At 38.3% G+C, this 144179-nt stretch overlaps 8 protein-coding genes across 12 annotated transcripts in view; 4 read left to right on the forward strand and 4 right to left on the reverse strand.

The window, feature by feature from the left end:
• Nucleotides 1-7180, reverse strand: part of unm_sa1261 (un-named sa1261) — a 21930-nt gene extending 14750 nt beyond the window's left edge. Inside the window, exon 1 of the mRNA XM_055183986.2 lies at nucleotides 6995-7180. The gene's annotated coding sequence lies outside the window, so the exon portion shown is untranslated. The remainder of the gene's footprint in view (nucleotides 1-6994) is intronic.
• Nucleotides 7181-27079: 19899 nt separating this feature from the next.
• dhrs7ca (dehydrogenase/reductase (SDR family) member 7Ca) lies at nucleotides 27080-34644 on the forward strand. Its single transcript, XM_073856827.1, has 8 exons — nucleotides 27080-27236; nucleotides 27750-27834; nucleotides 27933-28093; nucleotides 28349-28462; nucleotides 30101-30311; nucleotides 30403-30495; nucleotides 31794-31931; nucleotides 33092-34644. The coding sequence occupies exons 2-8, from the start codon at nucleotides 27819-27821 to the stop codon at nucleotides 33301-33303; spliced, it is 945 nt and encodes a 314-aa protein (XP_073712928.1). The 5' UTR covers nucleotides 27080-27236; nucleotides 27750-27818; the 3' UTR covers nucleotides 33304-34644.
• A 1591-nt stretch (nucleotides 34645-36235) lies between these two features.
• On the forward strand, nucleotides 36236-41255 carry LOC129427459 (protein NATD1). 2 transcript variants are annotated; one of them, XM_073856829.1, is made up of 5 exons: nucleotides 36236-37684; nucleotides 38110-38252; nucleotides 38475-38593; nucleotides 38671-38723; nucleotides 41167-41255. In XM_073856829.1, the coding sequence occupies exons 1-5, from the start codon at nucleotides 37656-37658 to the stop codon at nucleotides 41168-41170; spliced, it is 348 nt and encodes a 115-aa protein (XP_073712930.1). In that variant the 5' UTR covers nucleotides 36236-37655; the 3' UTR covers nucleotides 41171-41255. The 2 variants fall into 2 exon arrangements, with proteins under 2 accessions (XP_073712930.1, XP_055039946.2); XM_055183971.2 differs by lacking the exon at nucleotides 41167-41255 and having other exon boundaries at nucleotides 38671-39427.
• Nucleotides 41193-44814, forward strand: LOC141350965 (C-type isolectin Sp-CL4-like). Its single transcript, XM_073856828.1, has 6 exons — nucleotides 41193-41263; nucleotides 41418-41486; nucleotides 41984-42123; nucleotides 42238-42363; nucleotides 44167-44272; nucleotides 44631-44814. The coding sequence occupies exons 2-6, from the start codon at nucleotides 41429-41431 to the stop codon at nucleotides 44696-44698; spliced, it is 498 nt and encodes a 165-aa protein (XP_073712929.1). The 5' UTR covers nucleotides 41193-41263; nucleotides 41418-41428; the 3' UTR covers nucleotides 44699-44814.
• Nucleotides 44815-49619: 4805 nt separating this feature from the next.
• On the reverse strand, nucleotides 49620-91556 carry radil2a (Ras association and DIL domains 2a). 3 transcript variants are annotated; one of them, XM_055183899.2, is made up of 16 exons: nucleotides 88689-91550; nucleotides 87497-87826; nucleotides 87133-87368; nucleotides 86067-86395; nucleotides 80239-80898; nucleotides 79410-79447; nucleotides 78046-78212; nucleotides 75855-75967; nucleotides 69754-69973; nucleotides 69492-69664; nucleotides 64286-64430; nucleotides 64012-64190; nucleotides 62117-62504; nucleotides 53226-53338; nucleotides 50819-50961; nucleotides 49620-50541 (listed from the first exon to the last, which is right to left on the reverse strand). In XM_055183899.2, the coding sequence occupies exons 1-16, from the start codon at nucleotides 88814-88816 to the stop codon at nucleotides 50442-50444; spliced, it is 3462 nt and encodes a 1153-aa protein (XP_055039874.2). In that variant the 5' UTR covers nucleotides 88817-91550; the 3' UTR covers nucleotides 49620-50441. The 3 variants fall into 3 exon arrangements, 2 of the variants coding, with proteins under 2 accessions (XP_055039874.2, XP_055039882.2); XM_055183907.2 differs by having other exon boundaries at nucleotides 50819-50958; nucleotides 88689-91546; XR_008638619.2 differs by lacking the exon at nucleotides 53226-53338 and having other exon boundaries at nucleotides 50819-50958; nucleotides 88689-91556.
• A 553-nt stretch (nucleotides 91557-92109) lies between these two features.
• On the reverse strand, nucleotides 92110-105892 carry luc7l3 (LUC7-like 3 pre-mRNA splicing factor). Its single transcript, XM_055183922.2, has 11 exons — nucleotides 105671-105892; nucleotides 103881-103947; nucleotides 103761-103800; nucleotides 102932-103076; nucleotides 102785-102859; nucleotides 102592-102696; nucleotides 101878-102039; nucleotides 99338-99672; nucleotides 98586-98914; nucleotides 95780-95976; nucleotides 92110-92625 (listed from the first exon to the last, which is right to left on the reverse strand). The coding sequence occupies exons 1-10, from the start codon at nucleotides 105767-105769 to the stop codon at nucleotides 95813-95815; spliced, it is 1521 nt and encodes a 506-aa protein (XP_055039897.2). The 5' UTR covers nucleotides 105770-105892; the 3' UTR covers nucleotides 92110-92625; nucleotides 95780-95812.
• Nucleotides 105893-109267: 3375 nt separating this feature from the next.
• LOC129427442 (phosphoribosyl pyrophosphate synthase-associated protein 1) lies at nucleotides 109268-132217 on the forward strand. 2 transcript variants are annotated; one of them, XM_055183929.2, is made up of 11 exons: nucleotides 109268-109566; nucleotides 110095-110147; nucleotides 111152-111218; nucleotides 111970-112142; nucleotides 119032-119147; nucleotides 119244-119299; nucleotides 119560-119705; nucleotides 124308-124346; nucleotides 126558-126628; nucleotides 126858-127004; nucleotides 131088-132217. In XM_055183929.2, the coding sequence occupies exons 1-11, from the start codon at nucleotides 109484-109486 to the stop codon at nucleotides 131244-131246; spliced, it is 1110 nt and encodes a 369-aa protein (XP_055039904.1). In that variant the 5' UTR covers nucleotides 109268-109483; the 3' UTR covers nucleotides 131247-132217. The 2 variants fall into 2 exon arrangements, with proteins under 2 accessions (XP_055039904.1, XP_055039912.1); XM_055183937.2 differs by lacking the exon at nucleotides 124308-124346 and having other exon boundaries at nucleotides 109272-109566.
• A 6775-nt stretch (nucleotides 132218-138992) lies between these two features.
• On the reverse strand, nucleotides 138993-140709 carry rasd4 (rasd family member 4). Its single transcript, XM_055179733.2, has one exon. The coding sequence runs from the start codon at nucleotides 140222-140224 to the stop codon at nucleotides 139598-139600; it is 627 nt and encodes a 208-aa protein (XP_055035708.2). The 5' UTR covers nucleotides 140225-140709; the 3' UTR covers nucleotides 138993-139597.
• Nucleotides 140710-144179: the final 3470 nt, after the last annotated feature.

A 144179-nucleotide genomic window follows, 5' to 3' on the forward strand; every position in this document is an offset into this window, starting at 1 on the left:
AGCGACAATGGTAAGAAATTAGGACAAAAAAGTTGAGTAACCAACACCTGACAGTAGCCCCTTTCACACATACAGTCTTTACTGGTAATTTACTGGTAAATTGCAGTTAACAGATCATGTGTGAACAGAACCTTTCCGGTAAATCAGTGCTCCCAATTTACCAGTAAGACAGGTTGTAAGATTACCAGTAATTTACCGGTAAGCGCTATGTGTGAACGAAAATTATAGGATTACCGGCATTTAAAACGGACAACGTCAGATCGTGCTGACAGCTTCGGGCCAATCATAGCGTTTTAATACAGATGACGCGTTTACCCCCGCACTGTTTACGGACGTTTCCACACACATGCTGCTTGAAAGTTGAGCACACCTGAAGTTTACGTCCACATTTCTTCACCAAAGTTGTTTAAAACAGCTTACCGCCGAATTGCTGACGTCCTTAGCACGCCCTCTGTGAAGCCTAACGTGCAAACAGTAGTGTTGTTAAAAACGCATTTTCGGTTTGACGTCGTCTCATTCAATGTTGTTTGGTCATGAGCAACTTCACGACTGTTTACCACAGACGTGAAAACAGCAAAATACGGACCGTGGATATGAACGACGTGGATTGTTTACAAATACAACACTGAGCTCGCCGCGTGCTACAGGTACTTCCGCTTTCTCAACGAATTTACCGGTATTTTGATACTGATGTGTGAATGATGTCTTACTGGTAAAATAACGGAACGCCACTGCGTGTGTGAACAGCACATTTTTGTATTTACTGGTTAATTCATTCTGGTAAATTCATGGTAATTTACCAGAATTACTGTGTGAAAGAGGCTAGTGACACAAACAGAAAAGCGTGACATGCTCACGATCAAGTGCGGCAAAGCGTGACATTTTCATGCTGGTCCATGCGTGAAATAGTCACGCAATTTCGTGATACTGTATTTTTCACATCACCGTCTTATTCATCTAATGTTTAATGGCAGGTTGCGAAACAACTTCATAGGTGCATACCGCCACCTACTGTATCGGGAACCCCGTATAGTTTATAAGCACACTCATGCCGTGCACTCAATACAGTAGGGGGCGGTATGCACCTATGAAGTTGTTTCGCAACCCGCCATAAAACATTAGATGAATAAGACGGTTAAGTGAATGCACGTGTTGCTCTGGATAGTGTAAAAAATGGATAGATGTAAAAAAAATTAAATACTGTTTGGTTCGTTTAGTGTCTTAGGACATTGATGTGTCGTCACGAGCCGCAGGGTTTCATTTGGATTTGTCTATGCATGTTTTTTTGTCTATTAGAGTTTGTTACCATCCACTTGTACCACTGACAGACTGAAACAGTTGGACTTAAAAATGTACATTTGTGTTATGTATTAGCACGGGTGCCAGATTAATACGGATAACTGTGTTCTTTTTATATTATTTTATTGTATATTATTATTTTTTAAATTTTTTAATATTGTGTTTAAATGTAGTGTTTTTGGAAACCAGTGTTTAATAAATAGCTTTTATAAACTCTAGTGATGGTCTTTAATTATTAATTAATCATTAGCTAATGGTTTGCAAATATATCATTATGTTGTGACTACTTGTTTAGGCACATCATTAACTCATTATTTAGTAATAGTATTAATTACCACACTACTAATGCTGTAATTAATAATGTATTAATGCATATTAGTTTACCTGTATTATCTGGAAGTCGAAATATAAGGCTTTGGATCATTATGGTAATTAACAAATTAATTAACACTATTAGTTCATAAAATAAGTGATGATGGAATTAATTCACAATTACATATTTAATTAATAATAATTCATATATGAACTAATATATTAATCAGACAGACTCTTCATTAGTTGCTAATGAGGCAATCATTAATGAATAGCTTAGATAATCATTAGTAATACATTAATTCAGTATTATCTGTGCATTAGTTAAGCATGAATTCATGATTATTAGGGCACCCTTATTGTAAAGTGTTACCACATTTTGTATATAAAATTACATATATTATTGTTTATAGGGGTGGTTTCTCTGACAGAGATTAGCTTAAGCCAGGACTAGACCTTAGTTAAATTAGGAAATATAACTAGTTTTAACAAACATGCCTTACTAAAAACATTACTTGTGTGCATTTTAAGGCCAAACAAAGGGCACTGATGTATTTTAAGATATGTCAGTGCAAGTTGTTTTCAGTTTGTACAGCTCTTACTTTTATTTTAGTCTAGGACTAGTCTAATCCCTGTCCGGGAAACCGCCCCATAGTGTTATAGCAGAATAAAAAGCTTGTTAATACGTTCTCATTATGAATTTAGCATGTATCAATATAATTTCAATGCAATGTAAACTTTATATTAAGCACAACAAGAGCATTCGTCTTGTAAACAGATTTTAAATGGTCATGTGCTGAGTCGCGTCACAGACAAAAGAGTCAAGTAATATCTTCTTAACTTTGCGGTAAGTTTTATTTCATCTCAAATATCAATGCAATGAAATCATTCACTACACTAAAGATCAGATATAAACAAATATTATATTGTATAAAATACAATACAATACAATACAATTTTATTTGTATAGCACGTTTTACAAACAACTTACGTTGACCAAAGTGCTTAACAAAGCAAGGAATAATAATACAACACAGGGGAAACACAGGACATCAGAGGAACATCAAGGAATATTAAAAGCTTTTTAAAATCAACTAAAACTAGCCCTACATCTTTATAGCGTCCCTAAGTCTTCACTTTTTTCTTTTGCACTGTGATGTATGAAGATATTGAATAAGCCTCAGTCGATCGTAATGAAAATGCAAACATTGTGTAATGTAAATCCTCTAATGTTTAGGCCAATAAACAGCAGAACATAAAAACTTGTTAAAGTGGTTTATACCAACAAAGGCTCATGGCAATTCGTACGCATTTTACAAGACAGCTAATTTGTATGAATTCATATGACAACGATTTGCTTTTGCCCCTGTGATGCTGAGTTTAGGGTTGGGGTATCATTTATGCTTTCTTTTAATAATTATACTCTTTTGTACGAATCACATTGTACAAATTCATATGAATTAGTCAACTGGTAAAATACAAACAAATTCCCCTGAGATCAGATGGTTTCATACCTCAACACCCATAATGCATGCATTTTAGTGACTCTCTCTTTATGGTTATCAAATAGTGTACATATAACTAAAAAATTAAAATGGTCTCATTACCTTTTTGTACTTTCAGAAAACATCAGTCTGTCACGCCACAGAAGGGAACAGGCAAGGGTAAGCAAAACTGAGTGAAGTTTATTGAAGCAGGGCCGCTACAAAGCAGCAAACATCAAGCAGGTAATTAACTTTGCAAGTACTGTAAATGTAAAGTCTAGTCTTTGCGTATGCAGGTAATGATATCTCGACCAAGGAGGGCGAAGAGGATCCTGAGCTGAGGAAGAGCACAGGTGAACAATCTGCAGAAATCTGACATGCAGGTAAGACCAAAGAGACCAGACACCATGTGAGATGTGAAGGCTGCTTATACGGTGATGAGGGCGTGCAGATTATGGTGAGTAGGAACTCAGGCGAGGAATCCTGACCATCCTGAAAAAGGCAGGACAGGAATCATCCAGGAGTCACGGAGTTGCAGTAAACACCGGGAACCAGGGAGGTGCAGTGCGCACCGGGAACCATGGAGGTGCAGTCCACACTAAGAGCAAGGGAGGTGCAGTCAGCACTGAGAACCTAGGAGGTGCAGTCTGCACCGGGAACCAGGGAGGTGCAGTCCACACCAAGAGCCAGGAAGGTGCAGTCAGCACTGGGAACCTAGGAGGTGCAGTCCGCACCGGGAACCATGGAGGTGCAGTCCACACCAAGAGCAAGGGAGGTACAGTCAGCACTGGGAACCTAGGAGGTGCAGTCCGCACCGGGAACCAGGGAGGTGCAGTTCGCACTGGGAACCTAGGAGGTGCAGTCCGCACCGGGAACCAGGGAGGTGCAGTTCGCACCGGGAACCATGGAGGTGCAGTCCACACCAAGAGCAAGGGAGGTGCAGTCAGCACTGGGAACCTAGGAGGTGCAGTCCGCACCGGGAACCAGGGAGGTGCAGTTTGCACTGGGAACCTAGGAGGTGCAGTCCGCACCGGGAACCAGGGAGGTGCAGTCCACACAGAGAGCAAGGGAGGTGCAGTCAGCACTGGGAACCTAGGAGGTGCAGTCCACAACGCCATGGATTAATGGCGAATAGCCCTCCCCCTCCAAAACTTTCATGGAAAAGATTTCGGTGGTGCATACTGTCCAAACACCTCCTAATGCCAGTGCCATCAAGGCAGAAACAGTCAATGTAATGAAGAAAATTTGTCTTGCCTCAAAAACAGACTAAAGCAGGACGTGACGATTGAAATGGCCGTTAGTAATAAATGTATGAGGGTGAGATATATTAGCTTGTCAACTGAATATGCAGTACAAATCTCTTTATTTAATTCCATTCAATTAACATTTATTTGCGTTGATTTTATAGCACTGTTGCAAAGGACACAATGTAAAATACACATAAAACACAACAATTCAGAAAAACAAGTATGATTAATCAAAGCACCAAGCATGTGTAGCATACATGAAACAACACTGTGTATCAAGCACATGCAAACATGTACCCTTTTCCAAAGCTTTTAATCAAAGTACCTAAATACAATGTTAATGTACAGTATGTTATTGTATGTAAACCCCAATACAGTAATTTAATGCCAGTCACATTTACATTTATTTACATTTTTTGGCTTCCAGTGCAAGGTAAACAAAATCACTATGGTTTTAATTATTCTGTTTAACTATGAAATACATTACATCATGCTGGTAAACTAACCTCCAAATGGTGTTTCATGTTGAATCTTTATTGCCAATCCCATCTAATTCTTACAAACTAGTAACATAAAATGTTGTTCCACCTCTTTGGGTCTCTGTCTAAAACCACTGTACTTTACAACCGGATGCTTTACTGTGACTGCAGTGAGCTTTCTGAGTCTGTACAGAAGTCCCATAAGCCCCGTTAGTCCCGGTCTATTCACCAGATCTGTTCCTCACAACACTCACAGTGCTATGAAGCACATCAAAGCTGCCGCGTTTGGCTTTGTATTTTGTGTGCAGAGACAGATCGGCAGAGACACACACAGCTCGAGAATCTAAACATGTCTGCTGTTTTCACAGCACAACTCAAACTTCTGGTAAAACTACACTGGTTAGTCACAGGCTATTGGTGAAGTTAATAGTATTTTAATGGTTGTTCCTGGTTCCAGTATGTGTTACAACTGTGTAACTTCAAATACAATGTTTTTTAACTAATATTTTATCAAGCAAAATTGTTAAATTAATAATTAATAATAAAGGCTATGCAAGACTTCCACAAAATTCAAACCCACCTCAATGAGCACAAAGTAGCAATATAGTTACAGTAGCTTGCATGTTAAGGTAAACTTCCAGTACTGAATTTACAGTTCTACAGACCTTCAGTGTACTTATTTCAATAGTAATAGGAACAGCAGTGTGTACTGCACATAAATTACTTGTACGTACATTGCAAACCTGTGGCAACTCTGGACCCCCCGGGCCCATCCTTTAAAATCTATTTTCATCATTCGCTGATTTAATAAAGGGATTGTGACATCTCACATGAGTATTTGACTAACCTGTAAACAGTTATGTCAAAGATTATGGGGGCTCCCTTAGCTAAGCACCTCCCCCCCCCCATTTGTTGGTCCTGGACCAACGTTTTAATCAAAGAAACTACAAATTACCATTAACTCAAACCCTACCCATTTCCTTCCATCAAATTAAGTGTTAAATAATAGTTTGAGAAGAATTTTTTAAAGCCCCTAAACCATTCCTAAATCTAACAATCTGTCAATTCCTTCAGAAAACAGTGTGAGGCGCACTTGAAAGTTTATTTCAGACAGAAATCTTTCGGAAAAGGTTAATACCGACATTGGGACAAATAATGGACACTATTGCTTTGTGGCAGCTCAGCACAAGAATTTATATGCATGTAGTATTTTAATTTAAATAAACAGGGGACCCCCTAATTTATATTTTTGTGCTTTAGAGGGGGTCCCTCGATGCTTATAGAAGGTCTGGGACCACCCTAGCCCCCCCTCAATTCAAACACTGCTTGTAAACATTTATTCCCCTTTGTGGGAAATCGCTGGATATTTATTATATATCGCCATTCAGTCCAAAATAAATTTTGAATATGAATTTCAGTCCAAAATAAATTTTGAATATGAATATGAATTTTGGTCAATGTTGCCCAGCCCTAAAAGAAGATCATAAGTAAAGACAGGAATGATTTCTGTGTGTGTGAAATTATCCTGCATATTCCACCTTTAATTTAACACTGTGTGCAGTCTGCCAAACTTGTTTCATTTAAATCTAACATAATGTTTGCCTTATTTACCCTGAATTGTCCAACATCACATAGGTGGTATTTTATCTGCTCTCTAACAACTACTCACCTCATAGTCAATGCTTTCACTCTGTCAAGCAACACCCCATCACGTACACAACAGTAATAATCTGTACTGATGCATTTAATATAACGGATACATAGTAAACCTCTGTGGGTATGTTTAAGTGTGCACGTGCGTTTTAACCACATATGAAGGTCATCTGTAAATGAAAAGCATAAGGTTTCATTTCATTTTGGCTCACACCTGCCTGGCGCTCAATCTGTTTTGGCTGGCTATTGTTCTTCCTATGCAGATTACACAGTGATGGGCTCAGCTGCAATCAGACCTTTGTCAATAACGCGTTGCATGTTTGCATGCGCTAAAGCAATGAAGCAATGCACATCAAAATATTTACATTTAAAGTCTGTATTATGTAAACTGCATCTATGTTTTTAAGTCTCAGTTGCTTTAATGCAAAATGAATGACTGTAATGACAAATGAAAAACTGCTTAAAGTATCGATATGCAATTATGTTTCTCACTCTCAAAATCAAATAAAATGTTTCCTACCTTCCTAAGACACAAAGGATGCGCAGACCCCCGCTGTCATTCCGGCAAGTGCTCATATAGTTAGTTACCTGTACATTAAATTTGGATTTTTTTATTTCACTAAAGCCTTGTGTAAAATTATTGAATGTGGTTCGTTTGCAAACCATCAGCTTGAGCATCCGACTCAACTGAGGGACGATTGTGTCTTTGTAAGTACTGTCAGCGCTGGACCAACCCACTAAGCTGATCAACTAATCAGAGTACAGACTGAGACAGCACTCGAGACGAATCAACCAATCACATACGAATCAAGGTCAGACAGACGGCATCAACCACCAATCAGAGAGCAGTGCGCTGAAGCGCTTATGTCAGTACATTTTGTCTCTGTACAGATTTCTCACAGCATTCGAGTTCACGCAGTTGCAGAGCACCAGGCAAGAGAAAAGCAGGACGATAAGATTTTGTATTACTCTGACCAGTTTTAAAACATTCATAGTTCACATGGTAGTGGAATTGATGAAATTGTTATTTGTGTGCATAATAGTTATGGTTTTTTAAATCTTTTTTCATTCTTATACAGACAGCACTTCTAAATGATAATGACAATGCGCATCTCTGCAGTTTACAACATTCATTTAATTGATAATTTCTCACATTTTCTTTTGAAAATAAATTATCCTGTTACAGTTAACTATTTTTTAACAGTTGATGTTACAGTCAGTTTGGCTAAGGTGCTGCTATCCAACTATAGGGCTGAACCTTTTGATTATTATCATGCCCATTCAAACCAAGATTTGCTCTGTCAAATTTTTGGACAAAAAATGTAATATTTAATAGAAAAAAAGACAAGCACATTTTTGACATGTAACTTAAGTCGTTTTACCATGAATGCTAAACACCACATATACTTATTTAGGAAAAGGCAAGCCATCACATTTCATTGTTTTACTGTATGTGCCATTTAGGGGTGGCTTTGTCTGAAACAGTTGGTACCACAAGAATACACCAGCATGGAAAGCTATAGTGGCAACTGGTGAAAATGTGTTCAACATAACATTTTAAAATAGACTTGTGTTCCTAGATATTGCAAAGTGCAAACCAATCAAACTGGTGATTTCAGTGTTTTTTTTTTCTGATGTGCAGTATACACCAGAAGATAGAGATCGAGAACAGGGAGCAGACTGTGGGCGATCTGTGGGTGTGCTCGCTAAAGCATCAAAAAATGAATCCTGCTTCTCTGTGCACATTAAATCAATACACACATGTAGCTCATAATAGACTGTATCATAGCATGCACACCTGCTACATTATACAGTATTCACAATAAGTCTTTAATATAAAGCAGAAATCTTAAAATGACAGAGATATTGCTCATTTATGTTGTTTCATTTTATTCAGAACATAAGAGGATCAGGATACTTGTGCAAACAAAACATATGGTTATACTTGTTAGGTTTAATAATACTTTAAAGGACAGAGTAGGGGAGAGCGAGGTAAGTTGTCGGGCTGTCACACTTTTCATAACTCCAACACTATCTCAAAAATCAAATTTGTGCCACTTTGCGTTACAACTTCAACTTCGTGTTAACATGCGGTCAAGATCGCTCTAATCTGACGTTGGCACGATGTTCTTATTTTTTTGGCTTATGCAATACAACTTTGTTAGGAATGAATGTTAAAAACTATTATTTTGCACAAAGATGAGACAATAATGTGTCTTTTGATACTTACGTTGAGCTAAACCTGAGATTTAGCCAAAATTAGCACACATGTCATTTTGGGGCAAGTTGTCTTAAAGGGGCCATGGAATGAAAATCTGACTTTTTCCTTGTTTAAGTGCAATGATTGGGTCCCCAGTGATTCTATCAACCTAGAAAATGTGATAAAGTTTAACCCAGTAACTTAGTTTTGGTAAACCATTCTCTACAAGCACATGAAAAAATAGGCGTTGAAATGTGGCTCTCCTAATAAAGTCATAAGGAGCTCTTATTATAATAATACCGCCCCTTAATCTGCACTATCCAACCACAGCACTGCCATTTAGTGCAGAGAAAAGCACAATTGAGTTTGAATTGCAACAAACCACCAACATTGCGATCGCGATCAGTGTTTGAATTTCATCCGCTCATTTGCATTTTAAAGGATACAAAACAGCACATTTTTGCACACACCTACAAAGTGGCAATTTTAACATGCTATAATAAATTATTTATATGGTATTTCAAGCTAAAACTTCACATATGTGCTCTACCACTAGGGGCTGGCTATGTTTGACTAAGCCACGCCCCTTTTTAGCTCCCACCTCGAGGAGGTCCCCAAAGCCGACCCAATGACCAGACAAACACGGAAACAGGTAAGTAAAATTTAAAACAAGCTTTATTGAATTTAAATACTTAAAAGGACTGGGAAAATTTGGGGAAGGGAAATTTAAAACTAATGGCTTCTCCTCCCTCCAGGGAGACTACAGCCACGGGTAAACGGGGACAGAACAACAGGGGTGCCAACCACCGTCAACGGGGAAGAGGGAAACGTCAGGCTCCTGCCTGGACCCTGCTAGCCGTGGCGCCCTCCTTCTTCTCTCCTGGAGGCAGACAATTTTTGGTGTGACTGGTAGAGGTCTTTCCCACTGTCCGTGCCCAATGGTTTACTCTCGCCTTCTTCTCTCTCCACAGGCGGCCACTCGGACAACAAGGACACTGTTACTGGACTTTGAATGTTTCTCACCGGCTCCCTGCTTACAGCTTTCTGGGTAAGTATCACGTTCACCGTCGGTTCCTCAATGATTCACTCTCGTTTTCCTCTCTCTCTCTCCACAGGTGATCGCTAGGACACAGAAACACTGTTACTGAACTTTGTATGTTTCTCACCGGCTCCGCTGCTTACAGCGTTCTGGGTATGTATCACGTCCACAGTCGACTCTTCAATGATTCACTCTCGTTTTCCTCTTTCTCTCCACAGGTGATCGCTAGGCACAGAAACACTGTTACTGAATTTTGAATGTTTCTCACCGGCTCCGCTGCTTACAGCTTTCTGGGTAAGTATCACGTTCACAGTCGGTTCTTCAATGATTCACTCTCGTTTTCCTCTTTCTCTCCACAGGTGATCGCTAGGGCACAGAAACACTGTTACTGAATTTTGAATGTTTCTCACCGGCTCCGCTGCTTACAGCTTTCTGGGTAAGTATCACGTTCACAGTTGGCTCTTTACTGATTCACTCTCGTTTTCCTCTCTCTCTCCACAGGTGATCGCTAGGACACAGAAACACTGTTACTGGACTTTGAATGTTTCTCACCGGCTCCGCTGCTTACAGCTTTCTGGGTAAGTATCACGTTCACAGTCGGTTCTTCAATGATTCACTCTCGTTTTCCTCTTTCTCTCCACAGGTGATCGCTAGGGCACAGAAACACTGTTACTGAACTTTGAATGTTTCTCACCGGCTCCGCCGCTTACAGCTTTCTGGGTAAGTATCACGTTCACAGTTGGCTCTTTACTGATTCACTCTCGTTTTCCTCTCTCTCTCCACAGATGATCGCTAGGACACAGAAACACTGTTACTGGACTTTGAATGTTTCTCACCGGCTCCGCTACTTACAGCTTTCTGGGTAAGTATCGCGTTCACGGTCGGTTCGTCTGTAGGTCAGCAGGGGGGCGGAGGTCACACACCACCTCGCCGGGTCGAGCGCTGCCCTATCCCCACTGTCCGTAGGCCGATCGAATCCCGGATAGGGGCGCCCTTTCGTAGAGACCACGGGGGCGGCGGACCCTTTCGCCTCCGACTCTGCGACAATACAAACACAGGTAAGCTTACACCACAAATGCTTCTAGTATTTTACTCACAGCCCTTAACAGCTCTTGGTCTGCGTCTCTTCGTACTCTTAAAACAGCACACAGCGTATGATGGCAATGAGGTCTGAGGTCGTTGGCCCCTTCGTCCTCCGCCCAGGGAAGAGCATAGATGGTGCGGGGCTTCTCTGACAAGACACACAGCAACCCACAGCAAATACACAGCACCACTCTAACGTGAAAAAGCTTATGATTTGTAAAGTCTCACTCACCACACTGTAAGTGCAACACCACAAGGGAAACGCCCGATATCCTCCACTGTGCTTGGGGCTAACGTAGAGGCGATGGCAAACCGACCAGACCAAAGTCGCGTTGCTGTGGCTGTATGGACGTATGCTTCTAGCGGCTCGTCCACCACGCTAATTATAGGGGTAGGGCCGCCTTCCTAATCCTGGAGGACTCCAACGATCACACAATGTAAGTTTCTGCCAGTTATGCTACACCAACGGACATACTCACAGCAGATAGCCTTTGTTTACGTTGTGCAACGAGGTCAAATCCCTTCTCGTTTTACTCCTTCCAAAATACTAGTTGGACCAGAGTTCCTTTTCTACCCGAAGGGTTATTCAGTAATTTCAGCCGGTCCACCGTAACTGCAACGAGAGAGGGGGGGACGAGAGAGAAATATAGCCAGTCACCACGTCTAACAATGAGCACAGCTCCGTTCCTCAGCACACACTCGACTCCAACTGTCATTTAACTGTGCTTTTTATACTTCTCTTTACACTCCAGGTATCCAATTACCCAGCGATCTCTTTAACTAGGCACAGCTGTGCCCAATCGGCTGATTACAACCTTCGCGGAGCCGCCGGATGTCCGGTGTTTCTATTTTTCCGGTCGGGGCGGAAACATCCGGGCGGAACCAAACTTCCCCAACTTTTGGTTCCGCCCTGAAAAGTCGTCACCCCGTGACATCCTCCCCCGCCAATACATTCCAGTCCCTGGAATGCCTTTGAGTAGTCCACTCACCATAGCGGGAAGGGGGCCGGCCGCGGTTCTCCCGTTGGGAGCGCCTTACAGGGGAGTCAAGTTCGGCGGGCTCGGCGGGCTCGGGCACAACCTCAGGTTGTCTTTGGGCGGCCAGAGGTTCGGCTGGCTCTGATGCTGATTCTGGCTGCCTCTGGGCGGCCGGGGGTTCAACTGGCTCAGGCGCTAGTTCTGGCTCTCCTGGGGCGGCCGGGGGTGGTGCCACCACAGGTAAGCCTGGTACCACAGCCCATCCTTCCATCCAGGGGGCCGTCGGTGCCGGCTCCGCAACTACCTCCTCCGTGACCTCGGGATAATTTGGACAAGGGCGAATCATGTTTCGGTGTACCACCCGTTCCGGGCCGGCCTTTCCTTCCGGCCGGATGGTATACACCGGCTGGCCCGGTCTCTGCTGCCTGCAGACTACGTACGGGGTGGCCTCCCAACGGTCGCTCAACTTTCCTTTGCCTTGCCGCCGGTTGTCTCGTACCAGGACTCTCTCTCCTGGTAACAAGGGGGCTTCCCGGGCCGTCCGGTCGTACAACCGCTTGTTCTTTTCTCCTGTGGCCCGTATTTTCTGGGATACCTGCTCGTAGGCGAAGTGCAGCCGTTGGTGGTGGCGCCCCACCCATTCCGTCACGCTTCCTTCCTCCTGGCCCGCGGCCGCTCCCAGGACCAGGTCCGTCGGCATCCGCACATGCCTACCGAACATCAGATAAGTGGGGGCATACCCCGTCGTACTATGAATGCTGTTATTATAAGCTTGTAAGAGGTTCGGTAGAGCACTCACCCAATCACTCTGCTTCCGTTGATCCAAGGTCCCTAAGAGCCCCAACAGGGTTTGGTTAAACCTCTCGCAGCAGCCGTTTCCTTGAGGGTGATATGACGTCGTATGGGTCTTTGTGCACCCATACAGCTGGCATAATTCCCGGATCACCTTTGATTCGAAATTGGCCCCTTGGTCTGAGTGTAAGAACTCTGGACATCCGAACGTTTGGAAGACGTGCCGCCATAAAGCCGTTGCGGTGGTACTTGCCGTCTGATCAAGGGTGGGGACTGCCCATGCGTACTTCGTAAACAGGTCGGTGATTACTAAGATGTTCGGATAGCGGTCCTGTGGCCGGCCCAGTGTCAGGAAGTCCATCGCCATGATGTGAAGGGGGGCTTTGGCACATATGGGTATCATCGGCGCTCGGGCCTCTCGTCGAGATTTGAATAACATACACCTGGGGCAAGCTTGGACCAAGCTATGTACTGATGCTTCCAGCCCCGGCCAGTAGAAGAACCTGCGCAGCAGCGATGCGGTCCGTTCTTGTCCCTGGTGCCCCAGCTGGTCATGGTAGGCAGACACCAGGGCTGCTGTTTGGTCGGCGGGCACCACGATCTGGCGCACCTCCTCGCCCAGCTTCGGATCACTAACTTTTCGGCAAAGTACCCCTTCCTGTATCTCCAGCTTGTCCCACTGTCCCAGCAGTCTTTTCCCCATCTCTGTCTGGGTCAGCCTCTCGGACGACGTTGGCCGCCGGCCTTGCTCCACCCACATCTTCACCTGCCGTTAATCCTGATCCTGGGCCTGTCTTTCCTTCCACCGGCAGGGGTCCCAACCCCAGCTCCCGGGTACCGCCTCCTGCTGGCCTCCTGGTGCTTCCACGACCCCTATCAGATAGCCTTCCCCCTGGCTTTCCTCTTCTTGGCCATCACAGCCACCGGGGCCGTCCACCTCTGGCAATCGGGACAAGACATCCGCGTTCGTGTGTTCCCGGCCGGGCCGATACTGCAGTTGGTAATCGAAATTGGCAAGTTGTGCCACCCAGCGCTGCTCCACAGCCCCCAACTTCGCTGTCTGTAAATGTACCAGAGGATTATTGTCTGTAATCACCGTTACCTTAGCACCCCAGAGGTAGTCCTTGAACTTCTCGCTCAGGGCCCACTTCAGGGCCAGCAGTTCCAGTTTGAATGAGCTGTAGTTCGCATCGTTCCTCTCCGCTGGGTGGAGGCTTCGGCTTGCGTAGGCGATCACCCGTTCCGTACCCGCTTGTCGTTGGGCCAAGACTGCTCCCAGCCCCAGGTTGCTAGCGTCTGTATACAAGAGAAATGGTTGGGTAAAGTCTGCATAGGCCAAGATAGGAGCCTGTAACAATTCCTGTTTCAATCTCTGAAATGCCCCCTCACAGAACTCATCCCAATCAATAGGGGGTGACCCCCGTCCCCGATTTCGCCCTGTGCCGACCAGTAGCTGGTTAAGTGGCTTGGCAATCTTTGAAAAATCTTTTATGAACCGTCTGTAGTACCCCACAAACCCTAGAAATGACCGCACTTGCCTCACAGTCTTGGGTGCACTCCAATCTCTTACCGCGGAGACCTTCCCAGGGTCTACGGCCACCCCAGCAGCGCTGACCACGTGGCCCAGGAACTGGACTTCCCGCCTCAACAGATGGCATTTGTCGGGTTGCAACTTCAGCCCATATTTCTCCATCGCCTGGAAAACCTCTTCGAGGTGTCGGAGGTGGGAATCGAAATCTGGGGAATACACAATTACATCATCCAAATATACCAAGACTGACTCCATTAACTGACCTCCAAGACAGCGCTGCATGAGGCGTTGGAACGTGGCCGGAGCGTTACAGAGCCCGAAAGGCATCCGTTCCCACTCGAATAGTCCGAACGGGGTCGTAAAGGCGGTCTTCTCTCTATCGGCCTCGGCCACTGGCACCTGCCAATATCCACTGGCCAGATCCAAAGTGGAGTACCAAGCAGACCGTGTGAGACCGGCAAGGGAGTCTTCAATCCGGGGTAAGGGAAAAGCGTCTTTCTTGGTCACCAGGTTAAGCTTCCGATAGTCCACACAAAACCTCCAAGCTCCTGACTTTTTCTGCACAAGTACGATGGGGGCCGCCCATGGGCTACTGCTTTCCCGGACGACGCCTCGCTCCAGCATACCCTGCAGTAGTGAGCGTACCTCTGTATACAAGGTGGGTGGGATCGGCCGGTACCTCTCTCTACTGGGTCCTGCATCTCCAGTCGGTATATGATGTTCCACCACCTTAGTGCACCCATAATCCTCCTCGTGTCTTGCAAACACATGTTGCCATTTCTGAAGGAGGGCTTGGAGTCTTTGTGTCTGCGCCTGTTCCAACTCTTCCCCTTGCAGGGACTCACCTGCCAAGTGCCTCGGCACGTCCCTCCCCCCGTTGTTCGAAGGGGCTTCCATCTGGGTCAGGGCCACCTCGATGACAGTGGGGCACACCTGACGGAAACTAACATCTCTCTCCTCCCTCACCTGATGGGGCGCAACCCCCGTTAATCGGGCCAGCCGCTGGTGTCGGTGTAAGTATACTGGGTAGGGGTGGTCATTTCGGACCTTCACAGGGACCCTCCCCCGGCGGACCGCCGCTAGGCCTCGTGCTACTTCCACTTGGGGGCAATCGGCGTGAGGTTCAACCAATACCCATTCTTCGGGGCCAACTCTTCGGGGGGCTACTCTCACCCACACCATGGCCTCACTCCTAGGGGGAATAGACAGAGCAAAGCGACACATCACTCTTCCTACCTCTTCCCGGCCTCTGCGGACCTGGGTCATCTGGACCCGACGACAGTCGGCTACTACTTGCTCCCATAGGGGCCTCTCGACAGGGGAGATCCTAGGGCCGGGCTTAGCCCGAAATAACTCCTCCCAACATTCGGAGAGGACGTTCATACCTAATAGGGCTCGATGGACACCCAAACATCTGTCCTCCACGATAATCACTCCTTTTTGGGGAACCAACACCCCATGAACTTCTAAGTCCGTCAGCCGGTAGCCAATATAAGGGATCTCTAGGCCGTTGGCGCCCCGCAACGTCAGCCAGGGGGCCTCCCCTCCTTGGGTACTCCGCTTCCCAAATACTTCCTGCGAGAGACTTTCCGCAAACAATGTCACTTGAGAGCCCGTATCTACTAGGCACTGTATTGTCTTGCCACATACCTTCACCTCCGCCATTGGGCTGTGCCCAACCATCTGGTCTCTAGAATTATCACGTCTTCCAGGGTCTTCTCTAGGGGTCCCGGCCACACGACCCACTGTGGCCGGTCGTCTTAAAAACCCCCCTCCGATGCCCTGCGGGGCCCACACTGGCGACTGTAATGCCCTGGTTCTCCACACCGATTGCAGATTGGCCGCCCTTGGTCATCCCACTCGAAGCGGGGCCGGTTCAAACGATTCGGGCGTCCCGGTGGCTCTCGGCCCCTCTCAGAGTAAACTCGCTCTCGGGGTGCCGGCCTCGGTTCCTCTCGCGCCCTACTTTGGCGAAGTTCTCCCAAGAGGGTCTTAGATAGTTCCGACATCTGCTCTCGGACATCTTTCAACAACTCTACCCTCAGGGCTTGCTTCCAGTCTGCGTGTTCAGGTGGCGCTGCTGTGTTTCCACTTACAGCTGCACATACAGGGGTTTCGGTTACTTCGACCTCATCACCCTCCAGAGCCAGCGCCTCCTTCTTTAGATCTTCGAAGGTAAGCCCGGGGTCCCTCCGAAACTGGACCCTCAGACTTTGTCTCACGGGGCCTTCTTTCATCCCCAGGAGGAACTGGTCGCGTAACAAAGCCTCTCCATCTCCTAGCCCATGGTCTCGTCGGGCTTGCAGGCGAGTGAACTGCTCCCGCAGCCTGAGGGCAAAAGCTCGGATAGGTTGTCGGGGGCCTTGCTTACAATTAAAAAATTGTGAACGGAGGACAGCTACGGGGGTATGGTCACCATATTGTTCAGCAAGGAACTGGAACACAGTCTGGGCGGTGGCTCTAATTGCTTCGGGGGCGGCTTGTACCTCTCGCCGTGCTTCTCCTTCTAGGGAGTTCAACACAAATTGGAGCCGCTGGGCGGCGCTAAGGCCCTGCAAGTCGGCCAAGTACTCCAGTTGGGCCTTCCATTCGGTCAGGCGTACCTCCGACTCTGCTCCTCCATATCTCTGGACCCATGGGCTGCCCATGATAACGGGTGTGGCGCGGGGTGGGGCTGCTGGCCCCGCGTTGTCAGTCATTGGGTGACCTTGGTTACTCAACTCGAGGTGGGACCCTGCCGACTACGCCAAAATCTGTCACCACTAGGGGCTGGCTATGTTTGACTAAGCCACGCCCCTTTTTAGCTCCCACCTCGAGGAGGTCCCCAAAGCCGACCCAATGACCAGACAAACACGGAAACAGGTAAGTAAAATTTAAAACAAGCTTTATTGAATTTAAATACTTAAAAGGACGGGGAAAATTTGGGGAAGGGAAATTTAAAACTAATGGGCTTCTTCTCCTCCCTCCAGGGAGACTACAGCCACGGGTAAACAGGGACAGAACAACAGGGGTGCCAACCACCGTCAACGGGGAAAGAGGGAAACGTCAGGCTCCCGCCTGGACCCTGCTAGCCGTGGCGCCCTCCTTCTTCTCTCCTGGAGGCAGACAATTTTTGGTGTGACTGGTAGAGGTCTTTCCCACTGTCCGTGCCCAATGGTTTACTCTCGCCTTCTTCTCTCTCCACAGGCGGCCACTAGGACAACAAGGACACTGTTACTGGACTTTGAATGTTTCTCACCGGCTCCCTGCTTACAGCTTTCTGGGTAAGTATCACGTTCACCGTCGGTTCCTCAATGATTCACTCTCGTTTTCCTCTCTCTCTCCACAGGTGATCGCTAGGACACAGAAACACTGTTACTGAACTTTGTATGTTTCTCACCGGCTCCGCTGCTTACAGCGTTCTGGGTACGTATCACGTCCACAGTCGACTCTTCAATGATTCACTCTCGTTTTCCTCTTTCTCTCCACAGGTGATCGCTAGGCACAGAAACACTGTTACTGAATTTTGAATGTTTCTCACCGGCTCCGCTGCTTACAGCTTCCTGGGTAAGTATCACGTTCACAGTTGGCTCTTCAATGATTCACTCTCGTTTTCCTCTTTCTCTCCACAGGTGATCGCTAGGGCACAGAAACACTGTTACTGAATTTTGAATGTTTCTCACCGGCTCCGCTGCTTACAGCTTTCTGGGTAAGTATCACGTTCACAGTTGGCTCTGTACTGATTCACTCTCGTTTTTCCTCTCTCTCTCCACAGGTGATCGCTAGGACACAGAAACACTGTTACTGGACTTTGAATGTTTCTCACCGGCTCCGCTGCTTACAGCTTTCTGGGTAAGTATCACGTTCACAGTCGGTTCTTCAATGATTCACTCTCGTTTTCCTCTTTCTCTCCACAGGTGATCGCTAGGGCACAGAAACACTGTTACTGAATTTTGAATGTTTCTCACCGGCTCCGCTACTTACAGCTTTCTGGGTAAGTATCGCGTTCACAGTTGGCTCTTTACTGATTCACTCTCGTTTTCCTCTCTCTCTCCACAGATGATCGCTAGGACACAGAAACACTGTTACTGGACTCTGAATGTTTCTCACCGGCTCCGCTACTTACAGCTTTCTGGGTAAGTATCGCGTTCACAGTCGGTTCTTCTGTAGGTCAGCAGGGGGGCGAAGGTCACACACCACCTCGCCGGGTCGAGCGCTGCCCTATCCCCACTGTCCGTAGGCCGATCGAATCCCGGATAGGGGCGCCCTTTCGTAGAGACCACGGGGGCGGCGGACCCTTTCGCCTCCGACTCTGCGACAAATACAAACACAGGTAAGCTTACACCACAAATGCTTCTAATATTTTACTCACAGTCCTTCACAGCTCTTGGTCTGCGTCTCTTCGTACTCTTAAAACAGCACACAGCGTATGATGGCAATGAGGTCTGAGGTCGTTGGCCCCTCCGTCCTCCGCCCAGGGAAGAGAATAGATGGTGGGGACACCAAAGATTTATTTGACATCTTAAAAAAGTCTTGTGCCATGGCCTCTTTAATGACTTTGGGGCAAGTCTTCACATGCTTTTTACACTGGAAATAGTTAACTCCGGGTTATTCTAAACCCTGGGTTAATGGAATCCTAGGTTATCTGTTTCACATTTCACACTTTTCGTACTTAGCCAGGGGTTAAGAAATAACCCTGGGTATTTATAATCTGACGTTTCACACTGTGCATTCCTAAACCCTAGGTCAGGTGTCTGAAACCCTGCTTCTACACCTGTCTGTGATTATCAACCAACCCTGAACATCTTGATTAGCTGCTTCAGCTGTGTTTAATTTGGGGTCATAACATTATAACCCTGCTTCGTTTCACACTGCATGCGTTTGGCACCGCAATGCGGGGTTAACCCCACAAAAACATGGCTAGCAGGGTTATAATTTTAGGTATAACCCTGCTTTTACATTACAAGTGTGAAACGGTCCTTGACCTAGGGGTAAAATCAGAGTTTAGAACAAAGATAACCCATGGTAAAGCGCAGTGTGAAAAGCCCTAGAGTTAATATTTCCAGTTCTGGTTTAAATTTAAAAACTAAATTCATGTGACAACTTACCCCGCTCTCCCCTACTTATAATTGACAACATGTACTTACTGTAGGTTTGGGGTAGGCTTTGGATTAGGGCAGGGGTCCTTGAGGGCTGGTGTCTTGCAGAGTTTAGTTCAAAGTTGCCTCAGCAATCCTGCCTGAAGTTTTTAGTATGCTCAGTAAGAGCTAAATAGCGCTTCATGTGTGTTTGATTTGGATTTAACTCTGCTGGACACCGGCCTGTAAGGACCGAGTTGCATGTAATTCTGCATAAATTATTCTTGTGTAATTTACTCTTTACTCTAAATTACTTAAATAATTACATATAACATCTGTAACAAAGGCACTGTAAAATAATGTATTACCAAACATTGGGAGCGCAGTCAACAATAGTTGATAATCTCCATTTGGAGATGATGCAGCTTTTACAAAATCACCTGTAAAACATGTGAACGTGACATGAAAATGTCCATGTGCTTTTTCGATTTCTGTATTGCCCCTAAATCTAAAAAAGTCATCTTTATATTGTGCACTGTCACATGGAGTGCAAGGTGAGTGCACTGTGACAAGATGGCATTGTTGAAAATCCGTGTGTGTATTTCAGTGAAAGCTCAGGCTGTTCTTTCTTCCCATTTCACATTATCTTTCTCTCACATTATTTCAAAATGGGCCAGTATTGTCACTTAAGGTCTGCTACTTGACTTCTCTGTTTAAGGATCATTATGAAATTAATATTATTAATTAATATTTAGAAGTGGGTATACCCCATGCCATCTAATAAAGAAGTGGGTACTTCATATACCCTACACTACACCTACACTCTGAGCTAGCTTACAGCTTATACATTTGCCATTTTGCTTTTAATTTGGACAAAAACACATTTCATTTTTGTGTAGGACCTGTTTTTGACCCTGTGCAGTCAATGTAGTGCAGCCATTTTAGAAGTTGCTCCAAGACTTTACTATTGACCATAAATAAGTGCAAAAGATACTTTTCTAGAGTCTGGTGTACTAACTAGGCCGTGAGCGTAATTTAATATAATTTATTGTAATTGTAATTTAGGGGAATTCGTTTTTCATTCTTGAATGAATAGGATATTTGGCCTCAGGCACAACCATTTCTGTTCATCTTTCGTTTAAACCCATTTTAACAATTTTACATTGACCCAAACAATATCAACAGACCAGAATATTATAGACGTGAGCAAGTCAGTAACCACTCAGAATATAACCATACTGAACATCACAGCAACCTACAAAACACCATAACAACATACTAACAATCACCTCAATCAGTTTTGCATGGGAAAACACTTTGCATTTTTAATTTGAAATGTAGTTACTGCAGTTTAATGGTAAGTAATTGCAGTGGTATTAGGTGCAAAAATTGAAATTGAAATGGATTTGTTGCTTTAACAGTCAGTTTGATTGATGTATACAGTGCATGCTATATTCACATTGCGAGAGTCATTGTCTTTGACAGCACATCCCAAAGTGTCACAAGTCACACAATTCATTCCCTTAAGATGGACCGAACCCTCGATATCCTCATTAGCTTCGACTGCATTTCTGATCTGTGAAACTGTCCATTATATCATGCTCTAGTTTCACCGTTCATCATCGCCTCCTCTCAATGTCGCTCCCTTGTGTTCTGCTGGTGCATAGATGTTGAGTGAGGAAGTTGCACCTTAGGTTTCTCCGACTGCCAGTAATGGACCTGATGAAGATAAATGATGTTACATCATTGTGCTTGGCAATGACTGTGTGCATTATGGAGAGGGGATCAGAAGCCCAGCATCTCTGCTGTTATTTTGGGAGGTGCAGGCAGACAAACTGTGGTGCTGGCAGTCTGTTGTTTATGTGATGCCCAGCAACAATGGAATCCAAGACAGTAAGACGCTGCTGTCACCTCTTAGACCCACGAGATGAGGAACAGTCGTCCCCTGATAACTGAAATCTGTTCCCTCCTGGTCAACCATCACAGTTTAGTCGCTGTAAAATAGTGACTTTCACTGAAAACAAAACACTGAAAATTGTAAATAAACAACTGTGACACTCCATCGATTCAGAGAAAAGTAGGCTAGCCATGGGCAGTAAACTGAACCATTTATTTATAAAAATATAGTATATAGAAATTTTTAAGAAATCATATTTTCCCCACTTTCTCTTTTCCAAAAACGTATCAGGAGGACTGTAATCGCTTCAGATATTGTAAAACCATCCCAGCAATATTTCTCCAACCTAATGATCAATTAATATGGGTGATCAAAAAATTTATATAAAATGATATAATTAACCAATGACATTTGTGTCTCAAACGTTTTATGCAAACTTGATTTCATCCAAATTGTTTTATAGGTTATGCATAATATTAAGTAAATAGTGGCCTGATAGCATTGCACTGCATCACATTCTTCACAGTCAATATTGTTGTACTTTATCATTGTGATGTTTTTCTATAATAAAGTTAAGGAGCATTGATCTTGATGAAGACATTGGAAGGTAAACATAATGAAATATTAATGCAAGATGTAAGCGAAATGTACTGAACCATGTGATCAAATAGAGCAGCACTTTTTCGGCGTGTGGGTCCCCTTGGGTAGGGTCAGGGTACATCCCTTCATAAACAAAACATTAAATGATTCAATGTAGTGCTGTTGGTTAGTAGTGTTATTTTCTTGAGGTTTGATTTTTGAGAACAAAAAAACAGGGACACACAATTTTCTTGGCGGAAACCAAACATGATGGCAGAATTCTGTCTTTTCCGGCGCTTACCAATGACGTTTTAACGTTACACAACGTAGGTAGTTTTATCTGACTCCAAATCATGTTGGCCAGAATGATAAATCGAATTGATGTAATTGTAGAATTTGGATGAACGTTTGATCGTTCTATTTACTCATGTTTACATTGAACTCGTTCATTTGATCATGTGCGAATTCTAAAACATAAACTCAACCACACCAGAGGTCTGGCAACATCGGCCACTGTAATCATCTATATACAACTTGATACAAACCGATCAGAGGTCCAAACTAGCGCCTTCCAATTTGGTATAGCGAATCATATACTATACAACAACTTAATCAAAGTAGGGGCAATAACCAGAGGTCCAGGCGTATCTCCTTATAGCCTGCCTATAGTAATCACGATTACATACACTGTAAAAAAATTCCGTAGAAATTTCAATGTTATTGCAGCTGGGTTGCCGGTAATTTACCGTAGATTTACATTTATGTTATTTACTGGCAAGAGTTTGTTCAAAGTTAAATAAATTTTAAATATTAACAAGTCTTTATCTTTACAGAATAAAACTATACAATAACAGCCTCATGCAAAGCATTCTGGGAACCAGAAATCATCATCAACCTTTTTCTGTTTTTGTTTCAGATTTTGTTTCCCAGAATGTTTTGTTTGATGCTGTTTTTTTTTTACTCGGTAAAGACAAAGACTTGTAAATGTTTACTGTTCATTTAACTTTGAACAAACTCTTGCCAGTAAATAACACAAATGTAAATCTACGGTAAATTACCGGCAACCCAGCTGCAATTTCTACGGAATTGTGTACGACTTAGTTAGGGTTAAATAATTAGTCTATCCGTGTAACCAGAGAATATTAAAAAATACTTATGCAACTTCAGCCAACTACTTATACAACTTGATAAAAAACTCAAACTATGACCAGAAGTCCAAGTTAGCACCGTCTAACCTGGTATAGCGATTAGCGAATCATATGCCATACATCAACTTAATCAAAGTAAGGGCTATGATCAGAGGTCCAGGATTATCTCCTTATAGCCTGCCTATAGTAATGTAATTGCTGAACATCTTAGTTAGTGGTATAGACAATTAGCATGAATTTATACCCCAGTCGTAGATTTATGGTTACAAAGGACATATTGTAATACTTTATACAGTAACTCAGAAGAGTCAATAATACAGAACAAATTAGAATGAGTATAAACGTAACTATAAACATAATTCAGAAGCCAATTTACATTGCAATTCAAATACGAAACAATCAAACGAAAGACCATTGCATACCTGGTAAGGATGAAGATCTGGCTACAGATTCCTCAAAATCTTACAAACTTTTCCTTAAATATCCAGAGAGAACAAAGCATAAAAGGATTTGGTACTGATTGGTTGCTGTGAACACAGAGCTGTCCTTAATTTGCATACAGTGGGTGATTGGTTTATGCCTAAGAGTGGAGGTGTCTATCCACACTGAGTGAAGTTTGCTTAAAGGGGTCATATTATGAGATTTTCTTAAGATGTAAAATAAATATTTGGGGTCCCCAGAGTGCGTATGTGAAGTTTTAGCTCAAACTACTCCACAGATAATTTATTATAGCATGTTAAAATTGCCACTTTGTAGGCCTGATCAAAAGTGTGCCGTTTTTGGCTGTGTCCTTTAAAATGCAAATGAGCAGATGAAATGCAAACACTGATCACAATGATGGTGGTTTGTTGCCATTAAAACTCAATTGTGCTGTCAATTATTTTCTCTCTCTCTCTTTCTCTCTGAACTAAATGGAAGTGCCGTGGTTGGTTAGTGTAGATTAAGAGGCGGTATTATTGTAATTCGCCTTGCTACCTACCTCACAACACAGGCGGAATCTGAACGACCTAATTTTTCACATGCTTGCACGGGTGTAGATGTGAATTCTTTGAGAGGGGTTTCAGATGTTAATTCAACAGGAATCTCAATGGATTCAACCATTTGGTGCTGGTCTTACACATATCTTTTGTCAGGGTTTGGCACCACCTTACATAGTTTACATGACCAGACAGCACAGTTGACAGACAGCTTTTATTAGTGCTGTCAAATGTAAGCTGCGGAGGTTAACACACAAATGAATCTTGGCAGCAGATCAGCCTGCAGCTTCCACGTGCCCAATCTATTGACAAAAGAGGAGGGATGTGTTATGGAACAAGCAAGCCGTCCTACAAACTTCTTCAGTCAGCGTGTGAAATTTGGCATCACGTGCTAAACCCACCACACTTTTATGCACGTGCAAGGAAGGTTGCTAAATTCAATATCTTAATGACGAGGCCACTTCACTGGGACTCTTTCCTATTCTTTTGCGTTTCAGAGCAGTTCCCTTATGGCAAAAAATATACAAAAATAACCCAAAAATATATTTGCTGAAATATATTTTAAAATATGTTTACAAAAGTATTTTTACCAATATGTTTTTTGGATATATATATATATATATATATATATATATATATATATATATATATATATATATATATATAACATATATTTTAAGGGCTATTAACGAAATGCCAAACAATTAATATCAGACGTCTGGTCTGAACTTTACTTCCGGTTTCTGTTTGTTTAATGGTCTGACTAGTTGCTGAAACTGAGCTCTTAAACAAATACCTCGTCAAAAATAACAAATGTTTTGGGTTTCTATGTAATCTACGTGTTGTTTATTTTGCTTGTTATATAAATAAACTACTTAAAGAGTAACTAAACCCTTAACCAACTTTTTTTAGTTAATGATCTGTAAGAATGATGCTTTATTAGTGCTGTTAATGGATTTTAGTAAGTTTTTTGACATTTGGATATAAAGTGTTTCAATACTATAATATATGGTGTAAAAACGTCTGAGTGCTGCCCTCTTCAGGTTGAACGGTGGCTACTGCAGTTGAATTTTCCTATTGGATGTTGGGTCCAAAAAGTAACTTGTGACGTAAGCAGGTTCAAGCTCACCACGCCCTTGTTACGATCTCACCACATGCTTGGTACAAGCTTAGTTCGTCCCCCATATCTCCGTTGGGATCTGCCCACTTTTCTTGCATTTTTCAAATATTGCCAGTGGGTGGAGTCAGGCTCTGACCAGGGGTTTAGTTACACTTTAAAAAAGGACTTTGTTGTTATTTGTTCTTCGCAGAGTTTACCGGAAGTTACGTGATGACCACGAAAGCCGCGTGTTTATGTTGTTACTTCTGAAACCGTCTATAGATGGTTTCAGTAGAACATCATTTACAAACGGCTTTTGTGGACCAAACTTAACATTGCTGTGACCTCTGCAAAAAATCGATAACAACAGTGTCATGATCCTGTCTTCAGGTCACAGTTTTCTAGTCATAGTGACAGGATCATGGCAGCCCAATGTTTTGTGTGAGAGCACTGGCTTTGTTTTTTCCTAGCCATGTGCTTTCTGTCTCGTCTCCTGACCCAGCCCCCTTGTTTCCTCATTAATTATCCCATTATTGTTTGAATCATGTCACCTGTTCCCCTCTTGATTTGTTCCCCTATTTATTGCCCTTGTGTTTGCTGTCCTGTGCTCGTTCGTTTTGTACCAGTCCTGTTTAAAGCATATGCCATTTCAAAGTCTTAGTCAAGTGTATATTTGTCAAGGTTATTTGTCCAGTTCATTGTTAAGTCTAGTTTGTTTAGTGTTTTGTTTACCTAGTAGTGATGGGCAGTCCGGCTCTTTCCATAGATTCGGCTCTTTCGGCTCAAACTCCGGCTCTACATTTTAGTGATGGCATTCCGGCTCTTTCCATAGATTCGGCTCTTTCGGCTCGGCTCCCTTAGAAGAGCCGGCTCGTACGGTCCCACCCCTGCCTGCGTCTGAAGATTCGGCTCTGCTCGTTCGTTACAAAGAATCAGCTCTTAGAACGTCTTGTTCGCGAACGACCCATCACTATTACCTAGTGTCTTTGCCCCCTCGTGGGTTTTGTTTTCTTGTTTCTTTATAAAATAAAAGGTTTTGTTAACTGTCTACACCTGGGTTCGTGTCCTGTTCCTGACAAACAGAGTCCTTCTAGAGTGATTACTTTAAATAACAAGTAAAATAAATAACCAGTAAATGAACTATTCAAAATCAAAGCAAAAGCGTATTAACCATTACACTGAGCTAAAGTTATGATGTTAATGCACGGTCTCCCCTCCTTTTTTGGAAACCAACAAACACAACTTCAGGCCAGGCACGTGCGTCCAATGAAACCATTATTAAGTTTGGTCCACAAAAGCCGTTTGTTTATGTTGTTGCCACTACAACCGTCTATATTGTCATATATTACCAAAGTTCCTTCAGGGAAGTTGCCCTACTAGGTGGCCATCTTTGCAATGCCTCCGGGCAGTTTTTTCAGCTTGTAAGACTAACTCCTAGCTACATAAATGAGAAAAAGATATAAAACATTTACGACCAACAATTAGGTCTATGTGACATAAACTGTACCATAACTTTTGTTTCTTAAGCTCAAATTTAGCGGGGTGCTAAAACATCTTTATTCAAAGCTGTTTTAGCTACTGGCCATGTGCACAGGTTGACACCGGCTCACGTGCGTGACTTTCAGAATCTCAGTCTGTCTGCCTGCTTGGTTTTCCCTCTGTTTTCCCCATCATCTCCCCATAGTCTCCAGTTCCCAGAATCCCATACTTTCCCGCACCTTCTCCTTGTGTATCATCGTCACTGGTCTGCCAAATGTTCTTTTCGAATGGTTCCCTCGTCTCCTTCCAGCAGGCAGCATGACAGTGACTCTGTATACAGCTCCTCCCCCAGAGTAACGTCAGCCTTTGTCGGCTGATAATTTTAACTAGAAGGCAGGACTTTCATTGGCAGAGCATTGCAATTCACCTCATTGATAGTAATATCATATATCTGTTATATCTTATCTTGTTATATAAAAAATAAGAAAATGTTACACAACAACTGAATTTAGAAAGATTTATTTACAAGAATCCAGATAATTAATTACCCAGTAAAGAATTATCATAAGCAGATCATTTTTCATGATAAATTGCCAAACCTCTCATCTGTTTCTAAAAGATCCCTTAAACCTAATTAGGAAATTGTGCCTTATTCAATGTCTCTGTTCAAAAACGTTCTCATTTGCCGCTCATTTATCTACTTTCTCAGGCTGCTAAAGCATATGACAAACAACCACTTCAGCTGTGAGCTATTAAAAGCACTCACAAAACAAACTTCGCTTCAGTGACTGCTGTTTAGTGCTGTGCTGTGCTCAGAGACACTAGTGGAGAAGATTACAACCACTGATGGGTAATCCTTAAAAAACAGACCAGCAGAAGTCCAAACATTATGCTTCTGTATGTGGTAAGTCAAAAAGAAGACTCCATGTATCCATGCTTGTGATTGAGAACTATCTTGTTGAGTGGACTGCTTGGGCTATTTGTTTGATCTTTTGTGTTCAAGACTTACAGTCATAACCTTATTGTTGTTCAAAATAACTAATAAAGACCGGTAATGATGTTAGTAAGCTGTATCTTTTCTTTTGTGTTGTTGTTTTTTTTTTTGGTCAGCCCTGTAGTCTAAAGTTAGGCTGGGAATTTTCATTCTAGACTAGAATATATTTAGAGCGTTTCTCAACACTGAGTAAATGGGGGAGTAAAAACAGCTTACAGTACATGCAAACCATCCTGATAGACTTTGGCTATCTTACATTGTAAATGTATATTTGCGGCATTGTGCACAATGGTTTTAAAAAGAGACCAATATTAAAAACTGCACTCATTTTAAGAAGAGTGTCAGTATGCAGTTTTATACATAGATTTTCAAACATGTTCTGTGATGATAAATGACATGCCATTTTGTTTTTACATTTTTTAGAATTAATGTGATGGCCAGCCTTGTGGATTTAAGGATTAGTTAAGCACAGGCCTCTAAATCTCTGTAACCATGGGTTTAAGTGACATTATGGTGAGATTTTATGTATTATACTAAAATGTTTACTGTAAAACAAATATATAGACAGTATATTTTGAAGGATTTACATTGTTTTCTGGTTTTTCTTTATGGGACTGAATGTGACCCCAGTTTGGCTCGTGACCACAGTGGTGTTGATCACAGCTGCTGTATTTTATCTCTACAGTCTGATGCTTCGGCATTTAGCCAAGACAACTGTGAAGAACAAAGTGGTGCTGATTACTGACTCACTGTCAGCGCTTGGAAAGGAATGCTCATTTCTGAGCAACAGTGTTGTTCCTCCAGTATCTTCTGAACGCTTAAACACTTTTCTAACTACAACACTAAATTTTTTTATAAATCGGTTCTGTCATTTAGACACTATTGTAAGGGGGATCCACTCTAGTGGATTAGGAATGCCAAAATGACTAAAGTAACATTAAGATGGTGTTAAACTGTGTATTTGACACACCAAAATCCTATGTATACTAATAAAGCCAATAAGCTCTGTTGTGATCATTTCAGAATGTGCGAAACTCTTTCACACCAGTGGAGCCAGACTGATCCTCTGTGGAAATAACTGGGAGAAGTTAGAGGATTTAGCTGAGCAGCTGACAGATGAATCAGATCCAACAATTGTAAGTTCAAAATTACCAATAGCAATATTAACAAACAGTGTCCCCATATATGAAAAACACAAAGTTTTTGTTCAACTGGATAGTTACTTCAAAGTGAAAATTCATTGTGACTCATTTTCATTCATTCAGTCATCATTTACTTATGTCAGTCTTTTTAATGTTTTTTTTTTTTAATAGAAAACAAGGTTATTATCTTTAAATTAACTAAAATTTAAACAAGAAACACTAAAAACATGTTTGCTACACTGTAAAAAATTCTGTACAAGTTACAGTATTACTTGGTATTACTGGCAACTAGCCAGTAACTTACTGTAGATTTTACATTTATGTTATTTACTGGCCACAGTCTTTATCTTCTACAGTAAGTTACTGGCAACCAGCTGCATAATTACATCAAATTTTTACAGTGCACTGTGACAAAGGATGTGTACATTTTTACACATTGTTTTGTGTTATTCTATTTAACCCATTATGTGTCATTTTTGTGTAATGTAATGGTAAATGGTAAATGGACTGCATTTATATAGCGCTTTTAACAGACTTATGGCCATCCAAAGCACTTTACAATTTGCCTCACATTCACCCATTCACTCACACATTCATATACCGATGGCGGTGTCAGCCAGGCAAAGTGCCATCCAGCTCGTCGCAGCTGGGTTAGGTGTCTTGCTCAAGGACACTTCGACACTTGGTCAGGTGGAGCTGGATATTGAACCACCAACCTTCCGGTTTGTAGACAACCTACACGAACCAATGAGCCCAGCCGTCCCTGTTTACTTTTATTGTACATTCTGATCATCATATTTTCCCCCACCAGAGTTATTTTGGATTGTATTTTAGTTTATTGTAGCTTTATTAATATTTTGACTTAGCATTAATTTTTATATTTTAATTTTAATTCTTAATATCTTTTCCATAAGCTTTCATCATTTTATTTGTTTTTTTCCATACTAATATTTCTATTTAAGTTAAAATTATTATTATTTTATTTTTCAGTTTTTGTTTATAGTTTGTTTCAGTTAAAAATTGTAGTTGCCTCAGCCTAAACACTTTTGCTAAGGCAACATTTCTAATTATTGTTTACTTCAAGTTTTAATTCTTATATTTAGGACTATATTTTATTTGATTTCAACTGTGAAAATTACACTAAATTGCTGGTGCATTGTCTGATTAATATCATTAATCATTAAACATCATAAAAACTTCTGGATTTAAAAGCAATCATTGACTTGTTTCTTATTTGATTTATTTTGTTTTTCTGCCGGTAAGAGATGCATGGGGGATAGTCCAAAAAGAAATCTGACAACAAAATTAATACAAAGGCCCACAATATCTAAGATGTAATTCCATCTATTTTTTGATGGTCTTGGTCTTGTCTCGGTCTCCACTGTCTTTGGTCTGGGTCTTGTGTTGGTCTCAGCCCATCAAATCTTGGTCTCAACACCTTCTGGTCTTGGAATCGGTTATTGTATAAAAGTCACTTTAGACACAAGTGAGTCAGGCAGTTTGTAAGGACACAGGTTGAATAAATAAATGCACAATAATTTTTTTTGGGGGGGTGTGAACTTGGGTAAACTCAGTCACCATGTACTGTGTTTAATTAGATGATCACTCAATTATTTCATCTTTACTGCTTAGACGTTTTCGCCCAAACTCGTGGAGCTGGACTTCATTGATATGGAAAGTGTTCCAGATGTGATTTCTGAAATCCTGGAGTGTTATGGATGTCTGGATATTCTGATCTTCAACAGCAGCCTGAAGGTTAAGGCTCCTGTACAGAATCTGTCTCTAGAGATGGACAGAACTGTCATGGATGTGAACTACTTTGGGCCCATGACGTTGGCTAAGGGTAAAATGCAAGCTCCATTAATGAATGTTGTAACAGCTGTCAAAAATACGTCTCACTTAAAGCATTTTTATTTTATTTTACACGGTCACAGGTGTACTTCCATCCCTGATCTCCAGGAGGACGGGTCACATTCTTCTAGTCAACAGCATTCAGGGGAGGCTGACCGTGCCGTTCCGTGCCACCTGTAAGTTTAAAAGAAAGAGTTCACACAAAATTTAAATGGTTTTATTATTTATTCATGTCATTCTGAACTTGTTTATGTTTACTTTCATGTGGCACACAGAAAGAGAAACATTTGACAAAACTGATGAATACTTGCATGTATAATAACTAAGACACTTAGTCAGTTCAAAGTGAGAATTTTGAAGGGAAGATTTTCAGTGAATATTAAAACACGAATGAATGAATAACAATTTTTCGAGAAATCCCTTCTTCTGAAGGAGGGTCGTAATACTTTTGTTCATAGGGTATCAGCAGTGCAATAACATGATGATAGGTACAAATTAAACTTTGATTTATTATACACTAGATTTTCCTAATTCATGTACAATTCATGTACAAAATGAATTATGTGAGAATAGTATTCTTATTACAGGGCTCAACATAAAGGACTGCTTCACCCTCAGTCACTAAAATATATTTTCATCAATGTATATTATTTAACATCTTGGAAGCAGACATTTACTTGGGTAAAACAAGACGAAAGAAACGGTGCAATATTTTGCAGAATTTGCTGTCAGTTTACAAGTAAAGCAGAAAAGTTGGGAGCTTTTTGTTAGAACATGTCTGTTGTATATGTATACAATTATATTTGACTTTTGAATTATTATTTTTAAATATGTGACACTGACATTTTTTTATTGACGCCAGTGAAATATTTGGCAGGGCAAGTGAAAACCTGAACCACTGGGCCGGTATAAAATTTTTTTGCGTTGAGCCCTGTTATTACATATTTTTTTGTATTATGTAACCGTTTTATAGTCACTGCATGTAGTCCTAAAAAAAACTAAGTACATTTTAATCAAAAACTTTAGCACATTCAAGTCTGCTTGATGTTGTAAGAAATATCCATGATCCCTTGTGCCTGAATATTGTGATTATTTAAGCTTTTTCACAGAATAACATCTGATCAGAACTTTTATATTATATTAGCTCTTATAATAATGATAATTTTGTAAAGAAAATAACAAACAAAGCAAATACAATCTACCCTACAACAGTTTTAAAAATGTTTATTTTAAGGACAGCAATGCTTCAGTGTTTAAAAAAGTAATAGACTTTACCTAAACGATTAAAATAAAACTAACTTCTAAAATAAAATATTTACTTAATTGTTTAACAATTGTTTCATGTATTATTGAGTAGGTAAGTTGTCCTTTACTTAAAAAGCTTGTGCAAATTGTTACGATTTTATTAATGAATTATGTCAAGTTTTTTTCACTGTACTAGCAATGATAATATAGTTTGTTCTGCTTTGTTCAGATGCCGCCTCTAAGCACGCGGTTCAGGCTTTCTTTGACTGTTTGCGGGCTGAAGTTCAGCAGTATGGTATCACAGTGAGCACCGTCAATCACACATTTATAAAATCTCCCAGCACAGAGGACGAGGCAATGCGCACAAGTGAGTAAACTATGCAGTTAGTTTATATTGCTCAGCACTGAGGCTTAAGACATGAAACACTAAGGGGTGGTTTCCCGAACAGGGATTAGCTTAAGTCAGGACTAGGCCTTAGTTTAATTATGAAATATAATAATATATAATAACTAGTTTTAACAAACATGTCTTACTAAAAACATTCCTTGTGTGCATTTTGAGGCAAAACAAATTGCATTGATGTATTTTAAGATATGTCAGTGCAAGTTGTTTTCTATTTGGACAGCTCTTACATTTATTTTAGTCTAGGACTAGTCTAATCACTGTCTGGGAAACCACCCCTAAATGTATACACATTTCTAAATTGTTTGTTAACCCAAAATGTGAGGAAATCCAACATTTTGTGAAAAAAACTGAAAAATCAGGAAGTAGCACATAAGAGAGAAAACCCTCTTAATATAAACGTTGTATATTTTTTTGTTACACAGTAAACTTTTATGTGTGCAGTTATGTTTCCTGAAGCTTTTTTCTGAGTACTTAAAGGGATAGTTTACATAAAAATGACAATTATTCAATTCAATTTTATTTGTATAGGGCTTTTCACAATTGGTATTTGTTTCAAAGCAGCTTTACATTAATAGAAGCAGGGGAAAACACAGAAAATATCGATAGACAACATAAATAGCAAAATACAGCGGCTATGAATAAACTTTTTACAAGTGAGCGTATTAAAAATGTAACGTATAGAAGAGGGTGCTAAGTTAAAAAAACCTAGTTGAAAAAACCTCTAGGAGAAAAACCTCCCGACTTTTTTAGCCAGAAGGGAAAAAGTCCTAGGAGGAAAAAAACCCGTGGGAGATATATATATATATATATATATATTAATTATGTTATCACCAAACAGATCTGGGGCACCATTCTTTTCCATAGTATTAATTTTTCCTACTATGGAAGTTACTGGTGCCCCTGATCTGTTTGGCTACAAACATTCTTCAAAATATTTTTCTTTGAGTTCAGCAGAACAAAATAATTTATGTAGGTTTGTAAATGGTGAAGTGAGTAAATGGTGATCCATGTTTTCAGTAAACTATCCCTTTAAGAATCAATGATAAAAGGTACATAATAACGTCTTTCTTGTTTGTTTCTGTTTTCCACTATAATCCCTGAACTCCGGTTGGAAAATTCAGCCTTCACTAAACAGAAGTCCTTTGGTGTGAACCCTAAACAGATTGCAAGTGAAATTCTGAAGACTTTGAGTAGCAAGAAAAAGGAGATTTTAATGGCTCGCTCCTTTTCCAAAGCAGCAATCTACACGAGATCTCTCTTTCCCAACCTCTTCTTTGCCATCATGGCAGCAGGAGTCAAGGACACCACGGCTGTGGAGTGGCCTGATGAATGAGATCAACAAAAGGAAACATTTTTCAGTTGGGCTTAATGTACCAATTAAATGTTTCATTGTGGCGCAGTTCTTAAATTATAAGATCTTGCTAAGTGCCAATATTATGCTCATTTAATGGCCAATATTATAGTATCTTTAGCCACATTATTGATACAACGTGCTAACAAACACATTTAAAAAAGCTTTGGGGTAAAGTTAACCAGTCAGTCAGTGGCAGTGGATGGGGCTTTGTTAGTGTGACGTCACATTAACAAAAATCAAAACGACATGTCTAATAAACCCAGCCAACACACCCATGTGGGGCCCAAAATGGGTTGCACCTGGCTGACCCAGCTAATTTTGTCCTCAGTTTCCATGGTTGCCCCACATGTGTTAGCCTAGATGACTGATGGGTGATGAATAATCCACAGTATCAAAACAAACACAAGAAAGCACAAGCACCACATCCAACAACGTCTGACAAAAGACACCTGAAACACTAGGGCAATACACAAAATAATAAGACACACCTGATGAGATAATCAACTGGGAAGCAATGAACAAAAGAACTACAAAATGACTACAACCCTGCTGAAAAAACAGCATCAAACCAGCATGGAAATTATGCTGGTCTATGCTGGTTTAGCTGGTGGTCACCAGCATACCAGCACGAAAACACAACATATGCTGGTATGACCAGCATGGGATGCTGGTGCTAATGCTGGTTTGGTGCTGGTTTAGCTGGTGCTAATGCTGGTGCTAATGCTGGTTTGGTGCTGGTTTAGCTGGTGTTCACTAGCAAACCAGCACCAAAACACAACATATGCTGGTCTTGCTGGTATGCTGGTTTTTTCAGCAGGGAAGCATGAGGCAGAAACAAAAACTCAAAATCCAGACATAAAAGTAAAAAACACAGAACAGGACCGTGACACTTGTATTCTTCATGGTTTACTTTATTAAGCAAGGATTTTTATTACATAAGACCTAGCTAGCTGGGTCCCATCACTAATGTAGGCACCAAGTGGGAGCAACCTGGTTAACCCATATGGGCGCTATACAGAACCCATCAAGGACCCATCATCAGCCCATCTGGGACAAAATTAGCTGGGTCCCATTTGGGGAGCCTATGTGGGCCCCACATTAATATCAGCCCAGGTGCAACCCCTTTTGGCACCAGCCCGCAGACAGTCAAAGACAGCCTGAACTGCACGCTTAGAGGTGGCATCTGAACAAAGCATAGCAAACTATATTAATCTCCTAAGACCCGAGCTTTGGTTTGTCTTTTTTTCAGATTTCTCTCCAATTTCGGGGTTAGAAGAACCAATAAATATAATAACCAATTTTTTTCTTAGAACATGAAGCAGTGTTCCCTGCAAGTAAGCCTACAATGGCCCTTTATGGGCCCACTTAGGGCTAGTCTAAGGGCCCCGCGCAGGTTTGCTCATTGGCAAAACGTTGGCCCTTTAGCGCTGGCCCTGCGCAGGCAGCCCTCACTTAGCCCCCAGGAAGCCCTCATACAGAAAAATCCCCAGAGTTAAATAAACACTGCTGGATGTATATACTGTCCCATCTTACAGAGTGTTAAAAAGTAACAATGAAGCAGAATTAAAAGCTCTGTTGTCCTCTTTCTCAACATCTCTGTCTGAAATATAAAATTGCATTTTACATCTTACTTGTAGAGTCATTTTCTTAACTTATGTTAAGATGTTGGCTGTTTCATTTAAAGTCACCATAATTGTGATCAGTGGTTGTTTTAATTGGACTTTGACTCTTGACCGTTGGCTTGTTAGTGTTTTCTAACTGCTATATCTAAGTGTGTTTAAAACACATGTTATAGCAAAGAAAAGGCAGTAGTAGTTGAATATTGCTGGTTGATACATAAACATTGTCAAACATAATAATTTAATGAACAGATTTATTAATATAGTTTTCCCCACTCATCAGAAGCATAATTTTCTGTTAACAATGAAATACAACAGTGTAAGGTCCAGAACTCTCGTAGCAGTTTGTCATTCGGAAGGATTTTGATAGTTTGCACCTGAACATTGGCCGCTGAACAGTGTGGATGCACGGACGTCGGGAGTCGGAGTGTGAATCTCAACGATGGTGACAAAGAAAATGGTAAAAAAATGTCATTATGTATTCATGCCGCAGTGCATTCTGGGAGTTCTGGATGAGATTTGTAATTTGTTGATACCCAGCATGCATTGCAGCATGAAGCTTTTTGTTTTATTGTCACCATCATTGTGATTCATACTCTGATTCTTGATATTTGTGTGTCTACATTGTAGAGCAGTTAATTTTAAGTGTCAGTGTTTCAAAATTCTTCAGAAAGACAAACTGCTAAGAGAGAGCTCGATCTCATACTATAGTATCACATTGTCAGAGAAACATCCTTCTGTTAAGCGTGCAAACAATAAATTAATACATAAGTTTTTATATGATGATGTTCAGACTTTATTTACTGAACTGACCACCACCAAAGGATCGCATGCTGCCATAACAAACATGTTTTAAACACACAAAGTTATAGCAATCAAAAGACTGAACAAGGCAAGAGTCAAGAGTCAAGTTTAACTAAATCAAACACTGATCACAATAGTGGTGACTTTAAATGAAACAAAATCTCAACCTAAAGTAAGAAAATGACTCTACAAGTAAGATGTAAAATGCAATTTTAGATTTCAGACAGAGATGTTGAGAGAGAGGATAACAGCGGTTTTAATTCTGCTTCATTGTTACTTTTTAACACTCTGTAAGATTGGGACAATATATACATCCAGCAGTGTTCATTTAACTTTGGGGATTTCTCTATGTGAGGGCTTCCTGGGGGCTAAGTGAGGGCTGCCCATGCGGGGCCAGCGCTAAGGGGCCAACGTTTCGCCAGTGAGCAAACCTGTGCGGGGCCCTTAGGCTATGCCCATACAGGCCCATCGTAAGCTTACTTGCAGTGTTATTGTCCACATTTGTGTGCAACAGGTCCAGTTACACAGAATTAAGAATTATGGTGCAAAAATGTCCACGATGACCTCAGTCTTAGGAGGTTAACATTGCTATTACATTGAAAAAAAATAACTTAAAAATAAGTTAAATTTACTTAATAAAATCCTCGTAACAATTAAAGAGACAATAAGTAGGATTTTAGTGGTGAAATTGTATTTTCCATTCAAACGAATAGTGCTCTCTAGCGCCTCACTTTTCCAAATGCGTGTTGCAACTACGGTAGATGTTATGTATTCACTGATCTCTTTGTCCGTTTCAGCTGGTTCACGTGTTCTGAATAAAAACGCGTTGTGGAAACGCGTTGGTAGGCCAGTGCTTTTTGTCCCTCTCTGCTATTATAGTTTAGCAATACGGCGGAACGATATGGAAGCCTCTGTGGACTTACCCGTTCAATGTAAATAAAGAGAAGAAATTCTAAGCTTACAAAGAAAAGTCAGATCATTGGCAGAGGTCATTTGACACCAACGAGGACATATTTATGAATAAAGACATTGATTTTGATTAATAAAACACTTAAAACCTTACTTACTGTCCCTTTAAGTAAAATGTACTGTTTTAATTTCAAGTACAACGTACCTACCAAAATCAAATAAAATGTCTGGGTTGTATGGTGAGTTCAACACAAAAAAACAATCAATGGTGTTTAAGTTCAAATGTCAAAACAGCAACAATTTTAGTGAAATACAGTATGTGCACTATATACCCATGTAATCAATGGAATTAATTATGTTTGCACTTGTTATATTAAATATAACAGTTATATTAAATATAACTCATTTTGTTTTAGCAAATATAATATATTTGCTAAAACAAAATGAGTCCTTTGTGTAGCCCATGCACACATTTCCCATTAATGACCCAACTAGGAACCACATGGGGAACCCACCTTGCTGGTCCTAACTGGGTAACCCAAATGGGCCCTGGAAAAGATGCCAATTTTGAGCCCACTTTGTACCCATGTGTAAACAACGTGGGCCTCACATTCGTGTTTGCTGGGAAGTCTGCTGTGGTTTAATTGTGGTTTAAAAGAAGGAGTGCATGGATTTTTTTCATTGTAGGGTGGTTGTGTTCACACATTGCCAACACACATTTATGTCCAAACACTTTGTAGAATTGAATTTTGCATATATGGGCCCTTTACTACATTTGAATGCAGGGATTGTGACTGTTTAATAAATTGCTGTGATTGATCTTGCTTGTGGAACTTGATTTGTTTTAAAGCAGCTAGAAATGCAGCACATATATTAAAGCTTTAAAGAAGTGTTGTAAATTAAGTAGATAAAATAGATTTGAGAAACACAACAGGGAGAAAACAGCGTTACACCGCCATCTGCTGTTCATGTTAGGCCGCTATGTGACGTCACGTCATCATGGCGCGACACAGGCTGTCTTTAAACAGTATGGCTGCGTCCGAAACCGCATACTGTATAGTAGGTACTGAATTAGATGAAGTACCTACTTACTTGGCGTTAAAACAGTAGGTACTGTATAGTATGAATCCTGGTAGTATGAATGAGATTCGGACGTACTACATCCACCATGTTGTTACATAACGTGACATACGTCGTCATCACGTCGTGTCATTTTAGCGTGAAAACAGCCGCGTGCCTCTTCTTCTTCGTTGGATAACTCCTCGTCCGGGGCATCATGGGATAGTGAAGCGTCCATCGTATGCACACTGCAAAATCTAACCGGAAGTAGTAGGTCATCCGGGTACTTTTCGCATACTGTTTTTCGAATACTATGTATTCGGACATACTACTCGCCTCGCCTACTGCTTTTCGCGTACTATATAGTATGTAGTAGGCGGTTTCGGACGCAGCATATGTTTAAGATTATTCAGGGCTTAAAAAGAAGTCAGCGATTCACTATAAACAGTTTTTGCGATTATACTAACGACTCCCATTCACATGTGATACACGACAGACAAAATCAGCGTTTTACGATCAACATTAATGACAGCGATGGTAAGAAATGAAAACATTCTTGATGCATTCTTGATATCTGTCTAGTGAACCACCTTGCACCTAGACTGCAAGGCTACGTCTGCTGCCTACTTCTTTATGATGATACAGATTGTTGTCTATTTAGGCATCTCACGTTGTTTCGAGTGACAGCTATGTGCTGTATATGCTTTGTATTATAAATGATAGACAAATAAAACGCTGTTTAATGTATAATTAAAAAAGGAGGAGTGAGCAGTGCTGTACTGAAATACACATTCAGAGATGACAAACACGTGGAGCTGACATCTACAGAGGTTCCTGAATCACACAGGGGTAAAGGTGTCGCAGCTCACCTGGCCAAGGTAAACAAATCTCTTGTTCATTTAAACACTGTCATATAACTTAATGGCTATAATAACGAACTGCTTTTTTCCTTTAGGCTGCTCTGGACTTTGTTGTTGAAGAACATTTGAAAGCAAGGATATCCTGCTGGTACATCCGGAAATATGTAGATGAAAATCCTCATCTTGAATACCAAGCTTACATTGAAAATTAATTCAACCCAGAACGCCTCAACTTGATCCTAAATCGATTATATATAAATATACTAAATTATTAAGTTTGAAAGAGTTTGCTTTCTATTAAGTTAATTTTAGTAAAGATTTTATTTGATGGTAACTTCCGGACCCTCATCGCCCAACAACAACTTCCTGACATTACTCTTGTGCATTACTCACAGCAGAAAACACAGATGTCTATTAGTGAGCAATACAAAAAATGCAATGTAGAAGTTAATTCCTCTTAAACTGAGCTTTTATAAGTCATCTAGTGAAGACATTCAGTATGTCTCATATCGCAATATACATCACAGGAAAACATAACGTTCCAATGTAAGTTTTCCCCCACTACCGTGCAGGCCTACTCTGTGCCAGCTCTCCTATATTTGCAGGTGACTAAGTGAATAAATGCAAGTATGAAGAAACTGTATATAATAACCTTGTACTTTGTATTTTTGATAATATTTCCTCTTGAATAATTACACTTACTGGAATTCCACCCTTTGGAAAAAACGAATGCATTATGTAAGACACAAAGAGAATGACAAATCATTTGGATGTTTCAGTTAGTTTAGACTGTTAGGCACATAATTACATTAATCACTCGCACACCCAAACGTTAACAAAACGAGAGTCATTCTCAGAGGAGATTAATATGTAGTCATTGAAACGGGTATTTGAATAATTAGGACAACTTTTAACTGTTGTACAGAATTACACAGGGAAATACAGTGTTCATTTAAAAATGCTTATGCTTTCTTAATCATTACAATGAATGTATTTTATTTATAATGCAATGCATGCTGGGAACTCAAGTAATAACATGGGTTCAGCAAAAGCGGAGCATAATAGTCACGGTGGTTTATAACAACACATTCTGGGGTAGTTTCCCAGACAAGGGTTAGCTTAAGCCAGGACCTAGTTTAATTGGGACATAATTACTTATGTGCATTTCAAGGCAAAACAAAGGGTACTGATGTATTTTAAGATATGTCAGTGCAAGTTGTTTAAAGTTTGGACAGCTCTTACATTTATTTTAGTCTAGATCTAATCCTTGTCCTGGGAAACCACCCTAAGTGTCTAGACACATTTCTGTGTTATTATTAGAACAACACACTTTGCTTTTAATTTATTTGAGCACAAAATGAAAATAGGATACACAACACGTGTAAAAAGCAGGGCTGCAAAAAACGATTTTTCGATTAATCGTGTCTTTTTAACGTGGTCGATTAAAAATCGATTCTCAAAGGCCACAAATTTTTTATGAAAAAACCTGATCCTGTTTGATCAAGGAAAGCGACTGTTTTGACTTTTTTGAGCATACATTTTTTATCTTGCATCAAAATTGTATTGTAGGCTATTTAACAAAATTGTATGCATTTGAAAATTGGAGATGGGTTCTCTTTTAATGTACCCAAGTGTACCTAAAATTAAAAAAGTGTAATATACAGGTTGGTGGCTCTTAATTTCTTTTTATTAATTACACAACTTACCAACTTATTTTTCACAGTTTTCTTTAAATAAATAAAGTGTTTGTATTAAATCTATATTCATTGAGTTGAATCAAGAATCGAGTATAAAAATCGGTCCGAGAATCAGAATCGAACCGATACGATAGCTTATGAATCGAAATCGGATCGATCCGGAACATCTGAATCGATACCCAGCCCTAGTAAAAAGGTAACACATCCTTTCATGATCGATTGGCCTTTAAATAACAGGAGACAACTAATAAATTGTTATTATAACAATTTTAAAATTATATCTAATTTATATGATAGTTATAGGGTTATTTGAAAAATAAATATGTGGTGTTGCACATTAGGAAATAACCCAACATGTTCAAAAAACCTTAAGCTTATATGGTGTTATTCCAGAAAGGACATACTGTTGATCTAAAAACACAAAACTGTAACTTAATTTATCAAATAAGAAACACAATATAAGAAAAAAATTACAAAAGCTTTAAATTATAAATCTGCTCATAATTCACCTCTATCAGAAATAAAGGCTTTTCAGCTGAGCACTGATACAGATTATCTCTTTAATTTTTGGTCCAGAGGACGCAGCATCCATGCTTTCCAAAAACAATTGTCAAATTTTCATTCGTCTGACCACAAAAGAGTTTTTCACTTCGGCACTGCTCACACCTGCCTGTAATTTACAGGTAATCTCTGTAAAGCTGGTTTAGGTGTGCGGTGGCGTTACCAAATCTGAGGATTAATATAAAACATTTAATTAATGAGAACAACATGTATGTTGTTGATTTGTTTTTTCATCATTTCATGAAATGTACAATGATATTGTGTAATATTTGGGAACAGTTTGAGACATGTTAAACCTGATTTGGACAGCTCAAACCGTCTATTGTTTTCCAGGTGATTTAAGCAGTATAAAAGACCAGCCGTTAGTTAATATTGAACTGAAGTACAGTGTCTGACTTCATTCAGGCCGTCTTGTGTTTCCTCTGGCTCTGTAAGTAACTGCGTTTTTGTGGTGCAGTCTGTTTTGGGTTTAATTGTAAATGATGGTTCTGTGTTGTTACCAATAAAAAACTTTTGGTAACAAAATGACAAAAAATAACAAATTGCTAATAACGAAACAAATGACATTTATTTGTATTGTTTAGTGGGTGTTAAGATGGCAGTTTTCACCTTTCTCATGCTCCTGTGTCTTTCCCTGAGCAGTCTCATAGCAGGTAACACTCATTTTTTCATAATCTCTCATAAAGTCTAACAAAGGAGATTTAGGAACATTGAGGGATGTTATGGTACCTTACAATTCAGTATTTATTTAAACCTCTGCTAAAGAAATATGTTAAATTAATTTTAGGTCTGATTTGATGTCTTTACAAGCTCTTCAGGTTAGCCGATCAGGTTGAGAGATCAACTTAACTAAGAACAATTTTAAGATGATCTTCAGAATAACTTGCTCGATACTACATAATAGAGAAATACTTTGAAAATTAGTAACACATTTAATTAGCAGTAACCAAACATGTGCGTATATGTATAACATTATACATACATGAGATGAAGAGCATCAAAATTTGATTTCACTTACATTTTAATCTTTGACATGACCTTACTTTGTCAGTAGTAAAGTAGTAAAATCTCTGTACCACAGGGTCTACAGATATAAATGACAAAGTATTGAATAAATAGTTTAATTGACATTCTTAAAATCTATTTTCAGGTCGTCTCCCTAGCCCTTATGATCACGTTGGTCCACTTGAACTCTATGAGGAGAATCCACCCTGCTGGCCTACATGGGTAGATACTGAAGATCGTTGCTACAAGCTTTTTAAAACCCCCAAAACATGGCACGAGGCTCTGGTACAGATTACATACACTACATACTGAATGATCCATGTAAGATATTGACCAAAACTTAGCACTGATTCTCTCTTTCTTTCTATCTTTCTTTCTCTCTCTCTATCTCTCCTGCAGGCTTATTGTAAGATGGCAAATAGCAATCTAACCTCTGTCCGCAACAATGATGATCTCATTGTCGTAAAGTCTTTGATGAGGGTGCCGAGATCAGCCGTTTGGATAGGAGGCACTGATGCTGTTACTGTAAGTCAGAAACATTGTAAAGACACAATGTCGCATCTAACGTTGTTTAAAACCTGATAACCTGCGCGAGGGCGTGGATGTACTGAAGAGCTATTTATTTACATAATGTAAATTACTGTTAGTTTAAATGTACTTACATTAAACAACTATACATCATTAAAAAGTGTTTTGATTTAAGATTTAGTTTTTGACCTTTATTTTAATCTGAGAATCCTAGTAACAGTAATTTCTTCATTTTTGTCAGGAGTTATGAAAATGAAAAACGGTACATACCTTTAATTTGAAATATAACCCTCAGCTGCACTCATTGATAAAAATACTCCTCCGTGGTCGTCATGAAAGCACTCGATAAAACAACATCTATCGGGGCTTTTAATTCAAAGTATGCATATTTGGAGAAATATTACTTCAATTTTATATGTTTACTTCAAATTTCTGCAGTGGGGGTAATATTTCAACCATTTTTATTGCAAACATGGCGATATGAGGAAGTTTGAGTCTGCAGTCATTGACACTCAGTTTGTTTCATTCATACGTGAAGCCGGAGGGCGCTAAAGTCTGAAACTCTTTCATAAACTTTCATAGAAAGAATAAGACGTCAGTCAGCTCAGCAGCAGCAGCTGTCAGTCAGACGTGAACTTGAGCAGTGACCTGCAACGAGCGATCGCTGTTTTTATAATAACATGTAAATAAAGATGTTTTGATGTTTTAAAACCATAGAGACAATAAACACGATTAAGATTATTTATGGTTTGTCTGTATTTTTAACGCTATGTCTATTATTTTTATAACAGTACTGTATATTATAATGCTATGCTAAGCTAACAGCATAAATAACATAAAATTGTTTATTTTCGGTCTTATTTTATGATCCAAAGCCACATCAGATCACGCATGATTGTTTAAGCACTCGACTTTTGATGTTATAATGTGAGTTTTATTATAAATGCTTTTATTTGTAGTGTTTTGATGGTATGCTAAGCTAACGTACTAGCTGTTCTGTAAACATCTGCTGTCTGGAGATATGAGATATGTGTTTCTAGGAATAATTTTGACTGGTAAAGCTTCTTTAAGGTAAGTTTCTTTTTGTAAGAAAGGACTTTAATAAAAAGAAAGTGAATTGAGACAAAAGGAGGAAATAAAACACTAAATAGAAATTATGAGCAATTATTATATTGTTTATAATAATAAAATAAACATTTAGACAGCCATATCCCGGATTAAAAGTTGTTAATGACTCATCCGGATGCTTATTTAATGAGTCTGTTTAAAACACGGAGCAATAGGACAATAAACTGAAAGGATGTTGTGAGATATAAATAAACAAACATTAGCTTAGCATTTTTGCTGTTTTCTCTAAATAAATTTACATGACATGGGTCTAAAAAACATTTCATAAAATACAGAGTTTTAGAGGTATCATCTTCAGATTTAAAACAGAACATGGTCAGACCTGTGGCTTTAACTGCAGAGCATTTCTAGATTGCTCCAAGGCCAATTTCATTTAGATTTTCATAACAATATTTCATACATGTTTGGTGGAGTTTATAAAAAAGTATAATTTAAGCTCTCTATAACAACTTTTTTCATTATGACAGTAACTAATGTTCACCTCTTAATAAACTTCCAAGTGTCTGCTTTCAAATGAGACCAAACTTATGCTTTTAGTGCAAAGACTTCATAAACTGTATCTATTTTAGTTTGGCTATGACAGTTTTTGTGGGGGGGTTCAGAAAATGGAATGAGGGCTAACAGGTTAAGTCGGTGTTAATTTATTGTACTGTATGTGTTTACTGTGTATAGGAGGGAACGTGGCAGTGGAGTGATGGTACACCATTTGACTGGACATTCTGGTCACCAGGGCAGCCTGATAACCGTGGAGAAGAGGACTGCATGAGTGTTGACAAAGGTATACATTTTCTGTTCATTTGTTCATTCAACTTTTATTCATTAAAGATGGAGTCTTCATTTGTACAGTGGTAATGATCATTGAAAATGTTTTTGCTTTTGCGTGATGCTGCAAGGTATTAATACAGTACCTCTATACAGTACCTCTGATAGTTGAACAAATGTGTCCACTTTTTTTATTAGTAGTTATATTATACTGTAACTCCAATCTAATTTCAAACTATTGTCCTGTCACTGAGGGCTCTGTCATATTGTGATTTGTGCCACACTGGTAGAAAGTCTTTGAGAGGATCATCAATTGTAGACATTTAATATAACTGTCCTCTCCTCTGTCTTTCTCTTCCCATCTCTTCATTTAGGACTCGCATATGATGAGAACTGTAGTAAGAGGCTGCCCTTTGTTTGTGCTACAAAATTAGGCATGTAAATGCATGCAGACTTAAACCACTGGCTTCTTTCAATAATTTGACTGATATTACACAGAGAAGACTTGCATTATTACTCATTTGTTTTGAATAAAGTTCATTTTGGCTGTGTGCAGTATTTATGCGTAAGCACTACTTGTTCGAAATACCAAACCTTATGGCAGTATGCAGTATTTGTGAATATCCTGTAAGCATTTAATACTTAATGCTACTTTATATGGCATTTGACCTTTCCAACTGTAGTTGCAACTGTGATTTCAATTGTTATTGTTGTTATTATTATTAATAATAATTATAATAATAATATTACTGAAACGCCTAAATTAAGCATTTTATATAGTACATTGGATTATACAATATCTGCTAATATATTAATATTTGATTTAAAAAATGTAATATCAGAGCCATGGCCTGGCTCTGCTGATTAGAAAGCTGATGTTATGCTTGGCCTTGAAGGGGTCATAGTGTGAAAATCAGACTTTTCTCATGTTTAAAGTCAAGTGCTGTATTGGTTCCCCGGTGCTTCTATCAACCCCAAAAAACAACAACCGTGAAACGTTTTGTGACATAGTTTGCAAGTCTTATTATAATAATACCCAGGGATGTGATTTTTCCGTATAAATAAGGATTTCCGTATTTTCTGTCCTTGGTGGGATGACCCGTCTGAATCGCGTAAATCCGATGAGTTTTTTTTTTAGATGATGGGGGGTAATCACGCGCGTGTTGTATGCCCGTGTTGTTGCAAGTGCTTTCTCAGTATGCCAGGCCAATGCCTGCGTTGTCTGTATGCGCGCGCTGTCTTTGTGCGCGAGCTTCGCCGTCATCCAACATGGATCCCTGACGTTTTCTGTGTTCTACGTCATACACATCAGGCATGAAAATCCCTCACCTTTCGGCGAAATTCGCCGTTTTGAAGCCAAAAAAGGTGACCCACGTGAATCGTGTAGATTCGATGAGAAAACATTTTCGGGGGGAGGGTGGTATGCGCGCGTTGTTTGTAGACGCGCCCTTCCCTGTCATCCAACATGTTAACCAGACATTAGATTTATTTGAGTTCATGCTGCCTGCAAAAACCGACAGGCAGCCGCAGGTGACATCAAAGTATCACGAGAGCGAATCGAGATGTCATGAGGAAGTCTGCTTTCGAACGGCTCTCGCGCTACTTTGATGTCATCCGCATTTCTGTGTTCTTCGTCATAAAAGCTTGTTGAAGATGCGTTGAGCGACTGCCTTCGGGATGTAAAGTCAACACAAAGCGCTGTAAAACTTTCATTGTTGAATACTAAGGCATCAATCAATTAAAACAACATATATACACAGACTGACATTGCAAAGTGACCTAAAAGATTTTTTGTTGGAATGGATTTGAACGGATTATGGACATACTCCTCGCTTGTAAGTCACATTGGTCTACTAGTCTACGGCTGTAAGTACTTAAATGTAAATATGGTGAAACTGCAAAATATTGCATGAAATGCTGTAATAAGAACATACTGACATACTGTTACTAATACTGTTAATAAGAAAGTTTACAGTAACATTTAAGCGATTTTAGACTATTTGAGCAACAAAGATGCTAAAGTGAACTGTTTTCAGTGCGCATACGCGCATAAACTCCAAAGCCCACGCGCGTTTCAAAAATCACGCAAACACATAATTTCTTTGGGCTTGACAGGAGATATGCGCAAAAACTATATTGTAATATCACAGTCTCTGCAAGTATTCTCACGGTGTTAAAGGGACAGTTATCTTATAAGAAATGCTTATGTTTGAGTCATTATGTTAATCAAACTACAAAACAAAAGGAAAATCACTTTTATAGCTTTAAAAAGATCAATTATATTTAATTTATAGAATGAAAACAGTGTTATATATAAATTTAATACCGTTTCTCTACCTAATCAATACTGTTAGATCATCTTACTTTATTTGTAACTTTGTTCTTTTCTATTTTATATGCTTGTAATTTCTTGATTTGTTCTTATTTTATTTCCCACATCACTTTTTTGCTTATCTGAAAATTATTCAACCCATGATTTAAAAACCATAATGTAATTCTTTTAACCAGTACTATATTGTAAAATTAATTCATTTCAAATTAGATGTAGGCCTTCAGGTCCACCTTATTCCAAGGCCAACTTCAAATTGTATAACCTTGCGAGTGATAGTCAGATTATGGCAAAATAAAATTATTACAGATGTAAAATAGTAAGGGAATGCCACTTGTTACAGCTTTGGACATTTATCAACAAATTTAATTAAACATGGTTTCTGTTAGTCAAATGTTTACATTTTAAATTTTAAATCTAAATTTTCCGTCAGAATTAAATAATTGAAATAATGGTCATAATGTATTTTCTGCGTATGTTATGGTGTTCATTTTGTTTCTGCCCACGTGAAGGGATGTTAAGTTCCTTCCTTCTTTTTTGTCCTTGGCCAATCACATGCCTGAATACCACCCCTTAATCTGCATTATCCCACCACGGCACGGCCATTTAGTGCAAGAGACAAAAATTATTAACAGCACAATTAAGTTTTAACTCCAACAAACCACCATTATGACTGTCAGTTTTTCTATTTCATCAGCTCATTAGCATTTTAAAGGATAAACCCAAAAACGGCACATCTCACACCAAAGTGGCAATTTTAATATGGTATATTAATTATCTATTGGGTATTTTGAGCTAAAACGTCACATACGTACTCTGGAAACACCAAAGATTTATTTTACAACTTAAAATAATCTCATAATATGACCCCTTTAATATTCCTACCTACCTCACTCTTAATAATGTTAATCCTTTAATCCTGTGTTTTTGCTCTTTCCAGTTTCACCTCACATTATATAATAAGCTATATAAATGCATGCAGCATTTTTCCATTTTGACTCTTGGCTGTGTGGGCATGAGAAAGATAATTTATTAAGTTGCTTTATTATAATTTTGAATCTTGCCCAACAGAGGGAGACAAACTCTTTTACAGTTTTTCTGAATTGCTAAAACAAATTTTTTGAAACCATCACTCATTTTCTCAAAACCTTAAACACAAATCCAAATTGTCAAACTAAATTCACAGAACCCCTGACTCTTCTAGCAAAATCAAACAATCCCTTCAAACCCATTTCACCAGAGCATCCATTAGACACCCCTTAAAAAATGGAAAACACAACATCCAGGACATCTGCTTGGAGAAAAATACATGGTTATTTTATATAACAACACACTTTACAAATACAGTTAACAATCTACTGTAATCACAAGTTTAGTTCAGTGAATATAGTTAATACTTTACTGCAAGTACTGCAAGTAATAGTAAGTTTTCAATATTACTGTAAGCAGCACACATCGTCTCTTGTGTCTGTTCTTTATCATACTCTTCATCTGCCTCTCACACTGTTTCCAATCCACACAATTGGTAAAAAATACCATTAGAGAAAAGTGTGTAGTTAAATTTTGAGTTGTTGTTGATGATAACTGTGTTGTAGTTGTGTTCAACTTTTGCCTGCCTGTGTTTAGCATTTATGAAACAAGTGCATTGCTGTGTAAAATGTGTGTTTTAGTGAGAAGTTTGTGTTTAGAGAGTGCATGATTTGACAAATGGGTTTAGGCCACTATGAATTTGGTTCAGATATTGGGGTTTAGTGTTTTAGCAATTCAGAAAAACTGTAATACATCATCATCTATGATTATGAGCCAAGAACCACTTTTAGTGCTATTTAGCACCGTTTGTTTTTAGAGTATACTGCCGAAACAATACATCACTGGGGGTGGGGTGAATAAATTCCTCTTGTTCATCCTCTCTTATTCAGTCTCCAGACTGGATTTCCTGTGTCTGAAGAAAAGTTCCCTTATCACCTATGCTTATCATTTAACTGAGATACTTTACTGTTTTACTGTATCTATTTACTTATATATGGGGCTAAAATGATAACTTTACCCTGAATAGAACCAATACTGCAAAAAAAAAAAATCAAAAATATATATGTACTAAATTATATTTTGAAATATTTGGCTGTGCAATGCAGCCAAAATCAAAATAACAACAAGAGAAAAAACCCCACCTTGGTATACTCAAAGTAAACATAATGATTTATTTATTAAAGTATCGCAGTATCCAACACAAGTATTGCAAATAAGGTGATGCAGACACTTTCACTAACCACTTGTAAGCAAATCTTTTAAATGTTTGTGTAAAGAAAGCCGTATATGTAAAAAGCATGTTCAAATCTCATGTATACAGCGGGTGTGTCTAACTTCTACAGTGAAAACCTCACTCAATAAATGCTCTATAAATGGCAAGCCTTGTGGTGAGTCTCTGAAACACACCCTTGGACTCCCTCCATGCTATTTTATAGCCCCTTACTACAGCTGAAAGCAGCTGGACTCCTCATGTACCAAACAGTGTGCCACAGCTTTATTTAGATTTCATTTGTAAAACCTTTGCAAACCAATGGACCCAGAAGACCACGCAGGGTGGCGGCCGGCAACCATAGATACAGGGCCCATTAAATCCAAACTGGGTTTAAGTCCATGTTTGTTAGCTTTGAGGTGAATTTCTAAATGTTTACCAGACATTGTCATGTTTACGGTTTGTAGCACAAGGAGAACACAGATGACCCATTTTGCACTCATTGGCATATATACATTTTGTCCATTGAAGCGCTCTCTTGAATGTCCCAATACCACTTATAGCGCCTCTGACAAGCAACAGCAAGTAGAAAAAAAGATTCATGTCTGAGATGAAACTAAAGGCTATTGGCTATTTTAAAACATTGCAAGACCTTATTTTTTTGCTCTTCCTGTCTGAACAAGAAATACAAATGAAAACTGAAAGAAAATTTCATAGTTTTATATTGTAATTGATTGTCTTCAGGAGGATTGCGTGACTGCTGGTTCCCTAAATAAACCAAAATGATTATGTCTGTGAATTTAGGAATAAGATTTATTCTTTATGAAACAAGGTCAACAAAATAGAAACAGTTAATATCTTTAAAAAGACACAAACAAAATATTACACGTATACACTTATACATATAAATAAAACACTTTGTTTAATGCCATCAGTAACATTAATGACACAAAATAACACTGTTACTTGACACGAATGGACAGATGCATAATTTACTGAAGCAATATGAAATGTCAATGAAAATTAACATGGGGAATAAGTGGGGAAAATGTCATACTTTAAGTGACACTTGAAAGGGGACACCTGGGTAAAATACAAAAACATATGATCATGCTTTAAAATGACTAATGCACTGATATTTACAGTAGTGTTTGAATATAATGATATAAAAACAGGCATATGAAGTTATAAAATGTCAGCGTAATTCTCTCAGTATGAGCTGTAGGGATGCTGAAATAACTCAGTCTGGACCACAACTATTTCCCAATAAACCAGAACCACAAAACACAGAAATAACAGATACTAAGCAAATATAAAACACTGGTAAACAATGCTTTCAAATGTCTGGTAAGCTTTTATATACTTCTTTAAAAAAATGCTGATGTTGTGTTTAAGCTGGTAACGACACAAACAGTATAACACATGAATCCATTCTGGATCACCTTTTCTTTGGTTTCAGCAACAAACATTTAAGTTAACATTTATGCATTGTATACATTAAATCGGTTCATGCATTCCCTGGGAATCAAACCCATGACCTTGGAGTTGCTAGCGCTAGCAATGCTACAGCCCTGAGCTAAAAATGTGTGCAATGAACTTCCAGACGTGTGTTGTCGCTTAGCATCTGGTGATGCAGGTCCTGGCACTGCTCCTGGATTCGGTTTTTGCCGCCAGTAATCGGAGCAGATCGCCCGATGTCCGGATGAGTTCTCTTCCGCTGAAAGGAAAAGACAAACCACAGCGGGGTTATTTAGAAACAAGTCTTAGCAACAAGAAGGTCCATCACATCTCATCTATAAACCTCAGGCGTCTGATGTGAAATCATGTGATTTTCCTTTTGAGGAGACCTCCTAGACTTTAAAGTGTTTATGTTCAAGTGTGCATTGTTTAGTTTAGTTTCTCAAAGGTTTCAACAACAAAAACATGAAACAGTAAATATATAAAATTCAAATTTGGACATCATGGCACCTGTATCAACAACAACTATGCAGTACCTGTGGTAGTCCATGCCCACCAGGCTGATGCCATTCACAGCGAGGATGCGGTCACCGACTCTCAGTCTTTGGTTGAGAGCTGCCGGAGAATCTGGTACTATTGACTTAACAAAGATCCCACTCATTCTCAATGGAGTTTTCTGCTTAAGACAAAGCAAAGAAACAATGAGATTGGAGTGACTGGTCAATGATGCACACGTTTAGGAAATGAAACCATTTGGACCATTTGTTTGACAGCTATCTGAGTCACTGTGGGTGAGCAGATGGTATATTGTCTACGAATGCTCGACCACGCGGTCACCAGGGTTCTTATTATATTTTAACTCCACCTATCAGCAGTTCTGGGAAACACAGGGGGTCACATTATTTTCGGGCAAGCTACGGACTCTTTGGTTTTATAAGACGATCAGTGTGGCCAACGCAAACTCATTTATCTCCTACGGTGCAGTTTCTCGTAAAACATTACCCCCCAACATGTGTATCTTACAGCTAGCAGTTAAGTCAGCAATTTTAAGTCATTTACAGGGCCGAAGAACAAAACCAAGCTGAGATCATAGACTTGTGCCTCTGTGACAAAAAACATAGGGAGCCGCCCACTTATGTAGCATTGAAAAGCATCATATGCATGATCAGGACACGACAACATTACGGAGCATTGTGTTGTGGTCACAGCGATACGAAACACACATACTGATATAATATATATAGCTTGTAATGCAATGCAAGTCACTTTGGATAAAAGCATCTGCCAAATGCATACATGTAAATGAATACGTTCATTCAGCCAAAATCGAAACCATTGCATGTGCTGTTTTTAATCACACAGACGGTAAACGTATAATGCACTGTGACAAACTTTGTGAAAAACTTCATCCAAGATGGCTTAAAAAAGCAGGAGATATTGATTGTATACATGATGATTAAATACTGAAAAGTATCAATAAGTGTTTAGTTTATGCTAATGATTAAATTTAAACTATAAGCAGGTCTGTAGCTTTACGTAAAGTTGCTGTCTATTCCAAATCAGCCCCTTATCAGGTTTGATCTCACAGGTTGTTGGTAGGTAGAAGATAGTAAGGCAGCCCACTTGGTTTCGTACAGAGTAGTTAGGGTCCCTAATTATTTTTAGTCATAAAAGCTGTTGACTGGCTTAGTTTTCGAGTCACTGAAATAATAGTTGCATAGCGAGCTCAATTTTGGTACACTGCACATTCACTTCAGTACAATCAAACAAAAGTATGGTTGTCTCAAATCTTTGTAAAATTGAAATATTACAATTATAAAGCATCAATTATATCTGTGCATTTGGCAGATAATAAAAAATATTTAATTTTGCTGTGACTTAAGTCAAAATAAGGTATCTCACAAGCCAGCATATTGTATGGAAAAGCCTTCAAGTCAGAAGTATGGCAGTGATGTCAGAGCCATAAACCTAAAATGACATTCCATTAGACAAAGAAAAAAGAAATGTGTTTGCAACTTTATGTACAGTATACACAGGGGTCGAGATTAACTTTTTTCACTGGTTGCACTAGTGCGCTTAACTTTTTTTCTTAGGTGCACCAGAACCAAAGTTAGGTGCACCCAGATTTTTGACCGCATCGCATTTAATGCCACAGTTTTACAAGCACCCAACCCTGTTAACCCTCACGAGGACACTGGCATCCTAAAGAGTTCTTTATTTACATGAATTCAAACTATACGGCATTAAAAAGCTTTGAGACTTTATTTTATTCAGAAAATCCTATAGTGACAGTAGTGTCTTCATTTTTGTCAGGAGTTATGAATTTGTATTTAATTTTTAAGTATGAGCCTCAGTCGTTGTCATTGAGAAAAATCCTCCTGCATGGTTGTCATGAAAGCACTCAACAACTAAACAAATGTTCATCTGGGGCTTGTTTATTCAAAGTGTGCATATTTGGAGAAATATTTTAAATATTTACTTCAAATTTCTGTAGGGATGGGTAATGTTTAATCCATATTTATTTTATAAACGGCAATGGCTACAGCCATTCACACCATTCTGTTTGTCTGTTTTATTCATACGTGAAGCTAGAGGGCGCTCATGACAGACAGTGTCATTATGACAACTTAATGAAGAAGACGTAGTGTCATGCGGAGATGGCCGTTTTATTCAATAACTGGCAAATGAAGATGTTATGATGTTTTAAAGCATGGAGACAATAAACACGATTGAGATGATATATGGTTTATCTGTGTTCTTCAAACTATGTCGGGTATTTTATTACAATACTGTATATTTATAATCCAATGCTAATCGAGCATAAAATAGTTCTGTAAAATAGTTTTCTATCTCATTTTGTGGTCAGAAGACACACCAGGTCACGGACGTTGTTTAAGAATATAAATATGAAAAGATAAAGAAAACCAAAAAAACTATTCTTACCATTCCATCCACCAATGCCAACCCAAAGCCATGAGGTCCTTTTATTAGCTCTATTGTGAACACTTCATCTCTCTCATCATCATCTTCCTCTGTACTTTGGTCTGTGCTCCCCACTGAGAACACAGAATTACACACATCACATTATCAGTGCAGGCTCCTATTATACTTTTTTAACTTTAGTCAGAATGTAATTGCTGTTTAAACATTAGTTTTTTTTTATGTTTTTCGCAGCAGGCTCACTTTATTCAAGTTTATAAGCCTTGCAGTTCTGGCCATAAAGATTCTGTAATGAAAGTTTTTTTGTGTAATACACAGATTTGATGTATTTTTGAATGTTTTATAACATTGCATTTCAAATGCTTTTGATGATTACAAAATAAAAACACCCCTCCTTAAAACGCCCTGTTCAAGTCATACTTGTGTAACCGTCCCAAAGCCGCTCTGAGTGAGACTCGAATTGACGACTAGTCAGGCCAACATGATCTCATGACCATTTCATAACTATTTTATGAGGTATTACATTAATTAATTTGTATATTTTAGTACGCCAGTGACATTTGGAGTGGTTGTAGGTTGTGGGTCTTTATTATTGCACTTTTCCTAATTATACATTTTGTACGATTCACATCATATAAATACATGTTGATTAGCTACCGCATAAAATAGTTATAAACTCCCCGCTAAAGCTTGTGTTTATGGTAAGGTGCGGGAAATTTCCAAAACATGCCCTTAAGCATGTGACCAATCACAACAGACTGGGCCAGCTTTACCAATCAGAGCATTTCAGTAAGAGGGGCTTCAAAGAGTCCGGAAGACAGGAAAGAAATGTACAGAAAATATTGTAAAAAAAAGTTTGTGGACGTGTGAAAACCTTTTTTGGTACACCCCAAAAACAAAATGAAGATTTAGTAAATTCGCTGCATAACAGCCCTTTTATATTACTACACTTTCATAACAATAATAATAATTTACTCACCCTAATGTCATCCAAGATGTTTATGTCTTTCTTTGTTTAATCTAAAATAAATTTTTTGTGAGGAAAACATTCCAGAATTTTTCTTCATTTAGTGGACTGTAGTGGATCTCACCAGTTTACAGTTTCAATGCAGTTTAAAATTGCAGTATAAATTCAGCCTCAAAGGGCTCCAAACGATCCCAACCGAGGCACTTAAGGGTCTTATCTAGTAAAACGATCATCATTTTCAAATAAAATTTTTTAATTTTAAACCACAACTTCTCATCCTGCACTAGCAGTGTGATGTGCCAGCCGGACCTGACGTATTACGTGATCACGTCGAAAAGTCACGCGTTACATATGTGAAACTGACACAAAGACATTAATTACTATCATTCCACAAACAACAACATCAAAACAATCCTCTTTCTCCACACTTATAAACACTGGAGCGGTAGTTTTGCATCATGTGTGACCTTTCGACGTGATTCACAAAACTAGTGCACTGCAAAACGAGAAGTTGTGGTAAAAAAGTACTTATTTTTTTGGCAAAAATTACGATCGTTTCCCTACATAAGACCATATGCCTTGGTTGGAGTCACTTAAAGCCCTTTGAAGCTGCACTGAAACATCAACTCTAAACGGCACCGAAACTGCAAACCGTTGAGGTTCACCAAAGTCCACAACATGGAGAAAAATCCTGGAAAATGTTCTCCTCGACTGAACAAATAATGAAAAAAACATCCTGGATGACATGGGGGTTAAATTATCAGAATTTTATGAAAGTAGAACAATCCTGTAAAAAAAACACCATAACAAACCTCTTTACCATTAAACAGTCCACATTTTAATGAACTGGCAAATTTCATCATATATTCCCAAATTCCACTTGTTTTACTGTATATAAATCCAACATGTTTTAAATGTCAATTATATTACAATATCCCATGGATATCTTCTACTCCAGACCTCAATGATTCTGTCCATCACAACAAAAGCAGCAGCTATCATTTTCCTCAACCAAACTCCCACTGTCATACAGCAGTGTCCTGAACAATGACTGCAATGATTAAGATTCCAGCCAGCAAGCCAACTGTAAATTCCCATGATGCTTCATCCACGGCTCTTTCTTTTCCTGGCATCACCAGCACCCTCTAATTCTTCAACCAGATTAAAGGATTTGTGTCACTACCAAATAAGCTTGATGCTTTAGCAATACTGGTGTGGTCCAAGCACGGTCCTTTTGATAGAGGAAAACTATATATAAACTTTACGAGAAACCAGTGGGAATATGATCCTTATTCAAGATCAATATTCCTTTTCTAAATAGTATTTGTACATTTATGTACATTTAAAAAGTCTGTGTGCATAAGCTCACAAGACATAAATAATTCCAGTTTCTTGTGTCTTTTTTTGGAAACACCCATTAAACATTCAAAGTGCTGGAGGAAAATGTAAGTGAGCCCATGGACTAATTACTTTATTGAAAGCTTGCAGAAGCTGGCAAACTGGATTCCAATTAATAAAATGTGTGGTTTAGTGCAACTTTGATTGATATTAAGACACTCACACATTTTAAGATTGCTGTCCTTAAGAAGCATCAGCTCTTCTGAACCATGCTCTTATAAAGATATCTGATCAAGAGATGTTGCACTCCATAAGGCTGAAAAGGGATACAAAACAATCTCAAAATGTTTAGACCTCCATCAGTCTACGCACAGTCAAGATGACTCCTAAGACACCATGCAGAATACTCAATGAAGTAAAGAAGAACCCACGAGTAACAGCTAAAGGCTTGAAGACATCATTGGAACGGGCACACAGCTCTGTTCCTTAGTCTACCATACGCAAGTCTTTGGACAGGCACGGTGTCTATGACAGTACACCACGGAGGAAGCCGCTGCTCTCCCGAAAAAAATTGCTGTGAGCCAGAAGTTTGCAAAAGAGCACCTTGGCAAACCCCAGTGCTACTGGGAAAAAATTTTATGGATTGATGAAACAAAAGTTGCATTTTTTGGGAAAAATTTTATGGTGCAAAATGGGCACAGCTTACCAACATCAAAACATCATCCCAACAGTGAAGTATGGTGGAGGGAACATCATGATTTGGGCTTGCTTTGCTGCCTCATGGCCTGGACCACTTGCCATCATCGAGGGTAAAATGAATTATTAAGTTAAAAAAAATCCTACAGGATAATGTCAGGGTGGCTGTCCACCAGTTGAAACAGCTGAAACAAAGTTTGAATTATAATTTCTGTAATACTTTGTGTATGTTCAATACACAGTTCTGTCTGATTCTGCAGAAGAACGCAATTTAAATTGATGCATCTGGCAGACAGACCAATAAATCGAACCCAAGACCATTGTGCTGATAATGCAAAGCTGACAAAACTTTAAACGGAACCAAATAAATCAAAATCATGTTTTTAAATATGTTAAATGAAAACAGTTATAACACTGCTTTCAGATTTCAAATCCTGATTGTGAAGGGTTTATTATACCCCATTTACACACCACTTTAGAAAGGCTTCTGTATGAACACAAACACATCCCGTAAATGTTCTGGAATCGCTCCCGTAAAGAGGACCTAGTAACATTGCCGTAACATTCACAGAACACATCCGGTGTGAAGAAGAGGCAGAAAAAATGCTGTAAGGGCCTTGCCTTAGTGCACAACAAGGTAGCAACAAAAAGTTATGTCTCAGCTCTTTCAACATTCACAATGAGAAATGTCAACAAACTGGACTGAAGCAGAGATCAGGGAGCTCGTCACTATCCACGCTAACACTGAGATCATTCACCACCATTACAGAACAGTGCAACATCCTTGTGTTGTGCTTGTTTTTTTTTCTCGAAAGAAATCACAGATAATTAGCAAACTTCAGACACTGTGGAAAGTGCAGGACTTAAAATACATCACGTGTCTTTACGGGATCTGTACGGTATGTGTGTGAATCCACCCACAGATTCTGGAAAATCATTGGCAGTGTGAATGAACTGAAAATCAAACGATCCCAAACGCATTTACCGTAATCTCTGTGTGAAAAAGGGTTTACCGAACACAAACACACTTCATCAGTGACCTCACCTACCCATCACTGTATTGTTACTGAATGTGAGGAGGTCTGGTCATCTTTTGATGTAATCTCCTAGCACCAACAGCTTCTTCAGTCATCAGAGCCAGAACACACAAACCCAACTCTCACATCTCCACCTCCACATGCCTCCAAAAACAATACACCCTACCTTTGAAGTCAAGAAACACCCCACAGGGTGAACGCGAATCAGACATCTCACAGCACAGGTCAGAAACACATAAAAAAAGATCTTACAGTACATGACATGAAACAAAACACAACATTCAAAAATAACTTATTAACTTTCTGCTATCCTAATGTGTAGACTATTGCTAGTTATCATGTATCGTCTCGCACTTAGGGAAACGCACCCTGAAGAGACAAGAAAGCGCTATCTGGCGTTGACCGCAGGTTAAGAAGTAAGTAATTTCTTTAGTTTAGCCTAAATACTGAATAGTGATGAGGAGACAAACCTGGGCTAACCCAGAAAAGAGGAATTTGTGAATTTTGTGACATAAACGTATGTGCTTTGTCAGCCATCGAAATACACTTGTATTTACAGTGACCACTTCATCTAAGGTAACCTCACGTCAAGGTTATTTTCGTAAACGAAAACTGAAACTAAGACTAAAACTATCAGCTAAAAAACATTTTCGTTAACTGAAATAAAATAAAAAATTCATAATAAATGAAAAACTAAAACTAAACGAAAAATAAGTATTCGTTTTCGTAATTAATAAGCTCTCATCCCGTGGCGGAAAATCTGAACAGGCTTTATAATAGACCCCTTAATCGCCTACGCCACTGTGGCGTCACCGCTCTAGCTGGAGGCAAAACATGAAGAACTCATAGCAGGCGCGCTAAAAGTTTGAGGTTTTGACTTTAAAATGACGTCTTCTTGTGTTTTTGGCTTCCAAAATAGAAGTAACAGCACTTTTCGTTCAAAACTAACGTTTTACCGGATCCCGGCAGACATTCCTTCACAGAAATAAAGAAGACCATTGTAGTTGAATCGACGGAGACGATCGCAAATAATGCTCGTGTTTGCAGTGCACACTTCATATCAGGTAAAATAATCTATGCATCTGTGTTGGTGTGTTGGTCTTATCTAGTACAAATCAGAAAGTTTCTGTTTTATAGGTGATGATAAGTCAACCGTCAGTGCACTAGTTAACTTAAATGTTAAACAAAGATACAGCGATAGATGTGTGTGCAATCCTTTGAATGATCTCTTAAAAATAATCCCCATTGCTAATCATAGTTAGCCCAGTGATAGGTTACATTAGACAATAAGCCTTGACAAATTCCCCAAACCAGCCGAAAATACTTCATATGTAGGAAATATCCAAAACCTGGTTAAAATGTTTCCAATGAGAACAAGATACAAGAACTAACTGTTACAGCGTTAATTTACAAAAATAGCTCACGCAGAGTCAGTAACTTTACATATTCTGACAATTCCGAACCTTCTTCTGCATCTATGTTTAATAAATCCCTCCTAAAACGTCCTAGCTTACGCTTGTCAGCATTGCGTCCGCGCCTCTTTTAGCCTGCAACTAATCCCCGCCCACCCGGAGATGTTGCAATGTTTACAAACTTTTAAGGAGTCTTTACTTGTAGATGGTTCTTTATGCATGTGAGGTTAGCTGAGGCTGACAGCAACCTCAGTTAACTGATAAATATGTCAGACAGTCTAGCTGCTGTTAGCTTCTAAACTATAATTACTAAAACTATAACTGAAACAAAATAAAATAAAAAATAAATAGAAATGTGTTTGCAAAATAAAAACTAAACTAAAACTAACAAAACCATTCATGAAACTAACTAAAACTAAACTTAAATTTAAAGCAAAATTGAAAACGATACTAAAATAAAAACTAATTTAAAAAAGCACAACTATAATAACCTTGCCTCACGTAAACACTGTATATAGTAATCACTGTATTTTTAGTCATATCTTTGCATTATTTTCTTACCTGGATTGTTGTCGTGTACTGAGGCAACCAACTACAGCGTTTAGTTAGACTAAATTATTAATTGAACTAAAAAAAATGTCATGTGGAAATGCAAAATTGTTGTAAAAAACGAGTGAAAATGCGATGTTTTCACATTCTTTTCGCACTTTTAGTTGATAATTTTTACTTTAAAATTACAGACATGGACGATTCGCACAGGATTAAAATCACAGACAAACTCCACAATTATTACAAATGACTAGAGGTCACCAGGAAATACTAATCCTGTGCGAATAGGGCTTTAGTAATATAGAGTAGTATTTTTTTAACTCTTTCCCCGCCATTGACAAGATATCTCGTCAATCAAAAGAAAACGCTTCCCCGCCAATGACGAGTATTTCCGTCTTTCCGCAATACCGCTTTTATCCACTAGGTGGATAAACTTTTAAAACCGGAAGTATTGACCTATGGCAAGCTGCTGCATGTCCGTGTCTGTTTTAATGATCGCTCTGAATGGGATCTCTATGAAAAGTCCGTCACAAAAATGGAATTATATCTGCTTTTTGCTCAAAATGTGGTGTTTTTGCAGAAACCTACCCATATTCAAAAGCTGATTACAAAAGAACTGCTGAAGGTAGGATGAATTTTTTTTGTTTGTTTGTTTAAAAGCAGAGGGTCTGTTCTTTCATTTGGTATATTGTATGTTTATATATTAGGGCTGTCAATAGATTAAAATATTTAATCGCAGTTAATCGCATGATATCATGAGTTAACTCGCGATTAATCGCAAATTAATCGCACATTTTTATCTGTTCTAAATTTACCTAAATGTAACACTTTTTAAGTTTTTAATGCTCTAATCAGCATGAATTTGGATAATATATATGCTATATGCAAATGTATGTCTACAACAGCCTGTTTACATTTTCAACAGAACCATCAGCCATAGTTTTATAAATGTTTTTGCCTTTAGAAGACCTTGTTCTTTCTCCATTTCTGTTTGCTGCTGCATCATTTGTGACCTGTGCTGGCAAATTGAGTTGGGATAAGCAAATTTTCAAAAATGTGTCACTTATATTTTAACATTCTCTATTAAAAAACTTCAAAACAATTGGACCAATTGTTGGAATCTGACAAAGCATGAGAGAACTATACCTGTTAATGCAGAGCAAAAACAATATCAATATACATATATGTTTTTTTTATTGTTTAATTTTGACATTGAGACAGACCACTTTAAGACTGTAGGATAATGCAAGGGTTTAATATAAATGACACAACAGATACTTTTCCTTAACAGTTAACCAAACATTCACTTCAGATATAACAGATTATAGGTCATACCTGCGTGAATTCTTGTCAAAACAGATATTTTTAAACCTGTAATTTTGTTTTAGATGTCTATATATATCGAGCCCAGTCTCCTGAAGATGCGTATAAATAGCACGAAGTGTCACGCACTCGCGCGTTTGTGTGCACGCGCTTCAGACGTCTGCGTCAGACATCGCTTTTGAGCCTTGTCACTCCTAATAACATCAATCAGATCCCGAACTTTATCCCTCTTAATAATTATTTTAACATCAAGAAAGTCCTGCGGTCTATTTTTTATAATTTCTGAATGCTTTTTAAAACGAAACTAAAAAGTGAAAGAAGACGCATCTTTGCTTTATGGATTTGGGACGGTACACCTCACAGAAAACGTGCAGATAAAGAAAACTGCACGTGCAGAAAACGTGCATTTTAGATGTTTAATTACCATTTAGAGCATTGGATTCGCTAGACGAGAGCTTAATGTTCTTATTTTTATGAAAAGCTCCGACTCATCTAGACAGCGCCAGTCACTTGCTGCGTCTCAATTCATCCAGCTGTGGGTCAAACAGAAATTGCGTGTTGCCTTAATCGCGCGTTAATAAAATTAGTGCCGTTAAAATGAATTTGCGTTAACGCGTTATTAACGCGTTTATTTTGACAGCCCTATTATATATTTGAAGAAGAACATTTTCTGGAAGGCATTAAACTTTTGTGAAAATCATGAAAAACTGGAGCTGGCTGGCAACTTTTTTTAAAAACGCTGGCGGCAAAAGAGTTAAGATTGTAATTTTTTTACCAACCATTCATTATAAGAAACCTCAGTTGAATGTGTAGCTTTACATAAAAGTTGTTATATGAACAACCAGACAATTATGTTGGTTTTAGTCACATACAATATAATATAATAGAAAGTAAACACTGAAAACTGATTTATTAAAGCTCATAACAGACCTTCAGATTGTAATTCTGACACCACCGGGTGCACTGTATTACATTTAACTAGCAAGAAAACATCAATAAAACATTATTTTTAGTATTTCTTTTAAATTCGTTGTTTAGTGCCACACTGTATTATACGGAGCCCCTAAGGGGACATGGAGCAAAAATTAAATAAAGTTTAGTTTTGCGTGCGCACGCAATACTAAACTTTTTTTTTTATTCTGCACATGCAGGTTTCGCGTGAGCACTTGAAAGTTTCACGTGAGCATGCGAAAGTTTTACGTGAGCACATGAAACTAAACTTTTGATTTTCTTTACTCCAGTGTCGCCTTAGGGGCTCGGCAGTATTATAACAGTTTTCAGAACTGTTAAAAAAGTAAAGGGTCAATAAGGGCTGAAGACTGTAGACATTCAAGTACTAATAATGGAACCAAGCCTTTGAAAATTATTTGGGATTAAAGACTAAACTAAACGTTTGTTTACCATCCTTCATCAATATATCGTCTTTGGGTTCAACAGAAAAAAGAAACTCATATAGGTTTTAAACAACATGAGGGTAAGTACAATATACAATGCTTTCATTATTGGGTGAACTATTTCTTCAATCTGTTCCCAACTTTAGTCTGTATAGGTTGGCTAGGACAGATTTTTTACCTTTTCTGTGCTGTCGTGCTGTCTGCTGGGCTGCCCCCTCTACTAAACTGGCTTCAAGTTCAGATTGGTCGAGACTCTGAGGGGTGTTGGGGGGTGTAAGTAGGCAGGACGGGTCAAGGGCCAGGCTCTTATGATAGCCCAGGTCTGTGTTTCCAGGCAGTCTGTTCTGAAGCTGCAGACATTTGAGTTTCTGTGTCAGGACGGCCTCACATGAACTCAGGTTAGTGTGAAAGCCTCGGTGCTGCGGAGGTGTCACGCACACAAAGTTACGATTCTTTAGCCCAGAATCCTGGCTGCTGATTGGTTCAGGCTCTGGGTGCGGTCTGTAACAGTTGGGTCCTGAGTATGTTAAAGACTGCATTTCTTCAGTCAGGTCATTGCTGGAGTCCTAAATGACATCAACATGAATGCAATAACTTTTTCACCTCTGAAATAATATTATGCTTCTAACACAATAAATATTTTATGACTGAAACAGACTGAAAAGCCTTTATGTAAACACCTTAATGGATCCGATTGAGGTTGAGCCAAGAAATTCGAAAATTGTTTCTATTGCACAACTTTCTCCAACCCAACTTTGAATTTATGCATTCATCCATAGATAGAGCGCAAACTTGACTGCAGAAGCTGTGCACAGTTATTGGTAATGGGATCAGAATGGAAATTGTGATGCTTTTGGAAAAGTTTAAATGGCTATTGGGCTGGATTTGTTAATTAAATCTGGCATCCCTGGTTGTGTGCTTGCACATGCGTTTTGTTCGAATTATATACAATAAAATGTACATATAAACTATAGCTTTGTAATCGCAATTGGATTAAATATAGTCGGATTGACAAAAATTGTTGCATGTAAACATAGCCAGAGATTATTTTGTTTCATACATGTCAAGATTATGTGAAGTAATGAAGAAGGAATGCTCAATATACCTTTTGGGTATTATGCTGCGTTTACACCAGCCACGGTACAGACGTGAAGCGCGAGTGATTTCAATGTTAAGTCAATGTGAAGACGCGTTGACGCGCATCCGTAGGTCTCGCGGCGCAGATGAGGCGTTTTGCGCAGAAGACGCGATTCCACCTTATTCGCGCGTCTAGTTCGAATGGTGCTTTTTGTGCATTTTGCTTTGACACGAATTTGCGGCTGACAACTGAGTTGAAAATTTGAACTTTGGCGGAATTTTGCGCCGCGTTAACCAATCAGGAGCCTGCTTGCTGCTGTGGCGGCAGCCCCGCCCAGAGTCACTCATTCAACCTGAAGGAACACTTGATATTGTCCGTAAGCAGTCACCCGGAGCTATATGACACAAGCTCTTATTTTTATAGAGACAGGAATAAAAAGGATATCGCTTGGAAGAGTGTCAGTGAGGACATCGAGCAACCTGGTAAGTTGTAAATACACATTTCACTTTTGAGTCACGTGACATTTATCGACCCGCACTGTTTATTTTCCCCCTATAGTAAGGTTACCAAATACAAACCGGTAACTCTCTCGATAAATGCACAATCAACATCAGTCATCTTGCAAACAGACAACCGCATAGCACATGCCCGAATGCATTCAAACTGTTCAAGTAGCAAACTAGGCGCGGTAGACGCGATTTTGACGCCTGAAATGAGGTTGGTGTAAACGCAGCATTAGGCAATAAAGTTTGTGCAATCATTTGTAGAAGAGCATTTTTTCCAAAAACACTTATGTTGAAACATTTACCACATTTACCATGTTTAAATCTATTCAAGACAATTCTACAAAAAAAAAAATCACAGCAAATACAAAATAATTCCCAGATTTATCATTGAGCAAAACAAAAAATTATAACAAGTTGATTAAAAGAAAAATTATCCAACATAATTTGAAGCTTATTTTTAATAAAGCACTATATATGATGGAGGTTTACCTGTGAAGGTTGAGGGTCAGACGGTGTCTGGCTGTCTCTGAGAGACTGAATGAACTTCTGCAGGTTCTGGAGAGGGGTGAACAGTCCTGGATCTGTAATGGGACTCCCCAGCTCCAGATGAAAACTGCTGCTGGGAAGCATTAATGGAGGATGATTGTCGAAACTCTCCAGGATCTTAGCTATGCCAGGAAACATTTGTGCGGTCAGTCAGAGGAATAATGTTTGAAATGGTAAGCTATCAGCTAGTTAATAAAGGTTGTGTGTTTAAGCTCACAGGTGTTTTGAGCAATTGCTGTGTCCTCTGCAGAAGGGCTCCAGCAGGAAGGACACGCACGACCTGCATTGTATTCTCTCAGCATATGATGCAGCTGAGCCGGATTCAGATGAAAAAACTCAGCTCTCAGAGACGACCATGATGTCTAGAAACACATGTGCAAAGAAGAGCAATTCTGTAAGGAACAGGTTTAACAACAAACACGTCCATGTATGTTGGTGTACACAGTCACATATCCTTGAACACATACACATGTCTGTCTGTACACATACACAGCTCACATTTCAAATGAGAGGAAACTGTGCATTATGAAAGCTATTGACATGTACTTCCTAAAATCACCAACCCTGTCTTCAGGAGAGACACCTTATGCCATCCATCAAAAACTAATCCATATGGTTATTAAACGTCTTCTGGGTAAAGTGATGAGTTTTTGTAATGTTAGGTCATAGGTCGGCCTTCCACCTGAACGCAATTATCATGTGAACACGCATACAGCTGTAGTTTAAAAGTTATATAAATGTTTCTTTAAAAAAAAAAAAACATCGCTTCACCTCAAAAGACATTTAATAATGAAGTCGTTTTTAATTAATTGATTCGCTTTGTGGAGCTTCAAATATGGGGCACTGAGCAATAAAGCCGAAAAGAGTCAGGATATAATTTAATATAAGTATGACTGTTTGACTAAAAGATTGAAGTTATATACACCTAGGGTGGATTGTGGGTAAGTAAAACTTGGGTTTTTTTTGGGGGGGGGGACTATTTCTTTAAGAATAAGATAAGATTGCTATAAGTACTAAATTTGAATACCTTCATGTACTCCATCCTGGACTATGTTCATAATAGTTTGGAATGGAGTACTACCTTTTAATAAATAACTCCATCATAAACTCTTTTTAAAAACTGCCATGCTTTGGTTGTTCTTTGCTTTTCTGTGTTTTCTTTGTTTTCATTTCTTTTAAAGCTGCTTTGGAACAATGGACGATTGTGAAAACTGCTAAATAAATAAAATTGAATAATAAAATTACAGCCAGGCACATACAGTAAACAAATCTTTTGGTCAACGCAGTGTTTTGACAGAAGCCTTGCATGTGATTGGCTGTGCTACATGACTCTGGGTGTGGTCCATCACTTCCTTTTGGCTAAGTCGAAGGAAGATTTTTGGAATTCAAAACAGTCTCTCATGTGTATGTTCATAAAATGTATCCATTGGAACGTGCCAAAGGTTTTATTTACCCATGAGTCCTGAGGTATGGCTGGACTGAGACTGAAGCTGGTTTCTTCCAGGATTTGAGTATCAAACATGCTTATAAGCACTCATGGTGCACAATACTCTCTTGTGAATTGCGTGAGTCCAAGATATCGTAGTTACCGGTTTATAAAGTTTGAAATATTAATATTTTTGTTGCAAAATTGCATCAATTTCCTGCAAAAGCAACCTGGTCTCACGAATTTCTGTGGTATAGTCACAGAATATTTTGCTTATTTTTCCGTGGCCGTACCTCAGACTTTCTTTTCCGTGTCATTGTCACGGATTGGTTACTCAACTGTTTTCCCTATCATCTTACCATTGTCGCTTCGGTTTAGGGTTAGATTTACATAAAATGACATCCTTACCCTAACCCCATTCCTAACCCTGACACCAAGCGACAATGGTTTAAAATGTAGAAAATATAAAAAAGTATAAACCAATACTTGAAAATAGGAAAAAGCAGTTGAGTAAACAATCCGTGACAATGACACGGAAAATAAATTATGTGGTACTGCCACGGAAAAATTCGGAGATCCGTGACAATGACACGGAAAATTGTGAGATCATGTTGTGCAAAAGACATTTATTAACCCCTTGAAGCCGTGTGGATTGTTTCTGTAAAGGATGAATGCACTTTTTGGGGTTTTCAGGCAGAAATTGTTCCCTGATCCCTGTTTTCTCCCATTATAAGCTTGGAAAAGCAAAGGACATTTACTAAAATAACTCCAAATGTGTTAATCTGAAAAATGATGGACATGTGTATCTTGTAAATTTATTAGTAAATTATGGGGAAATTTGGTATTTGGCTGGAGTATTCCTTTAAATTCTGAAATGATTTGACTTTTAAGCTGATGTCAAAAATCCCTCTTATAAAATCAATTTGTGTTTTGCATTTTTTCTCGATAGGCATTTTTGTTCACTGAAAAGTACATCAGATGTTGGTTGCTCCATCGATTGGGGTCAGAAACAGACAAAATTGACCAAAAAACACTTTTTGTTCCGGTTTTAACGAATGAATTTTGATATTTGGGTGGAATATCGCTTTATGCTATCAACTTGTTATTAGAAAAACACTCTAAAACAATCGCGGGCACAGAGATCCGTTTACATCCCATATAAATATATATATGTGTGAAGAGTTTGGTTCCAAAACGCAATAAATCCATTTTGACAAATTTCGGTAAAACTTTCACAAAGCATCTTTAGGTTATAAAAACATAAAAATTCAAATCCATAACTTGATTTTCAAAAAATTTATTATAAAAACGAGTTCTTTTTTCCACAAAATGCAATAAATCCATGACAGTTTTTTATTTCAAAATGCTATAAATCTATTAAATCAATGTATAAATGTGCATTCATCTTTACCATTTTATATTTATTTAGTTGACTAGTGGTATACGATGATTAAAAAATAAACATTAATGGCATTAACCAAAACACTTACTTTGTTATATTAAGAACACTGTCATTACTGCGGTTATACTTGACACCGTTTCTTTACATTTTTCACAGCGATAAGTTGTAAAATGTTTTGGTCCTGCTCGATTTTCATTGACTTAAAATAATGTAAAGTTTTCATAATATCCTCTGGGGTCAATGTTTTAGCATGAGAAGCTTAATGCTGTCGGGAGAACAAGCACCCGAGTGCCTCTCGCGTAAATTAGATGTTGATGGCTTACATTTCTTTCCCGTCACAGAAAACCATCACAGGTTTAGCAATGCAATTAAAGTATAATTTTGTTTTGTTTGTTGATCGTGAAGTACAAAGTAGATGAGGAAAACTAGGACTCTGTGTATTCAGTGCGCCGCCATTGCTTGTTTACAACATTGCGTGACTGGTGAGCTGTAATTTCAGGAATGGATTTATAACGTTCTGTAAAAAAGGAGGAGTGGCGTTTATCGCATTTTGGGAAAAAAGGGAGAAAAGATGACAGAATAACACGGCGGATATTGGATTTTGCGTAAAATTAATAATTTAATTTTAACTACTGACCTGATATAATACTGATTTTGGCAGTAACTCATTTTTTTGGTGTTTATTGCGTTTTGGAAACAAACTCTTCATATATATATACACAGTCGATATATATATATCTCCCAAGGTTTTTTCCTCCTAGGACTTTTTTGTTCCTCCCAGGCTAAAAAAGTCGGGAGTTTTTTTCTCCTAGGGGTTTTTTCAACCCCCAGGAGTCAGCCGACATTGGCTTAACTTAGCACCTTCCTGTATACGATACATTATTAACACGCTCGCTTGTAAAGTTTATTCATAGCCGCTGTATTTTGCTACTTATATTGTCTGTTGATTTTTCTGTGTTTTCCCCTGCTTCTATTCATGTAAAGCTGCTTTGAAACAATTACAAATTGTGAAAAGCACTATATAAATAAAATTGCTTTGAAGATCTCTTTTGAATATTTTGTCAGGGGAAAATCTAAACAGCAGTAGAAAAAGTTTCATTGTTGTTTTGAAGAATCCTTTCTGATGTTTTGTTATTAAACATAACAGTTCTTTAAAGGTTCTTCACAGCGATGCCACAGAAGAACCATTTCTGGTTCCTCAGAGAACCACATAGTCAAAGAATCTTACAAGAAGCTTTCTTTCATAACTTTTTACCTTTTTTTACTACAAAAAACCTTTTTAGATGTTAAAGGTTCTTCATGCAACCATACAACCAAAAATGGTTCTTCTATATGGCATCATGCAGTACCTTAATTTTTAAGAGTGTATGGCTGAATGCAAAAGCCAGCAGACCGGGCTAAAGAGTCACAACTGCTATCTTTAAAAAGACACAAGACGTACAAAAGTTCAACATCTGTAACTTTGTACATTGTTAGTTTTACTAAACCACACACTCCAACTTCATGCCACGAGTGAAACCTTAACAACCAGGAACGCTCTCCTAGCAACCGTGACATGTAACTATTATTTGAAAGGACAGAGGAAGGTGACATTTGCTCTAATTAAAAACAAGATGATGTTAAAAAAATACACGCTGCATCAAGACGTGTTACTGTGTGTGATGATATCATTAAAAGTGTTTTATACAGATACTGCTGGTGCCTCCACACCTACTAACAGAGCCACAGTGTTCAATGTGCTATTTATGGTCAACTGTGGAATGCAGGACAAATAAACAGAGCGCTCATGTGAGACAGACTTGCATATGTTTCCTTGGAGTTTGTTAAAGGTAAACTTGGCTGACGTCTTAAGACGGTGAGATCATATCAGTCCCTCCCACCCAGTGATGTCATCCTAACAGGTTATTTGTTTATTTACTGTGGGACCAAGGGCCATGACTACCAGCCAACCTGAAGGACCTTTGTAAATCCTCCACGGCACAGGAAGTGTTTGGGTGGTGTGCTGTAAACTTTGTATTGTGCTCAATTATTGTGTCCTTGCTTTATGGTCCTGATAAGTCAAGTGTTTACTGTTGTACATAAGGAAACGCTTTCAGGGTATTCCTAACAACTTTCAAAGGAAGTTAACAGGTTAAAGACGGTATCTGTTCTTTTTGTTCGCTTCACTGAGCTATACAGTGCTCCTTGCGTTAGATTATACCATCATGCTGTCATATTATATTAATCTTAAACCTCAAACAAGGCTGCTTTCAAAAGTGAGTTTCTATTTATATTTATATTTCTATTATGACACTTGTATGGATTAGTCTACAACACACCTTCCAGTCAAATATAAGTTAATTATTCTTTGTTTAATTGAACAATGGACACTTTTTTGCTACTAGCTGACACCCAGGGTGCCCACGTGTTTTAAACAATGAACTTTCATGACTAGCAAGAGTTTGGGATTATTCTAGATTTCTGACGTCATTCTGATTCGGATAGAAGTGTCATCTATAGAAATTTGTGCTATGATTCATTTGTATTTAATTACAGTTAATAAATGAACGTCTATTTCATGCGCCAAGTAAAAATGTAATTTCAACAGTTGCTCACCTGTAGTAGAGTCTCTTTGGGAGTAGCCAGCAAGTTGACAGCTGAGGAGAGCTTCTGGAAGAAGTCTGTAGCCAGATCTCCAAGTCCAACGCTTTGAATCCAGTCCATCAGCAAATCCAGGTTGGCCCGAATCTGCACCCCTCTAGACCACTGATAGAAGTTCCCCCCAGATCCTTAAAACAGATCCGCACAGCATTTATTAACAAGTCCCAATTGTTGGAACACAAATATTGTTTTGTGGGAATGTGCAGGAGAGCCTTACCTCTCTCCATGAGGGCATTGAAGAGCGAGGCATTGGTGAAGAAGAACAGGTACGCCATCAGCTGAGATGTGATCTCACCGTGCACCTGGAAAGCATTGAGCAGACGCAGAGCTTCCTTCAGTACGTCCAGGACATGGCTGAGCCCTGCAGGCATACGCAGCTGGCCACTTTCAGAGAAAGGGTTACTGTCCAACAGCTCAGGCAACACAGCATACATACTCTAACAGAGAGAAGAAAAAGATTTCTAGATCAGATTACAGAGTACAGTGTCAATAAACAGCAGTTAGCATCTAACTAGAACTGAAAATAACAAAATATATACAGTACATATATACAGTGCTTAAAGGGGACATTTCACAATACTTTTTTTAGATGTAAAATAAATCTTTGGTGTACCCAGAGTACATATGTGAAGTTTTAGCTCAAAATACCCCATAGATAATTTATTATAAAATGTTAAAATTGCCACATAGGTGTGAGCAAAAATGTGCCATTTTGGGTGTGTCCTTTTAGAAGCAAATGAGTTGATAAAGCAAACACTGATCACCATAATGGTAGTTTGTTGTAATTGAAACTCAATTGTGCTGCTCTCTGTCTCTTTCTCTCTGCACTAAATGGCAGTGCCTTGGTTGGATTAAAGGGCAATATGTTTATAATAAGATCCACCTTTTGACATCACAAAGGGAGCCAAATTTGAATGACCTTTTTTTCACATGCTTGCAGAGAATGGTTTACAAAGTTACTGGGTTGTTCTTTTTCACTTTTTTAGGTTCATAGAAGCACCGGGGACCCAATTATAAAACTTAAACATGGAAAAAGTCAGATTTTCATGATATGCCCCCTTTAATGTTCAAGCACTTCATGATGCTGGATGGTCATTGAGACAAATCCACAGGTGTTCTAATAAATGTATTAAGTACTGTATATGTAACGTTCAAAGAGTTAATATAAATGCCGTGCCAATGTAAAACATCAAAAGTATCAAATGCAGAACAATAAAAAAATAACAAAAAGTTTTGATAAGTTAGTCAGGAGTGTGTGCAGCTCTTGAGTGTCACACGTGAGCCGACAGGAAGTTGGGCAAAGGCCAACTTCCCCTCAGCGGGGTGATATAATGTGACTGGGCTATGGAGAATGTCTCCTCCCTGATTACCCATTGTTACAACATCAGTGAGAGTCTTGGGAATCATTCAGATAAGACTAAACCAGCAGTTTCTTCTCATAACCAAACTCACTTTTCCCATTGACTTCAGCTGTGCTCCCCCTCAGCACCAGATAAAGGGATTTTATCAACAAATAAAGACCACGCAGATAATCGTGCCAGACGGAAAGTCAGGCAAGACAGAGAGCCCTGGGGGAGCAGGTTTTATCAGAGAGATGACAAAAACAGCATACGCAACCAAAACCCAGACTAAAGTAGGCATGGACTAGGTATGAGATTTTGACGGTAATGATAACCTTAAGCAAAAATATCACGGTTTTACAGTATTGCGGTTTTGCCATTGCAACACAAAAATGTGTTATTTTCAGACGTATACAAACAACAACTTTTGGATACAATACATTTTATTTTTAAGAAACATACACCATGCTGGGTGAAAATAAAACCTTTAAATTATAATGTTCTTTCAAAAAAATATTTTTGTAATGTATATTAACTTAATAGACTTAATAGACTAGAAAACTATGTTGGGATCAGTGGTCAGGCATTAGCCTGGTTTAGATCGTATCTAACCAATCGATATCACTTTGTTTATGTAAATGATGAAGAATCGTATCGCTTCCCGGTTAAATACGGCGTACCACAGGGATCAGTTTTAGGCCCTATCCTATTCTCGTTATATATGTTACCTCTAGGAGACATTATCAGGAAACATAACATAAGTTTTCACTGCTATGCGGAGGATACCCAGCTTTACATCTCATCACATCCTAGCGAAACCCACCAGTTTTCTAAGCTAACAGTTTCTAAAAACCACTGTTCCACTGTTAAGAACTTAGGCGTGATGTTCGACAGCAATCTATCTTTCGATAGCCATATCTCCAATGTCTGCCGCACAGCATTCTTCCATCTTAGAAATATCTCAAAAATACTCCATATGCTGTCTGCATCAGATGCAGAAAAGCTTATCCACAGTTTTATGACGTCTAGAATAGACTATTGTAATTCGTTACTCGGGGGGTGTCACGCAAATCAGGTAAACAAGTTACAGCTGGTTCAAAACGCCGCCGCAAGAGTGCTTACTTGATCTAAAAAGTATGACCACATTAGTCCAATTCTGGCATCTTTACACTGGCTACCAGTTAAATATCGCATACAATTTAAAATAGTACTAATCACCTACAAAGCCTTAAATGGCCTAGAACCCTTGTATATTAAAGAATTACTGTCAGAATATACAATCCATCACTTACACTGCGATCACAAAATTCTGGCCACTTAATTATCCCTAGAATATAAGTGTCTAAAGGTGGTAGATCCTTCTCCTACTTAGCCCCTAAGCTCTGGAATGATTTACCAAATAATGTTCGAGTATCAGATACAGTCGATCAATTTAAAGCTAAACTTAAGACATTCTTCTTTAACAAAGCATTCACATAAAATGTCCAGTAAATGTACTTATCCCGCAATAGTTAGATTGACTAGAACAAAGCACTCACATACCTCATACTGGGTAATATACTTATGCCGCAATAGGTAGCCTGTCTGGAACCGAGCTGACTTAAACCACTATACTGTATGACACTTGCATTACATGTGAACAGCCCCTACGCAAATAGGATTCTGTTTCTCTCTCCCTGGCTGCGTCCGAAACCGCATACTGTATAGTAGGTACTGAATTAGATGAAGTACCTACTTACTTGGCGTTAAAACAGTAGGTACTGTATAGTATGAACCCTGGTAGTATGAATGAGATTCGGACGTACTACATCCGCCATGTTGTTACATCACGTGACATACGTCGTCATCACGCCGTGTCATTTCAGCGCGAAAACAGCCGCGTTCCTCTTCTTCTTCGTTGGATAACTCCTCGTCCGGGGCATCATGGGATAGTGAAGTGTCCATCGTATGCACACTGCAAAATCTATCCGGAAGTAGTAGGTCATCCGGGTACTTTTCGCATACTGTTTTTCGAATACTATGTATTCGGACATACTACTCGCCTCGCCTACTGCTTTTCGCGTACTATATAGTATGTAGTAGGCGGTTTCGGACGCAGCACCTGTCTCGTCTTCGACCCTGAGGACAATGAGACATACAGACCCAGTTCCTGCAACCGTAAAGGTCCTTCTACGAGATGCCAAGCCGTTGCCTGACCAGCGACCACCGGCGGAACCAGTTTAATTCGCTTAGCCGTTCACATACCCCGATAGTATTTATAGGGTTTTTTCCCTCCTAGGAGTTTTCCCCCTGGACAAGCCAGGAGGGTTTTTCTCCTAGGGGTTTTTTCATCCCCTGGAGAGTCCGCCACCTTTGGCTTAACTTACTACTTTACTGTATATATTACATTATCAAAAAATCTTCAAACCTGACGTTGACTAAATACCGTATACAACACAGTAAGCGCACATCAGAATCTAAATTGCAGCTGATAAGTCCTTATCACTAACTTTGTATATTTCTAATGTGCTTGAGATGTTGCTCTTATGAACGCATAAAGTTACATACCACAGTTGTGGTATATTATAAAAAAGCTTTATTTGACGAGTGTTTCAAACGCAACTTGCCTAAATTATCATATACAAAACAGTAAGCGGGCATCAGTATCTAAATCACAGCTGGTTAGTCCTTGGGCCCTACTTTAATGATCTAAAGCGCCTCGTCTAAAGCACATAGCACACACTCCCGGACAGTCTAAGTGGGCATGTCCGAATCCACTTTTGCTAATTTATCAACAGAAAAAATGGTTTGTGCGCCAAGCACATATCCTAAAGGGTTGTTCCTATTCTTGTAATGAGTAATGGGTGTGTTTTGGCCGTAACTTGCAATAAACCAATAAGAGTTTTAGCTCGCATCCTGTCTCATCCTCGATCCCAAGGACAATGAGACTAACAGACACATTTCCGGCTGCCATGTGAAGGTCATCACACCACTGATGTACTTTATATATATATTATCTTACCTATTATTTAATATATCCTCTATGTACTCAGTTACGTCTGGCTCTTTTTCAAGTTTTTTTTTTTCCCTATTAGGACTTTTCCCCCCTGACTAAAAAAGCCAAGAGGTTTCTTCTCCTAGGGTTTTTTTTTCAGCTAACATTGGCTTAACTTAGCACCCTCTTCTATATGTTACATTATTACTACGCTCGCTAGTACGGTTTAATATTATCCGCTGTATTCTGCTGCTTAAGTTTAAGCAGGTGAAGCAGCTTTTTACCTCTTCTAACGCCTCATAATCGGTCCTCATTTATGTCCAAGAGACTCAATAATAATCTGCGAAATTGGGCGCAAATGCATTTGCTATTTAAACGTGGCGCTAGACATGAAAATGATAATTGTGCCGGGTTGAGCAAAAGACACTTGCGTTGCGCATTGCGCCGGGTGTATGATACGGCCCCTTATCACTAACTTTGTATATTTCTAACGTTACATTACAGATATATTATGTTGAGTGTTGGAACCTATGAAAACAAGCAGGGTTTTAGCATTTTATATACATTTTGTTTTATTATAAAAATACATTAAAATAAAAATAGCCAGGGCTGCACTAGGTTAGACTGAATGATGACCTCAAGTACTCTGCTGTTCCATTTGCAATATAACCGGCCTGAAATGGGCAGTGTGATTCATATGTGGAGGTCAACAGCTGTACTACCCCTCAGTTAATGAGCAGACAGTGGATGTGTAACTATGCACTTCCTGTTAAATCCACTTTAAGCCCTCTGAACTCCTAATCATTCAGCTGTTTATTGGCAAAGGGCTGAAGCGTGAAGGACGTGACACCTCTCTATTCCTCTGCAAAGTTAATCTGCAACTTATCCATCACTTGTCATCAACAAGCTCACATTTAAAGCGACTGCATCACCTGAATTTTCTACACCACTGAATTGACGTAACCCCATATTGTTATGGAGAACAGGATTGGTCTCAAAGAGGCACATTAAAATTTAAAGGTATAGTTCACACCAAAAAAGTATTCACGGTTCCCTTATTTTGTTTAAAACCCTTATTTTTTTCTGTAAAACAGAAAATGATAGTTGGTAATATGGAAATGGGATAGAGTTGACAGACCTGGAACTACCACATAGGTGTGCATTTACTGTAAAATAAGAGAACGATTGTCAACCAATCAGAATAAAGCAAAAGGCCCATGGTATAAATCACTGATAATCTTTCCCTTTGCTATATCTCTGAAATCCAAATTTCAAAGGTTTGGTGTCACAGACCGACTATCGGGTTCTCAATAGAGCTTTACAGATGTTGTCGAAAAACCATAAACACTGTGACTGGGCATAATAAATATTTTTCAAATATTCTGCTTTTTGTTCCAAGAAAACAAATTTGAGTAAATAACGCCAGTTCTTTCATTTCTGGGCGAGGTGTTCCTTTCATCAAGTTCAAGTACGAACAAATTAAGTTTACAAAATAAATGTTGTCATTGACTCAGAGTTCCACAGATTGGCTGCTGCTTCAAGCATTGGGAAAATACACAATTAATGTTTTTGTTTTGTTTCTTCAGAAGAAGACAAGTTATCTTTGCCCCCCAATAGCAATTGGCAATCTCTAAGTCCCTCAGCTTTGTTTTGACTGTACTCTGACGCAAAATGGTGTTTATACAGTTATGTCCTGTTTCACATATTTTACATCCTACAGTTTAAGGATATAAGGAAACCGCTGGGAAAAACTCTATAAAAAAATAAAAAATGAATCAAGCTTTTTCTAATATTGTACAAAAGAGCAATAATTTCAGCCACTATAACTTATTAGATTTGCAATGTTTAAATGTAAATAGTAAAATACAGAAAAATTATAGATCTAAATACGAAAACTTCTACTGGTCTACTGGTTTTTAGAAAACCTTCAATATACAGAGTAATCCTGATATACTGACTAATATACTGACTAATAAATGACAATATTATGTAATTAACACTTACTTTGGTGAGATAGTAGACGCACTGCTGAAAGGTAAACATAATGACTTCCTCTAAAACAGTCATGGCCTCCTCACTTGCTGTACGTGTGGACTGAATCTGAGAATCCAACCATTCTGAACAGATGAAAACAAAGACATTTATGCTTGATTGAGACATCAATCCATTGACCGATTTATCTACCGGCTGTCTTAATCTCTGAAAACAAAATAAAGTAACCAAGTAATTATCAGAAAATGAAAATGATCCTATCCTTCACTTACCCTCATGCCATCCCAGGTGTATATGACTTTCTTTCTTTAGTTGAATACAATTCAACTAGTTATATTAAATAATATTAAAATTCTTAGAAATAATAATACAATTCTTAGCTTTGTAATGTCATTAAAATGGTGGTCAACGTTTCAAAGCTCAAAAAAGCTTAAACTGCCATCATTAAAGCATTGAAAGATTTGGAATTAGAAGTGGCTTATATGAAAGGCAAAGGCCTCTAGATCAGTGTTTCCCAGTCCTGGTCCTCGAGGCCCCCCTCCCAGAAAGTTTTAGATGTCTCCCTATTTAACACACCTGATTTAACTCATCAGCTTGTTAGGGACACATGTTTACCATTTTGGAAGGAGGCTGTTAAGTTAAATCAGGTGTTTTAAATAAGGAGACATCTAAAACTTTCTGGGAGGGGGGCTTCAAGGACCAGGATTGGGAAGCACTGCTCTAGATTATGCTTATTTTACCTAAATAAAATCTTATCATGCCTTTATTTTTAATTATTTAATTAGGACAGACTTTGCTTAGACAAAAGTCTTGGTACATCTTTAAAGAGTTCAACCAATCACAGATTAGGGCGTAACCTGTGACGAATGCTGTAATTAACACATTCCCAGGTGTGTAGAAGAAGAACCACACCCAACCTTCATTTGAAATGCATCCTGACCTCTGACAGCATGCCAAAGATTCAACCACAGACCAAAGTGCTGATCATCAAGAGCCAGAAGACCAATGCTGCGTCCGAAACCGCCTACTTCCATACTATATAGTATTCTCTTTCAAATGTATCATTTCACTTCAGAAGTCATTTACTAACTCATTGGAGTAATTTAGATTATTTTAATAATTGATGTATATGCTTTCGGAGGCTTTAAAACACTGAACACCAATGGCATTACAAAGCTAGGAAGAGACAAAATATTTAATATACTATAACTGATTGTGTTCAGCTGACAATAAAAAAAGACTTATACAATTCGGATGGCATTAGGCTGAGTAAATTCTGAGATTTTTTTCATTTTCCTGTAAATTATTCCTTTAACAACCCGTAACACCAATATAAGACATCAACGTTCTAATTTTTTTATATTAGAAATAATTATTCACCAAAATTATATATGTAATGTAAAACATAAAGCTTGCGCTCCGGCTTTGCGCAGTAAATGAGCGGTCAGGTTCAATGCTGCTGGATGCACTGTAATGAGTAAGAGCAGGACCACGGTGAAGCCAGTGGATTTAATAATTTTCCTCAACAAAAACATGTAGCCTAATCTTGGTGAGTAAAGGTTTTTCAATGTATAACTAAATATTAATTAAGTCTTAAATACATAATTTAGACAGAGGATATAGACTAATGTTGGCATTATGGAGAGAAGTGCCGAAGCAAATCCCGCGGAGCCTTTATCTTACTTTCATTATTGTCAAATACCCATCTTAATTCAGAATGTATTATCTTTATGTAATTCGTTAAGAAATAATTATTTTATTGGCATGTTGGCCTATTTATAGTGTATTGCATAGGCCTATTTAGAGTGAGATGTTACAATGTTACAGATTACTTATTTTATTTCTTTGTTTCAACTTCCAAGTGGTGTGTAGCCTAGTTAGTCATAAATAAATAAACTATGTTAAAAACTGTGTAAATTACTCATTCTTGACAAAAGCTGTGTACGTGCGCACATTTAAATAATGTCGGGCTGTAAACGGGTTCGAGCTTTTAAAAAGCTGTCAATCAAAATGTACTTTCGGGTTCGGGACGAATTCTGTCGGGCTTCGGTCATTTCGGGCCTAACTTTTAAGGTCCGATTACAGCTCTACTGTATATGTTTGTATATTCTTTAGGTCAGCAAAACCTCATGACCACAGAAGTTGCAAAAAAGCATGAAAAAAATATTATTTAGAAAAAAAGTCAGAAGGAATTGTTGTGTACCTTTGTCCTGACCAGTTCTGTCCTGCTGTCTCCATGTTAAGAGCAGAGGAACCTCATGCTGGATAAAACGTAAGAGCTCAATTGAATTGGACATCCACAGCACCAGCGGCTCCAGACCTGAGATCAGATCCTTCATGTTCAACTCTGCTGATGCATCGCCGGTGTCTCTAAAACATAAAGACCACACATATCACCAAAACATACTGCACTGTGCAAAAGTCTCAGAAATGCTTTACCAAACATCTGTCGCTCTAGAGTCTTGGTCAGTATGAAACCAAGTAAGCAAACATCTATCCAACACACCAACCAACTCAGTGCAGTGCCGTCAACGGCTCCACAATCCAACAGAATAAAAAGCAGCAACTCCAAATCAAAGTTTATTTACTTTCTAATAGCGCTTTGTTTTAAACTCTAATCCAACAGTATAGGGGAATGATTTTAAAATCAGGATGCGTCCTGGACAGACTCTTAAACACAACATTCAAACACACGACACATAGTCTTGTTTAGTTTAACATTGCTGAGATCTGCAGATAGATACATTACAACTTCAGCGTTATTAAAGAGGATCAGTATAGTGACTAAACAACACAATGAAGACAAAGGTAATTGATAGCACCATGGATGATAAAGAGCCTTCTAGCTGCATTTCCATTACAGATTTGTGCCAAACTTTAGCGTTATTTTCTACATGTCGACAAACGACTATTGCAAAATGACAATGTTTCCGTTAACCAATGATATGCAACTGAAACATAGTTTTTCTTCTCGCGACAAGTCATTCCACACATCACACCGACTGATGTTGGTAGGTTTACTAATATCACATCCACCGCACTAGGCAATATTTTTACCGAAGGGGATGTAAGAGTATTAACATTAATGCCAAGGAAATCCCCTTATACTTAGGAGCGGCACTGTATACGTGTTTCTTGGAGGTAATAGTACATTATTTAAATCAGGTAGGAGTGTTATCCAAACATTATTGACAAGAAAAACCTCTTATACTTGGGAGCAAACACATACTGAGGTGTTCCTGGGAGGTTAAGCACATAACGCTCAATCTTTAAATAATAATTAAGTGACTTACTTAAATCAGGTGACCTGGAAAATGCGCATAAAACCATTTTCATTCCTATTTCCATTTCCAATGCAAATACACCTTTTCCGAACTGCCTTAAAAACCACCTCATTCTGCGCTATATGGGAGTTTTTGAGAAATTGATTTCCATTGGCTCTATTTTTAATTCGCAATGTCAATTTGTGCAATTTAAAAGGCAATGGAAACGCAGCTAGTATCTCTGTTCTTATTTCCTGCCTGTGTATGGCATGAATGTGTGCCGGAGGAAATGAAACTCTCTCACATGTCTGGGTGCAGAGCTGCGAGTTCTTTTGTTCTTTCCTGTGGAGATAGAAAAAGAAAATCCATTACAGAAAACTGTGCCATAACCTTTAATCTGTGATGACAATGATCTGAACAGATTTGTTCTTTAAATCGCTGGTCTATGTTCACATCTGTGTCTGTATTGTCAGTTTTTAGGATGGAACATTTGTATTAAACATCAGTGACAAGTTCTGAGACACAGCAGCACTGGGTTAAATGTTATAAAACAACAGATGAGAGCAAGTTACGCATTTTTTATGCATTATTATGTTTTTTTTTTGCCCAATTCAGTTTTTAAAGCAGACGTGTCGTGTGTGAATGACCCGTTATAGTGGGAAAAATGTTTTATCTGCTGAAACCAATTGTAGGCTTACACTCACCTAAAGGATTATTAGGAACACTATACTAATACTGTGTTTGACCCCCTTTCGCCTTCAGAACTGCCTTAATTCTATGTGGCATTGATTCAACAAGGTGCTGATAGCATTCTTTAGAAATGTTGGCCCATATTGATAGGATAGCATTTTGCAGTTGATGGAGATTTGTGGGATCCACATCCAGGGCCTGAAGCTCCCGTTCTACCACATCCCAAAGATGCTCTATTAGGTTGAGATCTGGTGACTGTGGGGGCCATTTTCATTTTTACTGGAGTATCGCTTTAAATCTATATGTTTATTACACTACAAGTTGCTTTGGATAAAATGGTCTGCCAGATAAATACATTTAAATGTCAATGCATAATTGTGCCTACATATTTCAATTGTACATGATTAGAAACAATGTAACAACGTCTATGGACTTCTACTCACCCACATGGTAAGCTGGATCTGACCAGCAATTTGAAGCAGTAATTTCCGGAGATGAACCAACTCAAAGTTAGTGGCGGAGTGCTGAATGCAAAGGCACAGCAGAAATGCTGAAGTGAGTCTAGGTTCTTCTCCTCCAGGGTCCACCATGCTGAGAATCTTCTCTAGGACCTGATCTTCCTCCTGCAGCTGGTAAGACAGTAACACCACCTTACCATCCAGGTCCCTCCAGCGAGCCGCTGCTTTCCGAGGCCTCGTCCTCCTCACGGACGTTCCGCAGAGTTTACAGGGAGACACCGTGGCAGGGGGACAAAGCGTTGCCATCCAGGATGGGGTCTGGAAGGCCCCTGAAGCCGTAGGGTCCTTGAACATGAAGAGATAGTGCTGACCGAGACCCACCAGGTCTCCTGGACACAACTCGACTTCGCATTCGAGAGGGACACCGTTGTGAGTAACGAAAGCGCAGTGTAAGGGTCTGAGTGTGGTTAAGGTCTTGGTTTGATCAGTGGTGTCCAGGCGCTGTATGCAGCAGTGCTGAGGCAGGATATCTGGGGCGAAAAGCAGGACATCCACCTTTAGGGTCTCTTTCTCCCTATCAGCAGTGGATTCACCGGAGGAGCCAAACACACAACTGCTCCGACTCATCAGATAGATAAGAAAGTCCTGCAAAGATTAAAAAATACATTTATCTGTTCAGGATCAAGTCTGTCACCTTCACTGAGATTATCACTTGTGTGTCACATAAAACACTGCTCTGATTTAAAACATTATATCATCTGGGCCTAGTTTTTCAAAAGTAATCCACTAGGATTTTGGATAACGGATTGGATCAAATCTTGAAAATGGGTTTTTCAAAAGAAAAAACGGATTACATAATCGAATTAGATCACGTAATCCAATCTTGGCTTTGATCCGGATCAAACCTTTAGTTTGGGTTTTTCAAAACTTTTTAGTAGGATTTGGATCACTTTGATCAATATTTGATCACTATTTTAAACAATTACTACTTTTAAAAAATGCGGGCCAGAGAGCGGGTCGGGTACACTATTTATTTTTTTTGCGGTCCGAGGTGCGAGCGGATTAGTTGAAAACGTCGGTTGGGTGCGGGTTGTTTATACATTGATTGACCCCGCATCACTGATAAGTATTCAGTTGGAGTTCAGATTCAGAATTACTTGTAATTTTACTGTTATTTGTTTTATTTAATATTAATGGTGCCGTAGAATGTAAAACTGTATTTATCTAGGCATAGATGAATAATAAGAGTTCTGTACATGGTAATAACATATCATGAGCCTCAAACACAATTGTTACTCTTATGTAAACCATGTGCATGCAAAAGACCTTCTGAGTTAGCACTATATGCTAGTTAATGCTATATGCTAGCGTTTAGGCTAAAGTACTATTGACGTTACAGTTACATTTTACAGATCCATGATGAAAAAACACAAACTTACCACTCAGAAACGTCCATTAACAATCTCCAAAGAATTGATATTTCATACCTTCATCTGATACAGACTCAAACATAAGGTCTGTTTACACACACAGAGCTACTGAACTGCTCTGAGAAACAGCCAATCGGAGCAGAGCTCAACATTATTATTCATGATCATTTCAAATTAGATAATAAGAGACCATTTCATTCTAAGGGCAAATCCTAGGGTTGTAAATGGACATGTAAAACTGTCTCTGGATGATTTTGGCACTTAATAAAGCCACATACCTTCTATGTAGATATCAGAGAACAATTTAACAGATTATTTCAATGTATTCTTTGGCACGTCATCATTGAAACCTAAGTAACATGAGTTTTTACAATACAAGAGAATAGAAATCTTTCAACACATTGATAAAACAGACAGAGCTGTTAATTCGTGAATTCACTTTGCCGGTGAAGCACAGGATTCTTCAGATCTAAAGAGGAAGCTCTCATAAGAGATTTCTTGTAATTCCATCACCTGAGATAAAATATCTCCTGTAAAATAACTGTCATTCAGCCTTTTAAACACCCAACATGCCTGACATAAAAAAGATTAAAGGTGGGTATCTAATTTTGAAAAATCGGTAGCCGACTAGCAATGAAATCATGATACCACCCTCCATTCAAATCGCCATCCAAAGTCAAGCCTTTTTCAAAACACATGAACACGCACAGATCAGACGTCCACATCTCATGTCTCATTCAACAGTGAGAAATCTTTGCAGTACAAAGTGAATAACATTACCAAAATAACCAACATAAACAACTGGTTTACACCACAGTTAGTTAAAGCACACTTTCGGTTGTGTAGATGTAGTAACTATATCGTTACACTAATCCGTAAACCAACACAAATTTCATAAGCAACACAATCTTTCATCAAAGTAGAATATCGGAATCCATCTCAATACAATCATATCGCATACCTACCTTACCAAAATAAACAGTGCAACGACCCTTTCAGACCCTTTGCCTCCTGCAGCTGTTTGCATCTCGTTGTTGTTATAAAAGATGTCTTTGGTTTTGTGGCCCCTGTGCAGGTTGTCAATTCAGCAGGAACGTTTGCTATTCTCCTTCTGTTTACAGATGGGAGGTGAGCGCACGTGAATGTGCTGATGACGTATGGTGTCTGTGTGAACAGGCTGTGCGGTGGCATTCAAATTACGCTTACGGATGAGGGACAAAAAAGGCAACGTCCGTTCGAACCGAGATCTATGATTGGTTTAACATTTTTTGGTCCTACACAAACATACATTTTAACAAATACATTTAAACAACCTAACACAGTGATTGCTTTCAGGATGTGAGAAGACTTTTAACCAGCATAACTAAAAATGTTTCTGGATCAAATGAGATACCCTGCCTTTAATGTCTGCAAAACTCTATAATTTCAACCGAAATTTATTTCTATAATGCCTTTCACAAATTTGCACTGTAGCAAAGCAACTTTAAGGTAAATACAGAGTAATGGACATTACGATTCAAGATATGCTGAGTTTTCCGAAACGTTGTAGCACCCGTCATGGTTAAAATGCTTAAAATATACTGCCTAATTTAATAAATGAAGGTAAATAAAACTTCAGATAACAATAAGTTTGAATAAAAGCTTGTATATTCAAATGTTTTAAGGGCCATTTATGAACAACTAGCATTTCTAGCTATAAATGTAGATGCACAAAGTGGACACTAAACAAGACTGAAAGCATTGTGTGACAGTGTAAGGTTTGTAACTGAGATTTGTGACTGCTGTGGTTCACCACAGTTTTAGTAAACAATACTGATTATGACCTGCAGTAAACTACAGCACTCAGTGTATATTCATGACCCTCAAATTTAAACTCATGATTATAGTGCAACATTGACTAAAGACAATACTCGTATCTCCAACTGCAAACTGGTTCACTGTGTTCTCATGTGATGTAAGAATCACATATCAAGCTTGGGAAATGTTGGGAAAGCGAGCTTCATGAATATTTTCAAGCCAGCATTAAATCAAGTTATACTTTTCAAAATTTACATTTCCTATTGCGACACATTATTGCGAAGAAAATTAAATATGTGCATTCAAAATATTTATTAAAATGTAATTACAGAAGAGAAATGGCTTGAGAATAAAGATCCATGTTGATTTTAACTTTGGTGGTTTATTACTTGTGTAGCTATGTTATAGGCTTTCTAAAGGGTGTGTAAACACAATAACATACACATGCACACCCATTGAACACTGCAAACTCAGCAACACTGGTGAAAATGCTTAGCTTTACCACAGTGGCATTTTACAAGTTTTACTAACTGCTAAAACTACTGTAATGTATCCCAATAAAGCTGAAGAGAAAGTGTGTCCAACAGTCTAAAAAATGCTGGGTTATTTTTAACCCAGCACTGTGTCAAACAGGGACAAACCCAGCCATTGGGTTAAATCAACTCAAAAAATATATTTTTTGACCCAACACTGGGTTAAAAATAACCCAGCGTTTTTAAATTTCTGTATGAACCACTGATTTGTCAAATAACAATATTATATTAATCAGACTGATTTAGAGTGTGGTGGTATCTTGTTAGTTTTTTAAACGTCGTGATCTCTGGGCTCAATCTGAACATTCTTCTCAAAGTTGTTTCATCCTGCTTGTTAGATAAGCTGAGAACTCGTGTAGTTCTCCAGGATGTCTAGAGATCACCTGTGTCCCACATGTCTGCTATCTGTCCAAATCCTATCACTCTGACAGGAGATTCACCACACAAGCACAGGATACTCCTTACCAGATTAAACTGTCTTTAAGACCTTAGGGCATCTGTCAACAACGTAGCGTAAATTTCCCAGTGACTTATGTAACCATTAGATAAGACGTCTAGAACTGCCGTCAGGGACATCCGATCACCTCGAGTTACATCGGTTACAACTGTTTCACCAAGTGAAGATAAACTACTGGGGTTTTGTGCTGTAGTGCCACATGATGTGGTAAAAAACTAAATGTTTTGAAAAATGGTATGTTATTGTCAAATTACTGCAACACAATAAACATTTAGCATCTCATATTTGTCAGGACTCTGCCTTGAAGTCTTGTGTTGTATTTGTATTTTGTCATGGTGGCAGAGTTCTGGCAGTCCCAGGCCTTGTGTGGCGGCTCATGCCTTGCTTACTGTGGCATGTGCCTCCGGTGTCTTGTCATTTGTCCCCGCCCCCTCGTCCTCCTGCTTATTGTTAATTATTACTTCTTCCCATCACCTGTTCCCTCCTCGTTATCTTGTTTAGTTTCTCTTATATAATGTTCTCTTGTCCTTGTTTCTGTGCAGGTTCATTTCGTATTGTCGGTGTGGTTTCTTGTTCTTGTCAAGTCAAGTCAAGAGTTTTATTGTCAGGTCTAGTCTAGTGTTTTGTGTCAGTCTATGCTGTATGCCCCCACGTGGGCTTTTGTTTGTCTTGTTTATTATTAAAATCTTTTGTTAACCCCTTCATCGTCCGTTATTGGGTTCATCTGTCCAATCCCTAACAATATTGTAGCTGCTTAAGCTCAAAGAAAAAACGTTGGGTCTCATTCACTAAGCATGCGTACACCCAAATTTGTGCGTGAGTTTGGGTGTTTTCACGAACAAATCATCATTCAACAAAAACTTTTGTATCAAAATTTTCTCAAAATGGTTAAGAACAACGAATACCACATTTATGTAATAATCACGTAGGTACGCTATAATCAAATATAATTACATTAATGTTGATATACAACATGTACATTACTATAATTTATATTATCATATTTTTTATATTATTATTTACATTTATGTTATTTCTATATACCATACATTATTATATAGCCTAATTGTTTTTTACACAAACATATATGCCAAGATGCGCTTTGCTTCCTCACTTTTTAAATCTCTATATGAAAGCGTCCTCTTAATGTGTAATATAAAAGTTAATAAGATGTCCAAACATCAATCACTTGATCTCCTGCCTGTTTTATTTTTTATACAGATGCACATCTCTGGTGAAGTCATATTAAATGTGTTTGTTATCACATCCCTACTTCTATTTTTACTAATGTTACTCCAGTGCACATGCAGCGCATCTGGCTTTCTCAGCTGATAACAAAAAACTCTCAATTCGAAAATGCAAAACAGAACATTACCGATCATAAATATGATCATGGATTTCTTGTTTTGCTTCGGTGACAAACTGCTCTAAAATGCACCTGTATTTAATGCCGTCCACTTGTGATCCGATCGACCAAAATGCATCTTATTACCATTTGTAAACAGGGCCTGAGTTCCCTTAAGGGTTAATGCTACAAATTACATTATATCTAGTCAAGGAAAACATATTTAAAGCTCTTAACAGCCACAGTCCTACCTGTCTTTGGTTGTATCCTTGCAACAAAAGGAAGTATGGGAAATCAAAAGGCAGGTGGATGGAGTACTGTGTGGTGTTGTCATCGCTACTTTCAGTCTCCTCTTTTTCAGCGTGGAGGCGGTGAGCCTCTTTATCAGCCTCTGCCTCTGGATCCTCCTGCAGATGTGCATTATGGGCCACACTGGCTTCCTTTCCTATTGTTGAGACGTCCCTGTCACTCAAGCTCCTCCAGATATTTACAGCATCCCCTCCATCTCCCGTTCCATCGACAAACAGGGAGGTGACCCGCGATCTGTTGTTCTGCAGCTTTCGAATCTGGGAATTGAGGCCTGGGGAAAAATGGGAATACAAATAGGTAGATGTGATGGCAAGACAGGAAAGGTTTTCATATTATCATATATTTTATATGTAAATGTAAAAGAAATTAGAAATTCTCCAGTTTGGTTTCTAGGTGGTTGCTTAGTGGCCCAGGTAACAAACCCCACCACCAAATCTCTTAATAAGAGGTTTTATGTTGTTGACGCGTATATTTTAGGTGATCTGCTATAAGGTTACTGAAAACATGTAGCTAAATAGAACTGACATGATATAAAGCCCATTGAACTCAGATCTGTTTAATGCTGTGAAATGCTCTCAGAGGTTAATCTTTCGCATCCATTAACACTCTGGGCGTTATCAGCTGTGGAAATGGGCGTTTCATCCACATTGTTTTGCCAGAACACACAGTGCTGAAGTCGAGTTATCCAGTCACCAATTCACAAGGGAACCCTGTGGAACAGCACAGCCTTACGCCAAAGCCAACAGCCTCAGAGTGCAGGAAACACACTCAGAAAGAAAAACAAGTGGCTGATTCAGTGCTTCAGGCTCCAGGATTGTGGGAAAACTCAGTGTGAGAGCTGATATGACTATCCCAATAAAACATACTTCTAACGGAGAGCAATCTCGCAAAGCCTCTTGCTGACAGGGCTTTGTTGGGATAAGCTATGAGGGACCTCGGATTGTTAAAACATTCCTAAATTGCGTCGACTGAAACATTGAGATCGCAAGTCAACCTCTCAACTCTTACCTGCAGTGATGGTGTCTGTATCTTTGGAAGTTTGTGCCTCCACGCTTGCTCTTTTCTGGATCTCGAAACGCCTTGAGAATCCCTCCTTGGGTTTCCATAGTGACTGCAACATGAGCGGCTTCTCATGGTCACCGACAATCCGAAAGCACTCAGTCTTCCACTCGTTGTCCAATCCGGTTCTGCCAATCGTATCACAAAGCACATAAGAACTGGGGTCTTCGCTTTCCAAGCAGTACCTGTGAGACAGGAGAACAACTTCATTATCCAACCACACATCTTGTATGTTTTCAGCCTTTGTTTTTGCGGTGCCCGTAACCTAATCTTAACTTTGCCGAACCTTCAAACGCAAGAGCATGTCCCTCACCTCTCCAGAGCTTCTTTGACCAGCTCCTTGGCACTGGAGTGACTGGTGGCCAGCACACTCTTGTAGTTGGTCCCTTGACAAATGCCACTGCCAAATATCTTTAGGATCCCTGGAAGAGACCTCTGAATAGATAGCTCGGCAGGGTCGTCCACTGAATGCAAGTCCCTGGCTAGCGTTTTGTCATCCTGACCTTGCCAACTGTCCCGCAGAATAGGACTTCGGTTAAACACAGTGCTCAGGCGGTTGTTGTGTCTCCGTATCTTACTCTTGGCCGGCTGTCTGACTCCGCTGCTCTCCACCGACTGAGCTGTGCTATCGGATGCGCTGGACCTAAGAAATGGAAAAGAGACTTCAATGAAGATATGATGACCTAGAAAATCTGTTTACTGTACAGTGTCCTCCATAAGTATTGGGACAGTAAAGGCAAAATTGCTTTGATTGCTGTAGAGTCAAAAATGCTAAACATTATAAGGTGAATACGAGACAAAAGTACAAAATGTTTCTCACCTTTAACATATACAATACCAGAAACTTTACCATTATACTCGCAATTAAAAATAGTTTTTTACAGTTGCAGTTTATATAAATAAATCCAACACTATGCTTGTCTTAAGTTAATGATTAAAAACAAAAACAAATGCTATTAATTGCTATCATTAATATATCAAACGACAGATAATAATTGATTATGACAGAACTTTTATGGCCGTCATTCATGATGTCAGCTCTATCACTACACCTAAAAGATGTTAGTCATCGGATAATTACCTAAACATTGCCCGAAACATCAGCAAATGCCAAGAGCAAATCAAAATTAAAGATTTAAAAATCAAAATTAGATTATGAGGCTTCATCCTGTATTACACTGATGTGGTCACAAATACGGTTATTTGGTCAAAACCATGTCAGATAAATTGAAGCTGACATTAAGCTTTAAGTCATCAATAATTTAACAAGATTTGTCAGCACTTTAAATTAAGGATTAACACATTATTGTATGCAGCTGACCTGATAGTAATGACACATAGAGTGATAGTAACAAACTGCACTGTTAGTAAACATCTGAATATTTAACATTCTTGTTGGCAACAATAGGTTGGCCAAAGTTTGAATACTTTATCTATTAGGGTTATTCGTTTGTAAGCGTAATAAAAGTAAAGTAATATAATGTATGAGTATGTGAATAACTCACTGTAGCGATCCATTGCTGCTCTTTCTGCCCAGCATTGCCAGGCGTCTCTTGGGTGAACGGATCAGTAACCCAACCGGAAAGCCCAGAGCTTGTTTAGAGGTGTGATTGCTTCTCTCCTCCGAGATCATTTTAACACGTGTATATATAGAAACACATATAGTTTGTCTTTAATATATATCTGTCCTTGTGCTCCCCATGCAGACTGTCATGTCAGCGCAAAACGTTACACTTAAAAGTTTAGCAGCCAGTAACTTAAGTCCTGAATCATGATCAGACGACCTGCTTCCCAATATGTTCAAATACGTTCCTAAAAATAAAAAAATAAAACGATATCCACTTTTCCATTAATACATGAAGCTTTATTTTCCTTTTCGGTCACAAAAATTCCACTTTATTTCGTCATGTCCCTGCGAGTTTAACCAAAATGGAAGTCTTATATTAAATGACAGCACAACAAATGTTTTTGGATTAATGCAACGAGCTGTCGACGACGCTGAGCGTTCCGTGCGTGTTTAAGTCCCGTTTGAAAAGTTCAGCGCTACTACACTGACGTCATGGAGGCGTCTACCTATGGGCGTCTACGAACGCTGACCGTAAAAGTGAATCATACTACGGCCAGAGTCGGCCAAGGTCCCTCTCATGAATATTAATGAGATTAAGCGACTCAACTAAGCATTCATATGACGTCACGTACTTAGGCGAACGCCCCGCTGGAGGGCAAGATCTGCTGCTGACCGCAGGTTGAGTGAGTCATTTATTTTGTTTAGCCTAAATTCTGAATAGTTGTTGTGCAATAAAATGCACCAACCGACGAGACAAGCCTCTTCAAAATGCTGTCAGAGAAGAAAACTCAGAAAGGAGGAACTTGTGAATTTTTAGCCATAAATTATATCTTTACGCCATTTTCTTACATGGATTGCTGTCGTGTATTAATTGAGGCAACCAACTACAGTGATTAGTTACAATAACTGCTAAAGTTAGTTAAAGATTTGTCATGTTAAGCTACCTCAGACTGATCTTGTTTTTTCATTATGATTTAAAATATTATAATACACTAAAATATGATATAATAATATAAATTGTCTCTAGTATAATGCAACGAATTTTCCAAGGAAATCGATGTTAAAAGATATAGCCGAAGTGTTGGTCTGACAGGAATCTAGCGGTTTAGTGAATATAAAATACGACATCGAGTGTTGTGTAGAGATCGCAAGTGACAAAAACATTTAGTTTGTGTTCATAACTTAATTTTTCTTCTGATGAGAGGTGATTTAAATATTCGTGACTTAAAACAGACGGAAAATTGACCGGCTTGTAGGCTACTGCCTCTTTATGGAGATCCCAATGTAAACTGCCGCTTCTTGCCCTCCAACACCCGGTGGCTCACGTGACTGAACTTCTGGAAGAAAAAAACAGCGCTAGCGTAAACGTCGTAATGCATATTTGTGAAACAAACATTCGCTGTAGTAGAACTATCGATGAAGACCTAAAACCAACAGGTATCAGATAATTTATATTTTAATTATTTTAATTTCTAAGATTTAACGAAACACGAGAATGAGTGAAGACATCCATTTATTATAATATATCAATGAATCATTAATAACATACGTTGCTAATAAAAATAAATACACAAATGCTGTTGTGTGATACAGACAGGGATCTGCAGTGGTCTCAAGTTGCGTGTGAGGACAGACTTGGGATCAGTTTAATAGAGTAAGGAAAGGGTGGGAGAGGATTTCCCTTGCCCTGGGTGTGAAAGCCTTCAACAATATAAAACGCAATCCATTTCTCTGCTTCGTCATAAATGGAGCATTTTACATACGGTTTAAAATATTGGTGCAGTACGCCATCTAGCGGTAGCGTAAAGTTAACCCCATACCTGGGGCAGCCCTTTTTGAGTGAGCGGTGGGTGATGTACACATTCAAATAACTCTGGCATTTTTGGTCTATGAGCCTAATCTTTGTTTAAAGACACACTGAAGTGTCTGAATGTGAAAATATTAAATTAAAAAATAGCAGTTTATATTTACTTTAATAAATAAAAAGAATGCAACAAAGTATATATTGTATACATCAAATTATTAAAATATTTTTTTGCATTTCTGGTGTGAAACAAAGACATAAGTCTAAACTGTGATCCAAATTTCCAAAAACATGATTTTTGTGTTATATATTTTAAACTAGCATCAAAGGCTGTCAACGGTTTGCTGCATACTTGTCACAAATTAATAAATTACTCTCACCACATAATTACTATTGCTAAAAAGTTTTGAAATAAGACATAGTGTTATGATTATATAATTAATATGCATTCCTATGGAGTCAGTGACATGTAACAAAATGAATGTCACTACATCATCTACATCACTTTTATCATCAGATGGCCTTGACATATGAAAACTACACTGAGAGCTTTTTAACAAAATATACAGTTTCAAGATTTTTTTGGTTTACAATAGGGTTTTAGTGTTATTAATATGTAAAATCAAATTAGGGCCACCTCTGGGCCCCGTGACATCTTGGAAAATGAATCAAACTACATAATTTCCCCCAAACTACACTCCAAGAGGTTTCCAATGATGTAGGGGTGGTTTCCCGTACAGGGATTAGCTTAAGCCAGGACTAGGCCTTAGTTTAATTAGGAAATATAGCTAAGAACATTACTTGTGTGCATTTTGAGGCAAAACAAAGGGCACTAATGTCAGTGCAAGTTGTTTTCAGTTTGGACACCACTTACATTTATTTTAGTCTAGGACTGATCTAATCCCAGTACATGAAACCACCCAATATATTGTTTGTTTATAATTGGGTACTAGTGTTACATAAAGTAGCAACATGGGTCCACCTGGGGGACTGTGACATTTTAGAAAATGCCTTTCACTGTCATTCTTTTCCAAAAAACAACGGATAAGAACTAGATAAGAATTCTCATGCAAAACACTAAAGGTAGGCATACCGCTGGTGGGACAGTGACATTCAGCAAAATAGAAATGTTTTAAAAGCACACCTTTTTCGTAAATGAATCGAACACTCTCCCTACATAATTTGTTTTATAAAACATTGTTGAAAACTGCATTCTAGATTCTTAGACCTTTCCAATGATATATAGTTTGTCACGATTAGAAATCAATTTTCCATGATGAAGTAAACTCTGGTCTTCCACTCACGAGATGGCGCTAGGTAATGGATTCATCTAGCTTAGACCCACTTGTTGTCAATGATTTAAAATCACTTAATTCCACACTGAATTATTTCGGGCCAAATTTCAAACGCATTTGCATACTGCACATCAAATACATATATTTATATCAATTAGAAACAATATCTCCCACCTTTTTATTTTGTATTTAGAAAGTCGGCATTTTTAAGAATACATGTCCTTCGAAATAAACATCCCAAAAGAAGCCACACACTCAGAAAGGGTTTTTCTTTTATTCAAGACAAATACAGATTTTAAAACTGGAACAAAACGAAAATCATTTCTCTAAACTAAAATTGTATAAAGATTTGGGATTCAGCATTACAGAGGGGAATAAGAAGCAGTTAAGAGACGCTTAAGGCTGCCAGTCAAAATACTGCACAAAACCGATCTTCAATTTAAATGTATGAGCAGACTGTACAGAGCAAACATGCCACAATGTGCTTTATTCAATTTGAATGCATACCAACAGAAATAATTGTGGACCTGTATCTATGCACATTTGTAGCAATAAGACCAAAAAACAAAAAACCCAAACAAACATGTTAAAAAGAACAGGAAAGCTCCTATGGAAACGTTGAAAATGGGATACAGAACCATTTTACATTTGTACATGTATCTTTATAATTCGATCATAATAGACCACTACATCTGTGGTTCACCTTGTTTAAAGCAGCCGTGTTGTGTTGCAGGATGAAGATCTTCAGGTTTTCTCTTCCAGCTGTCCAACTCCCCCTGATGTACACAAATGGTCAGAGAGCTTTCGATTAGTGTGTGAAACCAGACAGCACATCTAATCAATACTTCAATTACCCCAGGACAGTTTAAACATGTAAAATGACAAATGTGATGTCACATTTGTTTATTTAAATGATGCCCTTTATCCATTACTTTTGTTTAAATATCCTTATTTAACCCTCATCAACATTCATTTTTTGACCTATGAAACATTCAAAGCAGCAGCATAGTAACTGCTCAATTGCAAAGTAAAAACGATGAAAGGAAAGCACAAGACTTGAGTATTTCTTTGAAGAATTAAAATGCCCTCCCTTTCTGTGACCTGACTGGATGATCTTGCTCTGAAAGCATGCACTTCTCTATCTTGAAGACAACACAAATAGGAAATGTAACAAAAAAAGAGAAAAAGTTTACCTTAAACAGACACACCTGCATTAATTCCCAATCTAATTAAACTAGAGCCGGGCGATATATTAAATATCCACTATATACTGAGATATAGAATGATTTGGCTAATTATTATTTTTATCGTAGTATTAATTCATATTTTTATTTCTCATAACATAAGAATGTTAGGTTGTTTTAATAACGCTGACGTAAACTTGTGTTCCTGTAGCTCGATTGGCAGAGCATTGCGTACAATGTCCGTGGGCTTAAAACGCAGTGATTAAAGGGATAGTTCACCCAAAATTGAAAATTCTGTCAATTTTCTCATTCTTATGTTGTTATAATCTGTATTTACTTCTTTTTCTGATGAACATAAAAGAAGATTGATAAATGATGGTAAGCACACAGCTGATTGCAACCATTGAATTCCATAGTAAGAAAACAAATACGATGGAATTCAAGGGGTACCGTCAACGACCACCGGCTGAACCAGTTTAATCCGCTTGCCCGTTTCATATCCCTATCGTGTTTTTTATATATATATATATAGGGTTTTTTTCATCCCCTGGAGAATCAACCAACATTGTCTTAACTTAGCACTTTACTGTATACGTTATATTATTACTAAGCTCGCTTGTCCGGTTTATTCTTAGCTGCTGTATTGTGCTTCTTATATTATCTATCGATTATTCTGTGTTTTCCCCTACATCTATACATGTAAAGCTGCTTTGAAACAATTAACAATTGTGAAAAGCGCTATTTAAATAAAATTTAATTGAAAAACTGTGTGCTTACCAAAATTTATTAGAAAAAAAACTTCTTTATTTATCACAATACTTCCATTATATTTGTTTTCCTACTATGGAAGTCAATGGCTACAGCAGCTGTGTGCTTACCATCATTTATCAAAATATTTCTTCAAAATATCTTTAGAAAATTCATACAGGTTAAAAACAATATGAGGATGAGAAAATAACAATTTTTTATTTTTGGGTGAACTTATTTGGTAAGTCGCTCTGAATATCCTCATCTAAATTCATGAAATGTAAAAACTTAAATTTCAAAAATTTAATGCAAATACATTTTTCTTTCTTGTGTTTGTTTGGGAAAGCCTTTATATTGTATTTTAAATAATACTCTAATGCTTTAATGCCAATACAAAGCAAAGACATGAGATATTGAAATTTTAAATAAGAAAAAATGTTACTATGGCCGCATTTACATTGCATGTTTGAAGTAACTCAATTCTGATTTTTTTCCTTCCCAGATTGAATATGACCCACAAAAGTGTAAGCAGGTAAAAAAGCGCAAAAATTCTGATATGTTCCGATCAATGTATTTTACAACTTGCGCGTTTCCCGTGGCAACGCTCAATCGCGCGGATTGCGCAGCGCATATCCCAGCGCTACAGGATGCCTAATCGCGTCTTTGCATTGCCTTTACATGTAAATCACTCGTGCTTGCCGCGTCTAATGCGTCTAGTGTAAACCCTGCATTAGAGGAGTAATGTTTAAGTTTTACGTCTTGTTAAAGAAATAAAGCTCTTTAGTCTTGTATACATCGCAACATTTTACTTCCTTAGTGGTTTAAGCCGTTTCAGGTCAGTATGTTTAGTATAATAGTTTTATTTAAGTGTTTAGTGTAAATGCTGATATCGGATACGAGTCACTTTTAAAAGATAATGTAAGTGGGTCATCGGATACAGGCAACAAATCTGAATTGGCCATCAAAATTAGCAATGTAAATCCAGCCTATATCGCCCAGGTCTAATTTAGACCCAATACTGCTAACTGAACAGGTATAACAAAAATAAGCAATACAAGCAAGGAGAAAGGACTGGTTTATGGTTTGATAAGTTACTGTATCAACTGGGCTCATGTGTAAATCTGACACATTACATCCACCTGTTTAGGTGCAGAAAGAGCCATTGGTACTTGAAACCAACAGAAAGCAAAACTAAAGACATTAAAAACTGGGAAAAGAGAGATAGGGTGAATAATATACACATCAAGCTCTGAGACACGTTCACAGGCAACAGCATTCAAATGGATGTGGGTAGTGAAAGGAGTACCTTGGGTGAGTACCTGTATAGATTGACAGTATCCTTGATTTTTAAATGGGCTTTTCATGAGGGGGTCGCTCACAACACCAACGCTGTGTGAGGCGCGGAAGTCAGCTGCAATAATTCATTAACCCTACACTTCCATCATTCCAATGCTATCGGATCTCAACTTCAAGAACAGACGTATTAAAAGTGCAACAAAATCAGTATTCATTGCAGTTCAATGAACTTTTTGGACCTCTTATGTACACCTTACAGACATCAGATGGCAAAATGCTGTGCGCTTATGCATGTACAGACATATATGAGCACACAATCACTTAAAGTGCAAAACAAAATTATCTACCAATTGCGATCATTTGAGTTAACATGTTTAGGTAGTAAAGGCAGAGTTAGGGAAAAAAAGGGAAAATAAAAAAAATAAAAACGTAAATTTGGAAGAGAACTTGTCTAAAGAGACAGATGTATGACCGATACAAAACGAGGTACCTCCAGGCATGTTTTTCAGGACTACACTGGCCTTTCCCTCTGGGTTTGTTTCATTCTACTTTCTTCCGTTTCATCGGCCTAGTCCCCATCTTCAGTGCATACTTACGATGCACTATTAAAAAACAGGAAGAAAAATCACAGACAGAACTGAAAGAAAAAGGGGGGAAGGGGAGAGGGGGAGAGACCCGGACCGGAGGGGGACGGTGCACTTACCTGGAGCTGATCTGAGGTCCTATCAGATCAGTTTTAATTGGACTGTGTGTCACCTTCACATTGAAGCTCATCGGCGGTGCCGTTCACTTCTGCTTTGGGAGGCTCGGCCTCCATGGGCTCGGGCTTGGCGAGCTGATTGGTCGTCTCAGCCGAGCCCTTTCCGCTGCTCTTTTTCTCATCAGAAGAGTCCTTGTGCTCTGCAGAAGTCGTTGTAGAAACTTTATTTAGTAAACATAGATTAAAGTCAATTTAGACCACTACAAATCTGGCAATAGACATTTTCCCCTCTACATTTAAGCATGTGTTAATTTTCCCATCAAAATGTATTTTCATAAAAGTTTAAATTAAAATCCCCATGCCTTGATTTTAGACCTATTGAATGTTCAAAATTAAATCTGGACCAAAATACCCATCCCAGGGTTTCCCGCAGCACTTTGCAGTTCAGGCGGCCCGCCTAAGCTGGGAAGCCCTACCGCCTTAACTAGGTCATCCAAAAAATAATAACAACAACAATTCACTGCACAAAAGGCCGTCAAGTGCATCTCTGAGAATAGCGCGGATGTGCTTCACAACGCGAGCGGGCACATGCGCCACACGGCCAATATGAGAGAAAGACGTGGTCTGTCGCTGTCTGGAGGATAACTAGCCAGTTGATAAAACATCTCAGAGAATAGCGCGGACGCACTCCACACCGCGAGTGTACACATGCCTGTTGATTCGATATAATTGTTGAGCGCTCTTGCTCACTTTATTTATGTGCATTTTAACATGCTACAGTAGTTACACTCCTTTAAGATAATGTAATTAATAGTGGGAAATAATCAGTTTTTACAATCTATCATCGTTCGCCAGACGTTCTACAACATCTGCTTTAGTTTGTGTTTATTAACCCTTTAGTTTCACTTCATCACGCAGCTATTCCCGTTAGAGGCATCTGTTAAAAACATTTACAGTTGTGTTCAAAATTATTCAACCCCAACTGAAATTGATTATTTTAGCCGGTTTGACATTGATTTTGATCATTCAGTCATCCTGCTTAAAATTACATCAAAGAGGCATGTGTAGGTCAGACAAATATAACATAACATTTATAATGAAATAACCACAAATGTCTTTTCTGTGCTCACATCATTATCAGTTTTATTCAACCCCCAAGTGACATTCAATTTTAGTACTTAGTACAACATCCTTTTACAGTTAAAACAGCTTTTAAACGTGAAGCATAGCTTGACACAAGTATCTTGCAGCGATCTACGGGTATCTTGGCCCATTCATCATGGGCAAAAGCCTCCAGTTCAGTCACATTCTTAGGCTTGCGCACTGCAACTGCTTTCTTTAAGTCCCACCAGAGGTTCTCAATCGGATTTAAGTCTGGTGACTGCGATGGCCACTTCAAAATGTTCCAGCCTTTTTTCTGCAACCATGCTCTAGTGGACTTGGAGGTATGCTTGGGATCATTGTCCTGTTGAAAGGTCCAACGTCTCCCAAGCCTCAGGTTTGTGACGGACTGCAACACATTGTCATCCAATATCTCCTGGTATTGAAGAGAATTCATGGTACCTTGCACACGCTGAAGTTTCCCTGTACCTGCAGAAGCAAAACAGCCCCAAAGCATGATTGACCCCCCCGCCATGCTTCACAGTAGACAAGGTGTTCTTTTCTTCATAGGCCTTGTTCTTCCTCCTCCAAACATAGCGTTGATCAATGGGCCCAAACAGTTCTAATTTGGTTTCATCAGTCCACAGAACACTATCCCAAAACTTCTGTGGTTTGTCCACATGACTTTTGGCATACTGCAGTCGACTCTTCTTATTTTTTGGAGACAGCAAGGGGGTGCGCCTGGGAGTTCTGGCATGGAGGCCTTCAGTACGCAGGGTGCGCCATATTGTCTGAGCAGAAACTTCAGTACCCACATCTAACAAATCTTTTCTCAGTTCCTCAGCAGTCACACGGGGACTTTTTTCCACTCTACGCTTCAGATAGCGCACAGCAGTCGCAGTTAGCATCTTTTTTCTGCCACGACCAGGAAGCGTTTCAACAGTGCCCTTTGCCTTGAATTTGCGAATGATGCTTCCTATGGTGTCTCTTGGTATGTTTAACATCTTTGCAATTTTCTTATAGCCATTGCCCTTCCTGTGAAGATTAATCACCTCTTCTCTTGTCTTCCTGGACCATTCTCTTGACTTCACCATGTTTGTAACCACACCAGTAAATGTTTAGAAGGAGCTGAGTATCACAGTCATTTTAAAGCTGCCTAATTGGTGCTTATTAGGCTTTATTGCTGTTCCCTGACATCCATAGGTGTTTTCAATACCTGATTGAAAACACTTCAATGAACCTCTGTTCTTCAGAGTGGTAGTTCTTTAAGGGGTTGAATAATTGTGTCAATGAAGAATTCACAAAAGAAACATTTACTACTATATTACAAAACCAATTGATGTCATTTTAGTTGCATATGGTTCTTTAAGAAGTCCTTGTAGGATTTCATTCTGAATACAATTACAAATGTACACTAAATTCCCTAAAACCCTTAACAGCATTGGGGGGTTGAATAATTTTGAACACAACTGTAATTCATTAATAATCTTGTATGTGTTCGTTTTCTGTCATAGTTTCTTCAAATTAAAGTTTTATTAGAGTGTTTTTATTAAAAATATTTTCATTTTACATCATGATGCTTACGCCCCACCCCTTTGATTGCCACGCCCCCAGACCCCCACCCATCCGCCCAACCCTACCACCTTAACTAACACATTTTCTGCGGAAAACCCTGTATCCCATAGTAGATTTATGTCAGATGCCATACCTTTGTCTTTAGAGGTTTTTTCCTTGTCTTTGTCCCCTCTTTCTCGGTCTTTGTCCCCTCTTTCTCGGTCTTTGTCCCCTCTTTCTCGGTCTTTGTCCCCTCTTTCTCGGTCTTTGTCCCCTCTTTCTCGGTCTTTGTCCCCTCTTTCTCGGTCTTTGTCCCCTCTTTCCCGGTCTTTGTCCCCTCTTTCCCGGTCTTTGTCCCTGCTGCGGCTGCGATGCCGGTGACTCCTGCGCTCTGAGCTGCGAGACCTCCTCCTCTCTCGGCTGCGAGAACGTCGCTTCCTGTCCGAGCGGTCCCGACTGCGTTTCCTTTCTCGGTCACGGCTCCTGTCATCCAAGAGAAATAATTTATAGGCCCAAATTTCAACACTTGGCCAACCCAGGGATATAGTACCATGAACAAGACCCACAGAGCGTGATCAGATTGAAATAAAAAAAAATTTAAATTCAAGAAAATTAAAACTAACGGCATTTTGTTATTAAGTTTGAACAAATTTCTCTGAAATTACTTTCTGCTCAAGCAAAGGCTGGCCAATGTGGGTAGAGAAAATTTATATTGACTAATAATGTCATTTTTATGATTTATACAGTTTTTAACGAGGATGTCATTTGACAATCTTGACTAAAATAAAATAATTTAGTTAATGTAGTGAGAAACACCTTCAAGCGTTTTTAGGATAAAGATTACTCCCAAAAATTGTGTCACATTACTACTAACTATATCTCAGCTCTTATAGCAAAGTTTCATACCTGCTGCGTTTTCTGTCACGATCTTTACTCCTGGACCTCTTCCTGTCTCGTGAGCGGCTCCTGCGACGGTCTGATGCTCTGCTGGAGTGTCTGCTGTTGGAGTGACTACGTCTACCGCGTCGATCTCGTTCCCGTTCCCTCTCACGATCTTTTTCCCGCTCGCGTTCCCTTTCTTTCTCACGCTCTCTCTCCCGCTCCTTCTCACGCTCTTTTTCCTTCTCTTCCTCTTCTTTGCGTTTTTTCTCACGTTCCTCTCTTTCACGCTCCCGGTCCTCCTTTTCTTTCTTTCCTCGTTCATCCTTCTCGGGGTCTTCCGAACGTCGGTGGAGTTTCTCCTTGAGGATGAAACGTATTCAGTTATTCTCATAACTCTCATAACACGTTGGACTTTGATGTAACATAAATCATATCTTCAAATAATTACTGTAAAATTAACAGGCAATTTCAACCACCTGATATTGATCCATTAAATACTAAAATGCAATCTCATTATTGTCCCTAGAGAAGAAATAAAGCATATTGATGGAATGATGTTCTTTATTCTCAGCATGTGGCTGTTTTCACTGCTAAAATACATGAGCGTTTGGAAACTCATACACAAGGGTAAACTTATCTTGTGTGTTTACAAATCACATGTTAGTATTGCCACTAGGGATGGGTATTGTTTGGGTTTTTTTCGATACCGGTGCCAAATCGATACTTTTAAAACGGTTCGGGTGCCTAAACGGTGCCTAAAGCGGTACTTTGAAAAAAAGAGTCACAGAAAGATGGTAGATGAAAGTACAGCATAAAACACAATGAAAATTCTTCTCTGTTTGTCATTTGTTTATTAATGATTTGCCTAAAGCACCATCATCTTTTAAGACATGCATTCTTGATTTCTTTATGAAATTTTTGATTTGTGAATTAAATAAAATCTTCTCAACACTCCACTTTGAGCTCAGAAAAATTTTCTATGATTGGTTGTTAATAATCTGTCTAATGATTGGTTAAAGCCTACGCAGCTGCCGCTCACAAAAAGATAAAGGGCGAGTTCTAATCGAAAGTGATCCTTCCTGTGTCCTATTCCCTTCGAAGATCAGATCTCTTGAACTCTAGAGAAAGTTGCGCAATTGTTTCTCATAGTGTGGCTAATTAAACACACTTGGCAAATAGAGCAATAAAATACAGCGTCTTTTTCTCTTTATTTGGATCGACTGTTCATGTGAAATCCTGAAGTGCCCTTCAATGGCGCAAAACGGCATTTGGAATTCACCCAAAATATTTTCTTATCGGCTTGCAAAACCATTCACGTTTTGACGCTTTCTGCTTGTCTCCGATGAACTTGACACCCGTGCCGCGGCCCATCTCAGGCCAATATCAGCCGAAGTACTAATAAAAACATTAGTGAGGTAATACGTTTTAGCAAATTCTCTGAAGGAATGTTACCATATAAAATATAAAATAAGCTGCCGTCAGATCAATTGCGGCATTCACGCGCTCCTCTGAGGATCTCATTTTCCAAATTGTTCTTTTAAGTCAGAATATAAAAATAACCTGGACATATATTCTTACAAAAATTGTTAGATTTGTATTATTAGGGATGTGCAGATGAGGATTTTTTCACATTTTAAACTTATTAAACACAGCGCATATTTTAAATGAAAATATATTTGGCAAAGAAGTTAAAAAGTTGGCTATTTAATCTTTAACATTAGATTATTTAATATTTCCATTTATTAATAAAATTAATTTTTAAAATGTTTGTTCATTATTATTCTTAACGAAAAACTCAACTCCAATAAAATAGTAGCTCCAATGACAAACTTGCTTATATTGCTTGTTTATTAATAAAACGAATTTGACGGATGGTATCTGCGTTAAAACACAAATAAATGAAATATTTAATTGACATAATTTTCATTACTACGAATGCTTATTTGTTCATTATTTTTTATTAAAACAGAACAACAATAAAAATGTAAAATGACTCGCTTATATTAAACCAAACGTTTAACAAAAACGAATAGACGGAGAACATTTTACCTACCCTATAACATAAATAAATCTAAGATCCTTAGATTTTTCAAAACAAATGATTGGTTTCCCTTTTTTATCAATATAAAACTACAATAATGTAAAATATGAACAAACTCACCTAAGTTAAGCGAATCTTTCCGACTTTCACATTCACGTGAATTTTTTAAGTGAGGAAATTATTTACACCATATGAGTGCAGTATAATTTAACTAGTGATTGTGCTGTGCTTGTGTGATTATGCTTTTTGCGCTACAGAGAGCAAAATACTTCAGTCAACCGTTCATGCATTAAGAGGCACCGAAATAAGGCACCGAAATCTGTGTTCTGATTCGGTCCGGTAGGTACCGCCCATATAGGCTTCGGTGCCCAACCCTAATTGCCACAGCTCGCTTGAAAAAAAAACACCCTAAAAAAAATCAGGTACTAGGTAGTGGAAAGAGGAAACCCCACCAAAAGGGAGCCTTAACATGAATTGGAAAAGCATCATTAGTAAATAGTATTAATATATAGCCTAAATTCACCTTAAGTTCCTCTACAGTGGCTTTAATTTTGGCATATCCCATATGCTGCTTGCCCATTAAATGATCATCCACTCTGGACTGAGCGTCACCAACTATGAGGAAAGCACCACACACTTCACAAACTTCCATCTGCTTCTCCTGAGCCGCAAAGCTCTCGATTGTCTGAAAGAAAGAACAAAATCATTGCCAACCCATTTATCATTTTATTAAGAGTAGAGCCCACAATGCATAATAACATAACAATCTACTGAATTTGCAATACATGTTAAACTGTACTGAGGTTAGACTGAGAAAACAAAAATGACGCAAAAGCCTCTTTTGAGAAACATTTTGCATTGAAAATTTAAGCACATTTTACCCAAATACTCATTACTTCAAAACATATGCATTGGATTAAAAAGAACTTGTGAGCAAAAATACCAATTTGTATCAAAAGTAATGGCACGACGAAAAATAAACTTTAATTTCCTTTATTTTTGGCTTGCACAGGTCAAGGGCATTCCGTGCAAAGTATCGTAAGCCCAAGTAAATCATAGGAACATTTACACAGATGATCTGCTTCTGGGAAATGTGGCACTGTTCTTAAGTTTCATTTAACACATCATTACTCAAAACAAAACTTTTTTTATTAATGCCACATGTTTATTGATACAACAGTCTGAGATGTTGCCACAACAGTATTGTGTGTTTAAAGCAGAAGACTTTGAGACTCACTGAAGGTGTGGAACTGAGCTGCTCGCGCTCCTCCTTCAGCTGCTCCACCAGTTTCATCATACCCTGTGCCTCCTCAACACGTCCCTCTGAGCCCAACTCCTCAATCTGATCAGACACATATAAACACAGATTAACATTTCTCATCCCTGTGACCACTCTCACATTGACAGCCTTATCAGTTTATAGAGTTCACCTGAACAACAAGCTCTTCAATCTTCTCCGTAAGGACCTGGGCCTTCTCCTCGTTCTTCCCCGATGGACCTGGTGTCTGGAAATCAAGAGTTGGGAATGATTTGACTTGAAACACTGTGCAAATTTCTTTAGTGTTATGTGTACATACTCCAGAGTTTTGCTGGGCTTGTGACAGTGCCAAGCGTGCATGGCCCCTCCGAATCCTGCGCTCCACCTCAGCCAGGAGACTCTGCAAGTACCGCAGGAAGTCTCTCTCATAGCCTTCCTTCATGAAACGGGAACTCTTCTCATACCTAAATCATTCATGATCAGATCATGCAAACGTTTAAATAGGTTTAAACACACATTTCAGATCTCATCAGGTTTATTAATGAAGATCGCATTTATGTATGAATCGAGATCGTGATTCTTTTTCGATTAACCGCGCAGCCCTAATCCGCAGTGGATCTGATAGGGTCCGACACAGAAAATGCAAATACGGTTAGGATAGATTAGGCATAAAAATATTGTTTGGTTCCGGTTTCCGACCGACCCTGTCAATTTATGTGCCGCTATGAAAACCAACTATTTTGTTGAACGTTTGCCGCTCAACAAGGCAAGTTCTGGCATGGTCACGTGGAAAAGTGACGTCAATGCATACCCTCAGAATAAAAAATCTGTTACGTCTGACATTTTATTTCACGGTAACGTAATATGGAAGGGATAATCCACGGCTAGCCATGCATTAAAGGATTTTAATGCACGACGTAGAGGCAAAGAACCACCCAAAGCGAAGCGTTTATAGTAGCGGATTAATTTCGAACTGTAATCAAACTGACTGGAACTACCTTTGCATTAAATGGTTTTACTGCACACCTTCCAGCCAATAAGAATCGAGTACTTAAACAGCCCTTGGTATAAACCGTCATACCACCCAGCACTAACTAGAGTTTCATAAAATGATTTAGCTAAACAGAACAACAAAAGTGTTAACTTACATTTTCCTCAAGTTTTCATCATGGATTTTTTCACAAGGACCTAAAAAAGCAAACACTTCATTACTCAGCTGATAAAAATAAAATACATTTGAAGAACATTATTTAAGACGTGGTTCTTACCCAAGTCTGATCGTGTATTTGTAAAGAGTTCTGCAGGACAAAAGCCACACAGGTAATACTTGCAGACCTGGAAAACCAACAGAAATGCATAAACTCTTTATTTCTAATATATTTTAAATATATTACTTTATATAGACTTGAAACATTTGCGTGAAATTGAATAAAACATTTCTAACTTTTTTTTAATAATTATATTATAAAAGAAATGTTATAAAAAATAATAAAAGCACATACAGTAAACCAACTATTGAGTTTGTTTTGCTTGTCATTCTTGCTTTGAAATCACAACATTCCTTGCTATTATCACTTATTTGAGATGGGTTGAACTACATCTGCGATTTACTACTAATTAAGGAAACGGCTTTTCTGTCGAGATGCGCATGACTATCGCATGTGATTTATCGTGCAGCCCTAGTTTAAACCCAGTTCTCAAGATTTTGAAAAATCTTTTTCCTTTACAGAAAATGTGTGTTTGGTAATCATAATCCTGGCATAAATATTGTTTCAACATTTAAACTGGGGTCTAATATTACTCTGAACTGTCATAAAAAAAATCTGTGGATTAAACTGTTGCTCAACCCTCCAGTTTTACAGACAAGGTTTAAAGGGTTAGTTCATCCCCAAATTACTCATTTTAAACCACCAAGTCCTACAATTGTCTTCAGAACACATTTTTAGATATTTTTGATGACAAAGTTTGTGACTGTCCCCCAGACTGCGGTTTTTTTCACAATCAAGCCCAGAAAAGAATGAAAGACATCGCCAAAAAAAGTCCATGTTCAATCAGTAATTCAATAATAATAATATAATATTGTGAAACAACGATGATACTTTTGTCAGCAGGTCACAGCAGCGGCATCTAAAATATCTAAAAATGTGTTCTAAAGACAATTGAAGGACTTGGTGGTTTAGAACGATACCGGGGTAAGGGTAAGTGATTTGTGGTAAAAATTGAAATTTTGGGGTGCACTAACCCTTTAATGCTTGCCCAAAATTAAACACGTTTGAGCTTTCTCAACAGAAAGTAACTTGCAATGACAAATCTTTAAATATGCCAGTGCCGTTTATCGGTCTCAAGATAAGGGGTGTTTATAAAAGATGCTTAAACATCTTAGGTTAACTAAGGCCAAGTCCTGGCTTTGGCTAAGCCTTGTCTGTGAAACCAGACAAATAATGTTTTAAGACTTAAGTTTACATGAATGACAAATAACAAAAGAAAAAATATATATAAGACAGTGAATCTTGACAGTTATTTATTTTGCCGCCAGTTCTTAAGTTGTTGCCAGGACACTGCTAAACGTTTGCCATGACGTTAACAGAGTTTATTAGCGTAAGTTACTGCTATGCGTTTAAGGTTGCTTGGGGAGTTTGCCCACAACCAAATCAAGAGAGATCACTCACACTTCTTTTTTTTTGCAAGTCTGTGGGAAATCTAATTGCCCATTTCATTTTCCGTACGACGAACATCAATATCTAACTTAATCAAAAAGTAGAAAAATAATTTAAAGGATTTGGTATGATAAAACTGCCCACGCTTATGATCAACACTTATAAAGGTTCTGGATGAGGGCGGGACGCCGCAATGTGTGTCGCGTGTGTTCATATTCAACGAGCCTAGAGTAACGTTACTAGGTTAAATACAACCTAAACAAACTAAACAACAATGCATCAGGATATGACGAAAAGCACCTACACATCCCATATAAGTCATTCAATGAAATAAACAGGCCTTACTAAATCTGTGTTTAATACATAAACCGCTGCTAGCTCTTAGCCGTTAGCTTACTTACAGTCTCATGATCCCAGCGCACATTACAGCGCTTCTCATCCGGAGCCAAGTTACGATCCCGGCCCATTAACTCATCGAGTAACTGGGCTGCAGAAAGCATCGTGCCGCGAGCTTAATTAAAATCCGTTATAATACAGTCGTATTATTCATCTACAGGACAACGTGGGCTGCGATGGGTCCGCTAATCTCTACAACAAAATGGCAGACAGTGGACGCAACGGATTTTACCCATAAGGCACCTCGAGGAATGTAAGCCGGAGCCGTAAGCCCTAGTGCACCTCTCGGTGGAGTGGATGAAAAGTGTGTTTGCAAATCTTTCACAAAGCACCAATCACAACGGTTGTATGCTTTTGTGACAAACGTACATGGATAACGTAGACTAACTGTGTTCCGTACACTTTCGTGCTTTTTCGATAGCTTTTGGCTACTCCTCGAAGCAACTTGCTCAAAATAAGCATGTTTGTGTGCGCATTCTCTGGGGGAAGGCCTATTGTATGAGTCAAACTTTGATTGATGTCTTTAGGACCAATAGTTTTTGAGAAAAGTGAGGAAAAGTAACTCCTCCGCCTGTGTACGAAAGATGATGAGGGAAAACGATGTTCCGTACATGCTAACAATGATGTTCCGTACAGAGCGCAAAACTTGATTTCAACTGCGAAAATGGACATTAAATATTAAATAATGTTTTATTTGACTTGATTGTGATGTTCTTTAATTTGTTAAAGCATAATGAAAGTTATGTTAAACATAATCACTGCATACAAGATAGTGCTGACAGACGTGCTATCCGACTGGCTTTATACAGTCATCGGACGCTTTAAACATTAAATGTTCCAATTTCAAATATTTTTTTCAACAAAAGGTAATATATTTAACAGTTTGTGATAAATATCATTCATTTTATAAAGACGTAAATACAGTGTGAAGCATAAATTAAACCAAAATCCACATTTTTGCTGCCCCACTTGTCTCCCCCCGAAGCTGCAGTTTGTCAGCGTAAGCCTGCCCACCGGCCGTTTTCAAACACAAGAGGCGCACCCTGCAGACTTTCTAAATAATCACTGAAACAGTTTGCATTAGGTTGTCTTTCCTGATCGTGGATGAAAGGTGGGGAAATGAGGATGACACAGATATAAATTTTGTGTGTGATCTCAAATTATTTATTGGCAGTTAAAGGTCGTCTGTACGAAACATCGTTGTGTACGGAACACGGTTAGTCTACGTTACATTTTATTTAACCCCTTATTTTTAGATATATCATTATAAACAATAAGACAACCTCGTCATAAATTAAACATAAATATCCACAGACACTCCCACCCCCTGATGTCTGTTTTCTCGGAAAAAGGACATACAGAAAAGTAGACATTATCATATCCACATAGGCACAATAGATAACATCATACATAAAAAAGGAAAAAGGCTATCACCTGAAAAGGATCAGATGAAAAGGTCAAATGTTGAGCAAATCCTAAGTGTCCTTATAGCTTTCTTATTGGTAGAGGCCGATACATTCAAGTAAATTTCCAATTCTTTCAGGAAGACAGGAAATACACATTTAGAATAAGAGAATTTACATTAAATGAATAACAAAGCAAATATTTTCTTTTGTGGTGTCTATGTCATAAAACCCAAATATACCATTTCTCAAATAAGTAGGCTACTGTAAATTCTGGCAAAATCTTACACTTGTCAATTTCTTTCATGTGAGAAAGACCAGATTCTTTTAAGGTTAACAAATAAATTATTCCAAAAGAAATTGCATGTGGAACTGAAATCAGATTATCAAGAAATAAGGAAATAAGCTAATTTGACCAACAGGAGTATCACAAAGTTTGGGAAAGGAAAGGATGCAGTAGATACTGAAGAAAATTTAATTTAAAAAAAGCATATATAAACCAGAGGTAATAAAAAGCTCCCATAACTTTAGCAAACTCATTTGGTGTTATTGGTATTTAGTTAGAAACTGTGTATCTGAACAAAAGACCCTGCACATTAAACATTAAACAGCTTCACCAAAAGTAAACCATTATTAAACCAATTATTATAAAACAAGAACTTATTCTTGAATAAAATGTTTTAATTGTTCCAGATAAAGCATCTTTGTGGTGAAAAGTTGTGTTTGTAAATGAACCCTTTGGCTAATAGAGCCTGATGATGACGGTTGCAGAGTTTGGTAGGTAGTTTTAATATATCGCAGGTTAAAAGAAAATGAATGTCACAGAGAAAACAAGTTGGGAAAAAACAAACTAAATAGAAGAAAAGGCTCAAGGCTGTATCCTCCAGAGGTCATACGTCATAGGTCAGTTTATTTCAGTTAACTGAGCATTACATTATGATAATTGGTATAATAATGGTTTCTTTTTTTGGTGAAACAACTGTTTAATGAGCAGGGCCTTTTGTATTCTGTAGGATAACATAATTCATGCACTTTTACCAATTATTATTTTTTAAAAATACTTATTTAATTGAGATTGCATTTGTAACAAAATATGCACGTTCCCGCAATACCTCAGAGAGGTATCATGGATTGTAATTGCAACAATATAACATTTTAAGTGGTTATATTGTGAATATAGATTTTATTTAACATGTACAATTTTATTAAATTGTTTTAAAACATATGTATTTTGTAAAAGATTTAAGAAAAAAGTAATGTCCCCCAATTCATGTCTGTCGTGTTACAACAATGGATGTCACCCCTTTAAGAAAAGGCCTTGCAGATAATTTTTATAAATACATATTATTAATATTTTCTAAATGTTCCCTTATCTTGAAATCATCTGTGGTGTTACTTTCTTTATACTTCAAATATTGGTAACACCACAGACATAAGTGGATGTTACACCAGTGTTTGAATAAAATTATTTAAAATTAAAAATATTATACATTTGATCTTTTCATCTGATTATGTTCAGGTGATGGCCCTTCCTTTTTTCCTTTTATTTTTTATGTATTTTATTTCCTGTGTTATGTCTTCTCGTTTATGTGGTTGTGACTTTGATGTATGTTTACTATTCTGTATGTATGTTCTGTACGTTCTTTGCAATAAAAAACAAACAAAAACAATAGTAACATTTTACAATGTGCAGGTCCAAGCAATTAGAGCAAACAACACTCAATTCTTAAAAAACTACTTTGGATTCAGAGTTTTGATGTCATTGTGTTTTTTGAACCACTCGTTTTCTTATTATAGCGTTTCTCAAGTAATTCGCAAAATGTTAGTCATTTTCATACAAACATAGAAGTTGCTACACTATAATAAAATATAAAACTAAATAGGCTTATTCGCCTTTATGCGGGCGGTGATGACGTCACCACTCTCGCGGTACTTTGACGGTTCCCGCATGTCGGTTCGTTGTTTGCTCTCATTGGACATGCAAATGACATTGTACAACGTGTGTCCTTACTACATGTAAAATATTACATACTTCACGGTGCACAGAGAATTATTAAATCTAAAAATTATCACTGATTCAAGTGACGGGCTGTTTTTTTTTTTTTTTTTTTTTTTTTAAGTGAAGGGCTGTTAACATGGGTTCTGGGCAGGTGAAATTGTGTAAGTCCTCCAGGCCAGTAGGGGGCCTCAGTTGTCCGTCTCTCGCTGACAGACATCAGCAGAAGTCGCAGACAGTGGAAACTGCAGTAAACTTCTGAAGGCGCACACTGTAGTTGGACTTCATTCAGCCCATTCCCTAATCACAACTCGCTTTCTTGCATGAAGACGAAACCACAGGATATTATATCTGTTGTAGTCGTATCCACATATCTTGGAAACCCGTTAGATTTGTAGTTGATCGTTAGGTAGTTGATCATGAACGTGGCTAAAAGCGGTTATCGTGTCTTCTCTGCAAACTCCACTCCTGCATGCACTGAACTGGCTAAGAAGATCACTGAGTACGTATCACTTTACATCATAACATTTCACATGTAATCCTTTATTTAAGCGCCTGATATTTCTGTATGGATGGGCACTGATGCGATGTGTCATTTTGGCCTGTAGAAAAGCACATGACAGGTCGATCTGGCCTTGTTTTCTTGACATTATCAATTTGATTCCAAAGTGCAAAGAAAATCCCCCCAACGGGTCCAGGCTTGTGGTTTAATATTGTGTATACTTCTGCTGCCTATAAGTTTTCATTTTTATACAATACATCCATATGTCATTTTCAGTAGAAAGCAAATTCAGTGTCTGACTGGAATGGTACAGTCAGAGAGAGTGATCCTCAGTGTAGTCAGGAGTGGGTTTGAATCGCATAACCAGATCATGGGACTGACTGGTCCTAAAATCCATCAATCGTTACATTCATTGAAGACAACTGTGACTGAAAAGAAAACATCTATTTATGCCAAAGTAACATTCATAACCATAAAACACTGCCAATGCATATCAATCTTGATTTTCTGGTTATATCTGCACCTCAGGCGTCTTGGAGTTGAGCTGGGAAAGTCTGTTGTTTATCAGGAATCAAACAGAGGTAAATCACATGCTTTACTGATATATCTGTTATTGACCAGCTTAACCCCTTTCATGTTTACACAGATGTACTTTTAAAAAGTGTGTCCAGATTTTTTATTATCAGTTGTTTTTTTTACTACTGTATTTCAATAATACGATTGACAGAACTTGTAATAGTAAAACATTCTGACACATTACACTAATAAGAATGAAACATTTTACAAGTAATGAGAAGTGTCCGTCCGGGTAGTCTCTGATTGCTAAGTAAATCAACATTTTATCCCCTTAAGGGATAGTGCTCCTGAAAATGAAATTTACCCCATGATTAACTCACCCTCCTCAAGTCATCCTCTATGATTATCGTTTTTCAGACAAACACAAATCTTAAGTTATATTAGAGAATGTCCTGCCTGTTCCAAGCTTTATAATGGTACTACTGAATTGAAGTCCAAAAGATCCATCCATTCTACACAGAAGTAATCCACACACCTTTAGGGGGTTAATAAAGGCCTTCTAATGGCTATCATTGTGATTTTTGTAAGATAAAAATCAATATTTAAAACTTAAAAAAAGTAGCTTCCGATAACGACCAACACAGGTTATAAGACCCCCTGGAGCCATGTGGATTACTTCTGTAAAGGATGGATGGACTTTTTGGGGGTTGAAATCAAAACACCATTTACTACCGTAATAAAGCTTGGCACAGCCAGGACATTTTCTTATATAAATCCAATTGTTTTCATCTGAAAATAATCATATACATTGAGGATGACTTGAGGGTAAGTAAAGCATGGGGTAATTTTCATTTTTGGGTGAACTATCCATTTAAAATGAGACTATTAGGCATTTTCCTTAGGGGTGCATGCCTAATTTTCCTTTAACAACATTTTTTTAGTAACTTTTTTTACTGTGTTACTTTTGATTTTTTTTTGAAAAAACAAAGAACCTGACATGTCCTTTAGGAGATTTAACTAAATGATTTTGTCAGCGCCAGTTAACACTGTTAATATTTTTATCTGACAGAAACCAGAGTTGAGATCAAGGAGTCTGTTAGAGGCCAAACAATCTTTATCATTCAAACCATTCCCAGGTAAGATTGCCAGTCAAAAGAAAAATACTGCATTGAATTTACAAGAAGAAACCACTACTTGTTTGTTAGATGAGTTAGATTAAACTTATTAAGGGACATTCCACTTTTTTTGAAAATATGCTAATTTTTCCAGCTCCCCTAGAGTTAAACATTTGATTTTTACCATTTTGGAATCCATTCAGCTGATCTCTGGGTCTGGCGGTACCACTTTTGGCATAGCTTAGCACAATCCATTGAATCTTATTAGACCAGTGGTTTTCAAACTGGGGGCCGCGAGATGGTGCCTGGGGAAAAAGTTTGGGAACCACTGTATTAGACCATTAGCATGCTGCAGCCATGTTACATCAGCAAAGTCTGATTATTACGCCAGTTTGAGAGTATAGTTCCTAGCCATATCTGCCTAGAAAATCACAGCTTTTAATGTTCTGTCAGTCTTAGTACAGAATGTAACTACAGAAGAGTCAAGTTTTACATAGGAAAAATATCTCAACACTTTGGTTATTTTTTTTATCAAAAAACAAACAAACAAACAAACAAAAATGAGCATATTTTTTTAAAAAAAAGTGTGATGTCCCTTTAACCTCTTGTGTTTTATAATAACCCATTATTCTTAGCTTCTTCTGTATCCCATTATCCAACTGTATATGTGCATGTATATATTGATCTTGCTTGTGCTATTTAATACAGATTTTGCATATGTGGTTGCACTTCTAAAGAACGATGAGCTTAAATACATGTTTCTGTTTCTCAGAGATGTTAACACAGCTATTATGGAGCTGCTGGTTATGGCCTTTGCACTGAAGACCTCCTGCGCCAAGAATATCATTGGGGTGATCCCATACTTCCCTTATAGTAAACAGTGTAAGATGAGAAAGAGAGGATCTATAGTGTGCAAACTCCTTGCTTCCATGTTAGCCAAAGCAGGTAATGCCTTCTGTTTTAATTAGGGATGCACTGAAAGGAAAATTCTTGGGCGAATTGAATGAAACACTAAGCCGAACAACGAACATGTTTTTTTAAACGGATATTAATCTGATCTTATATTTTCCTGCACAAAATGCATATTCATTTTTCTAACTTAATTAACTTGCAATGACGCGTAGGCCCGGAGTTTAGTAGGTACGCTAACGTACGTGCATGGTCGAACTAGTTCTGCAACGACGCGTCGACGTCATCGATTACGTCGACTATGAAAATACGTCGACATGCGTAAAATGCATCGACGCGTCGCTGTTTACATTCATCTTGCGTAATGGCGGCTTCTGCTCCTGGCAGTGTTTTCCATACATTGATTTGTGCGCCACAAAATCAACAATGGCCGCAACATTTACATTTTTATTTTAATTTAAAACGGCTTCATTTATTGTTGTGAGCGCTCGGTGGTGCCTCTCTTGTGCGTTTGCGCGCTCTCTCTCTCTCTGCCCCTAGACAGCGCCTCTCATACATGACACTGAGTGAAAGAATTAAAAGTTGGCTGTGTTTTCCATGCGGATTCCTCTGTGTACTTGCATTTTCACGTAAACGTCAGATGTTACTGACAGAGAAGACGACTGATTCGAGTTTATCATGAAAGGTTAGCAGTGTTTTCCCACACACACTGGTTCTCTATGTGCTTGTGCGCTCTCTCTCTCTCTCCTATGCCCGCGCATGCCTGCTGTAGTAACTCTGTGTAATGGCAATTTTTTAATTGCGCCGAATTGATGCCGCGTTTATAAATCAAGATTTTAGTAACTTAGTAGTTAAAGTAACAGCTGGTTGGATTAAACACAAGGTTATTGGGTCATGTTTAGTCACTATTTAATAGTTATTGGAGTGGTTTCCTGGACAGAGATTAGCTTAAGCCAGGACTAGACCTTAGTTTAATTAGGAAATATAATTAGTTTAAACAAACATGCCTTACTAAAAACATTACTTGTGTGCATTTTGAGGCCAAACTAAGGGCACTGATGTATTTTAAGATATGTCAGTGCAAAATATTTTCAGTTTGGACAGCTCTTATATTTACTTTAGTCTAGGACTAGTCTAATCCCTGTCTGGGAAACCGCCCCTATATGTCTGATAATATGTGAAAATAGCATTCAGTTGTGTTAAAATACAATAAAACAAACAATGATTGTCAGATCAGACAGAGAGTAGAAAAACAGATTATCCAACAGGTTAAATAGCTAATCAAAAAAAAGAACACTTTATTAATAATAAAAAATAGTCGTTAGAGTAGTCGACTAATCGGAAAAATAATCGCCAGATTAGTTGACAGAAGAAATAGTCGTTAGTTGCAGCTCTAGGTCGAACGCACAGCCTTTACTTCTAACTTTTGCAACAAAAGGCAGCACTTACGCTAAGCAGTGGATGCGCGTGTGCTTTCTTAGTCAGGGTCAAGAAGGAGAGATGGCAAGAGATTGACAGGAGCATGACAGAGGAAAAAGCACTTAACAAAAAGCTTTTTATAATAAACGGTTTCTTTCTCATTTAATATTAGTGTGTTTATCATTGTAGACAGGACTCCAGACTTATAATAATATAACATATGAATGGGGGAATCTCCTCAACCACCACCAATGTGCAGCATCCGCCTGGATGATGCGACGGCAGCCATATTGCGCCAGAACGCCCACCACACACCAGCTTATTAGTGGAGTAGGCCAATGGGCAAGTTTTGGCCAGGATGCCGGGGCACACCTCTACTCTTTATTGAAGGACATCCTGGGATTTGTAATGACCACAGTGAGTCAGGACCTCGGTTTAACGTCTCATCCAAAGGAGGGTGCTTTTTGACAGTATAGTGTCCCCATCACTATACTGGGGTGTTAGGACCCACACAGACCACAGGGTGAGCACCCCTGCTGGTCTCACTAACACCACTACCAGCAGCAACCTGGTTTTCCCAGGTGGTCTCCCATCCAAGTACTGACCAGGCTCAGCCCTGCGTAGCTTCAATGGGCAAGCTGTCTTGGGCTACAGGGTGATATGGCTGCTGAACATTTGACTTAACATTTGAGAGGGGTGGCCCTGGCCACCAAGTTGTACAGCTGGTGGCGCTGGGCCCCAATTTGCTGGCATCAGTCACTGGATGGTGTGAAAAAAAAGAAACACTAAAACTAAGTCCAAACATGTTTAATGCATTAATTAATTAATAACAAATACAGATAATTTTCTTTTTTATATACTCAAATTATTATTATTTTTTTACTTGACCATACTTACTATCAACTTTTTCTTACTTTGTTGTAAAAGGTTTAGGCTACTTTAACACATACTTGAGTGAAGAAATCACATTCTTGTGCTGTAATCACTACAAAATGTCTCCATGCACTCTGAATATATCATTTGGCCAGGACTTGTAATTTGGCCTTTGTGATTGTGGTGTAGACACGCATATGGTCGAATGTGTTTGAACAGCCACACGAGACCGCCTACTTGAGCCTATTTATCTAATCTCAGGTACTGAACACAATATTTAATCTGAAAACCCATATCACTGTCCTAACCCCTCTGATCACCGCTGTTATAAATCATTCCCTCCAAACTGGACATGTCCCACCTGCCTTAAAAAATGCCATAATTAGACCATTGCAGAAAAAAACCACTCTTGATCCTGAAATTCTATCTAACTACAGGCCCATCTCAAATCTTCATTTCTTATCGAAAGTACTTGAGAAAGTAGTTGCCACCCACCTTCAGGATCACCTAAAACATAATAACCTCTTTGAAAAATTTCAGTCTGGTTCCCGCTCCACCCACAGTACAGAGACTGCCCTCGTCAGAGTCACAAACGACCTTCTCATATCATCTGATGGCGGGTCTCCCTCCCTCCTTCCTCCTGGACTTTTCTGCTGCATTTGATACTGTCGATCATGATATTCTTTTAAACCGGCTCCACTGCACCATTGGACTCGATGACACTGCTCTCAGTTGGTTCAAATCATACATCACAAACCGGACTGAATACATCTCTCTGGGTCACTCCAAATCAAAACCTCATGCAGTCACCTGTGGTGTTCCCCAGGGGTCAGTTCTTGGCCCCATCCTCTTCATCCTCTACCTCACCCCCCTTGGCCAAATCATTAGTCGTCACAACATTTCATTTCACTATGCTGATGACACACAGCTCTATATAAAGGCCACAGCTGCAACCCCATCCTCACAGTCATCACCCTCTAAACTTACCATCTGTCTAAAGGAGATAAACGTATGGATGGAGCATAATTTCCTCCAACTAAACAGCTCCAAAACCGAAGCCATCCTGATCGGCACTCCCCACCAGACAAAATCCTCACCCATAACCAGCATCACCTTTTCTGGCTCAAACATCCCCCTCTCATCAACAGTCACAAATCTTGGTCTAAAAATGGACTCCCAACTTTCATTTGAAGCCCATATAAATCACCTCTGCAAGACCTCCTCCTTCTATCTCCGCAACATTTCCAAATTCCGCCCCATTCTCTCCCTCCCTGATGGCGAAAAGCTGATTCATGCATTTATCTCAACCAGATTGGACTACTGTAACGCACCTTTCATTGGGATCCCTTCCAAGAATCTGCAGAGGCTTCAGTACATCCAAAACTCTGCAGCTAGGATCCTGATGAGAGTGCGGAAACATGAACATATTACCCCCATTCTCCACTCACTCCACTGGCTTCCCGTCTCCTCCAGGATTGAGTACAAGGTTTCTCTCCTCACACACCAATGCATCCATGGACAATCCCTCCCCCCCCTACCTCAAAGAACTTATCAACCCACAACACAAATCATGTTCCCTTTGCTCCACTCATTCCAACCTCCTTCACATACCCAGAACTAGACTCGGGACTATTGGTGATAGGGCTTTCTGTGCTGCTGCCCCACGTCTATGGAATGCCCTTCCTGACACTCTGAGGGCGCCGCAATCCACTGACTGTTTTAAAAAAGGTCTTAAGACATTTCTTTTTAACAAAGCTTTTAGTTCTCTTTAGAGGTATTTTTTAACTGTTTCTTCTCATTTTTATTGTTTTTATCCTGTAGCACTTTGAGATCTGTGATGAAAAGTGCATTATAAATAAAATGTATTATTATTATTATTATTTATTTATTTAAGTCTTTTCGACTTTTAGCACGAACACACAGTATACAGCACTATCTTTAGGCTTTCATTGATCAAATTAAAGTGGCTGATCTCTGCGTTTTTTATTAGTTTCATTTTGCAAGCGTGTTGAAGTTGTGCATGCTTATTTCAACACTTGCGCTGAAATATCAGAGAAAGCCCTTACATTTGTCATGTACAAAACACTGTGCAGCATGTTTACTTGCAACACAAGCAGTACACTCTGACATAATATTAGTTTGCGAAGGAAAGAAGGAAGTGTAACAATGAAATCTGTATTTCTCCTATCTCAGGGGCAACTGAGGAAATTATGCATAACCATTCAAAAACATGACTGGGGTTCTAACTATACAAAGCTTAATGCAAATGGGTGAAGTGTCCCTTTAAATACCAGGTGTTAATTGTTGGCCATGCTTCAGACCAGCCTTCTGTCAAGCTTTATGCTTTTGCCCCATGTAAATGTACTGGCAGAGGGTGGTGATAAGCACCTGAGATATGATAGAAAGACGAGAGGGGGGGGGGGGGGTCAACAAGGGAGAGTGACTGGACATTATCGCCTGCACATTATTTTAGTATAATTATATTTTAATTTTGCAGTTGTGCCAGTTTAATAAAAAGTAGTCGCATAGGCAGTCTGGTAGGATTTACAGGTTCTATGAAGTTTTTATTACATACTGCTGACCAGGGACGTGCACAGACATTTTAAGGGGCAGGGGCTCAAGTGAAATAAAGGGCACCTTTCATAATTATGTATTTTTTTTCTTTTTTTTTAAACAAAAAGTATATATATTAAAACAATTCTGAGTTCGTTTTTTAAAAAATTATTTAAAAAAGTTAATTAATTTTATCTTCCTCAAACTCACGCAATTGTTTAATTTTCAAAAGATGTCTACGAAATAATCAGTTCACACAGACACCATGGTCTCCTTAGTAGTCTAGGTTTATAGAGCAGCAAAGGAAGCCATTACACAATGTGCATGTTTTGAAAACATTAAATTACACATTAATTACAAATTTGTTAAAATGCTAATAACAGAGTTGTAACTGCTGAGTTAGCACTACATGCCAATAAATGCTATATCATATGCTAGCGTTTAGCTGATTAGTTGTTAGTTGTTACTCAAAATGTATTTTTGTCTGATAAGGGCTCAAAATATAAGGTCTGTTTACTAATATGAGCTTCTGGCATGAGCCTCAGAGCAGAGCAATCAGAGCAGAGCTCAACATTATTATTCATGACCCTTTCAAATAGGGCAAAAATAGACCATTTCATTAAAATGACAAATTCGAGGGTTGTAAATAGACATGTAAAAACGTTTCTGGATAATTTTTGCACTTAATAAAGCAACATACCTTCTATGTAATTGTCAAAGAATTTAACATATTATGACAACACATCCTATGGCACCTTTAATCTTAGGTTTCATATTTATTAGGGTTACACATGTCAGAAACAACAAATATAGATTAGGCCTATTTTATTTGTATTTTATATTTTACTTTTTTGTGATGTCAGTGAAAATTCTGACTGGGCAAGTAAAATACTGAACCATCAGATTTCTTCCCAATCTACTCCAGCACTCCAGTATAACACATTATACTTATTTAACAGACATTAAAAAAAACGCAAACAAAAAAGCTTACTACTGCACTGCAGTTAGCAATTATTTTATTGTTAGTGCTTTATTATTTTCTGAGCAGTCTGTTTAAACTACATACACTACACTGTTACACGTTTGCAACTCTTCAGGTTAATATGGGATTGCCATGGAAAACAATGTCCCTGAATCGTTATGTGTAACAACGTGTCCCATATTTTGTGCATAAAACTGTTAATATAAGAATGCTTTCTTCCTCACACACTTACCGGTAGCCTGCTGCTGCATAATTATGGACATCGCGTCTCGTATTCAGGCTGAGCAGCTTTGGCGCTTGAAGCGCGAATGATGCAGCACGAGTGTAGACAAGCCAATCATAAAGCGAAATAAGTTAGAGAGGCGGGACTAAGGAAAGGTAAAGCCAATCATATTAGCGATGTGAATTTTGGAGGCGGGACTCATCTGTTAACCGTTTGTGTGCCACAAATAGCGCTATTTTTCTTTATATAAAAGTTTAAATCTCATTTAAATGATTCCTGAATAAATTCATGTTAAATTAAATAAGCAACAAGTAAAAAACACAAGAAACAGACAGACATCAGTTGTTATATGAATAAAGATCATATATATATATATTTTTTTTAAAAACACCCCAGAAAAAAAAGGGCACTTTCTCTCCAGGAATAAAAAGGGCAGGTGCTCAAGCCCACTTGGATGTCTATGTGTGCACGTGCCTGCTGCTGACGCTCTTCGATGTTCCTCTTCTCATCTATAAAGAGTCTCTCGCTCTCCCTTGTACATTTAGCAGAGTATCCAGGATCATAATCACCGCTGTGTCTTTCTCATACGCTGCATGCTGTTCAGGATGTCTTGATTTCAAAATATAAGTACAGTAGCATTACAAGTTTCATTTATTAAGCATGCGCACCTCTCTCTGCTTTTGTTGCTATTTGATCGCGTCATCAAAGGCCTCATTGTTTAATAAAATGTATTCTGTCTCTCCTTCCCTTTTTGGCTGAACACCGAAAATTCTTTTTTTGCTATTTTCGGTTGCCAAACATTCAGTGCATCCCTAGTTTTAATGTCATTTTAGTGTGGTTTTTAGCAGGCTTGTCTAATCTGCAACGTTAACTAGGTCTGTCGCACATAATTACCATGGATCTGCACCAGAAAGAGATCCAGGGTTTCTTTACATTCCCTGTGGATAACCTACGTGCGTCCCCGTTTCTACTGCAGTACATACAGGAGGAGGTGGGCTGTTGTTGTTTTTTTACATAGATTACCTTCCTCTTTTACTAACAGAAACGTTAACTTTGTGTCTTTCCCATTTCTATCTTTCTTGCATAGGTCCCTGATTACAGAAATGCAATCATTGTAGCCAAGTCCCCATCTGCTGCCAAAAGGTAACCAACATAGGCTTGTGTTGTATTTGTTATAGTTATGAGCGGGTCTGGCCAAAATTTTAAGTTTTTATTTTTCACATTTATCATGAGATGCTCAGAAAAAGACACTAATGCCATCATTTGACAGACTGTAAAATGACCAATCATCATTCACTTTTTAATGTGAAGATATTTTGTGCAAGTTGCTTTAGTTAAAGGTGTCTGCTAAATACATGAACGTTGAAATTCTTTCTCTGTCTTTCTTTTTTTTATCTCTCTAGGGCTCAGTCGTACGCAGAGCGTTTGCGTCTCGGTCTGGCCGTCATGCACGGTGAAGCTCAGTGTTCAGAGTCAGACATGGCAGATGGGCGTCATTCTCCTCCCTGCGTCCGCAACAGCACCGGACATCCCGGCCTAGAGCTGCCATGTAAGAACCATCACATGCATGAACAGGCTTTCTGAGCCAGATTAAACAAGACCCAAGCTGATAGGCTTCTCTCACGTATTTCTTTGGTTTAAAATGGTAAATAGGTGAATGTCATCTGTCACATTAAAATCAAAAGAAAGAAAAAATGAAACCATTATAATATATTAATTATTCTCCAACCAGATCTCACATTCAGCTCTTTTAGTAATATGTCCAATTCCACCATATTGCAAACAAAATATATATATATATATATATATATATATATATATATATATATTATTTAACTTGTGAGGCATGCATACATTTGTGAAACTGCCTTTATGATGGTTTATATTAAAATATGTCAATTCCAGCGTTATGGGTGTGACATTTGCAGTAAAACATACATTATAACTTCTAGTGAATTTTCTTATCATCATTGCATGTTTGTTTTTGCCTTATTTATTTTTGAAATGTGTCCTGGGTATGTTTACATTAGATTCATACAGTGTGTTTAGTAATGAATGTGTTTATTGGCAGTCACTCTGCAAAGCTTTTGGGAGAATCAAGAATTATTTTAAACTCAATGTAAGGGAAAGTTTTTTTCAAATGCACTTAAAAAGATAATTAGTTACTTCCCCTCATCCCGGTTTACACCCATAAGACCTTTGTTTTTTCTCCGAACACAAATTAAGATATTTTTTATGAAATCCGAGAGCCCCGTGGACAGCAACGCGATTCGCGATTTTCGGGGTTCAGAACGGCAAAGACATTATTAAAATAGTCCATGTGATAGTGGTTTAATCTTTATTTTATGAAGCGATAAAAATTCTTTTTGTGCTCAAAAAGTCTCTGATGCATATTCATGAAAGCAGCACGTGTGTTAAACACTGCCACACGTCAGCCGTATACATAGATGCCTCATTCGACTGCTCCATTGATGTGTTAAAGCAACACTAAAGAGTTTTTTTTAACCTTAAAATAACCTTTCCAAAAACGTTTCAGTCGTTCATCCACTCGAAACAGGGTGAACGGCACTATCACATTCGCTTTGCAGCCCTCTATCGGCCAAAACCGCACTAAAGAAGTTTCCAACGGTCGGGTCGCGGTCCTGTAGTTCGAGTGAAAACTACAAAAACTTTCTTTACGGCAGGCCTACAATCCAATCAGAGCCAGCTTTGCTGCTGTAGGCTAAATTATTTACAACAGTGGCAATGGACAATTCCGCTTCCAACCTGTAGGGGGAGCAAAGAGCAAAAACTCTTTATCGTTGCTTTAAAGCAAACGTGTGTTTTTTTTATGAATACGGGTTGGAGACTAAAGCAGCCTTTATACTTCTAGGTCGATTGGACGGCGTAGCCTATGCAGAGATGCGAACCCTAGCCTACGGCGTAGCCTGACATGCACTTCTTCAAAATCTAACAGTGCGTCAATGCTACGTATACCGCAAGCACTGTGACTAGTCTGTTAGAACAGGACAAAATTATCTCCGTTGAGATGTGATATTTAACTCAAACTGCAACGATATTCGGTGTCTGTGTACCTCCATCACTGCTGGTCTTCTCAAATAACATATACAAGTTTCATCTTCATTTGTGGGTTTACTGGGCAAGTTGCTTCTTCTTCTGCTTTTGCTCTGTTATTGTGGGTTATACGCCTACTAGCGGTCTGCATGTGTAATTACATGTCGACGCAACAGAACGCAAAAGTATCAATGAAAATCGTTGCATAACCTTTGGCGTCAAGGCTATGCCTTAGGCCGCATGCAGAAGTAGAATGAGCACTAAAAGGCCCAAGTATACTTCCTTACCAGACAGAGTATGCATGCAATGCCCCTCCTCTGCTACATACTCTTTACGTGCATACGCACTGTTCAGAAGATGAAATTTGCTTCATGTAAACTGTACACTGATCCTCATGTATGACTAAAAGGTAAAGTATAACCCAGCCTTAACCTTTTTAGCAACAAAACTATTCTCGTTGCTTAACCAAATTGAAAATTGAACCACTGTAGTCACATGGACTATTTTAACAATGCCTTTAAGGGTGTACTCACACTATCCAAACCGTGCTCGGGCGCGTTTGACCCACAAAGCCTGGTTCGTTTGACTAGTGTGATCGCTCTGTACCGGATTGATTAATCGCGCTGCGGCCAGGTTGCAGAGGTGGGCTGGAGCGTGGTTCACTTGGGCTCGGGCGCGGAAGGCTGTGGTGAAGAAGTCAGTTGCGCGACCACTCACCTTTATCAGCCTCCGTAAAAACCTTTTGATGCACGCAGCTGGGTTACGTGAATGTCTGAGCTGCACACGTGACAGATCAACTAAGCAATATAATTACATGTGAGAGGGCTGTCTGTAATCGCGCACCAAACGACTCCGAATAAAAAACACAGACTTATAATTACGGTGGGTTCCAGTGTTAAGAGAGCGCTTTACTTCCTGCTTTTTTCAAAACAATCGCATCTTAATGACGAAAGTGCGCCCGAGCTCGGATCGTTAAAAGTACAGTGTGAGTGCGTGCATCTGAAAGTTGTAAATTGCATTGCATTGCTGTCCATGGGGGTGTGGAAGCGACAAACCTTCCACTATTGGGTGAACCAACCCTTTAGCTTTCTCAGAATTTACTAAAGTGCTATTGTATTTAGAAATCTGTAGATGGCACTGTTCTCTTCCAAAGTTGGAAAATCAAGTTGTTACATCTTTCCTTCTCACTGTGAATAGGTACGAATATTTTTGAAAGTAAATGCAATGAACAAAATTATAAACGCAACATTTTTGTTGCAAAATTTGCATGACACGAAGGTAAATCCCGCGAGTAATCTAGAGTGAGGAACGCGATGCTTCGCGTTTGGTGTGTAAGCAGCATTAGGCTGGCCACAGTAAAAGGCCACTCTTAAATGTGCAGTTTACTGTATTGGGGGTCAGAAAACCAGTCAGTATTTGGTTTGACCACCATTTGCCTAACGCAGTTGATCATGTTGTTGATTGTGGCCCACAATTAATGTTGGTCCACTCCTTTTCAATGGCTGTGCGAAGATGTTGGATATTGGCAGAAATTGGAACACCCCTGAACTGGATTGTTTTCAGCTTCGAGAAATTGGGTACAGATCCGTGCATTATCATGCTGCAACATGAGGTGATGGTTGTGGATGAATGGCACAACAATGGGCCTCAGGATCTCAAAACGGTATCTCTAAATATCAATAATATGCACCTGTGTTATTGTCTTTAACAGTGGTTCTCAATTCCAGTCCTTGGGCCCCCCTTCCAGAACATTTCAGATGTCTCCATATATAAAAAAACCTGATTAAATTCATCAGCTTGTTAGTGTGTTATTTAAGGAACATGATGAGTGAAATCAGGTGTTTCATATAAGGAGACATGTAAAGCATTCTGGGATGTGGGGCCCAAGGACTGGAATTGAGAACCACTGGTCTATAAAATACGCCTGCCCATATCATAACGCCACCATGGACCACTTGATCCACAACGTTCCCCCACACAACGTCATACATGCTGTATGCCATGTGCCCTGTACAGTGAAAATTGGGATTCATCTGTAAAGAAAACAGCTCTCCAAAGTGGTAGACGCCATTAAATGTGTGCATTTGCCCACTTAAGTCGTTTATGACGACAATGTCAGGTTGAGACCCCGATAAAGACGACGAGCATGCAGTTGAGCTTCCCTGAGACGGTTTCTGACAGTTTGTGCACACATTCTTTGGTTATGTAGTAGCTGTCTGGGTGGCTGGTCTTCAAGATGATCTTGGAGGTAAAGATGCTGGAGGTCCTGGACCGGTGTGGTTACATATGCTCTGCGGTTGTGGGGCTTAATTCTCTGAAACGCCTTTGGAGATGGCTTATGGTAGAGAAATGAACATTCACGGGCAACAGCTCTGGTGGACATTCTTGCAGTCAGCATGCCAATTGCACGTTCCCTCTTAACTTGTGACATTGTGCTGTGTGATAAAACTGCACATTTTATAGTGGCCTTTTATTGTGTCCAGCCTAAGGCACTCCTGTGCAATAATCATGCTGTCTAATGAGCCTCTTGATATGCCATAACTGTGAGGTGGATTATCACTACAAAGGAGAAGTGCTTACTGACACAGATTTGGGAAGAATATTTGAGAGAAATCCTTTTTTGTACATGGACAAAGTCTTAGATCTTTAAGTTACTCATGAGAAATGGGGGCAAAAACAAAAAGTCTTGCGTTTATAATTTTGTTCAGTGTATGTTTTTGGTTAATCTCTTTCAAAAGTAAAGTTCAAACAAGCTTAACTCTATTCAGCATTTATGGTAAATTATGATTATCATAGAAAACCATTTCACTCTTTTCAAAGTGTTAAAACATATCTTGTTTACTGTAAGACTTAGATTTACCCTTATAAAAAAGAATATTATCCAAAACATTGAACTTTGGCAATCCTTAAAAGAGCCTTTCTTGCTCTCAACAGTACAACAGTATTTTTTTTTAAATTAAAGTTTTAAAAAACCATTTATATACATTACTAAGGTTTTGTTTTGTTGTGTGGATTGTTAAAGTTCTGGTATCTTCTGTATGTTTTATCATTTGTGTGTGGATTTTTATTTAACGTGATGTTTATTTATTGGTAATAGGCAAACAACAAGCTCCGTTCCCAGGCATAGAGCTCCCAAGTATGATGGTTAACTCTGTTTGCTACCGCAGGGAACACGCTGAAATGGTTCCTTATTGCATGTGTGCTGTGACCGAGGTTTCTCAGCATCTGCAGTCCAAGCACTCTGAAGCAAACCATGAGAACACACACCATTACTGTGACAAAAAGAAAGTCAATATAGAACATTTCTGCTGGTTGCCAGATCCACAGATGTTCTTTAGAGTCCAGTGTGTTTAACACTGGTTTCTGATAGCAGTAATAAAATACACGTGTAAACTTCAGCGTGCTTCGAAACAGATCTAAGAAGCCTCAGAGGGAGTGCTTACTTTCAAAATCCACGTAGACATCATTGTTCAGAAAAGGAACCATTGAATGTCTGTCCTAATAAATTGCCTTTCTTTGTGATCCGGGCTGATCTCGCAAATCAACGCATCATGCCTGCTTGTAAAAATAAGAGTTTTTAAACGGTGGTCAATGACCTGTTTTTAAACAATACTTCTACATCATTTTGAAAATGCATGACATTGAAAAATACTGTAGATAAACGTAAAGGTTGGTCGGCATATGTTTTTTTTCCCGCATGAGCTTATAGAAATGTTTTGCAGCATTGTTTTTATTTAATTTATAGGATCAAACATACATCTTATTTCTATGCTGTTCATGCGTTTTAGCCACTAAAGTGTCAGAATTTAGGTTAGTTTCTTGTATATTTAAAGCGCTATATATGGGTCCCCCGTGCTTCCATCAACATAGAAAATAGTGAAATGTGAAAAAGATCAACCCAGTAACTTAGTAAACCATTGTCAGCAAGCATGTGAAATAATAGGTCATTGAAATTTGTCTCCCTTTGTGATGTCAAAAGGGGATCTTGTTATAATAATACCGCCCCTTAATCTGCATTATCCAACCACGTCACTGCCATTTAGTGCAGAAAGAGAGAGAGAAATAATTGACAGCACAATTGAGTTTCAATTTCAACAAACCACCATCATGGCAATCAGTGATTGTTTTCTATCAGCTCATTTGCATTTTTAAGGTCACACCCAAAAACAGCACATTTTTGCTTGCACCTACAAATTGGCAATTTTAAATATGATTTGGGGTCAGTATCCTCTAGTAGTAGATCTAGTACAGTTCTAGTTCAGTTTTTAATAGAAAGAAATTATGTAGCTGTCTCACAGCTATGAGTGAACATAAATTTGCTATCATTTACATTTTATAGTGGCTTTAAACAAGCCCATGCAATGGGATTCCACCTGCCATGCTTTGTGTTTAGCCAAGTTCATTTATAACATCTTCACACCAGATGTGGTTTGTTAAACGCTGCTCAATGCGACGGTCTGCAAGTCTATAATATACAAAAAATTATATAAAAATAGATTTTTATGGTTTGCGTTGTCAATAAGAGGCATGTGTTGAAGGCATGTATAACCCTTTTAACCCCTGTGTATTCTTAGATTGACCCTCCAATTTTTCTCTTGCCTTCACTTGGGTTGGTGTGTGTGTGTGTGTGTGTATGTGTGTTTTGGCTGTGTGTTCTTTTGTCTTTCCTCTGAATAAGTGACATTAGCCCTGCAATCAGCCTCCTGAAGTTTGTCATGTTAACTCAAAGATGAAGTTTATATATTTGTAGTAACAGATCCAGCACTTCTAGGCATTTAAATGCCACTATTTGGCAGACCAAGAGGTTGTTTTGATTTCTGCATGGCATGTGCCACGATGAGTTTTATTATTACTAATGTGGATTTGTGAATGTAGGTGGGGTAAAATGGAAAGCATACATCAATGAGTAAAAATCTTATGCAATGTCTTAGGACTCAGATTTTGCATGAGATTGAATCTAGTGATAGACCGATATATTGCAGTGGCCGATATATCGGCCGATATTTGGTATTTTTTATCTTTCTCTTAATATGTCTTGTAAATATGTTATATTTTAAGTGTGTTTATTTATAAATATTATGCATAACAGATGTTTATTTAGTTTCACCAATTTCTGTGTCATTTCCTGTAATCACATTTGTATTATATTGGCTTCATATCGGTTGCCTTGCTTTCTCAATATCGGCCATTAAAACCATATCGGTCGACCACTAGTTATTGCACACACTTGAGCCCATCTTACCCAATCTACTCTGATGGTGGAATGTGATTGATTGACTTTTTTTATCTAACATAATTTTTTTTTAAATGAATATGTTGAAAGACTAGTCAATGTTTCTCTTTATAGTAATGATGGCCAAGGAGAAACCTCCCATCACTGTCGTCGGAGACGTTGGAGGTCGCATTGCCATCATTGTTGTAAGAATTTTTTTGCACATGTTATGAAAATAAGTTGTTAACTATTATTAGCATCATTTAAGTTTGACTTTGTTTCATTCATTAACCTTTTTGTAACAAGAATAAAATGATTTCCAAGAGATATTGAAAAATATTGCTGTACGTTGTTGTTTCATAAGTTGCTATGCCTGGAATGGGGTGTCTGTAGATTTTAATAAGATAACTGCAAGTTGTTTGCCGTCTCTGTTAGGATGACATCATAGACGACGTGGAGGACTTTGTGGCCGCAGCTGAGATTCTGAAAGAGAGAGGAGCCTACAAGATTTACATCATGGCCACTCATGGGCTCCTGTCTGCAGATGCTCCACGTCTCATTGAGGAATCTGCTATAGATGAAGTGAGTCTGTTCCCCACTGACACTGCATAGAGCAGGTGTCACCAACCCTGCTCCTGGAGAGCTGCCGTCCGGCAGATTTTAGCTCCAACCCTAATTATACACAGCTGAAGTAGCTATTCAAGGTTGCTTGATAATTACGGACAGGTGTGTTGAACCGACGTCGGGAGGTTGGTAGCTCACCAGGAGCAGGGTTGGTGACACCTGGCATAGAGAAACACCTGAAGCCTAGTTTATACTCGAATGATTGCTGTTGCAGTATTCTTTGAAACCATAGGGGGCGACTCAGGCTAAAACCAACACATAACACATGTTTGCACTTTTAACATTAGAACAAAATATAAAAACACGAGAATATAAGTCAAACACAGATCTCCTAAATATGTCTTTTTTTAAGCATTATTATTACACTAACATTTTTGTTATAAACTCTTTTTCTGGCAAAGACGAGTGTTTACGGCAATCCATATTTCTGCTATTATGCACGAGGTGGCGCTGGTATTAAGATGCGTTTTGGTCGATCTGATCACAAGTGGACAAAAGAGACACATTTACGTTTACATCTGGTGTGAGGATTCTCGCACATAAAACACAGGAACCCCTGCTTATAATCAATGTCCTGTTTGGACTTCAATTTATTTCTGTTTTTTTTTTTCAATCAAAAAGATTCCCATAAATTAGAAAAACAGGGAAATCTGTCCACTCTCAAACTCTGGTTGCATTGCTCTCCCAGGATCTCAAAATCAATTTCATAATGATCTGCAGCTTATGCATTTCCTTATTGGCCGACCAAACCATTCTGAAAAGGGTGAACACAAAATTCAAAGACTAAGAAAATATATCAACACCAAATATTCATCAAATGAAAAAAAAAGAAAAATAATTATTTACAAAAAGAAATGATTGAAAAAATACATCTCAAACTTTAAAAGAAAACCTTTTAAATTACCGACCTTCGACTCACGCTGCAGTCATGAACCGTGGCACAACCAATAAATAAATAAATAAATATATGAAATAAACATGAAAATAAGACCCAAATCTCAAACTTATTGTCTTCTTCCATTTCTAGCGTGCACTCTAGCAAGAGAATTAATATAAACAATATATCGTATTAAGTATTAAGGGTCAAAATAAACTTAATAAATACACAGCATCATTTCAAATAAAGCAAATTCATGCCAACACAAACCACTCTACAAAATAAAACAATTTTCAAAGAAAAACAAAAAATAAACTTAATAGTGTTGGCTTAGCCATCACATCTGGTATTTTAATCCATCTCTTTTGTCCACTTTTGACTGCTTCTGTCCTGATTACTGTGAGGGGGTGGTCTATGGTTCTGTTTCGTTTAAATGCTAGTGGGAAAAATTACGGTTTAAAATGACTAATATTATGTCTGTTTTGAGGCTGTTTGAACACATTCGACCACGTGCGCATCTACACCACAAAAGCAATACAGTCGAAGGTGTTTTCAACTACCTTTGAATGTGATTGAAAGTGGAAAATCTCAAAATGTTTTACACCCCGTTTACACCTGTCTTTAGCGTCGTCCACTTGTGATTCGATCTTAAGCATCTTAACACCAGGTGTAAACAGCCTCTATGTTTGATGAACGTTCTCAATCTGATCTTTATATTATTATTATATTAGCTTTTTGTTTAAAAATTTTTATTTTTTAGAAAACATACCCATATTTGTGAGGTGATAAAAAACTAACTACAGGGTTCACACGGGAAAGTTTGTGAATCTGGAGAAAAACATTCAAGGCCCTGGGAAGTTTTTGAAAATATACATACATATACAGGTCATTGAAAGTGCTTGAATCTATTTTATGCAAGACGTTTTCTGGAAAAATATCCATATTGTTCCCTGTGTAGTGTAGGATGATATCATAAAAATTCTAGACTTTAAGCACACGTGCTACACTGTTCACTTTAAAGGGATAGTTCGGCCAAAAACGATATTAAACCCATGATCCACTCACCCCCAAGCCGTCCGAGTTGCATATGTCCATCGTTTTTCAGACAAACACATTTTCGGATATTTTAGAAAATATTTTAGATCTTTCTGTTGATTAAATGTAATGTTACGGGTTCCAGAAACAGTCCACGACCTTCAAGTCCAAAAAAAGTGCGTCCATCCCTCACAAACCAAATCCAAACGGCTCCAGGACGACAAACAAAGGTCCCCCGAGGGCAATCCGCGCGGTGCTGTTGTAGAAATATCCACATTTAAAATTGTATTAATGTAATTAACTACCTTCCGGTAGCGCCGCCATCTTAGACTCAGGAGAGAGTATTAGCGTAGTGTACGCACTTTTCTTAGTGACGTATGACAAATTCGGAGGGCGGGGGACAGAGCAGCAGCAGAGAAACCGCTGTATGCTGCGTAAGCGCTCATCCTGAATGCGGAGGACTCTAAGATGGCGGCGCTACCGGAAGGTAGCCAACAAAGTCAACAACACTTCAAATATGGATACCTCCACAACAACACCGCACGGACCACCCCCAGAAGACCTTTGTTTATCATCCTGGAGCCGTTTGGATTTAATTTGTGAAGGATGGACGCACTTTTTTTGGACTTGAAGGTCGTGGACTATTGCTGGACCCCGTAACATTACATTTAATCAACAGAAAGATCTAAAATATCCGAAAATGTGTTTGTCTGAAAAACGATGGACATATGCAACTCGGACAGCTTGGGGGTGAGTAAATCATGGGTTTAATATCATTTTTGGCCGAACTATCCCTTTAAATGCTTATAGCTTCTGTATGCGAATGTTGATTCATACCAAAATGCTTTTTTGCCTATAGTTGTGTTTGACACATGAAAACGTCTCGGTTACGTATGTAACTGTTGTTCCCTGAGCAGGGAACGAGACGCTGCGTCTTCCTTGCCATACTTCCTGCGTCCCTCTAACGCCGTCTTTGGCATTGTTTCAGATAGCGATATACTTCCTGGCTTCCGCGTCACCCTAGCCGATTCTCAATACCAAGTACGCCAAACTCGGACTTGTGTCCTTCGTAGTTCGAACTTGCAAGTACAGACTCGGAAGAACGAACTCTTGACGCGAAATGCATTCTGGGAAACTTCGCTGTCACACACAAGTCTCCTCTGATGCATCCTCGATAAAATGGGCGGATCAAGAACACATCCGGGGATTTTATGTGAACTTGGGCTTGATGCGAACTTTGATTTGGAACAGTACTTGGTCCGCGACTGATGACGTTTCACAAGTCCACAAGAACACAAGTACAGACAAGAACGCATATTGAGAAACGGCCCCCGTTTTTGCCGTTAAGCCTCACCATTGGTTGAATTTGATATACACAAATTTGAGGGGGATTGCACCTTGGAAAGTCCTTGAAAGGTCCTTAAATTTGAAGTTAACTAAGTTGTGGGAACTCTGTAATTAAGATGGCATTAAAAGTTTGTTTGTTTAAAAGCAGAGGGTCAGTTCTTTAATTCAATATATTGCATGTTTATATATTTATAGAAGATATTTTTCTCTAGGGCATTACAATTTTGAAAAAATCATAAAAAATGCTGGCAACTTCTGGAAAAAATGCTTGGGGGGAAAGAGTTAAACAAACAAAACAGAAATCTTAAGGTTTTGATTTTGTACTTCAAAAACATTATGGTACATTCAAAACAAATAAAAGCCAATAGTTTTGAATCAATGTAACTTAATTCTTGTTATAACAAGTAAACCTTCCACACTTTAAAACAAGTATATGAATTGGATCATAGAGATGCGGCATAGACATGCCTGCTTTGTCAAAATTGCCTTAAGGTTGTTTATTTCAGTAGCGGAAAGTAAAAAAAATGCATTGTTTTTAGTTGAGTTGATGGATACACTTTCGGTTTAATGTGCAGAATAGCTGAATTGGATATTCTAATCATCATTATTGAAATTATTTTTATATACAATGTTGATCTAAATTAAACAGATTTTTTGTCAGCACAAAAACACATTTATATATAAATGAATTAAAACATTAAGCTTCACGATGTCTGTCAAAGATACAATGAAAGAGTCATGTCTGATTATAATATGTGTGAAATATTTGAATACTCTTTCAGGTGGTGGTTACCAACACCGTTCCTCACGAAGTGCAAAAACTGCAGTGTCCCAAGATCAAAACTGTAGACGTCAGTATGATCTTGGCTGAAGCTATCAGACGCATTCACAACGGAGAGTCCATGGCTTATCTTTTCCGTAACATCACAGTAGACGACTAAACAACAGATGTGTGTTAGACACAGAGGTGAGGTGTAGACGCGTGTGAGCTCTGTCAGTCACAGAACAATATAACAATATACTTCAATTATACAAATAAACCTCTTTTATTCTTCAAAACTATCAATATAGGCTCATATTCACAACTGACAGAATTGATGCAGATGGTTATATAAATGAAATGAAGAGTTACTGAAACCAGTTTGAATTTTGTCATTATGAATAATGTGTGGTTATACTCAGATGCATACAACTTGATTTGTGCAAATCTTCATTTTATTTCTGTATGTCTTTTTTGCCTTTTTGTAAAACATTAAAGATTACAATTCCTAAACTGAGTTTGAAACCATACTTGTAATACTGATCGAGTTAGCTGGTGCAGATATCTGAAGTATTAACAGAGTTAATTTGGCAGAGTTTCCTTCTTCATTCTTCTCTGGTAAAACAATAGAGAAGGGTGAAATAAATTACAAAGGCAATAAATATGGCACGTTTATATGTAAAATACAGTATGCTGTTGAAACCAGGCAGACCAGGATTGTAGACGGATGCAGAAAGCATGCGCAAGCGCTGCACGGGGTCTGTACTGATTCTTCATTTGTGTGCTTTGTTTCTGCTGTTGAGTTATTGGTTCATGTTGATGTCCTTTATCAGCACAGCTACACTGCTGTCGCTCACTATCACTCATCTGTGTTCATCAGTCGAATGTTAAACTGTAGTCACCACATCGGCCTGGCGGTCCAAAATAAATCAACATTCCCAGGGTTTCATGTCTCTGTCAGAGCTAGAGTGGTTGCTATGGCAACCTTATTTAAGGCCGATATACGGTTCTCAGCTCTTATAGCTACATATATTTTTGCAGTAGTGCAAACCTGATATGCGATCCTTATGGACGATTTACGATTTTGTTAGAATTTACCTGCTGTTGATTTGCAATCGTATTTTTGTAAATAAACACAAATGATTTGCTTTATGATGTGCAGTCGTCTCTCTATTCTACTGAAACTTTAATACATGCATTTTTTATATGTTTTGGATGCAGTTTAGCTGTAAAGTATTTAACTTTTCTGTTTCTCGCTCAATATTAAAGATATCAAGGTTATATTTTATAGGATGTTTTAAGTATAGTACACCACAAAAAAATACTTTTTTGCTGGGTTTTTACAGACTGGGTCACATATTGTGAATAATAAATGGTTAAAAGATGCTAATCATGATTAGCTGCAGGCTGCATGTACAATATAGGATAGCTTTGAGTGTCTTAATGCTTTTATTAAACAATAACTAAATATTAAGGATACATATTTTGAATTTATAGTGTGACATTCATCCATCAGAAGATAAAACTTGCATGTAAACTGTTATATGCACTAAAGCTATGCGAATGAGTATTTTGTGTTTAAATGCTGTTTTGACAAATCAACATTTAGAAGTGAATCTTCAACTTTCCTTTAAAACGAACCGTGATGATATTGTTCCTCATGCAAGTTTACATTTGACATGTTTACATGGTTTAACTGATGTATGCGAGCCATTCATTATCTAAAACAGTCAGCATAAGGCTCTCATCAAAAATAACTAATAGATTATAGTAAATACATAGAAGAGGAAGTAGAGGCATAAGAAAAGGGGTAATACTTTACAATAAGGTTAATTACTTAACTACATTAGTTAACATGAACTAATAATGAACTGCACTTATACAGCATTTATTAATCTTTGTTAATGTTAATTTCAACCATTACAATACTTTATAAAAAATCGTGTTAACGTTAGTTAATGCACTGTGAACTAACATGAACAAACAATAAAAAGCTTTATTTCTATTAACTAACATTAACAAAGGTTAATAAATACTGTAACAAATGTATTGCTCATGGTTTGTTCATGTTAGTTTATACATTAACTAATGTTAACTAATGAACCTTATTGTAAAGTTTTACTGAAAAAAGTATAGAAATTAGTGGGAATACATGATATAATTGCCAAAACCTACATGAAATGTACATTAAATGTATTATTTGTGAAAACATTGTTATTCATAGTGCCAATTGGCTCCAGACCTGTGACAGTTTTGATTTTGTCTGAGCTATTAATGAAATAGAAATATGAAAAATCATTTTATTTGTCTAATCCTAATATTTTAATAGGTAAACTTCAGGCTAAAATAGTTTTAATTCATTTAAACCATATTTAAAACTGAACATGAGCCCCATTCACTTCCATAGTATTTTTTACTATGGAACTAAATGGAGCTTATGATCGATTTTGGTTACAAACATTCCTCAAAATATCTTCCTTCGTATTTATCAAAACAAAGAAATTTATACAGGTTTGAAACAACATGAGAGTCAGTAAATGATGACAGAATTTTCACTTTTGGGTGAACAATCCCTTTAATGTTAGTTAATGTTGTTCATGTTTGTTCTCTGTGCTTTAACTAATGTCAACAATTACAACGTTTGATTTAAAGAAATTTATTAATAAAGCTGAACTTTGATTAATAAATGCTTTAGATGCTCATTGTTAGTTTGTTTGCTAGACATTCCACCGAATCTGTGCCATTTGCAACTCATCCAACTTAAAGTACATATTTTACATTTCAAAATGAGTATTGGTCAATCTCAGGTAACAAGTTTATTTTTAACATGGTTTCTTAACGGAGGATGCAGACATAATGGTAACAGGGCTGAGTTTTTAGCATAGATTTTCAAAATACAGGAAATATAGCTGCACTAAATATGTGCTATAGCAAGAAGACATAGAGCAAATTCTAGTGATTTACCAAAAAAATTGTATTTTAAAATAAACAGATAACATCAAAGAAATAATATAGGTGACAGGACTGAACATTAAGATATATAAAAATATCAGTAAAAGAAAATGAGAAGTAGCTTTTGATCTTCACATGGCCTTCAGAAGATCCAGATAATGTAACTCCCTCTTAAAATTGTGGCTTGTGGAAAATTCCTAGATTTTCAGAGTGGGTAACATGTTGGGTAACAGGACTGAGTAAAATCCCGGGGACATGACTAAAATGTGCATTTTATCTAAAATATTATGAATTTAACGGTAAAAAGAAAACATTTAAAGCAAAGATGGGATATGGACAGAGGCGGTCTTAACATAGAGGCATAGGTAGGTGGCTGCTTGGGGCCCCCTTCCAGCGGTCATATTAGGGGGGCCCCCAACCAACCTAAAAAATAAATAAATAAAGCCTTATCATCATGAACACTTCAAAAGCATGGTCAATTGAATATACGTTGAAACGTTGAAGTAGTAGTTAAAATGTCCAGTTAATGTTTTTCTGTCACTACACATATACACCCCCTTCTTTCAAATTAAAATGGACTAGTCCATAACGGTGTGCGCTGTGCAGCGCGAAAGATAAACACAAAGTGACAGTAGGACTGTGAAAGTACATAAAAAGAGACGAATCAAGACAAATATAAACAAGAAAATGATCTTACCCAAGCGGCTGAAATAAAAGAAAAAAAAAATCGATGATGGGGCTTTGGTGAGTCAACCGCCTAGTTCTGCTAGCCCTAGACTGATAAAAATGATTTTGTGGGGGAGAAAATAACGTTACTATAGAAACAACTTATTAACTCTTATGTTATGTTGGGGATGTTTTCGTCCACTATGGGGTGCTGTTGAGTCTTAACTTGGCCACTACTTTCTCTGTGTTTCAGCAAATGGAATGACTTTTGGTGACAAATCTTATTTTGACACATATTTTGGAAAAATGCTTTGAACATTTTTCAAAAACTCAACAATAAATTCATAACCCTTTCGTTATGTTTGTGATGAAACCATCCACTAAATCAGATAAATATTTAGTTTTTTTATACTTTTTTTACTTTTTTATACTGTTTTTGAATAAATCAGGATTTTTACTCTTTAATTGACAATGATTTTTTCAAAAACTCACTCAAAACTGATTTGGGGAAAACACATTTTTATTTACTTATTTTCAATATAAAAAGTGATTGTGGGCTGGATTTTTTTTAAACTTTTTATCACAGTTTTGGGCATGTGAAAGATTAGTAACAACATTCCATCTTCATTTTGGAGTAAAAAAATTCATTCTCTTTTAAAGATCGGATAGGAGGGCCATATACATACCTTCGCCTTGGGCCCCCAATTTGCTAAATCCGCCACTGGATATGGACCCACACCAAAATGCAATATATATATACTATAATACGTAAAGGTAAAACATAGAGAGAGAGAAATATTTTCAGTGTTCTATGTAGTTATTTCTTCATGATTTAAATTATGTATTGCAGGACACTTTGCCTTACAAAATGTATTTTAGAGTTACTTTTCTCGCATTTTATACATTTAATGTCCTGGGGACAGAAATTGCACTGATTTGGTGGAAAGGCCCAACTAATTTCAACAAATATAACCGTATTGTAAAATGTTACCCATTTTTTTTCACAAGATACATTAGCAATTCTACTAAAAATAATTTCCTCTTGGATTGTGATTTCTACATAGAAAGATGACTGAATTGCTAACAACTATATTAAATTTACACCATTTTAAGCAATTAACACAACACTGCCGCAAAAAGAGGATGAATACGGCTGTAGAAACTATAAATGAGCTGTAACATTATGCAAAAACAGACAAGCACATAAATGATGAAACGCTAAGAAATCCATCCCGTATTATCCTCATCTCTTCAGGCTACGGCTGTGGTCATCATTGGGTGGCATGAGGATGAGCATCAGGTGAACCGAAGCCGGGTCTGTTGGTCTCAGGTCGAGAACTCGAGGATGAGACAAGTAAGCGAATCATGTATTCAAAGGAACGTATAAGTAAATATTCATCATACTTATCTCCAGGATCGGCTATGTCATCGGTGGTCTTGGGTATCAGGGCTCGAGTTAGTACAGGACCATTTACTTGCTCTAAACTCCTCAGGTTTAGCCAGATGACACTGAGGAGCTTAGACCAAGTCAAGGGGCCTGAACAAAACACACAACAGAAGCCTATAGGTGTTTAAAACGTACCTCTCCGATTGCTCTCACTTGTAACAAGAATGTCTTCTGTTATCTCCTTAACCAATGAAAAGATCTGATGAGAGACGAGCAGTCAACTGTAGACGACTTTCATCTCAGTAAGGTCTGATGAACAGACAGCTGTGGGTTTAAACCAGACTCAACGAGGAACTAGACGGACAGATCACTTCCCACTTGTGGCCTCAGGAAACAATACACCTTGTTTCTGCTCTTCGTTCGAAAGGGGAAATACTTCAAGTTTGTGTATATGTATAAAGAGGCAACTGTTTCAGCAGGTGCACATTTTAGGAAACTGCATCACATACAGGAAGGAGTTTAATCTCATAAAGAGTTGCTCAACATTTTGTTTTGTCTGTCTTATTGTTTCAATGGTTTTAACTTCTGACTGTCTATATAATAGAGGAGGAATATGTCTCATAATTCATAATGTCAAAATGATAACAGATCAAAGTATGGACACTGGCTAGAATAGACACCGCATTGAATTTAATTAAAGTAAAACCGAGTATGTGAGACATTTAGCATCATCTAAAAATGGTCCTGACCTATGACCCATTTGAACTGCTATGCTCAACCTGGAGATGTCTGTACAATCCATGCAACCCAGAAATAATGCTGAATTATGTCAGATATTTATCCTCAACACTGTGCAAATGTTCTATGCAGCTTGCAGCTACAGGAAACTTTTGGTGGGGATCTTGCTACTAAATGAGGATCTATAAGTTAATAAATCATTAATTACTTTTTACAACTGCTCTGTGAATGTTTACTCACTGTCTATCTGTTACATTTACACACTAAGGGCCAATGAACGTAATTAATGTTTTAGGAACTAGTTTACATCCCGTTAGGCCCTACGCTTTTGTTATACAAATCAAATGCATTTCCCTTTGCTTTATTATTGTTCACTACAGTGAGGGTGTAATGCACTGAATTTATCATGCAAAAAGCTTTAGGTTTGAGTTCACTCACCACAAGGGGGCGATATATGGCAGCTCATGTACTGTAAACTTACAAATTTGTCTAATCTCTAAGGATGAATTACAAAAAGTCAAAAGTAAGCTTGAATAAATGTTTTCCCATCTTAAAATACTGTCTGATCTAGATTCACATGCAAAGTCTGGCTGTCAGAAAAAAATGTACAAAAAAGGTACAAAACTGTATCTGGGGTGGTACCCTAAGGTTCTGTTTTGTATCTTTACAGGTATACAAAACATAATATGAGGTTGTACCTTTTGGGTCTCTATTGTGTAAATTAAAAGATAAAGTTACAATTTTCACTGGGTTAAAATTGTTTCTTTAGTTCCGTAGGGTATAATACTGTACCCAAAAGATATAAAGGTATAAAACTGACAGTGTGTGAAATACATGTATACAAATGAAGATATTTGTAATCAAGCAGGAAGCACTATTGACTTTTATAGTAGGAAAAATACAATGGAAAGTCAATGGTGCTCCAAAATTTTTTGTTCACAAACACTGCTCAACATATCTTAAAGGATCAGTCCATTTTCTTAAAAAAAATCCAGATAATTTACTCACCACCATGTCATCCAAGAAATTATGTTCTTTGAGGAAAACATTCCAGGATTTTTCTCATTTTAATGGACTTTAATGGACTGAGGCAAAAGGGTCTTATCTAGCGAAACGATTGTCATTTTTGACAAGAAAAATAAGCACTTTTAAACCACAACGTCTCGTCTATCTTCGGTCCTGTGAAGCGCCAGTGCGACCTCACGCAATTGCGTAGAAAGGTCACGTGTTACATATATGAAACGCACATTTGTGGACCAATTTAAACAATAAACTGACATTAATTAGATCATTCGACATACAACAACGTCAGAACGGTCCTCTTTCTCCACACTTGTAAACACTGGGGCGTAGTTTTGCATACATCATCTGTGACCTCTTGACGTGATGACGTATTGCGTGAGGTCGCGCTGGCGCATCACACGACCGGAGATAGACGAAAAGTTGTGGTTTAAAAGGGCTTTTTTTCCTAGTCCAATAAAATTAGAAAAATCCTTGAATGTTTTCCTCAAAAAACATAATTTCTTCTCGACTGACCAAAGAAAGACATCAACATTTTGAATGACATGGTGGTGAGTAAATAAAAAAATGGACTAATCCTTTAATTTGTGTTCAGCAGAACACATACATTTGTATAGGTTTTGGAACAACTTCAGGGTTAGTCAGTAATGATATTCATTTTGGGGTGAACTATCCCTTTAAAATACTTTAATAAAAACACAATTTGTGTCTAAATAACATTTTAATAAAGAAAATAGTATTATTTAGTTGATCCATAAAGTGGAGAAAACAAGTGTTGAGAAGTGTTGAAAAAGCATCCCAGAATAAATCTCATGAAGTTGATTGACAGCTTATTGACCTCATTGGGACATTTTTAAAGGCTACTGCTGCCACTGTGACATCTTGGACCATTTTTTTTCTGACAGTGTGGGGGTTAGTAAAATGAGTTGATGTGTACTTGCAGTCATGTGGATCATCACAATAAAGGCTTACATTAAAGATCAGTATTGTCTATTTTTAAGGGCCTATAAGGAATAGTTTTTTGCAATTGTGTTATTTTATAGTTTTGATCAATTCTGTGATAATAATGAATAAGAAAGTATGTGTGTGTGTATAATTTGATAAAATGCAAGTCAAATCTACAGAAAGAATCATGAATCACATTTTTTTTGTGTGAGTCAATGCTTTATTTATGAAAGGCAAATTGCCAAATCATTTAACATAATTGCTGTCAGAATGCCTTTGATGTTCCATTTGTTGTTTATTTTTGTTGACCAAGGTACAAAAAACAAACAAATCAGTGCACATTATATTTTTTTGGCATAGTGAAGAGTTGCAATCACAGATGCATATGATCACAAGTGAACAATGAACACAATCGCTATAACACGGAGTGATTTGTAAAGCAATGAATGTGTCATACAGTTATATTTTTTATCTTTGTCTTCATTCCGTGAATCAACATTAATGCTTAAGTTTTAGAATATTCAAGTGCCACATAGTCAGGATGTTAAGAAACACACATGATTAAATATTACCATAGCTCTCAAAACATTCAACAGATTCTTTCCACATCAGAAACTCAGTGTCTCTCAATCATTTTCCCTTTTGTCAGTAATCAGTCTGTTTGTCACCGGAGACAAAGATGATACTGATTTCAGAGCGGGATAATAAGGAGTTGCTACGTAACAGCATTGTTCGGCGGCTTCAAGGATCCATCCACATCGTCTTTTGTCCGCTGAGATGTGACTTGACTCGAGTTATCCTCTGCTGGCTGTTTCTCACCGATTTTAGGAGACGGAGCAGCTGTTGGTCTTATTCATAGGAGGTCGTACCCCTACCTCCTTGGGAAAGGTTTCTCTGCGGCGGCGCAGTGCGGGGCTCAGGCGGCTCTGGAGGTTGGCTTGCTGAAGCAGCTCTTTAAAAACCTCCATCACGTTTTCATTTTCTTTGGCCGAGGCCTCCAGGAAGCAGTTGTGCCAGTCCAGCTCCACGGTGGCCAGGACCTCATCCGCAGACAGCCTTCGTTCCTGCAGAAGGTCTTTCTTGTTGCCCACCACCACGATGGGCGTGAACTTGTCCTCCTTGACCTCTAGGATTTCCTCGCGCAGGCTCTTGACAGTTTCCAGAGATTCAGGGTCGTCCACTGAGTAGACCAGGGCGAAAGCCTCTCCGTTTTGGATGGAGAGCTTACGCATGGCTGGGAAGGAATAGCTGCCGCTCGTGTCCATAATGTGAATGGTCACTTTGACTCCGGCCACCTCGTACTCTTTGCTGTGGAGCTCTTCGACTGTACGTCGATGTTTGGGCTCAAAGCTGTCTTGAAGGAATCGTCTTATCAGGGCTGTTTTTCCCACACCTGCAGCACCCATGAAGACCAAACGCACTTCAGTTTTTCCCTTTACCTCCAGAGACATGCTTCCCAATCCCAGTTGCCTGTTTTTGCAGTATAAACTCGGAAACTCTCTGTGGAGGACGTTTCGGATAGCTCTGTTCCTCTGCAGGACTACAAACCTCTGAATATACTGAAGCTCTTGTACTGGTGGAGAATATAAAATGTTGAATAGTAAGCTGGCACAGCTGCATCTGTGTGTTGTGTGTTCTTGTGCCCTATTTATGGATTTTCTCAATTACAGAGACTCCATCTCCTCTTCGTCCCTCAGCCAATCAGGTTGCAGCAGCTACTCCAATGGTTAACCCATTGACCAATGACAGTGTAGCATGCCGAAAAGACACAAGCTCTTATAAGAGAGGTGATGGAGTGCATATCTCTCAGATGGGCTTTGCAGCTCAGTTTAACCACTTCCAGTCTCCTATACAAGGTGTTTGGATTTTATATCCCAAAAGGTTTATTTTTTTATTGATTCTCTGTAGCAGAATGCACTATTTTTGCACATCTTTGCACATATTTACAGACATTCACGTTTGCATGAACCACATTTCATCTCACTGCATAGGTTTATCTCATCTGACTTCTGTAATATACTGATAAAGTAGGTGCAGGTTTTAATGCAGAAGCATTAGCTTTATATATGAGATAATTCAATAGCATGCTTATATATCCTGCAAAAACTTGTGAGCTCCCTAAAGGCAGTTAAACGCATTAAAATCACACTAATGAACATATTTTACACTGTCCACAATGGGAATTGAGATACGCATTTAGGTTTAGACCAATGCAGCCAATGAAGTCTGCAGTTTTGTGTATATTATGTGTACCTTTTGTACCTGAAAGGTGCTTAACACATTAGTACCGTACACTGGTACCTCAAAGATACATATCTGTACCTAAATGGTACATATTAGGACCATTTTAAAAGGTACCATCCCAGTGACAACTTTTGTACAAATACTGTTTCAAAAACTAGCAAATTCTGTTTAATTACATCAAATGTTAATTTAAAAATGTATTTACCAGAACCAATTTAACCAATTTATTGGAGCATTAAAAAGTACTACATCATCCAGACCACGTTTTTGTCTAAACCATAGCCTGAACCATGGTAAGCCTTTAATAATTGTTTATATTTAGAGCTGTCATGATGGATTACAAGAGAAGTTATCATGTCTGTAAATGAGCTCTGGCTACTCCGGCAGCTTCTGTCTTTTTTTAGATTTCCATGGGTACCAAAGCTATGAACCACATTCATTCACGAAGAGATGATGTGCAAGAAAAACAATGTTCTTTCATAAAATAAATGCTGTTTTATTTATTAACTGCTAATGGGACAATAGTAAGATAATGTCACTAGAACAACTTTTTACTTCAGTATATTAAAATTACTAGTATTTAGGACACATAACAAAAACCAACAAAGCTAAATAGACGAAACCGAGGCAGATGCATATGCACTTTGAATAATAAAATAATAACGTTGGTGTGGGTTATATGTGGTGACATAAAAAAAAACCCTGATAAATGCCAGTTTTGTACCGAAGTCTCCCCTTCTTGTGCAGTTCATACCATGTTGCTGTGGATATACCCAGCTAGCAGAGAAGAGTTCTGGGAGCGTTCCCTGGGGGTTCCCAAGGTTCCCAAAAACGTTCTGCCAACGTAAAAAGTGTCCAGTTGTCTTTAAGTTGTAGGAATGTTTCTGTGTTGTCTGAACGTTAGAGGAATGTTACATTTTACCATTTTTAAACGTTATGACAATGTCATGTTTTAATGTTCAAACAATGTCCAAAACAACAACTGTTTATTATATTGACTTGTTTGATTGTTATGTAAATGATAGAGAAACATTGCATTTTATTATTTTATAAAACATTATTTCCGAATGCTCAGCAAACATACCGCTGCAGAAAACACAATTCACTTATTAGGTTTGGATGTTGATGTTTTGTTTCATTTGGGGTCACCCTTATTGTGATTAGTGGACTCTTGACACTTGACTTTTAGCTTGTTTTTTCCTGGTTGTGTTAACTTTGTGTTAATGCACACTTTTGTTATGAAAGGTTAATGGTGTAATTCTGTGGTGTTTGGTACATAATAGTAAAGATTATCACCTAATTAATTTACTAATCAAAAGTTCATTCTCTGTCAAAAATGTAAACGAGATCCAGCACTTTACAGCAGTTTGTCATTAAGGAGTTTTAGAAACTTTGGACAAAAAATATCTGCTGTATATCTGGGATGCACAAACATCAAGAATCAGAGTATGAATCTCAACCATGGTGACAATTAAATGAAAAACGTCATGCTGCAATGCATGCTGGGTATTAACAAATTACAAATCTCATTCAGGATTCCCAACATGCACTGCAGCATGGAAAAATACGTTTTTTTTAAACAATTTTATTTGTCCCCATGGTTGAGATTTGTACTCTGATTCTTGATGTTTGTGCGTCCCAACTATACAGCAGAATTTTTTTGTCCAAAGTTTCTAAAACTCCTTAATGACAAACTGCTGTGAAAGAGCTGGATCTAATATATATTATTGACAGAAAACAAACTTTTGATTAGTAAATTAATTAGGTGATGATCTTTACCATTATGTATCAACTACCACAGAAATACACTATTAACTTTACATGTTCATAACAAATGTGGTGCGTTAACACAACCAGGGGAAAAAAAGTCAAGTGTCAAGAGTCCAACTAAAACAAACACTAATCACAATAATGGTGACTTAAAATGAAACAAAACATCAACATCTAAACCTAATAAGTGAATTGTGTTTTCTACAGCAATATATTTACTGAACATTCAGAAATAATTTTTTATAAAATAATAAAATGCAATGTTTCTCTGTCATTACATAACAGTTAAACAAGTCAATATAATAAACAGTTGTTGTTTTAAACATTGTGTGAACATTAAAACATGACATTGTCATAACGTTTAAAAATGGTAAAATGTAACATTCCTCTAACGTTCAGACAACACAGAAACGTTATTAGAACTTAAAGAAAACTGGACACTTTTAATGTAGAATGTTTTTGGGAACCTTGGGAACTTTCAGGGAACGTTCTTAGAACTTTTTTCTGCTAGCTGGGTAGCAGTATAATACTGTAAAAACTTACAGTACAATCCTATATTTGTACATTACAGTAAAATACTGTACTTTGTATTGCATTACAGGCACCCCTCAACCTGATCCAAATCTGTAAATCCCACACCTTAATTTTAATCATACACTAATTAATCAAAATGCTGGGTTATTTTAAACCAGTGCTGGGTTGAAAAGGGACGAACCCAACCCGTTGGGTTATAATTCAATTAAATTTATATAGTGATTTTCACAATTGCTTAATTGTTCAAAAGCAGCTTTATGTTTATAAAAACTAGAAAAGGGTAAAATAGAAACATTTTCTGGGTTTATTTTACCCAGTAGCTGGGTTTGTCCCTTTCTGATCCAACGCTGGGTGGTAATGACCAGAACATACTTGACATGCGATTCAAATGTATATAATAGATGCATATGCGAGTTTTAAATAATAGCCAATATGAATTTCATGAATTTTAAATTAGGTTTTTGTATTCACCTGCGCTGGTGGGTCCACATCACTAACCACATTTACACACAGTCATTTCTCTGTAGAGTTTTTAACTGAGAGAGCTGAAACATGCAAACGCTTGATTCTTGCATTTTGGTTCATATCCTTCGATTGCATATAAGACCAATAATATTTTTTTATTCTTAAGGGCACCATGTTTTCTAATGGCATTGCTGAATTCCTCATGGAATTCCTCATGGTTTTTCTATAACTGCAGTTTTCAGATTATTTGACGCCCTTTTTCCTTTCCTGTTCACTCTAAAATAAAATGCATCATGCCACGAAAGTGAAATGGATTACAAACACTGGTTTACATTGACATGTTGTATGTTTTTTTGCACAAACTCTCCTGTGCATTGCACGTATGCTGCAGTT

The sequence above is a fragment of the Misgurnus anguillicaudatus genome, chromosome 19, assembly GCF_027580225.2.
Source record: "Misgurnus anguillicaudatus chromosome 19, ASM2758022v2, whole genome shotgun sequence".
Classification (NCBI taxonomy): Eukaryota; Metazoa; Chordata; class Actinopteri; order Cypriniformes; family Cobitidae; genus Misgurnus; species Misgurnus anguillicaudatus.

What these genes read in the sequence shown, in the direction of transcription:
- dhrs7ca (XM_073856827.1), top strand. An exon ending in GCCCATGACGTTGGCTAAGG is followed by an intron (nt 30,312 to 30,402) that starts GTAAAATGCAAG and finishes ACACGGTCACAG; the next exon opens with GTGTACTTCCATCCCTGATC. An exon ending in CGTGCCGTTCCGTGCCACCT is followed by an intron (nt 30,496 to 31,793) that starts GTAAGTTTAAAA and finishes TGCTTTGTTCAG; the next exon opens with ATGCCGCCTCTAAGCACGCG.
- LOC129427459 (XM_055183971.2), top strand. Translation starts at nt 37,656, where the DNA reads ATGGCGCGACACAGGCTGTCTTTAAACAG. An exon ending in CACAGGCTGTCTTTAAACAG is followed by an intron (nt 37,685 to 38,109) that starts TATGGCTGCGTC and finishes TCGGACGCAGCA; the next exon opens with TATGTTTAAGATTATTCAGG. An exon ending in TCGCAGCTCACCTGGCCAAG is followed by an intron (nt 38,594 to 38,670) that starts GTAAACAAATCT and finishes TTTTTCCTTTAG; the next exon opens with GCTGCTCTGGACTTTGTTGT.
- LOC141350965 (XM_073856828.1), top strand. Translation starts at nt 41,429, where the DNA reads ATGGCAGTTTTCACCTTTCTCATGCTCCTGTGTCTTTCCCTGAGCAGT. An exon ending in GAGGCACTGATGCTGTTACT is followed by an intron (nt 42,364 to 44,166) that starts GTAAGTCAGAAA and finishes TACTGTGTATAG; the next exon opens with GAGGGAACGTGGCAGTGGAG. An exon ending in CTGCATGAGTGTTGACAAAG is followed by an intron (nt 44,273 to 44,630) that starts GTATACATTTTC and finishes CTCTTCATTTAG; the next exon opens with GACTCGCATATGATGAGAAC.
- radil2a (XM_055183899.2), bottom strand. Translation starts at nt 88,816, where the DNA reads ATGATCTCGGAGGAGAGAAGCAATCACACCTCTAAACAAGCTCTGGGC. An exon ending in CTGACCCTCAACCTTCACAG is followed by an intron (nt 62,505 to 64,011) that starts GTAAACCTCCAT and finishes GATGTCATTTAG; the next exon opens with GACTCCAGCAATGACCTGAC. An exon ending in AGCACGACAGCACAGAAAAG is followed by an intron (nt 53,339 to 62,116) that starts GTAAAAAATCTG and finishes CTGTGTTCTCAG; the next exon opens with TGGGGAGCACAGACCAAAGT.
- luc7l3 (XM_055183922.2), bottom strand. Translation starts at nt 105,769, where the DNA reads ATGCTTTCTGCAGCCCAGTTACTCGATGAGTTAATGGGCCGGGATCGT. An exon ending in TGCGCTGGGATCATGAGACT is followed by an intron (nt 103,948 to 105,670) that starts GTAAGTAAGCTA and finishes TTGGTTTTCCAG; the next exon opens with GTCTGCAAGTATTACCTGTG. An exon ending in AGCTCAGTTCCACACCTTCA is followed by an intron (nt 102,040 to 102,591) that starts GTGAGTCTCAAA and finishes TCTTTCTTTCAG; the next exon opens with ACAATCGAGAGCTTTGCGGC.
- LOC129427442 (XM_055183929.2), top strand. Translation starts at nt 109,484, where the DNA reads ATGAACGTGGCTAAAAGCGGTTATCGTGTCTTCTCTGCAAACTCCACT. An exon ending in TTCCATGTTAGCCAAAGCAG is followed by an intron (nt 112,143 to 119,031) that starts GTAATGCCTTCT and finishes AACGTTAACTAG; the next exon opens with GTCTGTCGCACATAATTACC. An exon ending in GTCGCATTGCCATCATTGTT is followed by an intron (nt 126,629 to 126,857) that starts GTAAGAATTTTT and finishes CGTCTCTGTTAG; the next exon opens with GATGACATCATAGACGACGT.
- rasd4 (XM_055179733.2), bottom strand. Translation starts at nt 140,224, where the DNA reads ATGTCTCTGGAGGTAAAGGGAAAAACTGAAGTGCGTTTGGTCTTCATG.